The 144,179-nt window shown below is 39.8% G+C and overlaps 2 protein-coding genes across 7 annotated transcripts; one reads left to right on the plus strand and one right to left on the minus strand.

Annotated features, from left to right (window-relative positions):
* Nucleotides 1-28,204: 28,204 nt before the first annotated feature.
* On the plus strand, nt 28,205-80,521 carry LOC138716230 (esterase E4-like). The gene is made up of 10 exons (XM_069849078.1): nt 28,205-28,426; nt 35,435-35,572; nt 42,819-42,975; nt 44,418-44,603; nt 46,075-46,268; nt 47,534-47,684; nt 50,110-50,270; nt 56,934-57,081; nt 75,416-75,545; nt 79,513-80,521. The coding sequence occupies exons 1-10, from the start codon at nt 28,205-28,207 to the stop codon at nt 79,685-79,687; spliced, it is 1,662 nt and encodes a 553-aa protein (XP_069705179.1). The 3' UTR covers nt 79,688-80,521.
* Nucleotides 80,522-81,814: 1,293 nt separating this feature from the next.
* On the minus strand, nt 81,815-108,242 carry LOC138716229 (neuropeptide CCHamide-1 receptor-like). Of its 6 annotated transcripts, none has more exons than XM_069849075.1 (4): nt 101,108-108,241; nt 100,592-100,746; nt 89,144-89,235; nt 81,815-85,756 (listed from the first exon to the last, which is right to left on the minus strand). In XM_069849075.1, the coding sequence occupies exons 3-4, from the start codon at nt 89,165-89,167 to the stop codon at nt 84,086-84,088; spliced, it is 1,695 nt and encodes a 564-aa protein (XP_069705176.1). In that variant the 5' UTR covers nt 89,168-89,235; nt 100,592-100,746; nt 101,108-108,241; the 3' UTR covers nt 81,815-84,085. The 6 variants fall into 6 exon arrangements, with proteins under 6 accessions (XP_069705176.1, XP_069705175.1, XP_069705174.1 ...); XM_069849074.1 differs by having other exon boundaries at nt 100,592-100,805; XM_069849073.1 differs by having other exon boundaries at nt 100,592-100,905.
* Nucleotides 108,243-144,179: the final 35,937 nt, after the last annotated feature.

Here is a 144,179-nt window from a genome sequence, read left to right on the forward strand (position 1 = left end):
AATCACGATTAACTGATTCACATCTGCAAGACTGTTTTTTCTTGGACATCACTAAAATTCTGAGTGACATTCAAATTTAAGGATATCATTACCCTGGTGAGTATTTTAAAATTTTATTTATGTATTCATATAGTCCTATTCAAATTCATGGTTCTTGCACACCTGGTATCAAGTGTGAGTGGTGCTCCAATCTTCAAAAGGTTGAGAATCCCGTGTACTAAGATAACGGTAATAACTCCATATCACTGGCGTGTGACCCCTTTTCTGCTTTGATCCATCTACAGCTACCACAGTATCACTGGAAACATTCATTTTCACTGCTTCCTAAGCAGCTTTTGACACAAACTTCATTAACAGCTTTTAGTGAGTCACATTATAAAAAATTCTTATAATTTTGTAATCTTGCAGGTGGTGGTGGCAGCAAATCCAATATACACAATAGTTCCCCAGCATCCAGTTCTTTTCCAGTATACCTCATGATAAACACAAGTGAGGGGATGGCTACAACAGTGCATTAGAATGGACGGGATAGTATAAAACGATTTTTTGTTGAAAATATTTGTGGCAGCAAACTAACTACGTGTTTATCATGAGGCATATATATCTTAGAAATTAGTGGAAGAAAAAAAAAAGTGCCTTCTCTGGTGTAGATTTTCTGGATAATGACCTTTATTTTCTTAAAATTAAGGGTAAACTTCAGAATACGGTTACCTTCTTCCCATCATCCCCCAAAATTCCAACCTTGTGCACACAAAATAAATTGGCACTGATGATGTGCATTCCACAAACAGGCAAATCTGCTCTTTTCAGTATTTTAAGATAATTGTTGCCAGTGAGGTACTGAAGTTATGAAATAAATTAATATTGCTAATAGTACATATGTTATCATATTATTTATATAGGCCTATTTTATATTTCAGCGGTCTTTAGCCCAACTGAAGAAATGTTGGGATAATACAGAAACAAAAAGGAAGAGGGGGCTGGCACAAGAGATGAAGGAGAGGATGAAGACTGGTGGTGGCCGACCACCACCTTTAACTTCTCCTAATCCGGAGGTGGATTTAGCAGTACCCCACTTGGGTCATCATGTGGGGTACTTGTTTGACAATGATGCAGCTGTCACAGAAACACCTTCAGGTAATTTAAAATGATGTACCTACAGGATGTTATTTTGCAGCAAATAATCTTTACTTCACTAAATTAGCCTATTTCGTTATTATGAAACAAATATGAGACTAGGGCAATGCCTATTTCTCATGTACCAGTGTTAAGTTACTTTTTTGCTTTTATATTTTACAGATGCATTGATATCCAGGTCTGTGGAGTCTGTTGTCTTACTAGACACAGTAGCAGACATTAGCTTACCTTATACACAAGGTAATCAATTCAGCACTATGATAGTATGTTATAGTACTGTATAAAGGTTATTTTCAAATCAATTATCAAGTCAAAGTGCTCATAATTTTGTGAATGTATAACATATGGCGGCATGACAATTAATGGTCTTCGAATCTTGAATTAATATAAAAAATATTGCATAGATTGTGTTATTTTTGTGACATTACATGGCATGTATGTGTGCAGTTATTATTTTTGAAGAACAGTGAGTGTAATCTGTACAATATATGGTATAAACCAATGAACAAAAAGTAATAGATAGTGATTGGTCTACTACACATTATATTGACCAAATGGGTACTGTATCAGTTTTACTTAGTGAACAATATAGCTTTTGTAAATAATTCTATATTGTAATTTCAACTTTAGTTAAACAAATTATTATTATTATTATTATTATGCTGATTTTTATACTTTTTTTTTTTTAACTTCGCAGTTTCAACCGACAGACCGACCGGTACTCCAGTTTCTGTTTCAGAAATTCCGGCCATTTCTTTGAGACAAGGTAATTTAATAAATGCCTAAAAGATATTTTAGCTTTGCTTTAAGAAGATTATCAACAGTAATCTCACTAGACGTTTTATTTATCTAGAGAAAATCAAAATTCGAGTGGGATTTAATTGACTATTACACGATTAGAAGAAAGTATATAAAGATTAGAAGTAACGAAGTACTCCAATACAATAAAATATTAATTGACTTACAAAAATACAACTGTCCTCAAATGCATTTTTGTACCATCTCAACATTACAAATATTATGCTAGATGCATGCTAGATGGCAGTAGTGAGCAATGCCTTCTCGTCGAGAAGTTCTCGATCTATTATACACGATGGCAATGTTACTAGTCAAGAAGGCTTTGTTGATTCAGTTTCATTTTTATTAAAATGCAACATTCCACTTCAATTATCCGAATCCCAGTAATCAACGTCACTTGACAGATGATTTTCAATAAATCTTAATATTAAACAATCTCTGATACGTGACTATCCATAATATCATATAGCAGAAGCTATAACATAACCTAACTAATATACACAAGTGTTAGAAAAGTTTTAATTAACGACGATGACATAAAAAATAAACATGAATAATTTTAAAAGGAATAATTATTGAATGTACAATTTTCAAATTTGAATGTGGTTGGTGGTTCAATTGATGTTATATTGACGTGTGCGTAATAGAAGTGGAACTCGTTGATTTAGGCCTACATGGTGTATTCAACGTATTCAGGATTTCCGAATGGTGCTCTTCATTTATTTGTAAATCGGATTTCAGAAGATGCATAGGTATGATCAGTGATTTTTATTAATTCTTGTTCTTGAATGCCAATGCGAGTCATATTTGAAACTGCTGTGCATCGACTGCAGTGGTTTGTAATTTTACATATATATATATATATATTTTTTTTTTGACGTCCAGACCAGCGCAGTTTCAAATGTTGGCAAACAAAGAAACAAATGCTAGGGACGCGATAAAATTAAACAAATGCTAGGGACGCGATAAAATTAAACAAATGCTAGGCACGCGATAAAATTGTGCGATAAGCAGCCATGATGGTTGAAATACGTCCTTTTCTACCGTTTTATTGGTCAAAAGTAGTATGACGTAGTAAGAGTGTAATAGTCATCATAAAAACTATCATTAATCTCTGATACGTTGATGTGTTACAGATCATTCAGACGTGTTAATAGGCAGTGACACTCCTGTTACAATACAAGAAGGTAATTTCCTTTGTGATGTGTTAGTGAAAGCCTATTTCAATGCAAATTATAACATTTCCTAATTCCTATTTCCTTTACAGCTATACAGAATCGGCCGGTAGCATCATTGCCAATCCAAGGCAGAGTGTCATGGAGAAAGAGCTTGAGGCAAGGCTCAGAAGACACAACTTGCAATTGGAGTATGACGCAAAGCTGCAGTCCCTTCGTGAGAAGGAGCTTCAGCTTTTGGTCGATGATGCACAACAGAAACTGGAGAACTCCAGGAATGAAGAAGAGAGGAAGAAACGAGCTTTCGAGGCAGAAGAGAGAAGAAAAGAAGAACTGCACACTTTGGAATTGGCTTTGTTGAAAAAGAAATTAGCCGAGTAGGATAAACCATGTATTTGAATCCTATAGATTCAGAATCCCCTATATCCACTTTCACAAACTGAAGGATTTTGACAGTAACTGGTTCCAAAATATAGAGGGAATTTTCAACCTAACAGTGACTTTTAACAAACCTTTTGCTTTAAATGTAGTGACTTTTTTTAATTCAAACTATATAAATCATTTGAATTGATTCTTAGCTAGCAATATATGGGCATAACCCAATTATGAACAAAATGGTCTTTAGGGGGTTTTGAATCTAGAGGATTCATTTTACCCTAGGTATTCTCTGTTCTCTCAATCTTCCAACAAAGCTAAAATTTACCTTCGTCACTGCTTCGTTGGAGTTAAACTTCTGTACAATTTTCAGCCAAGCTGCCTTCTTTCTGATTACATCAGTCCTCTTGTTTTCTATTACCCTTTTACATTTAATTAAATGTATCAATAAAGTTTTTTCTTCCACAGAAAACAATGCAGCATATCATGCTGAAAGTAAAAAAATGAACTAACTGCCATTAGAACTGCAATAAAAGCATTTATTACTGTATTTTTTTCATTTCTTGCCATTTCATGAAGATAGTCTGCGACATAAGCACTTGTAGTCCTATTTCATTTCTCAAGAACAGTAAAATCCTGATTACAGCTTGGGAAACTATATTCTGATATCAAAAACTTATGTTCAATCTCCTCAGACATTTTCTATTTTCTGACTGAAAATATTAACAGGAACACCACCATACAGTTATTTTGTCTACAGCAGTTGTGAGACCACATTACACAGGACAAAAACATTTCAACATTTTTCTTGTAGAGAAATGAAATTACACACTTTTACTAGTTTTTAAGCCCTGAATATGAATATGGTATCCAAAATCATCCATAATTTTCTCTGGCAGCTACATTGAATATTTTTCCATAAAATTATGGTATTTTTTATTTTTATTTTTTTTGTAATTTTACTTTCATAAATGAAATGTCACTACATGCAGTGTTTCAAAGAGTAATTTAATTTGAAGGGTATGCAGAATAAAAAAAAAAAATTCTGATATGCATTGCATTTTTTATTTAAATTTAAAATATCAAAATAGCCATATTTAAAATATTCATTGCTGTGACAAAGTTTTTCATTAAACCTATCTTGTTATGGAGTGGTGGTAATAAATTTTGAGAGAATGTACAAGTTTATGAAACTTCACACTTCTCTCACCTGGTATTAAATTTCAGTTCATTCACTTCATTACAAAAAATAAGACCAAAAAAATATGTAGTTAGACTATTTTAATGCTTTCGATATACCGTTACTTCACTGCTGACTGTACTAAACACAGACCAAACCTAAAAGCATAATGGCATTTTTGAAATAATACTACTTACTTGGAAATCTCCAGTTGCATAAAATCTGAGTGCACATAGAATTTGCAGAATTGGAGGAATAGGAAGGCCTTGTTGTGTCCTCTGTTCTTGAAATTGCACCAACGGCAAAATAGTTTCAATAACAGTATTCTTTGAGAATCTGTACTGCTTAAAAAATTGCTCATCGTTATAATATTCAAGCGGATTTTGCATATCCCTTACATATCTTCATGGCAGCTGTCTTTCACGTTCAATATTTTCATTTTCTTCAATAAAGTCGAGAAACTCGATCAAATCATTGTCCACTAACGCGGCCATGATGAATGTAAATACGAAAAGGCGACGACAAGGATGCTATCGGCCGTCCTCCGTAGGTCCTCCTTCTCGCCTTGTCGCTGCCTCAAGGATTTCAACTCTGCATGCGAAATTCGCGCGAATCCTCGAGGATACTGCAAAGGTAACGACTGTGCATACGGGCCTACGTGTTATTTATAGCAGGAGGTAAGATTGAAATTTGTTGTGTATCTCTCTGTAAGCTTTTCCAAGTGTCAGTGAAAATACTTAGGGTTATACAGAAAAAAGATATTAGATAATAACTCCTTTGAAGAAAGAAGGGGCAGTCATGATAACCGTCCGCATAAAATGGAATCAAATGTCTGGGTTCTACTGAGGGAACATTTAAGCACGATTCCTAGCGAGAAAAGTCATTATTCTGACAGTAAAACAAATCTAAATTATCTTCAAAATTCAAACCTGTCAAGACATTATTCGAAATGTTCTCAGAATACTTTTTGGAATGAACTGGTAAAAAGTAAAAGCTTACAATGAAATATGTAACTTTTTTCAAGTTTTTTAAGGAACATTGTGACTATACTTTCAAACAACCCAAAACCGACATTTGTGACTTTTGCTCAGAATGTGAAAACAAATTGAGAAATAATCCAATAGATGTTTGTAAAGTAGAATATATACTGCACCGGAAGAAGGCAGAGAGATACATATCCATAAAGAGATTTCATCCTCAAGGCCAAAACTGATCCTTCTTATCTTGTAGTTGAATTCAATTATTCTCAAAATTTACCAGTTCCGAAATTGAACGTCACCAGTTAATTTCATAAACAGCTTCTATGGTTGTATGCATTTAATGTGCACATACATAATGACGATTCTTCAGTTATGTATTGTTTTATGGAAATGCAGGCCAAAAAAGATAATTTGGTTGCCTCATTTCTAAATCATGCCTTACAAAAGAAGCTGATTGAATTTTGTGACATGAAAACAATGATTTTGCTCTCTGATGGCTGCGGAGCGCAAAATAAAAATGTTACTATCACTTCATTTTGTTCATGGTTAGCTAGAGTCGGTCAAGTGATAGTTACACACCTTTTTCCTGTCCAGAGACATTCTTTCGGACAGTGTAATAGGAACTTTGGACTAATAAAAGCAAAATTAAAGAAAGTGGAGACAATCTCAACTGCACTACCATGTCTCTCAGCTATGGTAGAGTATAGAACCAATCCTTTGCCATCTCAGGTTTGCATGGTCGGGGCCTTGATAAAGGACTGGAGAAGTGCTCTCGAAGAACATTGTCTTCCCAAACCCATTAAAAAAGGGAGTGTATTCAAGATAGTCATACAGACAACTTAAATACACAACAAATGGTACTATACTGTGCTCACCAACGTACTTGGTTACATTTACACTGTTCTGTCTGTGGAAACAGAAATACAGCACCCAACAGCTGAAAATCGTGAATCAGGCACCAGAGAAAAATGTGAAAGAAAATGATGTTCGTGACTTGTTTAAATACATGGACAAAGAGAGCTGCATTTGGTTGGAGCATAACCTATCTCTTACTTAAGATTCTCTCTGGGAAAGGAAATTAACTACCTACACCTATGCAGCTGTGGTCCGAGAGACAGGAGAAGAGATGCCGAAGTCATGTATGGGCTTCAAGTCTGTGGACCTGTTCTGTATATATTTTTTTGTGCCCGTGCGTGCTACTTAGCAAACAGTACAAAAACCTACATGCGCAGACACCAGTCGCTATTTCTTCTCTCTCTCAGAAAACAAAAATCTCTTGTGAGGGAGAAAGCGAAAATTCGCGCACCACGCTGGCAGTGGCAAATTCCCCAAGCTTCAGTGTGACGTCAGAGAGGGCCCATATAAGAAGGACCACCTTTTGAGATGAGCAGACTGGTCTTCGACGAGGTGACAGCTGTCACTCATCCAGCTCACTTTCTCGCTCTGGTGCAGATCGATACATTTTTGTTCGGCCATGTCTACACATGGCCACTACCTCGAAAACAGGGAGCCCAATAGCGCCCCTTCTTTCGTGCTTTTTCCTACATCTCTCTTACTCTCCACATACGATACTTTTTTCTTTTCTCCTCTCTCCTCGCCTTGCTGCAGACCTCAGTTCACCTTCAACCACCCACATCCTTGTGTTTCTTTCTTCCCCTGCTACGTTACGGACTTTTGACTTCCTACACTTAACCCAGCTTGTTCACCCCAAACCTCCTTCTAAACCCCCTCTAGTGTCAGTAAGTCTCATAGTATGCTGTGTTGATCCGCCGAACACTAGAGGTCACCATTTCTCTCTCTCTTGGAGTCGGTAAGTCACATAGTGTGCTGTGTGCTCATTCCAACCACCTTTATCATCACATCCAGCACCTGAAGTACAAGCAGCATGTCCGTACCCTGTATATCCACCATCCTTTCAGTACCCCAACAACAAGGCCATTCATCACAACCATCTACATCCCATTCAGGAGCTGAAGGAGCAAGTACCAGCCAGGTCACAAGGGAAGAGTCTGCTGTCAGTGATGACAACACATCACCAAAACGGATAAAGAGGAATGAATAAATTAAGAGTTTGAACTTTTTCATTTAATTTAATATAAATATTGTCTAAGAGTGAATTCTGGGTAATCAATTCAACTGGAAAACACAGATAGAATGTATTACTCCTAAAGTGAGCTTTGCCTGTTATGCATTAAGATTCTTATCTTCTATAGTTGATATAAACATACTTAAAATGTCATACTTTGCATATTTTCATTCTGTAATATGGAAGTTGAAGATTTTTCATTCTGTAATGTGGAAGTTGAGGAAGATAGAGGGGTTGAGGAAGTAGAAGGGATTGGTGAAGAGAAGGAATCAAGTAACATGGCAGAGGAAACAGTTGTTGAACCACGTAGTAGAATAAGAAAACAATCAAACGAAAGAATTGGGGAGGCATTATTGAATGTTCAGAAATAAAAATTACAACTTTTAAAAGAAGATCGGGGGAAAAAAAGAATTCTGAAAATGAAGACATGCCATTTTTTTCAAAGTTTAATGCCACACATTCAAAAGATAACTCCTCATATGGAACTGCTATTTAGAAACGAAGTATCAGAGTTGGTGCAGGAATTTGTGTATTGGCATCCCACCTCCGGTTTGCAGACAATATAATACTGGTATTGGTAGCGAAATCAGCAGCAGATATAAAACAGATGCTTGAAGAATTGGACAGGATCAGCAAAGAGGCAGGCTTATCCATGAACCCAGAAAAGACGAAACTAATGACTAACATGTCTGTAGACCAGATCCACTTAAATGGCCAGCCACTAGAATATGTGGAAGATTATACCTACCTGGGCCAGAACCTGTCCTCCAGCAATTCAGAGAAAGAAATAAAGAGACGAATCAGCATGGCATGGAAGGAGTTCTGGTCTCTAAAGTTCATACTTACAGACAAATTCCAGAAGCTAAGCTTAAAGGTTGAGACCCTGAAAAAATGTGTATTACCTGTCCTACTGTATGGATGCCAAATCTGGTCCCTGACATCAAAACAGAAGCGTATGCTTCAAACCTGCCAAGGCAGTATGGAAAGAAAATCCTGCAACTTTCTCTGAGGAACAAAGTAAGGAACGAGGAGCTACGCAACCGTACCAGCATGAAAGACGTCCTAAACACCGCAGAAAGCCTGAAGTGGAAATGGGGAGGGCACATGGTAAGGATGGACCACAGACGATGGACGCACAGACTGACATTGTGGGATCCCAGGATTGGCAGAAGAAGAGTGGGACGCCAGACAACTAGATGGGCCGATTTCTTCAAGAAGAAGGCAGAACCACATTGGACGAGCAGTACAAGAGACAGACAGCTATGGAAAAATCTAGAAGCCACCATCCTCAGTGTGTAGTATGGTGCAAATCTTACAAGTGCATATAGTGTTTGTGTACATAGAACACTCCTTAGGATCGGCTCACCTAATGAGTGAAGTCTACTGAGCCAAGCCCTGTCAATCAGGAGGCTCTTGCCCTTACGGGATCTAGCAGGCTAAATTAAATTTAATTTAATTTTAATAAGCAGAGGACAGAACTGTTTCACATAAATGAGAAAGGACAAATTAAAAAACACACAGCATTATTACCCTGAACCAGGGCATAGTTTTTTGGTCTGGAACAGTTCTTTTGGACTGGTAGAAATGAGAAAAAGAAAACATGTGAGTGTGTATGTACCTAGCGACTGGCATGAGATTGTACAGACAACCTCCAAAAAAATTATGGTCGTTCAGGCTACTCAGAATATGATTTTCGATTTCACAGGGTATTCAAAACCTTGTTTAAAAGAAATGTCCTAAATAAGAACAAAGAGAAGCTTGCTATCTTCCAGCAGACTTCTTCTTTACGCACATGATAGAAAAGAAGTTGTTCAATGTAGCGAAATACTAGGAAGCCTAATAATATCAGAATTTGCCATAAAACATCCCAAAGCTTCCTTGTCATTCCCGTCTGAAAATCTTTATAAGTCTGCTCTTCCAATCAAAACGGCCAAATTTGATGACATAATGAAGTTAGCAACAAAGTATGTTTCTCCTTTTGACATGTGGTTTTACAATGATTTGTTATCCGACAACCTGTCCATGTCGGATGATGAGTGAGGCACTTTGGAGTCTGTGCAAAATATGTGTACCATGTACAAATATAAGGCTTCAGTATATCAAAAAGTAGAACTTAAAGTTATTTTATATTTAATGATTTGTGAGTGTGGAAATTTATTCAGTATACGTTTTTGTACTATTTTATATTGGATGATTAATTTGTAATTGTAGAAATTTTGTTTACCATACATTTTACAATATAAGCTCCACACATTTTAAAATGATTGTTATGTTGTATAATAATGCAGTACTTCTCAAACATCAGGGATCTTTTTCATTAAATTGACTATTTGAAATGGAAAAAAAAATCTTGGTTCTTTGGTGAAAGAACCAGGTAACTCCACAATTAAAATATTTAATTACAGGTGATGGTTTTGTGATATAATTTTACTTTCAGTACAGGAAAGAGTATTCACTTCTGTTCTATCAGTGTTTCAAATTTGAGATTCATGGAAACAATGCTGAATTTTTTATTCAGTTTTCTTTGATTATCTCAAAATGAACTAGAAAGGAGCTACCTGGTCCTTTTAACAAGCCCTTCAATTTTGCGACATTCAGTGAAACAAACTACTTGGAAAAGAAAGGACAACCAATGATTTCTGTTATTGACAAGGTAAAGAAAGTGGAGAGTGATTTAAGAAACTCTGCTGGACAAATTGGCAAAGCAGTAAGCAAAAAGACTTGATTTGGTTTTGAAAAAAAAAATGAAGGCTACAATACTATGTGCAAGATTTCAAAATGTCTACAAAGTGAAGAATTTGACATACTATGTTTGAAGATTTCTCACCTAATGATGTTGTTAAGTTCAAATTTGCACCTGTAACATCAGTCGACGTAGAAAGAAATTTTTCTATGTATAGTCCGACCATTGGATCTGTGCCCCAGTAAGATATGCGCACTGAACCTTAATTCCTTTTCAGCCTCGGCAATTCATTTCTCTCCCTGTATTCCTATTTCTCTCTTTTCTATCCCTCTCTCTCTTTCTCTCCCCCACTACTCACAATTTTGAGCCTTCTTGCGGGACAGTTTATTGGCACTTGCAGTCCAGTGTTGTCAACTTAACATGAATACTGTAGCATGGGGTGGTGAAAGAAATATTATTAAGCAAGTAATAGCATTTTGCGATGAAGAGAAACATACAGGTCAATATTTGTTTCCTATAAATCAGGCAACGAAAAGAGCAGCTGCGATCACATGTGAGGCTTATTTTATTTCAATTGATTACGTATTAAAATTACTTACTTAACTAATACTAATATAATACAACTTTTTTATGTAATTTATATAGATAGGTCAGAGCGCCTAATAAAGAAAATCAGGAGACAGGGAGTCTGTGCAGGAGATGAAAAGCTAGTCACCAGGGAAGAACAGACCAAGGGAACCTTTAATTCTTGTAGATGATGTGGACAGATGTATTTTAAGAAGAAAGATACAAGAATTTTATATGATGCAGAAAGAAGTTCCGACATTGGAGAAATTATTGAAGGTTGCGAGGAAGCAATAAATTTCCAAGGAGGGAGAGAAACACTACGGAAAGTGATTCGAGACATGGGATTTAGATTTAAAAAATGTAGAAATACAAAATGTATTTTGATTGAAAAAAATGATATTGTAGCATGGAGGGCCAGTTATTTAAGAAAATTGCGCATTTCACAGAGAAGGAAAGTATATTGTGTATTTAGACGAAACATGGATACATCCACATTATACTGTTAAAAAATGCTGGCAAAGCGATGATGTTTCTGATGTAGTTTCAATTTAACCAATAAATATCCACTGTAATAATATAATTATCTGCAAACAATCATAAGTCAATCAGCGTTATTAGACCTACTTAAATTAAATTATGACTAAGTAATAATTAACCTTACATTATTATAAGAAATATTCATGACACTGTTTGACGGAAGTTTGGCAACATCCCTATTCAGCAAGGTTCGTGGCCTGCTGTTTGACGTAGTGGGAGAGAAACGGGTGGAATGGGGTGAGTAGAGGCGTTAAGTTTTCCAAGAATGACGACAGCGCTGAAGGGGCACAGATTCGATGGTGCGACAATACAAATATATTCTGGCACATAATTGCAGAATAAGGTAAGCTTTTGAAGTGTTCCACAACATATTTTTTTAATTTAATTCTTATTCTACACCTTTAATCAAATTTAATGTAAGTCGTTCCCATGAGTGGCACCATGATAGCACTACTTCAAGATGGCTGCTGTACTTAACATTCGTCAGAAACAATGTGTTGTTATAGAGTTCCTGTGCTGTGAGAATGAGATAGTGGGAAACATTCACAAGAGGTTGAAAATGGTGTATGGAGATGCAGTATGGTTGGTTGGTGGGCAAGCAGAGGTGCAATTGAAAAGAAAGAAAAGAAAAAGGAAGGTCAAACACACTCGTATGGTGCTGGGTTGTGCTTGTTATGTAAGTACATTACATGCACTCTTATTTTTTAAAAATTGTCTCTATCTCAAAACTACATTTTTATACTTTCAAAATGCTCTGTGAGACACAATTTTCATCTGATTGTCTTCAAATTTGGAACACATATACTTCAAAAGATGATTAAGGGGAGATGTAGGCATGAAATTAGAAAAAAAAAAAAACTGATTTGTTTTGTTGTACCATTCTTAAGTTTTGTATTTTTCGAGTAATTTATCAAAAATACAAAATTCAATTTCGGTATGACAGAGCAGTGCCACAAGTTACAATTTTCAGAAGAAATTGACAGAAGGGGCTGGTAGTCACAGTATAGTAGGGGACGGTTATCCCAAGTCGTCTAGTGTGACAACCAACCCCAATGTTTGTTGGATCCCCTGCCTGTGATTATTGTAGCTCGACTCGCACCTCCAGACGAACAGATATAAAAATAAATATTTTGAAAATATTGGACATATACAGATTATTAATATTACGATTATTATATTTATCAGATTACTACTGTTTAGGTGAGGAGTGTTAGTTTTCAATTATTTTAAATTTGTTACTTATGTTTTCATGCATGTTATTAGTCTAGTATTATTTATACATTTTTTTCCCATAAGATATGGGTAGAAATTAAAAAAAAAAAAAAAAAGATGCGTTCACCTAAACAACGTATCAATTCGACAGACTGCAAAGGCATATGATATTAACTATAGAACTCTGGCTTGTTATTGTCAAAAGATAACACCAGAGCAACTTAATGATCCAGACATTCCTGTTGGCTATATCAAGAAGAGGAATTCGAAGAGACTGAATTAGTGGAATATATACTGCAGGCATTGAATATTTATTTTAGGCTCTCTTCTAAAGAAGTTCGAATGTTGGCCTACCAAGTTGATGTAGCAAATTCAAAGGAAATGCCTAAGTCTTGGGAGGAAGAAAAGGTAGTAGGTGCAGATTAGTTTTCTGCATTTCTAAAGAGACACCAAGTGTTATCTATTAGAAGTCCACAAGCTATAAGTTTATCAAGGGCTGGGAGATTTAACTGTACCAATGTTGATAAGTTTTTCAATTAATATGGTGATGCAACAACATAGATTACAAGTCCATGGAACATGGACGAAACCAGAATTATAATGGCTCAAAAGCCATATAGAGTTGTCGCTCGTAGGGTATACAAGCAAGTGGGTATCATCGTTTCAGCATAACAAGGAAGCTTTGTGACAATCACTGGTGTTATTTCTGCGATAGGGAACCACATTCCACCTTTTTTCTTCCTGCGCGTAAACTACAGGGATCATTTCGTCACAGTAGGCCCCCCTAGATCTTCTGGTTGTGCTGATCCTAGTGGTTGAATGCAAGATAAACATTTTTACACAGTAGCGAAGAGCACTCATGACAAACTAGTGTTGCTACTTCCAGATAATCATGGTTCTCTTCTAAGTTTAGATGGCTTGAACTTTGGAAAGGCCAATGAAATTATGCTCTCGTTTCTGCCACACTGTTCACATCATTTACAGTTATTAGGCTGAGCAGTGTTTGGGCCTTTTAAGCGCTATTACAACACCGCTACTGACACACCGATGCTCACAAACCAATGACCATCTATGATATACCTAGTATAGCTCTGCCTATCCTCTAGTAATGACTCCATCCAATATATCAGGGTTTACATGCACTGGCATTTTCCCTTTCAATAGGAACATATTTACTGATGAGGATTTTGCTCCAGGATATGTATTGGATAGACAACTGCCAGAAAATAATGGACAGGCTGGTCCTTCTAATAGTGAAAGCAGTGAACCGACAACAACTGGGACAAAGTCATCTACCAGCAACGAGAAGGCAAATGAAGAAAGAAGAGAGTTCATTTCACAAAAAAAATCAAACAATACACAAAAGACAGCTGTTCTTTTGTATCATCCTTCAGGCCAGGGAATAATAAAGTTTCCATCTGTCTCACTGCATAGCACATGAATGGGAAACCATTTTCTGACAGTGAGTTCTTGGAGGCTTTCTTACTGACATCCGACACATTATTTGAAGATTTGCCCAACAACAAATAATAAATAGAATTCAAGAAATGCCAGCCAGCAGAAACTGTCAAGAATAGAATAACAAAAATTAGTGAAGATGTTTCGGAGCAAATGAAAGCTGATTTGGATAACGCCCAGACGTATTCAATATGTATTGATGAAAGCACGGATGTGACCTTACAAGCAAGGTTAGCTATTTTTGTCCGATTTCCTTGTGGAAATATAATGAGAGAGGAATTAGTTAAATTGCTGAGCTTACCAACTACGACCACAGGAAAACATATGTAATGAAGTGAAGCAAGAACTTTTATTTCAAATGGGGTTTGACTTAGAGAAAATTGTGTCTGTGACAACTGATGCAGCCAAGTACTGTATGGTGGGTTTGTGAAATTTCTTAAAGAAGAGATTCAACACCCTATTGTATAGTTCTATTGTATTTTACATCAGGAACTGCTATGTCCGAAAGCAAGTATGAAGTCATTTGAAAGTGTACTCTCAGTGGTACCGTAAAACAGGGAGGATGAAGTGAGATGCGGGAGCATTTATGGAATGAAATGTGTCATAGTTTAAAAAGTAAATTAATGTTAGAAAACTTTCTACTGCCCTCTGTTGCCAACACACTGTACTTCATGTTGGTGCAAAGCTATAAGACCTCAGAAGGGCAACTGGAGTCATGGTATCTGATCAGACTGTAAGGAATAGGTTACAAGAAAGGAATTTAGGACTTAGACGACCTATTCGAGTGCCTCACTTAACAACACAACATCTTGCAGCTGGGCTTCTGTTCACCCGTAATCACGTCAATTGATAACTTCGATATTGGCGAGCTGTGTTGTTCACAGATGAGTCACAATATATTATATTATACATTATAGATATACTAAATTGCTATATTTCGTCAACAGCTGTGGTCTGGGGTAAAGTGAGACAGCACGTGTGCGACAAGAAAATGCTGTGAAATTATAAACGAGCGCTGGGAAAATGACCACATGTTCCAGTTGATAGAGTGAAGTTAGAAGCTGCACAAAAATGCTGCAGAAATGAGCTTCCGTGAAGCCTACGAAACGTATGGAATTGACAAAATGAAGTTGTTTCGATATGTAAAAAATATAAAACAGAAAATATATGGGGGACAAAATTGTTGTCGGAAGTAAAAGAATGCATAGTGAAAGATAAACTAATTAAGGCAAGTGAGTGGAGTTTTCCTTTTAGAATGTATCACCTTCGTGACTGTACAACAGTATCTTGACTCAAATGGGTGTACAATAAATAAATTTGTTAATAATATGCCTGGGATAGATTGGGGAAAATCTTTCCTTCAACGACATCCAGTTCTAACTAACAGAATAGGCGAAAATATTGAACGAGCAGAGCACAAATCACTCTCCAGATTGTCAATGAATATTTTGACAATTTAAAGACGACTTTAGAGGGAGTTCAGCCCAGCACCTGAACAAACCTACCAGATGCTCCTAGTTTGTAGGCGAGGAACAAAGCACCCAGAAAAAGTGACGCAGTTCTCTAAATCTGCGACATGTGTCATGTTTGCCTGTTCAGGAAATTGAGAGATGATTCCATCACATGTCGGAGTATCTCTACGAATCATGGACAGTTCGAGGACCAAAGGGTTGTCGTTATAGAAATACGAAGAGTGGATGGTTCAACCAAAGCATTTTGAAGACTGGTTTTCTTCTATTGCTCTCCCCTATCTTCAAAAGCAATCATGTTCACAAGTGCTAACTGATGACAACCTATCAAGTCACATATCTATCCATGTCTCCAGCATTTGTGAAGAAAATGGCAATAGATTTGGCATGCTGGCAAAAATACTCCACTCACTTAACTCAACCCCTGGATGTGGCTGTCTTCGTTCTTTGAAGTGGAGGAAATTGCTGATGGCTTGGAAAGATTAAAGAAACAGGGGAGCAATAACGAAAGTGAAATTTCCTTCACTGCTGAAAAAGAAGATTATGAACATGAGCTGTGAGTCACATTTACAAGTTTCGATTCGGAATAGCTTTAGGAAAACTTGATTACTCCCACTTGACAGAAGTCAAGTTCTAACTCAGCAACAGAATCATGGACTTGATGTGACTGATGTAGAGAGCAATATCGATGTATCTTTTCTGGAAATGTCTGCGATATGGAGATCTGAACAGCAATCCATCAGCAGCTGGACAGAAAAGAGGCCAAAGAATCAATATTTCACCAGGCCAAAGTCTTAGTGCCAGAAGTATTGAATCTGAGGAAATGGATGATGATGATGGTCCAGTTGTTGCAGGACCACAGCAAGATGATTCACAAAACAGTGGCACTGAGTGTGAAGCAGTATCAGCAGCTACAAAAAGACAGCCAGCACCAGTGGACTACACAGATTTACAACAAGGGGATTACATTCTTGTGCAAAATTGAAAGCTGCTAGAGGAGGCAGGCGTTCTGAGTCATCATATTATAAGTATCCTGCCCAAGTAACTTCAGTGGAATCGAACAGATGATCTACTTCGTGTAGTGTTGAAGTGAAGTTCATGAAACTTTACAGGAATCATGAAGACATTTTCGTTTGGCCAGATATTGATGTCAGTTTCATATATCCGCATAAAGTTGCTGGAAAATTGGAAATTCCAGAAAAGATGCACTTTGGCCAGATGAAGTTTCCTTCTTTAAAGAACATGTGAAGCGTCTAGTGACTAAGAGTGTGTAAAACACAGCATGGCAAGTGCCTGCTGTTTCCGACAGGTGGCAGCATGCACTAGGCGCTAAGGAGTAGGTCAACTGGTGAACGGCAGGTGGCAGCAGGAGAATGCATGCGGAGAAGCTGCGGCCATCTTCTCATCCACTTGCTTCCAAGGTGTGCTCCTAGTAAGACGTGTTACGTGAGAGCTGTGATGTTAAGTAGCCAGATGTATTTTAAAAGGTTTTTCTCTCTTGAACATAATCAACTGTTTAACATTATCATTCCTTCCAAGTTCAAATGTAGTAAGGCATCCCAAAATTAGGTCACAGTTCATTACCAAACAGTTGCATACTGTAGCAGTAGGGATGCCAGTATCTAGACTTCATAATATTATTGTCTACAGCATTTCCTCTGTAAAGTGATGACAGTTATACTGCTGTAACTCAGTCCCCAGAGCCTCGTTTGCACCATCAGGATGTACCACGTGAAGGTGAGGCTGGGAATAGGACAGGAGAGGCTGTAAGAGACGCTTCACTGTCCTTTACATCCCACAATTCATTAATGAGTTAACACATTTCCTACGATTTTGAGACCTTTTTGGAAACACAAGTTTACAGCATCTCTGAAAACAGAAAATCTGACTATTAATAAACACTAAATTGCCACTAGATAACTTTAACGAACATTTCACTTCCCCTCCTCCAGATCCCTGTTTAAAAGATGAAACCCAGCTCGGAATTATATTCTTATCCTGTACAAGACACAAAAATGTGTTGTCAATTAATATATAACCCCAGCTGAAGTAAGAAAATCATTCAATGAAAAGTATGTTAGGACAAGATTTCAAAACATAGACAAAATTAATATAACTCTCCTACATAAAATAATAGATGTAATTCTATCCACTGTAACTCATATATTTAATAACTCCAATGTATCAGGTACCTATCCTGACATATGAAAAATGGCAATAGTAAAGCCTTTACCAAAAACCACTTCTCCTCCTACACTAAATGAGCTCATAAATATCCTTTCCACTCTTTCCAAAGCTCTCGAAAAAATCATAAATCAACAGCTGATGGACTAACTGAATAAATATAAACTTTTAGGTACACTTCAATCTGGATTCAGATTAGGTCATAGCACAGCTACAGCCCTAATTAGGTAACTGAAAACATTCGAAATGCAATGGACAGAGGAAAGGACCACAGTCTAGTATATATATATATATATATATATATATATATATATATATATATAGTCACGAAGCTCAATATGTAGGAAATATGCGTCCATAGATAGTTGCTAACCACTAGGATCGCTACTATCATCTCATCACAGACAATGCGAAATAATACCTGCATAGTTCCTAGCATTCTCATCAACTCAAGCTTCGTGACTGTATATACTAGACTGTGAGAGGACACTATGCCTCCTCGATCTGAGTAATACTTTTAATTCTGCGGATATCGAATTGTTCATTTCAGCTTACTCAAATTACAGACTCTACACCTTTCTGACAGTACTATGAGCTGGATGGAATCATACCTGCATGGCCGCTGATGAAGCATCTCTGACGGAAATCGTCTTCTTCTTGGTGATCCACGAAAGGGGGAGTTTAACAAGGCTCTGTTCTCGATCTGCTACTTTTTTTTTTTTTTTCAATTTATGTCAATGACGTCTCAATGAACATAGTACATTGTCGCTACCCATTTATATGCTGATGATCACCAACTCTAATTATGTACATTTCCGACCTGATACATTAAATTATTCCATCTGAAAATTAAACAGCGATCTCATTTCAGTCTCAACATGGGCCAACAGATTCAGACTTAGAATTAATGCAGCCAACACTCAAGCAATAATAATAATAATAATAATAATAATAATAATAATAATTTATTTTACCTGGAAGAGTTAAGGCCTCGAGGCCTTATCTTCCACTCGACCAGGTCTACAATCATCAGAGCTAAAAGACTGCTAAACACTTTCAACGAATGCCATTAGGCTTAATAATATTGAAATTCTGTACTCACCTATCGCAAAAAATCTAGAAATATATTTTGATAACGAATTAAGATGGAATTATTAAGTAAAGCACACTTCTAAAAAAACATGTTTATTATTCACTTGCGGTGAAACGAGCGTTGCGCGACTTCCGCCGATTTTGGATTAGACACCGACACACTTGAACTGCCAACATAGAAAACAAAAAATCACACTCAATCGCTTTCACCTTCATCTTGACGGGATAATAAAACCCTAAATTAACCTAACCTAACCTAACCTAACCTAACCTAAGTGCGTTGGTGTCTATTCCAAAATCGGCGGAAGTCGCTCAACGCTCCTTTAACCCCAAACTCTTCGAACAAATTGCATGTTCATAATACATGTATAAGATGTGTGTGCAATGTGTAACAATGCGATCATATTTCACCATTTTTCGTATCTCTATCTTGGCTCCAACTCAACAAACATAGAGCTTTACACTGTCTCTTCTATTTCAAATTCTGCACAACTCAATCCCAAGTTACCTGCCGTCTCCTGTATTTATGTTCCAACCATAACCTAAATACTCGACCTCAGATCACCAGCACATTGAGTATATCCCTTCATAACACTTCCTGCTACTCTTCATCATTCACTGTTTCAATTGCTCGTCATTGGAATTCCCTACCTCATATCATACCTTAAGGGGCTGTCCGACAATGACTACTGTCAAAAGTCAGTTGTCAAATAGTTAAATTCTTTTAACCTAAAAGTGATAACTATACAAATGCAAGTTTTTCTATTTGTTTGGAGGGAAGGGAGGGTGACAGAAGAAACTTCGCAGTAATATCCATATATTAACTCCTTTGATTAATTAGTTTATTCTGCCACTATGAAATCTAACTGCCATAATAACTAAAGTCACACGATAACTTTTACACACTTACTACAAATTTTATATTTAACATTCAATGGTAATTAAGTAGGTATGCAGTAAGCATTGTCCAAGCCATATTCCCACAATAAGGGTCAAGAGCCTATAGGCGTATTTATACTTCAATTAAATTTTCAGTGTTTTCTTATGACTGACATATTGCCAGCCTCTTTACACTCCAATACGAAAGAATGTGCCCTGAACCTCTATTGTGGGAAAACAGCACTCTGAGAATGCTCACTATATAGGCTATTATACTTGGCTCGGAAACATGACGGCCTCTCTTCTTGGAATAGGTAATCTCTCATAAACCCCCATCCTCTACTCAACCCCTAGTCGCGTGGCAGAAATACAATAGATCCCAGCATTGCCAAATCTAGTAGTCATTGCCTCTACCTGTTGGGTTTCATCCATTCTAAGTGTCTTTGTCGACGTGTTGTTTTATACCGTTGTGCGCTTCAATATATCTAATTTATTCCGGCCATGATTAATGAGTGTTGGAGCAGATGATCCGCAGCCAGGCCTCCTGATACACCTGAAGATCCAGGACCATCACGACAAGAACAATAAATAACACCGTCGAAGAAAACAGAATATCTTATTTGCAGAGGAGCGTAGCTAAGAAAACAAAGTGTTAAAATTGTGTCTAACGTTAGAAATTCTATCCATAAAGTAATCGAAAGTTCAGGCAGTTTAATAAGTATAAATCTTAATCACTTAACATCGGACGCAACCGGCGGAGTTGGATATATGGGCATAGAAATTAAGAATTACGGTTCACCAACTGAAGAGAAAATAAACAAATTATAACAGAATTCGGTAAGATAGACGATTTTATACGTGATTTACTTCGCCGAACAGTTTGTGAACAGCACGCGAAAGAGATATCGCCAACAGCAACACCGTCCTTAGCAACCTAAATAATGACATTATTCACAGCAGTGCTTAAAAGTTTTCTAACTTACAGCAGTGAATTAAATGCTTTTAAATCACTCTACATGACAACCAACATATTAGCAATAGTAAAATGAATATATATGAACTTCTTCGCCAACAACACAGTACAAAGAAAAGCCCTACAATTTAAAATTAAATTTACATACCAGTAATGAATAAAATATTGTATAGCATACTAGAGTAAACAGATTTTATGCATTCGTGGAAATTATCACCCAAGGGGAAGCTGATAAAATCTAACTTTACTCTTTTGTACTATAAATTCTATAACTATTCAATGATCACAGTTTCAGAAAATTTTACCGGCGCAACATTCTTAATTAAGTATAAAATTCTGGAACTTCAATAACATGAGAATTTAACACTTATTATAGAAGTCTGCATTTTTTTTTTTGTTTATTTAGGCAAAACATGTTAGTGAAAATATAAATATAAAGTGTTTTTAAAATAAGTTTGTTCATTTTTATACCAATTTTGTTTTAGTAATTATAAATTAAGATATATTTACAAAGATAATATAGTCTTTCTGAAAATCGCGGTTTCACGGAACACAGTTTGAAAAACGTTCGCAAATCACAATGACTTCAAGAATTGGCAACTCGGCTAAGGGTTTATCCCTTGCGCGTGCCTGCAGTTAACTGGTAAAGGGGATGAGGGAAGGTCGTCATGTTTTCGTGCGAAGTATACCCATCCAATCTATAACATCCAAAGTGTATGATTTAACTGTTACCTTAGTCTAGACACTCAGCCTGAACAGGCTGTCCAAGTCTGAGTCCCCTACCAGGCCTGGGATTTTCCATTGAAAAATCAGCAATGACACTTGTGGCAGACAAGAGTGCAGTTGCAGCTTTCTTTGGGATGTTTCAGTCTCAATGTTAGGCGCCAAAATCATTCTGTCCATCATTCCATAGCATTCCTCGATTGCTGGTCGGTGATGCGTGGAGGTTGATCTAGGGAGGAACAGGGTTGTTTGCTCGAAAGTTGCTTTTGGTCCAGGGAAATTACTTCTCTTTTACGAAAAAAAAAACTCTTCTTTTGTTTACACCGTGGCCCACTGTAGTTTATCCTGCAATTACAATAATTGATTTTCATACCACAGAAGCGGAGCAAGTGTACCGGTGCTTCCATCTTTCTCTTTCGCATGCACAAACATGTACCCTACATTTTAAATTATAGCCTATTATTACACAGTAACTTAAAGAAATTATCGATAAAATGATCTGACGATAGGTAAAAACCAGAATAAAGATTTATTTACAGCCCACTTGCAGAAGTAATTGGGATTACGCGTCCCTCCCGGCACCATGCCAGGCACACACTGAACAAACTTTTCCTATTACACATTTTAGGCTACGCTATCTCAGCCGATTTCACATCACCCACAATTAGTAACAGAATGACTAATATTACAAATTCGGTGCACCTACAGATCTCATAATTCAGCATGAGCAAGGCACATCATCAGCACATAAAAACGATTAACTTCGTAACAGAAATTAACCATCAATAAACCCTACACAAACCAACCTCCATTCTCCATTTCACCAATGAGCAGTGCAGTGTCGCCAACACATAAATTATATCCCTGTCAATCTATCACCTGTAAATCCGTCAGAATGGCCCAAATTAGTATAATTAAGCACTTCTTTTGACATTATGAACATGGTGAAAGAAAAAAATAAATTTTTTATCTGCCCCCATCAGAATGTTTGCTTGTTAGTTCTACCATGACATCTCTATCTTAATATATTAACGGAAAGTTGAATGCGTAACGTTAATCTGGGAATCATTGCAGTTGAGTGGGACATTTGAAAAACCCTTTTTCTCTAAAATATCCGACCCGATCCCAAAAATGTCGCTAATCCCAAACACAAATTTCACGATTTTTCACTTATATCTAGGCTTATATTGACAACACTGAAGTCAGTGTCAGTGTCGCCAACTTGTTTCTTATGAACCCTCTATGAAAGTGAAGAAGCCGCTAAATTGCTATATTTCATTTCCATTTCATTTATTATATTCCATAGATCTTAGATGAGCAATGAAGCTTTAAGATGTGGAACAAATCAAAATTTTACAATATTACAATTACAATTTTTACAATATTTTACAATTTTGTAATTTTCTACAATTTGTTTACAATATTTTGGGGAGCTGTAGTGAGAAGATGTGAGGCCCGAGGATTCGCCAAAAGATTACCCGGCATTTGCCTTATGGTTGGGGAAAACTTCGGTAAAAACCCAACCAGGTAATCAGACCAAAGGGGGTGAAATGAAGTGAGGCTGAGGACTCGCCATAGACCATCCGGCTTCAGTCCCACGGCTGGGGAAAACCTCGGAAGAAATCATTCAATGAGACCAAATGGGGGATCCAACTCAAGCCCGAGCGCAGCTCCGGATCAGCAGGCCAGCCAATATCAAATGCAGGGCCGGATTTAGGTATAGTGCCGCCCCTAGGCAGTGCTAAAATTTGAATCAAAATACATGCTTCTTGTGAATTATAAAGATTTCCTTCTCACTTTCTTCATAGAGAAAACACTGATGATGTCATCAAGTCGATCTGACGAAGCATATCAGACTCGATGCCAAAGACGTTGTAGTTAGAGATGGGTAAAAAATAACACAACAGTTATTTTGGAACTGTTCCGGTCTCGGAACTGTTGCAAAAATGAACAGTAGGTCGGAACCTCCTGTTCCGAAATAACAGTGTTCCGACTCCGAGCTGCTCACTTGCCCAGCTGTTGCGGGCTTGCAGTACCGCGTTGCTATGTTCCGACTCCCTCGGAACTGTTGCAAAAATGAACAGTAGGTCGAAACCTCCTGTTCCGAAATAACAGTGTTCCGACTCCGAGCTGCTCACTTGCCCAGCTGTTGCGGGCTCGCAGTACCGCGTTGCACAAGGTATAATGTTCCGACTCCGAGATAACAGTCGGAACGTCGGAGCTTGTTCCGATGAACCAACGACAGCTGCAGTTACACTGTTCTCGTTGTTCTTTATGTTGTACTTGGAACTTCGTTGGATAAAGTTGGTACTTGAAACTCTCACGTGGTTGGAGGGGGGCGCATGGAAATTGAAATCCTTGCGGTGGCGCGAACTTTAATATCAACATTTGTAAGACTGGCCAATCATCTGTAATGTTATAGTAAGTATTTAATAATCTGTAATATTCATTCCCGCTTTATGGTTTATTTCACCATTAGTTGACTAATTCTGTTTTATAAACATTCTACAGTCATAAAGTACGCATACTATTATTAATTCATTGATCAGCTGATTCTATACAAAGGTTAAAGTCGTAAATGGTAATGAGTGGTTTAGTTACAATGTCTGTAAGTCGTTTGTTGAGGTTAAGTCTGACAAGCACAAGTTTTTGTGCTATCTTCTCTGTTATCAAAGAACGACAAAAATGTTGTAGCATTATTTGTTGGAAACTGCCCATATAAGTACTGATTTGGAGAGGAGGTTTAATGCGAAGTTTAAATTACACTTTGGTAAAGATGCGATTCCAATATTTTACTAACCCACTGCGGGGTTTCCAGGTTTCATTACTGCCAATATATATCTTTTTTATTTATGAAATTGTAATATTTATTATTATTATTATTATTATTATTATTATTATTGTTGTTATTATTATTATAACTGTGCATTAAGAAAAGTAAAAATAAAAATTAATGATTTGTTTTTTTTTTTATTATGTAATAGAGAGAACAGAAATTACATACCATATATTTTAAATGTTATGTTATTTTTTTTTTAGTTGGCTACCATGTCTTTATAACTTTATGTACGAAAACAAAGTGTTGTATTCTGTCCTTGTAGTCAACAGCTGTGTAATTACTAACATTAAGCTTTTGAGTTCTGTCCGCATGCACAGCAATTTTCCAAAATCGATTCGAATGTGCATTGCAGTGCCATCTATAGATAAGAATGTGTACTATGTCATGCCTATGAGTGCTCCAGTGTGAGCTGCATGGTGAAGAGGGAGGGTACTGTACCGTTCGTTTGAACGACTCAACGACTCCGACTCATCACCACTGGTGACTGTTATTTCGGAACTGTTATTTGGAACATAGTATTTTTTCGGAACCGGAACCGTCGGAACTGTTCCGGGAAAAGAACAACTTCGCCCATCACTAGTTGTAGTTATCTCGATGCAAAGAAACATAGGTATTCAAACTTATTCATTGTTGAAACGAAACTGATTTGTGAAAGGCAGGCTGAGGTTTATTTTAAGCATTGGGTTTGTTGGTGGTGTAATTATTACGAGTATTTCTTACTCCGATAGGAAGTATAGAGTAAATTGAAAAATAAACTCCAACTCTTTACGGAATAAATCTTTCATATCGAATTATATAGAGCACATGCTGAAATTGATTAAATAGTATTGTTGGCGATATATTGTATTGAAAATGTAACAGAGTTATTGTTACTATTCATTCATACTTACTTACTGGCTTTCAAGGAACCTGGAGGTTCATTGTCGCCCTCACATAAGCCCGCCATGGGTCCCTATCCTCAGCTAGACCAATCCAGTCTACTGTGGTCGTGCCAGAGAATCAGTCCCATTCCGAGGCTTATTTGAAGGTTTCGTAACAAGCTGTTTTTTTACGGTGATGGGTTGTTAGCCCTTCGCCCAATCCCCAAGCTGGAGGACCATATTCATACCGATAAATAATAAATACACATCCAATTTGATTTTCAACAATGCATTCTTGTTTATACGAGCAGTTAAATTTAAGATTTTGCAATTCATTTTGAGGGAATTTTCAGGCAAGTCTTTGAAATTCAATTAAATGGATTTATTATTTTTCCGTCAATGATTTAACATGCCATATACAAGGTACAGATCCTTTATATTACGTAATTAAATGTTCGTATTAACGTTTTCTTCGCTCTTGAATTGCGGCATCATCAGATACGTTTGTTGTTTTACAAATTAGTACAATATGTATAGTTTTTACTTCCCTAAGCCTACAATATTATCTTATTTTCAGTTGATATGCTTGTATGTCAATAAATATTCTTAAAATAACAAGTTTAAGTAACTTAATAAAAAAAATACGATTGTACCTAAATAAAATTTGTTAATGACGATAATCTTTAGTTTACTTTATTTATAGCTTTAAGCTAGTTGATAGTATGGCAAAATTAATCCACCCTTACAATTATGTCAAGGCATGTCATGAAAACTGCACACGACAAAATTCTTATCTCTCCCAAAAATACGATGTTTTGCCACTGATGTAGAAATACACAGAACAAGACGTGTTGAACGCATTACATGTTTCTGTATTAAAACTAGCAAAAAAAAACATCATTAAAGCAGAGAAGATGACAGGAAAAGTTATATACAGTCGGAACGGACACGAATCATGTGCATGACGACGATATTAACTTATACATTATTTTGCACAAAATTAAACGAATAAAAACACTCGTTACATCCGATTGGATCAAATATCATTAATGATGATTTGCTAACATTAGACACAGATGGGCACCCTTACGATTTACATCCGTGAAATTAAGTCAATTTGTTTATCACCTACACGTACGCTTGGAGGAAATCATAATTAGAGTGAGCATGCAAAAACATGTTCATATTTATGTATACAAATAATAATAATTACATCCGTTACAGCAGAAATAATAATGCTATACTGTGTATAACCTACCACTGAACAAATATGTTTTCATATACACTTGCGACACAATTGTGCAAGTTCTCTCTTTTTCTACCCTTCCATATCAGCATAATATTTATGTTTATCCATCTGTCAAGCTTATATGGTGAACTTGGATGTAAAATTTTACCATTTTACAAAATTATTTATTAAACGAAAGTATCTGGGGCGAGATAGTCATAGAGGGCCAAAGACGACTAGTTCATCTCTGCTCTTACATCCACATAAACTAACAGATGTGAACTACCTTCCAATCAGTTCGGGATTAACGTATGGTTAGCATGATGATTCCTTCCAGCCGTTTTAACTGGCTTAGGAAACCAGATTTCGCTACTCATTGTAGTTCCCGAAATTAATCACGATGCCGGATGCGTATCGATCGTATATACTGGCAGCAATTCCAAGTAACAATTTCTTGCTTCATGGCGACTCGAATGATGCGCTTCTCAGGCACATCTTAGACTATAATCTTTTCGCTGTAAGAAAAATCCTAATGTAAACAATATCACGTGACTGAAGTGAGTCTTCATTGGCCGCTGTTTGGCGCCATAGATTCTCAGTACGTGTTCGCTCCTACTGTTGTACATTCTGTTTCATGTTAACATTTCCCGTTATTCGTCAAGTAGGACTAACCTCACTACTATGCATTCATTTGCTTAGGAAACATTTACTATATAATTACTGTAATTAAAACTCACTTAACTTATTATATACATTTAAGACTATTTGTTTTTCTCCGCCTTTGAGAGGGTTTCCACTCTTATTATTAATAACCACACACACACCGAGGATACAGAAGCCATAGTTCAGTACCACGTGCTTACGTGAACCACGAGCTCGAGTGACGCCAGCTTGTTACAAGAACAGAATACCTCGGTATTACTGTTGGTATTCATCCGCGTTCATAGTACATAACAAAATATAAAAGTAGCTTTTCTTTTACATAGCGTTATACATATCAGTGAAGTTATATGTTTCATCGTATTTAACAACTAGAATTCAATTTTTTATTTTCAAATAATACAAGATTATGGTTTCCAAATACGAACTATATTTTCCTGAGTCATGCGAGTGTTTCGGCTAGGAGCCAAGCACGAGTATGACAGCAACGTGCTTATATTAACATTAGGATTTTTCTTACAGCGAAAACAGTATATGTAGGTAAAATTCAGGACGTAGGTGTTCAACCATAAGTTAGATTAAGAAATTAATTGCTACTTTGCGCTGTATTTTTACAGAAATTTTTATTTTAAACCTCATTACCCAATTTTGACTTACACCACTTCTGCTCTGAACTGCTCATATGGTAGTCGCTTTAAAGTTGGAAAACATATTGGAAAAGAAAGCCCAACAAAGAGGGATACGAACCCTTGCAAGAGCGTAGTCCCGGAATACAGGTAAAGCACGCTAACCAATGACATCTGCCGGTGAGAATTTTAATCCTAAATTGTTTGTTACACAAGCAACAGCGTGAAATGAACATGCACGCGCGACAGAAGGTGACTCAAGCCTAATTTCGTCCCGGAGATCAAACTAGAAGAAAAAACTTGTACTGTACTAATATAATTGCGCAAAATGAAGTAGATGTATTTAAAATGATCGCACATGTAAGAAATATTCTATATAATGAAAAGCTAAAGTCATCATAAGTAGGACTCAGGAAGTTAAAAACGGCGGAAATAAGTATTGCGAAACGTCAGATGTTGCTATATTAATGAAATGAATTCCGAATGAAACTATCAGATGAAAGAATGGCAGTGCGTGCAATCCAGATACTGCTGCTGTTAACAGCATGGCACCGAGCATTATTGGCGGATGAAGAAAACCCTATGGTGCAGGTACAACAAGGGAAGCTGAGAGGTGTTCGACAGGAGACAGTGTGGGGCAAAGAATATCTGGCCTTCTATGGAATTCCATTTGCAAAACCACCTGTTGGATCACTTCGATTCAAGGTATGATGCCATTAATAAAAGTAAACACTCAGCTGTCATAAATGTTCACGACAGAAAACAAAGGCTTATGAGCACCCTCTTAGAAACTCATTCCATGCCTGTGGAGTAACGGTCAGCGCGTCTGGCCGCGAAACTAGGTGGCCTGGGTTCGATTCCCGGTCGGGGCAAGTTACCTGGTTGAGGCTTTTTCCGGGGTTTTCCCCCTCAACCCAATATGAGCAAATGCTGGGTAACTTTCGGTGCTGGACCCCGAATTCATTTCACCGGCATTATCACCGTCATCTCATTCAGACGCTAAATAACCGAAGATGTTGATATAGCGCCGTAAAATAATCTACTGAAAAAAATTAGGGGGGGGGGATGGTTAAATTTGATTTTTTTTCTAGTTGATGCACAATTTTCATTTTTTGATATGCAGAAATATCGTTGCTGCAACAACTTAAATTTGAGATTAGTTTTGGTATTACATTTGGGGCCCAAATTAAAAAAAAAACGCAAGACAGGAATTCACTAAGATGCATATATTTCAGCCACTTTTAAGGAAATCCAAAATTTTTATAACATTTTACTCCTCAAAGCACATTATTTAAAATGTTCGTAGCACAATTTTGATATTTGCTTTCAAAATTTTAAGATAAACAATCTGTTTTTAAGAATGAATTTCAGAAGTACTTTTACAGAAATATTATGGAGGCACATTTTTCAAAATCAACAACTTTTCTTCATCATACAATGAAACCTCATTCAGAATTCCTTGGCGTCGACCAATATGTTATTACGTGATGCAACGTGACCATGCATATTAAACTAAGTTTAATCGTAGCAGAGAAACTACCTGTGATCAATTTTCCATACAAAACTGAAGTATAATGCGTGGTAAACTAACATATGACATGTTAGACTGCGAACTTTCAGCAGGGTAACGCCACAGCTTATACTGCTAATATAGTGTTATACTGGATCATCCAATTATCGTCTGACCAGAGCTGCGACAGGGATTGTGCCGGCCGGGCAATACATGAGTCCTTGGTTCAGCGGTTACTTGTTATGCTAGAGCGATTACGTAATAAATTGTAATGCACTTTAAATGTTATGTACTCACCCATGTCACACAAAGAGAAGCTGTCACTGCCTGCCTCCATTTTTCACACATTTCCGGCATCTGCTTAGGAGATTCCTTAGGAGAATTTCCCAGGTGATTTCCAATGTGATCAAGAGTTTCTTCTGTGGGCACTGTATGTCGCCTTCTTCGATTCTTATCTTGAACACTTCTCGTTTCCCGAAATTGATTAACTAATTTATGAATCGCATGACGACTTGGAACTCGATTACCTGGTAATTTCTCCTGAAATAATCTGCTGACAGCATGAGCGGATGCAGTACGAACATACGAACTGTAAATAAAAACTCGATGTGGAACAGAATAATTACGCCTATTATTTTACATTTATTCTTAGCAGACTGTACACGTGTAGCCTAGTTGCTTGCACTGTTCAAAAACAGTGTCGCGTGAGAGTCCGAACAAAAACAGTTAACCCCGCCCGCCCATTTCCCCATCCGGTCGTAGGCGTTGCCTTATCTGGGGCTATTTCATAAAAGTAATAATTTAATAATAGTCCTAAAAAGGTAATAACATTAAGTAATATTATTACTGTTCTGTTTCATAAAAGTAATAGTTAATAATATTATTTATTACTGTAAAGGCTGATAATATTACTAAAATAAATAATAATATTACTAAAGTGTTTCATAAAGCAGCAAAGATAATTAAATGTATTAATATTATTAACGTCAGTTCCATGACAGTATTTTAAGTAATAGTTTAATTGTTTGTAAAAAGTAAATGCCAATGTAGGGTTAGGTTTTGAAGATAAAACCGTGAAAACATTTGAAATGGATAATTCTGACTCAAATAGTGATGAAGAGGGAGTGTTTGTCCGACGTCCAAGAAATTTTAGACAACGAATATCCTACAACCATATGCAAGAAAGTTACGAATATAATGAAAAGTTTCGATTAAATTTTGAAACATCTGAATATGTCCTTCAAAGAATTGATAACTTGTTAGAACATCCCACAGGAAGGAATAAAGCGTTAACTTCTCAGCAACAGTTACAAATTGCCCTCCATTGGTTGGGTAGTGGTGCACAATACCATTGTGTATCTGACATGCATGGAGTTTCTAAAAACACAGTTTGTAGAATTGTGCACAGAGTTGTTGACGCTATAAATTACACACTTCTTGAAGAAACCGTACGTTGGCCAGTTGACTGTGGTGAAACAGTAGGCAGGTTCAGTGAACTGGGACGTATGTCTCTAGTTTGTGGGTTAGTCGACGGGACATTGGTAAACATTGATGCACCAGATAATGTTTGAACCAGCATTTGTAGATCGCCACGGAAAACATTCATTGAATGTAATGCTTGTATGTGGACCACACTTAGAATTCTACTATGTCTGCGCAAATTGGCCTGGAAGTGTCAATGATCCTCGAGTTCTGAGACTAAGGCCCAATTGTATAAACCATTTAATCTCAGATCAGAGGTTAAATTGATCCTTGTTTCAGCTGAACTTGGAATTTTGTGTTGTATAAAGTCTAATCTGAGATTAATTTGTCTCAAACTAAAGTCAACTTTGACTGAAGAAATTTCTCCGATTAAGTTAGATGATCCAAGTTCAGTTATTTCTTTTCTGTTTGAAATATACGAGTGACAGATTGTGCAAATAAAATATCCATTATTATTAATATTAATAGATATGATAGGTACATATATATATATATATATATATATATATATATATATATATATATATACATATACATATACATATTTCTTTCAATTTCTTGCCTTAATACACAAACAATCTTATATTTTATAAGGCTCTATCGTGTTCAGCAGTATCAAATAACATAACCTATAATTATATTATGTTTATAACAACCATTAATTATTAACGTATATGATAGGTACATTCATAAATTTTCAATTAACTGTATTACTAAACGAAAATTGTCGTTTTATAAAGCTTTATTATGTTTAGCAGAATCAAACACTATAACATGATAACAACTCGGAGAACAGTCAGCCTTCTTCTTATTGTCCGCCATTATTTACATTGCACAAAAAACCAGTGTCTCCAACACAGTGTACGGAAAGTCGCCAAAAAGTAGTTGTAAAGTCGCTAGATTTCTCATTATCAACAAAGAAAGATTAAATTTTGTCACTATAGGCTGCTAAAAAGGTCACTAAATCCCTATTTAAGCAATATAAAAGTTAAAAGAAATTGTTGTTGAAAAAGAGGTAAAGTCGCTAGATTGGCAAAACTGAACAAACCTGTCCGCGCATCACGTATTTCACCTGTTTATGCGATGTTGCCAAATCCTTTTCACGTGAACTTAGATTGCATTTGAACCAAGGTAATTTGATCGCAGAAAAGTTTTATACAATAGAAGAAGTGTCTGAACTCGGTTCACTTTTCGATCTTCGATCAAAGTTGATCTTTAGTCAGGGAGTTTTATACAATTGGGCCTAAGCGGCTTAAATAATAGAATGGAGAATGGTTGGAGACCTTTTCCTGAGGGCATTCTATTGGGGGATCCTATCTACCCTCTAAAATCTTTGCTGATACTGCCAGTAATTCAAAATTTTGCTAACCAGTCTCAACAGAGATTCGTAAGGGCACATATAAAACAAGAAGGGTAATAGAATGTGCAATCGGACGTCTGAAAGAAACATTTCCTGTCCTCAACAGCAGTATGCGTGTGAACCTCACATTTGCTGGTAAGGTTGTCAATGCCTGTGTAGTGCTTTGCAATCTTTCAAAAGGTGACTTGAACAACTATGCAATTCCTGAAGAAGAGGGCAACTTGCAGGATGCAAATGTTCAGGAGCAACATGAGAATGGTGGTGTACCAGCACAATGTTTATAATCACTTTAATATACCATAAAAAGGTTACAAGAGTGAACAGTGAACTGAAGTAGAAAGTGGACAAATTATAGCACATAGGGTAATTCTCCAGAAAAATTACAACAAATGAGGCACAATTTCTTTTTTGTTTCATTGGCTTTGTGACATTTATATACTGTAGTGGTAAATACTTGGTGTTAGACTGTTAGTAGCCACAAACACTTTCAACATAAAAATCGTTTGATACTTACCTGTATATTCTAATGCACTGTTGTAGCTCCCACCCCCATTCTAAACTTGTTACCAATGTAGCACTCAAGAGATCCAGAACTTATACTATGGACTATTTCCCTAGTAATTTGTCCTAGATCTCTTGCATGTAATTTTGGTACGAGGCGCGTCCATAAAGTAACTTTCCCACTCCTCCCACAGCTAGCAAACCATATGCGTGTATGTGATAGAGTAATGTTCTGGCATGGCGCATGCGCTAGCGGAACTTCCCGAGTGCTCTCGGTATCTTCGTTGCATTGGTTGAAAATGGACGCTCCTATTCCAGCTCCCGCCGAGTGTGAAGTGCGGTCAGTGATAAAGTTTTTGAATGCACAGGGCATAGCGCCGATTGAAATTGATCGTCAGCTGTGCCAGGTCTATGGGGCTAACGTCATGAGCAAGCAGACTGTGCGTTGCTCCACAAGTTTGTCTGTGATGATGGTTGGCCTCCCACTGCACTCCTCATCATGCACATTTTGGCATCCTGCTGAAAATTGTCTACAGCAGCAACGCACCATCTGCTTGCCGTGGCGTCGTGGTCTAAGGCATCCTGTCTAGGACTCGCGTTACGGAATGCGCGCTGGTTCGAGTCCTCATGGGGGAAGAAATATTCTCATGAAATTTCGGCCAGTGTATGGGACCGGTGCCCACCCAGCATCGTGATGCACTTGATAGGTAGCGAAATCCGGTTACGCAAGCCAGCCATAACGGCTGGGGGGCTCATCGTGCTAACCACACGATACCTCCATTCTGGTTGGATGATCGTCCACCTCTGCTTCAGCATGTGGCCGTGAGGCCAGCAGCCGGCTGGTCGGTCTTGGCCCTTCGTGGGTTGTAGCGCCACGGATTATTATTATTGTTAATAATAATAATACAATTAATTTCATGACTAATAGCATTACTTAATATTATTACCGTGTTTATGAAACAGGCCCCTGGTCAGAAAATAACTGGATGATACACTATTATCCATGACGGAATTGCGCCAAGCAATCGAGGAGACAAACAGCTACCTACAGTGGTCGACCGATATAAATTCCGTCAACGTCGAGACTGTCTGTAGTTCGGAAAATTCTCAGGAATCCAGCTCTTTGAATAGTGGTTATCAGTTATCAATATTACTTCCCAGCAAAGATCTGCCTGCAACTTGAATTGTCTGCTGTCAGCCAGGAATGATTTATACCTTGAACTGTACGTTACCAGCCAACGAATATTTTATACGTTCAGTTATATGTTATCAGCCAAAAATGTTTAAACTTTGAATTGTCTGTTGTCAGCCAACAAAGATATATTATTTCTTGAATTGCCTGTTGTCAACCAACAAAGTTTATATATTGAATTTTTTGTTGTCAGTCAACAAAAGTTCATACTCTGAATTGTCCATTGTCAGCTAACAAAAGTTTATACTTGGTACTGTCTGTTGTCAGCCAACAAAATCTACAACTTCAACAGTTCCTTTCCACTTCCACTGATGGAACAGGCGCATTCTTAACAAAATGTCGCGTGGATCTAATTCATATGCTCATCGTCACTGTCACTACGAAAAAATTTCTGAACATAACAAACCTTGTTCTTTCAAAAACGGAATATTGTTGGAAGTAACATTAACCGCCAAAAATGAAATTTTAAACCAATATTAAAAAACAACGCTGAGTTTCCAGTGAAAGATCTGCCCTTGGGCAGAACACTGAATGAATGAATCAATGAAGGAATGAATGAAAAAACGCAAAACTATGTCCTAACGAATAAACCATAATTTGACATAACATGTAAATACGAAGCCAGCTTTGTTTCTAGCTTGCATTCAAACAGATGTAAATTTATTAAAATTTCAGTAATAATATCAATAAAATTTTCTTTTTGGAGTGACAATGAGTTAATTGAATAAGAGATTAAATTCTTTAAACATTCTAATGTACTAAGGTTAAAGAGAGGAAAGCTGCAACTGCAGATTTTAATTCAAAAGTTTATATTTATGTGTGTATGTGTGTGAGTGCGTATGTGTTGTAATCTAGGGGTAAAGCAAAAATTCTGTGTTTTAATATTCTACCTTACTTACTTACTTACAAATGGCTTTTAAGGAACCCGAAGGTTCATTGCCGCCCTCACATAAGCCCGCCATCGGTCCCTATCCTGTGCAAGATTAATCCGGTCTCTATCATCATATCCCACCTCCCTCAAATCCATTTTAATATTATCTTCCCATCTACGTCTCGGCCTCCCCAAAGGTCTTTTTCCCTCCGGTCTCCCAACTAACACTCTATATGCACTTCTGGATTCGCCCATACGTGCTATATGCCCTGCTCATCTCAAACGTCTGGATTTAATGTTATTTATTTAATTATGTCAGGTGAAGAATACAATGCGTGCAGTTCTGCGTTGTGTAACTTTCTCCATTCTCCTGTAACTTCATCCCGCTTAGCCCCAAATATTTTCCTAAGCACCTTATTTTCAAACACCCTTAACCTATGTTCCTCTCTCAGAGTGAGAGTCCAAGTTTCACAACCATAAAGAACAACCGGTAATATAACTGTTTTATAAATTCTAACTTTCAGATCTTTTGACAGCAGACTAGATGATAAAAGCTTCTCAACCGAATAATAACACGCATTTCCCATATTTATTCTGCGTTTAATTTCCTCCCGAGTGTCATTTGTATTTGTTACTGTTGCTCCAAGATATTTGAATTTTTCCACCCCTTCGAAGTTTAATATTCTATCACCCAATTAATATTAATTAATATTCTATCACCCAAATAAAACCGGAAATTACGTCCAAAAACTGTTTCTATCAGTTACGATTGAAGGTGATGAAATGTTTCTACACAGGCACCGCAACCCCCGGAGCCGTGGACCGAAGTATATGACGCCACCATGGAAAGGAACGAATGCTCACAGAACCATGTGGTGACGAAAATGCATACTGGAAGCGAAGACTGTCTCTTTTTAAACGTGTATACTCACAAGGTAAGCGTTAAAAATCAGGAAACAAACTCATGTATTACTATACTCTATAATAAAAAAAAACTCCGATATTATTTGTGACAATAATGCTCACATAAGAGCTTGACATCAAGTTATATCACAAAGCGGATCTTTTCTATGCTTGTAATGATCCCTAGGTAACGGGTAGACAAATGCAAGGCGAATCTCCGGCACTTCACACCTAAGAAAGTGATTAGAAAAGTGAGCTCAGAAGAAAATCAGGCTAGAAGGCGTTCTTAGGACCATACGGAAAGTATCTTCCGATAATCTGATAGAGAACTACACGAAACAAAGATAAAAATGACAGGGGATTCATGGAACGTGAAAGATTTACGTTCTCGGTTGGATGTTATTATATTTAGACATTTAAGAATTGGTTCTTAATTGTAAGGATTGTGAACATGATTAAGAGTAAAATAAATTTAATGCATTTTATATGTTCGATTATTAATAGGCACACCTCATTTTCGCAAAATAAAATTTTTCAGCCTCATAAAAGCAAACATTTCATGTTTCAAGGCTTTTCAGATCGAAATAACATATTTATTTATTTTAATTTACAGTCTATGAACACATAAAGATGCAAAAAACATTGTCTTAAAATTAAATAACAGAAAAAAGACATAATACTAAGAAAAAATACTTAACATTATGTTTAACCTCGCGACATTTCGTATACACGCGAATTCTTTTTAACACGAATTTATTCGAAATTAGTGTTTTTAAGAGGAATAATTTATTTTACGAAATTTAAAATTAATAAGTCTTTATTAAACACACTGTGTACAACTTCCATTAATTTTTTATTTGTTCTGGAAGCCAGGCTCGGGACCTCTCAGAGTGAGTATGACTGTGAAGTACTGGTGGAACAATGATGATAATGATGATGGGAAACGGAAGAACCCCACCCTAAGGTGTCCTAATATATTGTATGTATGTGTATATATATATATATATATGTACAACATTTTAGACATACTAATATTCAAATCTCATTTCAATACAGAATTTTGAATGTAATATTTAAATCGGATTTTGAGTGACTTTAAAGTGAAATGGGCCACGGACCACTTCCCTTCCCCCACTCTTTCTCTTCTACTATCACAAAAAACTTGCTAATTTCTTAGATAACAACACTGAATTATGATAATAGGGGAACATAAATATATTGTAAGTTCACAGGGCTAACGGCTTCGAAGCTGGGTACCTGGTTCTAATGAAGTGCACTGGTAGCAATTTAAAACATGGGGGCATGAGATAGTTATTCTGCCTGCCATTAAAAATTCATTCACTTCACTAAATCCCCAAGGTTAAAAAAAAAATTAAAGTACAGAATGGAGGATTGACACACATTTCTCTACGCATGTAAGTGGCGATAGAAAACTGTAAGTATTATTAAAATGTACAAAGAATCTTAAGATTCCTTTGATGTTCCAAACTTCTAGTCTTTATAGGAATATACGATAGGTATCTGACATATTTTACACGACGACAGTCAAACAGTCGTGAAATGTGAAATAACCCCGATTTTTATTTTGTTTCGAAATAACATAAAAATTAAGCAACTTTTTAAACCGAAATTTAAGAGTTTTATTCACAATAAAATAGGATCACCAATTTATTAATTATTATTTTTCCTTTATTTCTCTATTGGATATGATACCACATTTATTCTGTACAAGTATTTACAATGGAGTTACTGCATTTGATCTGAATGATCCGTTGCTAAGTAATTAGGTCAGAATATTGTGACATAACGTAACGTCATTGCTAAACAATTGACATAAGAATGTGACGTAACTTATTGCCATTACTAAGCAATTGATAGATGTTGAAATGTTCGTACAATGTTCACTACAATTTGCCTTCGGAGTTTCTTGAGAGACTCGCTGACCAATATGTCGACTTTTCAACAAGATCATCGACTAACTCCATCAAGCACGTAAGGGGATATTGCATTAAACAAAATTAGTAACTTTACTAGCGACAGATTAGAAATAAGTTAAAAAAGTAATTTCCATTGCATAAATTGTATTAATTGTCATAACTAGTGATAAACACTAGTGAATACTAACAGTTTAATTTGCTTTACCAATGAATTGTCGCATAAAATTTGTCATTAGTAAAACACAATCGCGAGCACGTTTTCTACCTATATTTTGTGCTTGGTAACTTTCCGTAAAAGTGCAGAAATAATAACATTTATAACGTAATATGACTTCATATTCAAATAGTGATATTGGAGAATTCATACGCAGACGGGGACCATTTAGGACTAGGATTAAAAATATTGATTTTCAAGAATTCCAGTTTAAAGAAAAATTTCGCAAGTCAATTAAATCTGAGACATTGCTTGCTAATGCAGAACCTTATTTATAATCTTTTCGCTGTAAGAAAAATCCTAATGTAAACAATAGCACGTGACTGAAGTGAGGCTTCATTTGCCACTGTTTGGCGCCATAGATTCTCAGTACGTGTTCCCACCTACTGTTGTACATTCTGTTTCATGTTAAACATTTCCCGTTAATCGTCAAGTAGGCCTAACCTCACTACTATGCATTCATTTGTTTAGGAAACATTTACTTTATAATTACTGCAATTAAATTATTTTTAAGTCTTATGTCTTCACAATGGACAGTTAAGGATACAGAAGCCATACTTCAATACTAGCTTATGTGAACAACTACAAGCTCAAGTGACGCCAGCTTGTTACAAGAACAGACTACCTCGGTATTACTGTTGGTATTCATCCGCGTTCATAGTACATAAAAAAATATAAAAGTAGCTTTTCTTTTACATAGCGTTTTACACATGAGTGAAGTTAAATGTTTCATCGTATTTAACAACTAGAATTCAATTTTTTATTTTCAAATAATACAAGATTGTGGTTTCCAAATACGAACTATATTTTCCTGCGTCATGTGAGTGTTTCGACTGGGAGCCAATCACGGGTATGACAGCAACGTGCTTATGTTTACATTAGGATTTTTCTTACAGCGAAAACAGTATAGGCCTACGTCCTGTAACTCAGGTGAATTATATGTTGTCATCTCCCTTCCCTTCATGTGATGTTTTACAGCAATTTTACGAAATATGAGGAATTCCATTTCCTGTGCGGCTTGTAGATGGTAGGCCTACTCTGATTTTAACAACGATGCATTCTAAGGTAAAGCACCCCTACATGTAACTACAACAATTTCAAATATTACACTAAACAATGTCTGTAATGAATGTGAACGGTTGCTGCCCAGAGTAGAAGTCACAGGTTCAAATCCCGACCGTAGAATGATTTAATCTCAACATTTCAATAGCTCACTTTTTGTCTGTTTTTTTAAATATCATCTTCGGGTAAGGATGAAAATTCAGATTGAAGCATGTCGATTTGGAAGCTCCACTTGCATTTAATAAGCCTTTATATAAAAAAATGTACATGCCCTAATATTGGGGCTCTCCGTCATGCCGCATAATAGAGAAGTGGTCATGTTGAATTACTAAGGCTTCCTGCTATCCTTAAAAATGGGATTATGCCAAAGCGCGGATTTCATATTACCTTAACATGAGCGTAAATATTTGTTAAAAACAAAAATTGTCTTTTATATCTGAAGACTCAGTATGAAAACGGCTGTAAGTGCCACACAGAAAAACTCTACAAAACAGAGTTTTCTTGTGCAACTAGTGATGTACGCCTAATACCATACATTTTGCACACCTATGGGAGAAGTTAGGTTCTAAATAAAATTGCAATGTTACGCATTCTTTTTTTCTTGGTGGATTGAGCCGGGACATACTCTTTTTTTTTTATATATATATAAACTGATTTTCAAAGATATTGACACTTAAGCTTTTTTATGTCTAGTCTTCCTTTATATTATATAGACGACACAACCAACAAACTTTTTCGAGTTATGAATTTCTTTCTTTGACTCCCCGAGGCGGTTTCTCACACAGGAATATGGCGACCTACTTACAAAAAATGTTGTTGCTTGTTCCCTTGTGGTTTGTCAGGTTTCCATACGACAACAGAGTCAAATAGCTGAGATTCTGAGGTACTCAGTATCAAGCAACACCCTTGAATTGACTTGAATTGAATTGAAAGAGGAGAATTGGAGGACAAATTTAAAAGATACGCAAAACGCGTCCTTGCAAGGGGTTCGGGGCTGTAAGAAACTAATTATGTGAGCTCCAAGCCTGTTGGCCACTAGTCTCACTCCAGATTACGCTGCTACACTGAAGGAGTTCTAGAAAATTTTGAAGGGGAAAAACCGAAAATGGACGTAACGCGAGGGGATGGAAATGTGATCAAAGTGATCACGGGACGGGACGAGGTAGGAATGGCTGGTGTAAATCTGCACATTGAAATGAACTGTGTCATTTCGCAGTGCAGGAGTCGAGAAGATTCCCCACCCCATATTAGGATGGTACTTTATATATGCGGATTCCCCTTGTGTGTAGGAATGAACTCGTTCACAAGTTGACTTTATCGCGTAAGCAATAAAGCGACCAAAATAGAATGACGTCAGTATAACAAATCGTTCAAGCAACTCCTTTCATTTTTTTTCTATTAGTGCAGGTTGAATATACAAATTATTCTTGTTGTTTAGTCAACTATCCGAAGACAGGTTTGAACCTAAGTGACACCAATAAGGCATCATTCATGAGGTAACTAAGCCAGGAGATAATGAGGATAGCCAGTTTCTTTCCCCCTGCATTGCATACGTCACTGACTAGACACATATTACACTAAACAGGCTTCAGATGCATACAAACAATTGTTTTTCCTCTGACACATATCATCAAGTGAGATGTACTGCCTGATAACAGACGCACATACATTCAACCAGAATGTGTATCAGAGGTAATATAGACATTAGAAGTCAAAATAGTTTTAGCAGCAGTTGTGCACAAATTAACCATTATGCACTCCATAACTTGAAATTAACCCAGAAGGTTGCAATATATGTTAAGGTACGGTCACACGTCGCTACTTTTGCAGCGATGCAGTACAAAAAACTGCGCAACTCTCGTACTGCGACGTGTGAACAACGGTGCAACAAGAAAAGTAGCGGCTGCCGAACCTGCTGCTCGCTACTTTTTCATGATGCGCGAAGCTTAAAAGTAGCGACGTGTGAACAGGGTTCTCAGGGTTGCAGCCGCAGCATTTTTGACATCGGTTTTATTGAAACTTTTACTGCGGTTGCGACCAGTGTTGCCACCCATATGGGCCAGTGATACTTTTATTGTTTGGATGTATTTTAATGTTTAGATGTGATAAAAATATATTATTTGTAACAGTCATTAAATGCACAACACAGTCTGAGCATATTTGCTGACGATATAATTATTTTTTTTTAATTTTCTGTAGCGTAGTTTCAAACAGGAGGGTTGCCAACATTGATTTCGTGAATATGCTGTTGGTTATCATTTAAGTATATAGGCGTTTTTAAAAGCTTGATAGTAAAAAATAATGCCAATTTCTGAATACTAGTTATGGCAGAAAAGCAAATAATAGATAAGTAAGCTTTCGAATGAGTTTCTTAATAATGCGAACATAACCACAAAATGTATATTGAGAAGTCAACACGGAGATGGAAACCTGCAGCATGACTGCGGCTGCAAAAGTAGCGCTTTGTGTGTGAACAGACTCGCAACCTCCAGTTGCAACTTTTGCTGCACTCGGGTTGCGCAGCACGAAAAGTAGCGTGCAGCGCGCTACTTTTGGCTTACGTGTGAACACGACACGCAACTTTTGCAGCTGCAGTACAAAAGTTGCGCAGCAAAAGTAGCGACGTCTGACCGTACCTTTAGTCGGCACGTTTATTTACCACCCACTCGGAAGACAAGCATCAAAACTTGCAATGTCAAGCGTTGTTGTCACGTTTTCGCTGTAAAGATCGTTCCTACACTCCGTGTCAGACCAGTAAGTTACTGTGTATTTGAAATAGGGAACTATGTTGCTCATGTAACAATAGCTCTTCGAAGAAATATTTAAAGGACCTTTGTATTTTGCAACTCAGCAGGTACAGAATTATAAGCTTTAAATCACCACCGCGTCTTGATTGACAGTTACCGCTTGTCGCTGGGCTAGTGCAAACATATTACTATCCTGTTTGAAAGTGTTGATTGCCAATCTATTCGCTGTTGTAGTTTGTGTAAATATTGCGTGTTTTTTATATGCAATTAGTTTTTAGTTTAGTTTAGTTCAGCTTCAAATCGCTGTGCAAGAATAAGTCAGTGTAGTGCCTTCAATTAGTTTGCTCTTTCTTGTCGTACTGAAACAATGGACAAGTCGCCAGAATGCTTCAAAAATTGCGAACCCGGAAAAGAATATTGGATTCCGATGAAATTACTATGGTGTTAAACGTGTATTTGTACTTTCGTGACGTGTCATCCCAGATGACTTCATTTTCTTCTGTAGTTTAGTATAATAATCTAATAATAGCTTGGGCTATTGAACGACAAACGTTTTAATTACTTGTAGTCGAGGGAAGGAGGAGAGAAAAGTCGTGGGGTGACAACATACCCCAGGTGAGCAGTAATGAGTCCAAAATAGGGTGAGCAGTCCAGAGTTAAATTGTGTGCGTGATGTAAAAGAAAACATTTTTAGAATGGATAGTATACACAAGGAGCCAGTATGCTCTGTCGTACTTGCCCTCCCCCACACTCCTGGACAATACTATTGTTACTGATTGTTTGGCTGTGGCTATGGTGTGAGGGTTTGTTGTCCAATAAAGCCTGCAGTAACTTGCTGGTCTGACACGGAGTATAGTTACAATTACCATTAACGGTATATTAATTTCAACTCACGGGAAACTCGAGATAATGGCAACGATGTTTTGTACGCCACATGGAGTTGATATTGGCACGTCGAATAAAAATGCTAATCGCTAATGCATCATTAGTAGTCGTGTGTTACTGCTTCTTGTAACTGGAGCGGCATCTGAGAAGGCCTAAGTAATAAACAAACTCTTATCCTACTTTTTCAAAGAAAAGCGTCATCTTTGATGCCGGCTGGATATTAATAAAACGCGAGCACTTTTTATACCATTCTTGCGATGCTAATGCGTTGAATTTCCTGAACTTAAAGTGATTCCCGAGATAGTGATGCCTGATTTGACTTAGACCTGGGCAATCCAGTAACCATTAAGCGTTAATTAACACAGACCTACGTTCTTGCAACACAGTATAAGCAGGTTGCAGTATAAAATTCTTTGCGCGTTCTCTCTTACAGTTGGCAGACAATACGAGCAGCCCACGGGCAGTGATGGTGTGGATACACGGGGGCGCTTTCAAACTGGGAAGCGGAGGAGCAATGATGCAGGGACCAGATTATCTGATGGAAGAGGACGTTGTCGTAGTAACACTCCAGTATCGTCTCGGAGTTTTCGGTAAAGACTTCTTCCTATGGGGTTATTTGAAGGTTCAAGTGTACGAAATCTCTGCAAGATACGAAGACTTGCATAATACGAGTTGTGGAAGCAATTCCATCTCATATATATATATATATATATATATATATATATATATATATATATATATATATACATACATACATAATGTTTCGCGCTTAACGTGATATCAAATTAGCATTGTGCGAGCCTGAAGGGAACCAAATACTGACGTTCATTAAGGGTCGTATTCATAGACGAAACTTTGCACTAAAGTTGACTTTGGAACGCACCAAAGTTGACTTTGGAACGTACAAAGTCGCCATTTTGCTATTCACAGTCGACACTTTGACAAAAGTAAACTTCAATCGTGATTTTACTTCGAAGTCGCCGAAAATCTAGACTTTGACTTTGACTTTCGTTCATGGACATAAGGAAAATTGCTGATATTTGAGAAATTGTTGAAATTACCGAGAATATTGAGGATATCTAGGAGATTATTAAAGATGTTCATGTTCCTTAGCGTATTATTAGGTGTAGATAATAAATTCAAATCAAGGTACAGATTTGATAAACAAACCATATTAGTTATCCTCGTCAAGTTTCGACATTCATTGATGAATAATAGTAAAAGAGGATTATCTGTTCCACCAATAATAGGCCTACAACTTCTTATATCATCGTGATTTTATGCTTCAGGTAAGAATTGGTGGCTTAATATTGATTTGACTATTTAATTCTATAGAGAATAGGTTATACGGTTGGATATACAGATACTTTATAATTCTACCATCATAATGTTTTCTGCATATTGATTTCAGACAATTTTCAAGTAGTTTCTGCAGTCATGCATGGAGTAACTCTGCCAACTGTCAGCAGGATAATATGTCTCTTTTATAGTCTGTCATTAGTGACGTCTTCTTATCTTCAATATCTTCAGAATAAAATTATTTTACAATTAAATAATTATTCTTGTAATAAAGCTGCAAGAACGGCTGACAATCGCCTAACATGTACCAATGTTCAATTGTTTCATTGATTTGTGGCTCAAAAGACGGCTTTGATTGTGGCAATGCCTACTTTATTTCAACTATCTATTAATTTAATTCGTTTAAAAGGCAGTGATTGTGATTGCCAACATTAGAAAAAGATCGTCAAATATCGATTTACCGAAGTCGAAGTCAAAGTCTCAGAAGTATTGTCTATGAATAGGACTTTTAACAAAGTTAAACTTTACTAAGTAAATCGACTTTGGTTAGTCTTCATCCAAAGTCTCGTTTATGAATACGGCCCTTAGTGAAACAAATTTTCTTAACGCGTCTTGTATTGAAATTATATTGATATATATGCATTAATGCTGAGAAAAGTGGTATTCGAAATCTGTCACATCATTTTCGGACACTATAAACCTATATTTGTATGTATTTCTTATATTTTGCCAGGTTTCATTAACCTCCCTGCCGCTGGGGTTTCTGGTAATATCGGAATGAAAGATCAAGTCATGGGTCTGAAGTGGGTACAGAACAACATTGCCAGTTTTGGTGGGGATTCTACGAGGGTGACTATTTTTGGCGAAAGCGCAGGGGGAGCAAGTGTACATTATCATCTGCTGTCTCCTATGTCTGAAGGTGAGAGACATTCTGTTTATTTCAGCATAGGTAACCCGTATTCGGTACACGGTGGTAGTGTTTAACTTTGTCTACATTTTCCCTTAACAGATTTTTCAATACTTAAGTATCGTTTCCTCACAAACCATTTGAAGTAACTGGATGAAACTTTGCACCTTAAATTTACTGAGTAAATTTACTGTATCTACCAGAAGAATTGTGAAATATCTCTTTCATTTTTTACATTACAAAGAATAATTTGTATCTAACTTTTTAACAAAACTAAAAATGTTATATAAAAACGTCCCTGTATAGTATGTTATATGCATTATCTTATTAAGCATAAAATATTTCAGATTATTTCATTAATCAGGTTTCATAAAAAAGATACATATGCAAAGTAATACATGATGTTTAATAAAAAATTAAAAACTGGATATATAAGAAGTCTGAAAAAAAATCAAGGACCACTACCACAGAATTACAAATTATTTTGCAAAATTTCGTAGCTCTAGGCGCCACACATTAGAAAACATTATGATTTTCTCAAGTCTTGCATTTTTACCTATGTCTCCCATTAATAAGTCTAAAGATGGTACACGGCATACTTGTGCAACTCACTCGAGTGAGGAGAAGAGCTTAAGTCCCCCATCCATCGCTGTGACGTAATGTAACATCTATTAATTTCCCCTCGCTCGGGTAAGTTGTGCAAGCGTGCTGTAGTCAATAAAGGAAATAACATCCCTCTCTCGGCCTGTCCCTCACTGTACTCATATTACTCACTTCAAGTCATACTAATGTCATGGAGTCCACACCTGTGGAGTAACGGTCAGCGCGTCTGGCCGCGAAACCAGGTGGCCCGGGTTCGAATCCCGGTCGGGACAAGTTACCTGGTTGAGGTTTTTTCCGGGGTTTTCCCTCAACCCAATACGAGCAAATGCTGGGTAACTTTCGGTGCTGGACCCCGGACTCATTTCACCGGCATTATCACCTTCATTTCATTCAGACGCTAAATAACCTAGATGTTGATACAGCGTCATAAAATAACCCAATAAAATAAAAAATAAAAAAACTAATGTCATGGATAGCAGTAGTGGGAGACATTACGTCACTGCTAAGTTGCACGAGTCACTTTTGCGCGTCCGTGGCATAAGGTATACCTTTGACTATGCACCAAGACTGCTCTACTTTAATAAAATTCAATGCACGTTTCCTATTTCATTCTTTAATAAAAACCGATGTAGTGTTAGGAATGTAATCTGACATCGTAGATTTTATTAATTCTTTGTCATTCCATCTCATCGTTATCTAAACAGAACTAAGATTAATGGTTTGCAATGAAAATGGGTAGAGAAAGGTAGTGATGGTAACTATGTTGAGTTTATCAGGTAAGATATTGGTTCTCACTTTTCCCTTTTGAATCATATAATTTTTATCAATTCATTTTTCGACTATAGTAACAAAGATTCTGAAATCACCTTATATATTTCAGGTCTATTTCATGGAGCTATTATGCAAAGTGGTTCAGCTCTGGATCCGTGGGCCTTCAAGGAACCTGAGGAAATACGAAAAGCCACCTTTGAATTAGGAAATTCTTTTGGTTGCAATCAAACTGGTGATACGGAACTATACGACTGCCTCATGAAACAATCTGAAGAAAAACTCGTCGGTGTTCTGAGCTTCGAGGTAATTCACTAACTCACCTACGTCCATGCATAATGACGACGAAAATTTAAATCAATAGGAAGATTTCATACTGCTTAAATTATTTGTTTCGGATTTTAAATTACCTACGTAAACTACCTACCTACGGATTTTAAATTACCTAGTTAGTTAGTAGGGTTTGAAAAGGGCGCGTCAGCTACTATGGCTATTTGCGCTCTTATCTAAAAATTCTTCACAAAACAGAAACACAGTACAATAATCTGAATACTTAAAAGAACTAAAAAGCGTTGTCACGGTTAAAACGAGGCAAACAAATGTAGTTTCAAAAGGGTGATGCATTAAAAACATAACAGTGAGGAGATCACAGACCTTAGCTGGTATTTAAAAAGAAATAATAAAAGATATGCCACCAGAAATAAATTATCTGGCGCATTTCTAAAATGCTCGGATGTAAAAGGTCCAAATGTCAAGTGCGTTAAAAACACATATAGAACAACGAATGTAACCTCCGGATGTAAAGGGTCCGGAGGATAAGTAAAACGGATCAATAAACTAAATCACCCTGTCAAGTCCTGTATTCGATAAAAATCTCAGAACTGCATTTGTACAATTAAAATCATTTCCAAGAGCGTCACTTAGAGTCGGCCGAATTCCATACTGCCGACGGACACGGTCATATTTTCTACACTGTAATAAAAAATGTAAGTGGAATATGGCATATAACACACTCCGGCTGAGGCTCACCACGTAGCAGATGGCTATGTGTCAGATGACAGTGGCCAATCCTCATACGGGTGAGTAAAACTTCTTTGTGTCGTGACGCTCTTGTGGACGAATCCCAAACGCGAACAGTATTCTTTATTCTTTGTAATTTATTTCCCTCTTATGCAGACCATTCTCCTTCCCATTGCCACCATAACATACCTATGTTTAAGGTAATTTTGAATATCTTGCCACCTCTCACGCCAATACACCTCAGACCCATTCATGGCACCGTCCCTTGCTGCAGCATCCGCTGCCTCGTTTCCAGGAATGCCAACATGACCCGGACTCCACACTACTCCAATCTCAGACATATGGTAATCTTACAGTTGACCCAACCTGTGGAGTGAATAAGGATGGCCTTTTCAATTGAGGTTTATTTTAAATTGAGTCGAAAAGTGGATATAGTCACATCTCTTGACGCACTCTATAATTTCATCCCTGACACTAGTAATCACCTTTTAAATGCAATTTCTTTTTGGACGTAATGAATATTTTATTATATTTGAAAACCTTATTTTCAGATGAACTTCGCGCCAACAATCGAGAGTGCCAGTAAGAATGACGAAGACACCTTTTTAGAAGAACGTCCATGGGAGATAATGAATGCAGGCAAGAGTCATAATGTGCGGACAATCATGGGAACGAATAAATATGAAGCAGCTCTTTTCATGAGTAAGATGCTTGTACTTTCTTTATTTTATAGAACAGTTGTAAGTAACTTCAAGCCAAGACTTTTTCCTCCTGAAGTTCTTTTAGACCCAATTAGATCTATATCAAGTTCACAAATTATTTATAGGTTATTTTTAACTCAACATTAGCAAACAACTCGAGATCAGTTTCTACGTCAGATGCATAAAATTAACTTAAGAACTTTTAAACTAACTTTACTAACTGATATTTGCAGTAAAATATGTGAAATAAGAATGAAATTCGTGTGTAAACCAGTTGATTTTCAACTGTTTCGCAAATAAAAAAGATGAGTCTCAATTTATATGAGGAGGATCATGAACTTTGAATTCAGAGCATGATTTCGTTTTGTTTCTGGTTGTAACTGAGGATCTAATCTTGCTCAAGTTCTATTATTATTATTATTATTATTATTATTATTATTATTATTATTATTATTAATTTTATTTAACGACGATCGCAACTGTGGAGGTTACATCAGCGTTGCCGTTGTGCCGGAATTTTATCCCTTAGGAGTTTTTACATGCCAGTAAATCTACAGACATGAGCCTGTCGCATTTAAGCACACTTAAATGCCATGCACCTGGGCCGGGATCGAACTCGCAACCTTGGGCACAGAAGGCCAGCACTCTGCCGACTGCACCATCCAGGCCAGGCCGGCTCTCAAGTTCTTCCACTACAAATTTTTGTGACCGAAATGTAATTGTAAATTGTCATAGAATTTAATGAATGCATTTCCTCGCTTGTGCAAAACACGAGCACAGCGAAATTCAAGATCATTATTAAAACATAGTGTAGTTAGTAAACACCATAGTAGGATGAAATTTACTGTACTAATTATTATTTATTTAATTCCAGTAGTTATACGAAACACAACCCAGAAAATTAGTCTAGTAATAACCAAGATTTACTAGTACAGTACATACTATAGTGAACTTTTATGAAACAGACCACAGGTAAAGTCCATCTCAGGTAACCTGATAGGGAAACAAAACAACTTCCTCTATCATCATATCCCACCTCCCTCAAATCCATTTTAATATCTTCCCATCTACGTCTCGGCATCCCCAAAGATCTTTTTCCCTCCGGCCTTCCAACTCACACACTATATGCATTTCTGGATTCGCCCATACGTGCTACATGCCCTGCCCATTTCAAACGTTTGCATTTAATGTTCCTAATTATGTCAGGTGAAGAATACAATGCGTGCAGTTTTGTGTTGTGTAACTTTCTCCATTCTCCTGTAACTTCATCCCTCTTAGCCCCAAATATTTTCCTAAGCACCTTATTCTCAAACACTCTTAACCTATGTTCCTCTCTCAAAATAGTCCAAGTTTCACAACCGTAAAGAACAACCGGTAATATACCCTAACTGTTTTATAAATTCTTTCAGATTTTTTGATAGCAGACTGGATGATAAAAGCTTCTGAACCGAATAATAACAGGCATTTCCCATATTTATTCCGTGTTTAATTTCTTCCCGAGTGTCATTTACATTTGTTACTGTTGCTCCCAGGTATTTGAATTTTTCCACGTCTTCAAAGGATAAATTTCCAATTTTTATATTTCCATTTCGTACAATATTCTCGTCACGAGACAATCATATACTTTGTCTTTCCGGGATTTACTTCCAAACCTATCTCTTTACTTGCTTAAAGTAAAATTTCCGTATTTTTCCTAATCGTTTGTGGATTTTCTCCTAACATATTCACGTCATCCGCATAGACAAACAGCTGATGTAATAATAATAATAATAATAATAATAATAATAATAATAATAATAATAATAATGGTAATAAACTTCACCGTAACTAATAAAGTGAATTAAAATATGTCACTTTTTATCTGAAATAACACCACAGCCTTCGAAATGTACGAGTGATAATTTTATGCAGGAAAAATATTCCATTTCTGTTCTTTTGGTCCATGGTTAAACACTAGACTTTAAATTAAAAAAAGACCAAAGAATCGCATTGGAGTGTACACTTTAAACTATACTTTGAAGGTCCTACAGTGAAAACATTTTACTATAATAATAATAATAATAATAATAATAATAATAATAATAATAATAATAATAATAATAATAATAATAATAATAAAGTTAAGCGATCGCCTTTCATTATCGCGCCACTGCGGGAGAGCGGAAGTCGTGACGTAATTACGGGTGTCTCGCGCATTATGCATCAAAGTTGGTAGGTCTGTAATGTAATACGAACTGATAACAAACCTGAGCAGCAAACTTGTTTCCGATACGGCTCGTTCCTTTGCCGCATTATTATATTTTTGCAAGCTTAGAGTATACTTTAGAGACATACCGTAGCTTAGAGACTTGACATTCATGTTTTCCATATCATTATATTCCTGTAAATTGATCTGTTCTTGACTGATTGATTTATTACCTCTACAGGTAAGGTTCCCGTACCCTCTGAGGATAAGCTCGACGAGTACATAGCTCATCAACTAGAAAAGTATCAAGGGTCAAAAAGCCAAGACTATAAAGATGAATTATGTCGCAAGATCAAAACCACATACTACGGCAACAATACAGTCACGAACGGCACAATTGACGTAAGTAGACTGAATTAAGAGATCCAGAGTTTAATGGTAAAGAATTTGTACCAAATGTGTTGCACCTATTCTTTTTGTTAGTCCTCATTTACTTCTGGACCGTATTTCACAAAGATACGGGTCCGATGTTATTACAAACTTAACTCGATTAAGTTATGGAACATAACGCTATACACATTTCAGTCCCCCCCCCCCCAAAAATAACAAAGTTCTAATAAATATTAGTGTATATTTTACAAGACTAAGTAAGACAATAAAACTGAAAGTAATATCATTAGAGTCCGAAGCTTCCTTATTAATCGATAAATACCAGAGAGCTGTGGATGTGAAAAGGCTATGACTGGTGGAAATGATGTTCAACTGTTTGACAAGAACTTCCATCGTGAGCAAAAACGTACAATAATCTAAAAAAGAAGCCAGAAAGAAAATGAATCAAGGAAGAATGTACTGTTCGGAGCTAAAAAATTGGAGATTATTATGCAAAAGTAAAAGGTTCGTGTGTAGGAAAAACATGGCATTTGGAATATAACTGTGACCGTATTAGCAGTTTTTACGAATGTGTGGAAAGACAGCATTTCCGACCAGAAAACTGGCACTAAAAGTAAGCTTTTCTGCATTGATTGCGGTAAACATTTTCCGCATTCAGTTTCCGTACGCTTCCTAATAAATGCGCTTACATTTTGTTTTTGGTAATTAACACTTTATTAATAAAACTATTCGAATAAAACGTTTCCACAGTGATTTACAAATTGTTATTGGCGATTAATATAAATATTAATAGTAAATTCGTTAGTTTCATTTTCACCGTATTCATCCATACGTATACAAATTGCGACTCGGTTTCCTGGGTAACTCGGCATCCAGCGCGATGGATGTTGCCATCAGCAACTGAATCACTTATGAGGCGTTCAGAGCTAAAGTGGATCAAGTCACAAATTTTCATGTGAGCTAAATTCATTTTCTGATTATCTGGTTAGATCTTTTCCGAGCAGTAAGTGATAAAGTCTTAATTCCAAGCATTCGTCGGTAGGTGACTCCCGTCACTTTTGGCTTAGATTATTTGTTCATGATGTTCTGAGTCATAGTGGATCAAGTCACCAAATCGTCGCAACAATTAACATCACAATTGTTTATATTTTATAAATATAGAATTTAAGAATGGAGCAATAAAATGATTGCTATTGAAATTAATCCACTGGAGCAAGTTAATTTTAAGTCCTATTATCTCAAAACTACGTCTCATGAACTTGATCCACTTTAGCTCTGAACGCCTTATATTCAGAATGACAGCAAACATATCCTACCACCAACCAATCTCTAAGCCAGGCACACAGATCCCTTATAACTCTAGGTAAAATAATGTGGTGTAAGGTAGAGTTGACCACACTTGAAACGTATAGGAATTGAGTAGGGTTCGCCCAAGACCTAAGTCTTGAGAATAAGAAGAAGCCGTCGAATGTGGTATATTGATGTAGTAGTAATGCAGTTATTGAAGGTGTGTAGACTGCACAACAACTAACGAGTGAAAGCCCTGAGGGTTGTGTTGACTTGTATTATATAGGAGAGGTTTGGGGCGTTGTCAGAATGCAAGTCCATGTCTAAACATGACCATACACGGTAATGTTTAGGGATTGTAGTTACGTGCACTACGATAGACGTTGTAGTTCCACATGATCATATATAGTAATATTTTAGGGAACGCAACCCTACAGAGTCCAAAAATAACACAAAGGGGTGAGAGGGTAACGCATGAGTGAAGGGAAGATAGTTTGTACGTAGTCACCAAAATCCTTAGGAATAACTTATACATTTACAATAATACAGTTACACAGAATATGAAACATATAAGTTACAAACATGATTCACAGTTATTAATTCACACAAATTTACAATATTATTCCACAATAATACACACCTTTCCCTACATTATGCCTTCAGGGCTAATCGGGCAATATTTTATTAGAGTAATCTAACATCCAATTGGCTGGTGTCCTAAATTGAAACAACTCTTATTGCCTGTGGTTTTACAGGGTTTTCATAAGCCGCTAAGACAAATGTAGGAATCAGCCCTAAAAGAAATGGGCCACGGATTTAATCCCCCCCCCCCACACACACACACAAATTTTCGGCGTTTTCCTTCAAAATTCATTAAAGTTCCTTTTTATAGGAAGGCTAATATCGAAGTGAGACAAGTGGCCAATAGGCTTGGAGCTCACACAGACATTTCCTCTCAACCCCAATTTTACCTGCAACGACGCGTTATCGCCCGGCTTTTAACTTTCTCCTACCATTTCCCCATTAATGCATGCACTCTCTGTGCAGATGCACACGAATGCCCACTTTTGTGTTAGGCTGTTAGGTGTGAAGCCGTTGTTTAGACCTATCCATCCTCACGGTTGCGTTTATGTGACACTCTCGGCCTGCGCGGAAGGCTGTTGCGAAACAAGATAGTATATATGCGGGGTTCACAACCAGAGTGGACCAAGTCCATCTGGAATAGTTCTGAGATATTGAGTCTTAAAGTTCATGGCTCACGCTTAGCAACATTCACCTTCGATAGGAAATGCTGCCCTCTGTGGAGTAACAAATGAGTTATGGACTTTGTTATGGCAATGAATAAATCTAAGTTTTCTTCATCCAAGATTGTATTTATCCACAAACTGATCACTGGTGGACTTGGTCCACTCTGGTTGTGAGCCCCTCGTATCACAGTCTAGTATATACTGGGTGTTCATTTCAAAGTGTGTCATGACTTCACTGTTGAGTCAGCGATTTGAAGCGAGTTTCAGCTTTTGTGTCAGAGAAGTTGCCTATTATTTAAGGCGTTCAATCTGAACTTGAGAACGCTTACGGTATAACTTGAACGTCGTACCAACAGATGGCGGTCTGTAAAGTCTGTGTGCTACCATAACCTCTTTCGAACTGTGTTTTGCGCGGGCAAGTCGTACGCAGGGTATTTGTTATCATCGGTTGCGTACCGCAACATTCCACAACACAAATCAAATGTTCCGTGTCCATGTTGACCGTCCAAGTTAATGTCAACAAATACATAAGTAATCGTCTTAACCCTCTCGCCATATCCCGATAGTAAGAAAAAAACTCACCTCAGTACGTGTTTCCAAACAGTTCACATTCCTGCCACTACCAGCGTTACCGTACGTATCGGTACGTACTCTTCAGAATGAACGCCGTACTTGCTAGGCAACTTCTATGGCACATAGGTAATACGCCTTTGCGGAAGTGTAGGAAGATTGAATTCCCTAGGCTCATCGGCTAGCCACATGACGGCATACGGCGAGCCATGACACACTTTGAACTGAACACGCAGTAGTCACGAAGCTCAATACGTAGTAAATATGCATCCATACATAGTTGCTAACCACTAGGATCGCTACTATCGCCACATTACAGACAATGCGACATAGTATCTGCACAGTCTATTGTTCCTAGTACACTCATAAACTCCAGCTTCGTGACTGTATATACTAGACTGTGGTATGTATCTTCTTTCAATTCTGACGTTCTCGTAATTCGTCTTCCTCCATGATTCACAACTTGTGGACGCAGAAACCTTGGGACAGTCGTATAAGCTGCTTATCGCCTACTACTATTTTACTATATAGTCAGTACCGCGGCCTCCATGCATCTACTTCCCGTCAGAGCTATTTCATTGTGCGGCGTCGTACACACACCACATCCGCAAGCTCTGCAGTTTGTACTCCGCCTAGTGTCTGACTCATTCGACTGCTGAAGGTTATCTCCAGACTACTAAGAATAGGGTTACCAGACATTCGGATTTCCTCGAACATGTTCTGCGTCCGGAAAGCACTGCAGAAAAGAAATTATCCAGTTTTCTCTCTTTTTACACGCGCAAAATGGAAACAATTACTTGCCGACGTTTTAAATGTTTGTAATTACGTTAAGGAATGTTCGCACAAACTCAAATTAGCAACACAACATCTGGCTAAACGAGCTGTAAAGCACATCAAGGTTGGCGGTGGCATTTTTAAGTATGTTACGTAAAGAGAAACTGACAATTAAACACAACATACAGGCAACGATCTCTTAATTTACTATCGTCTGCGTAGTTCCCGTTACTCTTGGTTTCGATTTTCTTCAAAACCGTTCAGAATAAGGTACCAGTAGGGTAAACTCATCTAATTCCGTGACTCATGTAATTCCGTTATACTGAATATAATGAATATCACTGAATTATGTGTACATGATAAATTGTTAGTAGTTTGTTCAATGGATAGTAGCACTAATCAGCTACCGTCTCAAGAAATTTGGGCTTCTGGGAACAAGTGCACTGCTAAAAGGAAGTCATTTAATAGTGCGCCCTTGCTAAGAAGCTTGGTTTGAGTTGTCCTGGTATCGCATCCTAAAATAAGTTTAAAAAAAACAGGTATGTGCATAATTATACGTGTGTATAAATATATATTTCTATAGAGATTGCTTTGAAGATTTAGAATGTGTACACAGTTGTCAGTTAACTTATATAATTTAGTCTACAAACCTTAAGTTGTCTGCACAATTTCTTAAGGATTTTTAACATTTGGCTGCCTTACTGTATCACGGAATTAAGTGAACAGAAAATGAAAACTCGTTAAATGAAAGTCATATGGCCTATACGACTAGTTGTCATCTATATTAATTAATTATATAATATTTATTTATAATTAGATAATTTATATTAAGTAATCGAATATTAACGCCAATTAAAATGAAGAAAATTTTGCATATGATATACATATTTAATAATGACCATCTTCGCATAGGGATCAGCACTCTGTTCTCTGATCCGCACGTGGGTTCGATTCTCGGAACTCTCAGACATTTTTTAGTCAGGAACTGGTCTCAAGCTTTATCTACCCAGATTCTTAAAGATAACTAAGTATCTGACTCTCAGCAAATGGGTGGATCAATTGTGATCTCTTTCTTGATTGGATGCGTCACTTTGTGAAGAACATCCCTCCAAGCAGACCTTTCCTTTTGTTGATGGACTTACATGGAAGTTACGTAGGTCCTGATGTGTTTGCTTTGGCCAGAGAAAACAAGATCGTCCTCTTCACCATGCCCCTCTCATAACAGCCATATTCTGCAACCATTAGATGTCAGTGTTTATCGTCCCTTGAAGCAAGCTTTAGAAATGAGTTGGAGAACTTTCATATGACGAACTCCAATGTTGCACCAACACGATTTGACTTGCAAAAGTCGTTCAGTTTGGCATATGAGAAGGCAATGACATCAACAAATATCCGTTCAGAGTTTTCTAAAACGGGATTTTAACCATTCAACCCATCTTCTTTGACAGATGAAGCCCTTACAGCTAGCAAGTTAAAAGACAAGCCAACACTTGGAAGTCAACAAACGCAGGGTGACTTTCCAGAAGAAAGAGTTTTCTCAGCTGTCTGTTTCATCACAACAAAATGATTCTGTTCAGTTGCCTGTTTGAACACAAGAGAAACGACGTCAGACTGTAACAGATTTGTTGAAAACACTCACATACGATCCATCAAAGAAAAGAGAACGGTTAACCGCAAAATAGATATCAGAGCCAAGTGCCTTACGCTACCAACCAAATCTCCAGCTGATGCTATACCACAGAAATCTACAAAATCTTCTCAAGGAAAGCCATCCACATCACGAGCCAGTTCTAACGATGAATATCGTGTTTGTGGAGTTTGTAACGGATCCTATAATGCTGAAGTCAAAAAACGAAATAATGAAAATTGGATTGCTTGCTCATTCTGTGGGAAAACATACCATGAGAAGTGTCAAATTGCAGAATCTGATGTTGATGTTTTATGTGTGGATAGATAGATAGTGAAATTTGAAGGGCGCGTCAGCATCAATGGCTATTTGCACCCATGCCTATTGTTTTTCTTTTTATGTGGTGAAATTACATTATTGTATAACTAAAATTCACACTGACTAAAAACTTTGACACATTAAAACACACTAATATTGGACGGACAAGGTGACTCCTGATATAAAATAACATTAAAACGAACACGTAGTAGTCCCAAGATAATGTGAGACAATCATAAAATATAAAACAAACACTGCTACAAGAAATATGTGGCAATGTTTTATAACAACAATCATTTTTATGTGTGATAGTTGTGCCACTTTTGATGTTGATCGTGATGATTCAAGTTGATTGTATGATTAATGAATAACGTTAATTAGGGTAATTACGTTCATGTTAATGTTCAAGGTCACAGTGTAAGATTGTTCTGTCTTTATTTTATGTACACTATTGTGTCACGGAATGAAGGTTACATTGTCAAGGAATTAAGTGAAATGTCACGGAATTAAATGAAATGTGAGTGATGCTTTTAATTTGTTTTCTCTCTACGTAAACAGAGCTATCAGTTATTACGTCACGGATTGTCATATTACGACGTTTGAACAAATGTTTATAGTAATAAACATTATTATTTTGTGTCTTCATATGGAAATAATAGTAATAAAATCTTATTATCACGGAATTAGATGAGTTTACCCTATATGTTTTTCCTTTAGAACCGCCCATATAATCATCCCTCAACCAATGGCTGTTTCCTTCTGAATCATCGCGTATAACAAGATACAATCAAACAACTGAAATTTACTCAGTTACCTGTTATGTACAGTACAGAAATATTTCTAATTTTCTAGATGCTGACTGATGTTATGTTCCTGTATGGAACGGATAAAACTGCAAAGCTGCATGCGGCGAAGAAGTCGGAACCTGTACATTACTATATGTTTACGTACGATGGGAAACTTGCCTTTCACAAATTGCTGCACTTACATATCTCAAGAAGTAAGGTTCCACATTACTTATTTTATGGATTCAAAGTACTGTGATTCTAAACGGTATTTCTCTGCTACAACGACACATTACTGATGGGCAGGCACAAACTCCAGCATGTTCAGTGATCTTCCGTAAGATTTGAAATTCTGTGTCTGCAACGCTAACATTTCTTACTCGGCAAGGCAAACTTCCGACTTGGCCTAGTACGTCAGTCGACCATGTGCCTGTTAGGAACTATATTTCTATAACGTCTTTGGTTACGATACGGTGCAGTCACAGCGTGTTTTTCTACATATTTTCCGCGTCGGAAGTTCGCTTTGCCGGGTAGTAGAGTGGCATATCGCCCTTGATTTTATGAAACCTCCTATGTGACAATAGAGAGCACAATTTTTCAGAAGGAATAAAAAAAATAATTAAATATCAATAGGCCTATAGCCTACACTGCTTCTCGATGATGGCACTGATGTCCATCATTGATAGATAGATAGTGAAATTTGAAGGGCGCGTCAGCATCAATGGCTATTTGCACCCATGCCTATTATTTTTCTTTTTGTGTGGTGAAATTACATTATTGTATAACTAAAATTCACACTGACTAAACACTTTGACACATTAAAACACACTAATATTGGACGGACAAGGTGACTCCTGATATAAAATAACATTAAAACGAACATGTAGTAGTCCCAAGATAATGTGAGACAATCATAAAATATAAAACAAACACTGCTACAAGAAATATGTGGCAATGTTTTATGACAACAATCATTAAAAATCGGATGTATCAGGTCCGAGTAATAAGGTGTATTAAAAGAAATGTAACTAAAATAATCTCCAGATGTAAAGGGTCTGGAGAAGAAATAACAATGGGCTAAAAGGACATTAAAACTTAGATCACCTTGTCGAGTTCCGTGTTACGTAAATATCTCAACACTGCGTTGACACAATTAAAATCATTGCCAAGAGCGTCACGTAACGTTGGACGTATTGCATACTGGCGTCGAGGCAAATCATATTTGCGACAGTGGAGTAAAAAATGTTCCACCGTAAGAAGGGCATGACAAGTGTCACATTCCGGTGGAGGTTCGCCAGACAATAGGTGACACATGTATCAAACGACAGTGACCAATCCTCAAGCGAGTAAGTATAACTTCATCTCGCCGTGACGCTCTTGATGACGAATCCCATTCTCGAACTGTATTTTTAATTGGTCGTAGTTTGTTACCCGCTTGTGCAGACCAATTTTCTTCCCAATCTCTCCGAATACAGTTCCTTATGTAAGTCACTACATCTTGCCACCTCTCTCGCCAGTATACCAGTGTGCCATTAAGAGCAGCGTCTCTGGCTCCAGCGTCTGCTGTCTCATTACCAGGAATTCCAACATGGCCTGGGACCCACACCACTCCAACATCGGAGCCCGACGATAGGAGTGAGTGGAAGAGAACCTGGGTTTGTACAATGAGAGAATCATCGCAATAACATGATTGCAGAGACTGCATTGCGCTCAAAGAGTCGGAGCAGATTAGAAATCTACCCCGAGGTTGTCGAATTAAAAATAACAAAGCTCTGTAAATAGCATAAAGTTCGGCAGTAAAAACACTGGTATACAAACTCAGTTTATATTTATAAACCTGCCCGTCGACAACGAAGGAGCAACCCACACGATCATTCACCCGGGATCCGTCAATATAAATTATACTATTATAAGGAAGCTGAGATAAAATTTCATAAAAGCGTTGTCTATAAATAAAATTGGGTGTAAAATTCTTAAGAGACTGGCTCAAACTTAAGTCGAATTTTGGACGATTCATAATCCATGGTGGTGTAGACGGGTATTCTATTACCTTTATATTCGACAGCCTAATGTCCAGCTCTGAGAGTCCCTCCCGGAAACGGACGCCAGCTGGACGAGGTCGCCGTGGATCCTATCTGTATCGGAAATCTAAAGCCATGGAATGAAAATGTTTGTATGTGTTGTGCTCAGGTTGGGCTCGGAGCTTTACCCCATAGGAACACAACAACATATTACGTCCTGATACAGTGATGGTTCCCCAGACTCGCAGTAGAGGCTCTCTATCCGAATCGTTCGGAAAGCCCCTGTTGCAAGCCTTAGACCCTGATGATGGACGGGGGGTGCAATGGTGGCTCTCGTGCTCTTCTTTTCGGCCATTTTTCGTCCTATCACCAACCACTCCTCTTCGTTCTCTCTTCTTTTTCATCACTATTTCTCTCTGCCGGCCGCCATTGCATGCGGAACGCATCACAGATATGTTCACCTCTCCATCCCCGCTGTTTTTGTTCTTGCCACGTCCGCCAACATGACGGGATTTGCTAACAATGCCTGATGAGGCTTTATTCTTCTTCCCCTTCTAATTCTTATATCTATTATTAGGTTAAGTTTCTTAGGTTTATAACTCCCGTCTCACCAGCGGGGATCTTTCCTATCTCCGTGGTCCTGTCCCACGGTTTCGAGCGCGACTTCCAACTTGTGTGGCCCGACAGGGCGCCCACCAACGAAGCAATAGTGGATCCTTCATACTACCGCTATATGCAAGTCTAGGTGCGGAGCCCGGACCAGTAGTCATGTACACTCATATAGAACCCCAATGGGGGTCCGGAGCGACTTAAACGTCCCGGTAACCGACTCTGCTCGCCGGGGCGGATATATCGCTCCGACGTGTTACCGCTGACGTATGGGTGTCACAGTGGAATCAACCACAAGTCCCCTGAAGCTGCGTGCGGTCTCGGATTGCTCCGGCTTTGGGAGGGTCGGTCGGAGTTTGCCGCAGTAGTCTGGCACTTGTATTCAGTGTAGAGTGGGGAGCCACGGGCGGTTATTCCCGTGGTAGGGGCATAAAACTGCGACACGCCTCTGGTGTAAGACTTGCCATTAGGTGTGTAATGACCAGTTTGAAGGGTAACTTGCGTGAAGTGGGTTGCTTGGGATCGGGCTGTGGGGGGTCCCCACGGCCGGCACAGACCGCGAAGAATTCTTAGGTGTCTTTTTCTTTCGCCCCCCCGGTGGCAGGCTGACGCCGACAGTTCCGTAGGGGGGGCCAGTTCAAAATGGCCTCTTCGCGCTCCTCTTCTCCTCCCTCAGAAAAAAATAATAAAAAACAGAAGACAGGAATTGATACGACTGGTGGTCAAATTTTGACGAAATTTGCTATGGACTTGGACCCTGAGAAAGTAACTGTCAAAGTGCCGCCTCCGAAGTTTATCAGTATCACCTTGGACGGAACAGAAAAGACAATGAAAAACATTAGTCCATTTTACGTGAGACGCGCACTCGACGGACTCGTTGGGAAGGTCAAAAATGCAACTCGCCTACGCAACGGTAGTCTCCTCGTCGAGACGGTATCTCCAAAAGAGAGTGAGACGCTGTTGAAAGCGAAGTTGCTAGGGTCTTACCCTATTAAAGTCGAACGGCACTCCTCGCTGAACACCACGCGGGGAGTAGTGCATACGGATTCTCTGGACGGTATGTCTGATGAAGAGATCCAACTAGAACTGGCGGAACAGTCTGTGTCCAAGGCTTACCGTTTATTACGTAAGCGGGACGGACAGACTATTCCGCTGAGCACTGTCTTTTTGACCTTCGAAAAGCCTGTCCTACCAGAATACATCCTTGTCGGGTACGAGCGTGTCCCAGTTCGTGCGTATGTGCCGAACCCAATGCGGTGCTTTAGGTGCCAACGGTTCGGACATACGCAAAAACGTTGCACAAACAACATCGTATGTGCAAGGTGCGGCGGTTCTGACCATGGGGAATCCCCGTGTGCCAGCGCCGAGCACTGTGTGAATTGTGCTGGGGACCACGCCTCCAACTCTAAAAATTGCCCGAAGTATATGGTACAGAAGGATATCCAAGAACTGAGAGTCCGAGAAAATATTACGTTTTTCGAGGCGCGTAAGCGTATTTTAGATCAACAGAAAAATGCGACGGAAAAGTCCTATGCAGCAGTTTTGCAAAAGGCAACACAAGCAATAGATGTATTTACGCAAACGCCACCTCTTGTTAGTATACCTGGGAAGCGTATTGAAAGCGCAACCCAGACGTATGTAGACGTTGCACTCAGACTGCTGAGTCAGACGACTCGTGTGGCCTTGACATAAGGCCTTATATTCCAAAAAAGATTATTACCGTGGCGACAGAGAAAGACTCTACGCCTGGTAGATCGCCGCGACGTCGAGCTCCCTGTTCTTGTGACGGGTCGAGATCGCGGTCTCGATCAAGATCACGATCGGGCGTGCGGCGATCTGCGAGCGAATGCCCACGGTCGAAGACCAAGCAGTCTCAGTCAACGGCACGAAATCCTAGAAAAGATAAGAAGAGAAATCACCCGTCAAGCCACCATGATAATTTAGATCCACATAATGACTGATATCATACAATGGAATGTGAACGGTGTACGCAGCAGATATGCAGAGCTACAGCAATTGATCTATCGTGAGAACCCTGCCATTTTATGTCTACAGGAGACACACCTCCGACCTGAACATTCCCTGAAAATCTCGGGATACAATGTTTACCGGTATGACCATCTTGCCGGTATTCGTGCTAACGGAGGTTGTGCCCTCCTTCTCCGCCAGAATGTCTTTTCCTTTGTTCTAAACATTAACAGTCCTCATCAATGCATAGCTACCAGAGTAACCTTACCTACCATACAGTTTTCAATAGTCTCCGTTTATATGCCCCCAGATACACCCTTTACAGTACTTGAAATTCAACATATTCTTTCACAGGTACCTGCACCATATCTCTTGGTGGGGGATTTCAATGCATCCCACCACTCTTGGGGCTCAAATTCCGATGACGACAGAGGAAATAAAATAGCAGAGGTATGTACCCGTCTAAATCTTGTTACCCTGTATTCAGGGGAAGCAACACACCTTTCCTTGGCTTATGGTACATACTCCATGATAGATATCTCCATTTGTAGCCCAGTTTTGTCCACGCATTTTGAATGGTCTGTGATTCATGACCTACATGGTAGTGACCACTACCCCATCCGAATGCGTATGTCCGCTTTACGTCCTGCGGAATCTCGATCTCCAAACTGGGTTATTAAAAAGGCGAACTGGGTCGGATTTTCGGAGTCCATATCATTCGATGATCACAGACATGAAAGTGTGGACTCCGTAGTAGACCATTTCTCAAATATGGTTATCAAGTCAGCGGAATTATCTATCCCCCGGTCGTCCTGCAGGCCAAAACGCTTCTCTGTCCCCTGGTGGTCGGATGCCTGCAGAGATGCAATCCGAGACCGCCGATGTGCCTTACGCCAATTTGAGCGCCATCCGACCCAAGAAAATTTTGTCCAGTTTAAACGTCTTCGAGCAAAAGCTCGTCGCTCTGTATGCGATGCTAAGAAGACGTCCTGGACAAACTACGTCTCTTCAATGTAAAGGAATGTCCCATCTAACATCGTATGGGACAAAGTCCGTCGAAAAATGGGGAAACGTAGTTCTGTAATTCTGGGAATAATAAGCAATGGATTAACGACCACCAGTCCAATAGAAATTGCAGAAATATTCGCTACCTCGTTCGCACAGATTAGCAGCTCAAATAATTATGACCCGGAATTTCTGAAAATCAAAGATGCTGCGGAAAAACGAAACCTCAATTTTATATCAGATAATACAGAGTATTACAATACACCGTTCACATCCGAGGAGCTGGAGGCGGCACTAGACACATCCCCTGACACCTCCCCTGGTCCTGATAACATCCAAAACCGAATGCTTCGCAATCTTCCGCCTGCTGGAAAATCCTTTCTTCTGGCAATGTATAACAGAATCTGGACTGAGGGAGTGTTCCCATCTGCTTGGCGTTCCGCCATTGTAATCCCCGTCCAGAAACCAGGAAAGGATCCTTCTTTGTCTGGAAGCTACAGACCAATTTCTCTCACCAGCTGCGTATGCAAAGTTATGGAAAGAATGATAAGCAAACGCCTGATGTGGGTACTCGAATCGGAAAACCGATTATCTAACATCCAATGTGGTTTTCGTAAGCACAGATCCGCCGTAGACCATCTTGTTCGGCTAGAGACCGCCATTAGAGATGCTTTCCTCATGAAGGAACATCTTGTGGCGGTCTTCTTTGATCTAGAAAAGGCTTACGATACCACATGGCGGTATGGCATTCTGCAAACTCTGCATGACTGGGGACTTCGTGGTAGTCTACCAACGTTTATTGCGAAGTTCATGGCAGAGCGGTATTTCCGAGTTCGAGTAGGCACCACACTTTCTAACGAACACCTCCAAGAAAACGGCGTTCCGCAGGGTTCTGTATTAAGCGTTCTTCTTTTCTGCATTGCGATCAATGGAATTGCCCACTGTGTGGGTAACCGAGTATCTTCTCTGTTGTACGTTGATGACTTCAGTTTATATTACAGCTCCCGATATCTTCCGTCCATCGGTCGACATTTGCAGCTGGTCATCAACGTACTATCAGAATGGGCTGTTCGCAGTGGCTTTAAATTCTCCACTCTGAAGACGCAGTGTGTCCACTTTTACAACCAACGTGGACTACATCCACATCCCGAACTGCGTCTTAATGGAGTGGAATTGCAATATACAGACACTGCGAGATTCTTGGGCCTTATCTTTGATTATAAGTTAACGTGGGAGGCGCATATACGTGATTTGAGAAGGCGTTGCGAGAAATCCATAAACATTTTACGCCTTTTGTCAGGGGTCCGATGGGGTGCAGACCGTACAGTGCTTTTACGCCTTTACCGAGCTCTTATTCGATCAAAGCTGGATTATGGGTGTTTTATTTATGGCTCAGCAAATAACTCTAAATTACGTCTTTTAGATACTGTACATCACCATGGAATACGACTCGCTACTGGGGCCTTCCGAACCAGTCGGATAGCGAGCCTGTATTGTGAAGCAGGAGAACCATCACTGTATCGGCGACGTCATATTTTGTTGTGCTCATATGCTGTTAAGCTCCGCTCGCAGCCTGAGCACAACTCTTACGACTCTTTCCAACATTCGTTTCTTTACGGCCGATACAGTGAAAATCCACGGAGACCTCGTCCAGCAGGTGTGCGGTTTCGTGAACTGCTCTCTGAGCTGAATACATCTACCATCAGTCCGCACACTGGAGTATACCACCACTCCACCGTGGATTATGCGACGTCCCATGTTTGATATAAGTCTGAGCCACTGTTTTAAGAATTGTACACCAGCTTTTGTTTATAGACTTCGTTTTAGTGAACTTTTATCCCCATATCCAAATTATTCATTAGTTTTTACTGACGGATCCCAGATCAATGATTGTGTTGGTTGTTCCTTCGTTACAAATGGAGAGATATTTAAATACAGACTAAGCCAATATACTAGTGTTTTTACTGCTGAACTCTATGCTTTTTACAGAGTTTTATTGTTTTTAATTAGGCAACCTCGGGGCAGACTCCTTATCTGTTCCGACTCTTTAAGTGCCATCCAGTCCTTGCAGTCTTTTAATTGTGATGATCCGCTTGTCTTAAGAACTCAGCAGCTGTTCCATACTCTCCTTTGCTCTGATTATGAGATGGAAGTAGTGTGGATTCCTGGCAATGTAGGGATTGCAGGAAATGAGGCCGCGGATGCTGCAGCCAGGGCTGGCGCACTGGATGGCTCTCTGGTATATTGGCGCGATAGGTTGCAGGACATTCGAAACTACTTGAAATATAAAATTTGGTGGCAATGGGAAGGAGAATGGTCTGCACAAGAGGGAAACAGATTACGAAATATAAAGAATACTGTTAGAGTTTGGGATTCGTCTACAAGAGCGTCGCGACACGAGGAGGTTTTACTCACCCGGTTGAGGATTGGCCATTGTCATCTGACGTGGCGAACATCAGCCGGAGTGCCATATGTGCCATGTTCCACTAACGGTGGAACACTTTTTATTGCGTTGCAGGAAATATGACCATGCACGGAGGTAATATGGAATTAGGCCGACATTACGTGACGCTCTTGGAAATGATTTTAATTGTGCAAATGCAGTTCTGAGATTTTTATCAAATACAGGTTTGGATAAGGTGATTTAGTTTTTTTTACTCATCCTCCGAACCCTTTACATCCGGAGGTTACATTTGTTGTTTTATATTTGATTTTACATTGTTGACATTTCGACCTTTATACATCGGAATATATTTTATAAAATTTTATGTTTTTAAAATATAATTGACAAGTTATCTCTGGTGGCCTTAGTTTTATTCTTTTATTTGTTCGTCTTGAATACCACCTAGTGTGGTAGAATTGCTCACTTTTATGATTCTGTAGAAATCACCTTATGTAAACTGCATTTGGGTGCCTCGTTTTATCGTGACAACGCTTTTAGTTCTTTTAGCACTCTGATTATTATATTATTTATGTATTTGTTACATTAAGAATTTTAGATAAGGGCGCAAATAGCCATAGTAGCTGACGCGCCCTTCTTAAACCCTACTACTGATGATGGATGGGATCTAACATTTTCAATTTCGACTTATTTGCCGAGCCATAAATAAAACTACCATAATCCAATTTTGAGCGTACAACAGCCCGATAGATACGTAAAAGAGTTTTGCGGTCTGCACCCCAATGTACCCCTGACAGAATGCATGAGATATTCAAAGATTTTTCACAGCGCCGCTTTAAATCCCGTATGTGTTGCTCCCAACTTAATTTAGAATCAAATATTAAGCCCAGAAATTTTGCAGTGTCTGTATAGTGTAACTTTACTCCGTTGAGACGTAACTCCGGGTGTGGGTGAAGTGCACGGCACTTAACAAAGTGGATACATTGCGTCTTTGCAGTAGAGAATTTGAACCCATTGCATATAGCCCATTCAGACAAAGTGTTGATGGCTAGCTGCAGTTGTCTCCCAATGGACTGGAGTTATCGTGAGCTGTAATACAAACTAAAGTCGTCAACATAAAGAAGAGGTGTTACGTGAGGACTTATGTTAGCAGCTATACCATTAATCGCAATGGAGAACAACAGAACACTCAGTACAGACCCCTGCGGAACGCCATTTTCCTGTAAATGTTCACTGGAAAGTGTGGTACCTATTCTTACACGGAAATACCTCTCTGCCAAAAAATTGGCCAGAAAAGTAGGAAGACTTCCCCTTAGACCCCAGTTGTGGATAGTGCGTAGGATCCCATAACGCCATGTTGTGTCGTAAGCTTTCTCAAGATCAAAGAAGATTGCTACTAAGTGCTCCTTCTTGAGGAAGGCGTCTCTAATGGCTCCTTCCAGCCGAACAAGGTGATCTGCGGTTGATCGGCGCTTTCGAAAACCACACTGGATCTTAGACAAGAGGTTTTCTGATTCCAGGAACCACATTAGGCGATTACTAACCATTCTCTCCATAACTTTACACACACACCTGGTGATACAGATAGGCCTGTAACTATTAGGTAAGGATGGGTCATTTCCTGCTTTCTGCTCAGGAACTACAATGGCTTTATGCCATTGAGATGGAAAGGATTTTTCTGTCCAGATTCTATTATATAAAGAGAGAAGATATATCTTCCCAGCTGGTGGTAAATTTCGGAGCATTTGATTATGAATATTATCTGGGCCAGGAGATGTGTCAGGGGATTTGTCTAGTGCTGACTGTAATTCCTGTAACGTGAAGAGAGTATTATAGTTTTCTGTGTTAACAGATATAAACGAGATGTCATTTCGTTCTGCAGCCTCTTTAATTCTTAAAAATCTAGGTTCATAATGGACTGAGCTACTGAATGCGTGAATGATGTAACAAGGAGCTCAGCCATATCCAAATGATTGGTTATCATATTGACATTATGTACTAGACCCGGAATAGCAGAATTACGTTTTCGCATTATCCTACGGACTTTTCCCCATACGGTTGTGGCTGGGACATTCTTTTTCAGTGAAGAGACATATTTCGTCCAGGACACCTTCTTAGCTTCGCACATGGTGCGGCGAGCTTTGGCACGGAAGCGTTTGAATTGGATGAAGTTCTCTTCCGTTGGATGCCTTTGAAAGAGTCGTAGAGCTCATTTACGGGCCAGGACAGCGTCTCTACATCCCTCTGTCCACCAAGGTACAGGGACACGTCTTGGTGTTGATGAGGAACGAGGTACATGTAGTTCTGCTGCCCGTATGATATTTGTACAGAAGTGCTCTATGATTAAGTCGACATCGTCATTTTCATTGTCATTAAACGAAAGGGACTCGGCAAATCCAGTCCAATCCGCCTTTTTTATAACCCAGTTAGGCCAGCGCGACTCCGTGGGACATGATACAAAGAGACGAAGTCGGATAGGAAAATGGTCACTTCCATGGAGATCATCCATGACTGACCACTCCATGTGCGCCGACAGAACTGGGCTACAAATGGACAGCTCTATCATGGAGTAGGTGCCGTGGGCGAGAGAAAGATGTGTGGCTGCTCCTGTATTAAGAGTAATGAGATTAAGACGAGTACAAATCTCCATTATTACATGCCCTCTGTCACTGTCATTCATCGAACCCCAGCGGTGATGGGAGGCATTAAAATCTCTCACCAAGAGAAATGGGGCGGGGAGCTGATCTACAAAAAACTGTAATTCACGTATCGTTAATTCGAAGTCGGGTGGTAGATATACGCAAGCTATTGTAAATTCTATGGTAGGCAGGTGTATTCGGATTACTATATTCTGAATGGTGCTTTGAATGTTAATTGCAGAGTACATGATACTATTTTTCACCAAGATAGCACATCCTCCATTGGCCCTGACTCCAGCCAGGTGATCGTGCCGGTGAACCCTGTAACCACGAATGGATAGGGAATGTTCAGGCCGAAGGTGTGTCTCTTGGAGACATAGAATAGCGGGTTCTTCATCATAGATTAGCTGCTGTAATTCTGCATATCGGCTGCGAACTCCGTTCACATTCCACTGAATTATGTCGTTACGCATCAAAAATTTTTAGATCATGGTGGTTTCACGGGAGTTCTTCTCTTTTTCTTATCACCAGAGCTGCATTGTCTCGACTGCTTATTTCGCTGCTGTGGGGATTCACTTTCTGACCTTCGTTCTCCCGACCTGGAGCGAGAGCGGGGCGTCTCGTCTGATCGGGGACTTCGACGACGTGGTTTTCTCTCCGCCGTGGAACCGGTAGATTTTGTCGTCGATACACTGGTCTTTGGACTGTATGGTCTGATAGTAAGCCCACAGCTATCATCATCAGGCTCTGCTGTTTGAGTGGCAGCATCGACATAAGTTTGAGTAGATATCTATACTCTCTGACGGGTGTCGTCCAGAGGTGGCGTTTGCGTGGAGGCATCACATCCCTTAAGACCTTTATGGAGTACTGACGCATATGTTGTGGTCGACTTTTTCTTCTGGTCGTCATAATACCGCTTACGTGCTTCGAAAAATGTTATGTTATCTCTGACACGAAGTTCTTGGATATCCTTCTCTTCTATGTATCTCGGACTTTCTTTAGAACTAGAAGCGTGGTCCCCATTGCAATTTACACAGTGCACACTGTGAGGACACGGGGAATCCCCATGATCGCCCTCACCGCACCTTGCACACACGATGTTATTTGTACATCTCTGTTGTGTATGACCGAATCGCTGGCACCGGAAGCACCGCATAGGATTCGGTACATATGCACGAACAGGGACACGCTCGTAGCCTATGAGAATGAACTCCGGGAGAGATGAGACTTCAAAGGTCAAGAATATGGTCCGAAGTGGAACAGTCTGTCCATCCCGCTTACCTAAAAGACGGTAGGCCTTGGAAACAGACTGCTTCGCCAGCTCCAGTTGGATTTCTTCATCGGACAGACCTTCTAAAGAGCTCGTAGTAATCACTCCTCTCGTGGTGTTGAGAGAAGAGTGACGCTCAACTTTAATGGGATAAGAACCAAGTAACTTCGCTTTCAGAAGGGTCTCACTTTGCTTAGGACTTAAAGTTTCAACCAGAAGACTTCCATTTCGAAGGCGAGTAGCATTTCTAACCTTACCAATCATTGCGTCGAGAGCGCGTTTGATATAGAAGGGACTGATATTTTTCATCGTCTTTTCATTCCCGTCAATAGTTAGACTCACAAATCTCGGAGGCGGCATTTTCACTGTAATTTTATCCGGGTCCAAATCCATGTTGTCATTCAATTGCACTTTTTGTTTCTTCGGTAATGAAGAGGGAGGAGGAGAGCGCGAGGACATTTTGAACTGGCCCCCCCCCTACGGAACCGTCGGCGTCAGCCTGCCACCGGGGGGGGGCGAAGGAAAAAGACACCAAGATATTCTTCGCGGTCTGTGCCGGCCGTGGGGACCCCCCCACAGTCCGATCCCAAGCAACCCACTTCACGCAAGTTACCCTTCAAACTGGTCATTACCCATACCTAACGGCAAGTTCTGCACCAGAGACGTGTCGCAGTTTTATGCCCCTACCACGGGAATAACCGCCCGTGGCTCCCCACTCTACACTGAACACAACCGCCAGACTACTGCGGCTAACTCCGACCTACCCTCCCAAAGCCGGAGCAATCCGAGAGCGCACGCTGCTTCAGGGGACTTGTGGTTGATTACACTGCGACACCCATCAGTCAGCGGTAACACGTCGGAGCGACATATCCGTCCCGGCGAGCGGAGTCAGTCACCGGGACATCTAAATCGCCCCGGGCCCCCTGGGGGGCTCTACGTTAGTGTACTTGACCTCTGGTCCGGGTTCGGCACCTAAACTTGCATATAGGGGCAGTATGAAGGGTCCACTATTGCTTCGTTGCTGGGCGCCCTCTCGGGCCACACAAGTTGGAAGTCGCGCTCGAAACCGTGGGACAGGACCACGGAGATAGTGAAGATCCCCGCTGGTGAGACGGGAGTTATAAACCTAAGAACCTTAATCTAATAATGAATATAATGAACTAGAAGAGGAAGAATAATGTAGCCTCACCAGGCATTAACAAATCCCGTCGTGGTGGCGGACGTGGCGAAAACTAACAGCGGGGATGGAGAGGTGAATATGGCTGTGATGATGTGGTGGGCGTTCCGCATGCAATAGTGGCCGGCGGAGAGAAATAGAGTGATCAAAAAGACGAGAGAGCGAAAAGGTTTGGTTGGTGATAACACGAAAAATGATCGAAAAGAAGAGCACGAGGGCCACCATTGCACCCCCCGGTCACCAACTTGGAGGAACCCACCTCGACCACCTGATGTCCATCATATTCACCAACGTTTTCTAACTATTTATCTAATATTTTTATATAAGCCTATTGATATTGAATTACTTTTTTCTTATTCTTGAAAAAATTAGTTAGTGGGGTTTAAAAAAGGGCGCGTCAGCTACTATGGCTATTTGCGCCCTTATCTGAAATCTTTTACTAAACACAAACACAATACAATAACCAGAATACTTAAAATAACTTTAAAAAAACGTTGTGACGGTTAAAACGAGGCAAACAAATGCAATTTCAACAAGGTGATGCATAAAAAAAAACCATAAAAGTGAGAAGTTCTCAGACCCCAAGTAGTATTTAAAAATAAATAACACTACAATAAAACAAATGTCACCAGAAATAAATTGTCTGGCGCATTTATAAAATGCACTGATGTAAAAAGTCCGAATGTCAACTTTGTTAAAAACTTATATACTAAAAAATGTAACCTCCGGATGTAAAGAATCCTTGAAAAATAATTATGCTCGGTATTGTCACACAATAATAATAATAATAATAATAATAATAATAATAATAATAATTATTATTATTATTATTATTTATTCTGGCGAAGTTAAGGCCATCTTCCATTTAGCCACAAACAAAAACTGATACAATTTGCAATAATACAAGTTAATAGTTATCGGCGAAGCGCCTCTCGGCCCGGCTGAAATATGTTTCGTTGCTCCAGGAACTCGTCTCGTCTCTGGTTTACCTAAATATATTTCCAATTCTGGCAATCACAGACTTTTGTAGTAACATAACTTGTCTTTGGAGCCTACCACAGTGGTCTACATTTTGAAAAGGCTATTCACAATGCTGTTAACAAAGTATGGCCTTACGCCAAAAATAAGTGGCTGTAGGTTTGACGAAGGTTTACTTTCTTACTGGTTTTTAAGGAGCCCGGAGGTTCATTGCCGTCCTCACATAAGCCCGCCATTGGTCCCTATCCTGAGCAAGATTAATCCATTCTCTATCATCATATCCCACCTCCCTCAAATCCATTTTAATATTATCTTCCTATCTACGTCTCAGCCTCCCTAAAGGTCTTTTTTCCTCCGGCCTCCCAACTAAAACTCTATATGCATTTCTGGATTCGCCCATACGTGCTACATGCCCTGCCTATCTCAAACGTCTGGATTTAATGTTCCTAATTATGTCAGGTGAAGAATACAATGCGTGCAGTTCTGTGTTGTGTAATTTTCTCCATTCTCCTGTAACTTCATCCCTCTTAGCCCCAAATATTTTCCTAAGCAGCTTATTCTCAAACACCCTTAACCTACGTTCCTCTCTCAAAGTGAGAGTCCAAGTTTCAAAACCATAAAGAACAACCGGTAATGTAACTGTTTTATAAATTCTAACTTTCAGATTTTTCGACAGCAGACTAGATGATAAAAGTTTCTCAACCGAATAATAACAGGCATTTCCCATATATATTCTGTGTTTAATTTCCTCCCGAGTATCATTTATATTTGTTACTGTTGCTCCCAGATATTTGAACTTCTCCACCTCTTCGAAGGATAAATCTCCAATTTTTATATTTCCATTTCGTACAATATTCTCGTCATGAGACATAATCATATACTTTGTCTTTTCGGGATTTACTTCCAAACCTATCTCTTTACTTGCTTCAAGTAAAATTCCCGCATTTTCCCTAATCGTTTGTGGATTTTCTCTTAACATATTCACGTCATCCGCATAGACAAGCAGCTGATGTAACCCGTTCAATTCAAAACACTCTGTTATCCTGGACTTTCCTAATGGCATAGTCTAGAGCAAAGTTAAAAAGTAAAGGTGATAGTGCATCTCCTTTCTTTAGCCCATAGTGAATTGGAAACGTATCTGACAGAAACTGACGAAGGTTTGGTGGGCGAAAATTCGTAATCTTGGTATGTCAAATGACTATAAAGAAAACAATGAAATTAGGGGAAGGCTGAGATGGTGTTTTGGCCTTGTGTACTTAGATCTGTCTGAAGTAGAATGTTTCATCTTCGATTTGCTGCCAATCACGCTGAATGATCAATGAGTGGCAAAATTTGAAGAGTATTTGACGAACACTTCTTTGTTTCCGTTTTCTTCATTCCCACAGACAATGTGGGCTGATTTTTCCGCTGCACTGACCAAAACTACAAATGCTTGTGAACCCTTTCATTCACACCTTGACAATGCTTTCTACTCTCCACATCCTTCCATTGCCACTTTTATAAAAGCTCTACTTGATTTTAAATCAGATATCTATGTTAAATGTAACAATATAAATGATCCTTTCAAACATCCGCTTCATATCTGCAAAAAGTTGGGTTTATCAGAAAAGTAGGCCTACCTGGGCAAGTATAAGAATGGTGAGTACTCACGCCTGCAATTTGTACGAATAATGTCGTATTATTGCAGTTAAAATGAGAACTTGTTTACTTTTAAGCATCTGACTTCTATTTATTTTTAAGTAATTTAATTATTTGATGGCAGTTACGGAAATTATAACTATACAACACTGAGGAAAATTACATAAACACATACACACAAAGGAGAATTAAATATGAAGGAGGTTTCATAAAAATCAACGACGGTATGTCACAACATGTAAGCATTTAGAATGAGAATTCTATACTCCGCGTCATTGGCCCGAGCGCTAATACACTTCGTTCTGGCGGCCCGAGTTCGATCCCGGCCAAGTTGTAATGGAATTTGTGGGTTTACAAAGCCGGCATAGTGCAATCGGCTGTCGGCAGTGGAACAATACTGAAACATTATAGTGTTATTTATTATTATAATTATTACTACGTCTTCCTTGAATTAACCCGAATTTTTGCAAGGTTAATGAAATAATTTGTCAGTATCAAGGAAAACTACGACATTTCATGAGTAAAAATTATACACATTCCAATTAACACTGTAGGCCATCACTGTGCATTATTAAATTGAGGCGTTTCCTGGAATAACGATTTAACGTATGTTACGTCGTTTTTCAGTTTCCAACGTATACTGAATCCTTAATAACAATCTTATTCCTGACAAAGTATTATTTCCCTCCAGATAACACGGAGCCCTCTAGAAACATCCGAATGTCGTCTTATGCAATGCTGTTAAACGAGATCTAAAATGTTAAGATGCTCTGTATCTCAAATTCAAGATTTAGCAGTTAACTTCCTGTTCCAGACGTCACAATTAATCATTAAAATCCGGTACTCTCTCTCCTCACACATTACAGTACAGTCAGGATTTTTAAAGAAACTAGTTCAAGTAATGGTATAATCACTTTTCTATTTCCAGAAATAATAAATAGACAAATATTACGTTAATAAACTTTCAACAATTGCTCGTTTCTACTATATTGTGACTTTTTATTAGTAACAACAATGTAATTTATTCGTCACAACAATAATTCCTTTCTACAATTCACCTTAAACGCTCTCGTCAACAATTGGATCTTCACTCAACACAGTATTCGTTATAGCACTCCACCGACGACAATGACAATTTACTTGGACTATCACGCACAACAATGAACTGTTAATCTTAACTAATATTTACAAAGCACTATTTACAAATCAGAACTACCAGTTCTCAGTTCACAGTTCTTCTATCTCAGTCACACGAGTTCACAGTATCTCGAACCACAGACTTTCAGAGACAGTTCACTGTACTCGAACTCGGGTCCCTCCAACTGCGGTCCACTGCACTCGAACTCAGGTCCCTCCAACTGCGGTCCACTGCACTCGAACTCAGGCCTTCGGATGCTGACGCAGATGCGGACGCACACTCGAGTCGAACTCCGGTACACAAGACTGGCTTCCTTGCTCTGGCTTTCTCACTGACTGAATAACTGAAAACTCAGAAACTGAAACTGCTGTCGTTCCTTCGCGACCGTAATTTATAACTACAGCGACGTAGCCTCGAAAGTTCGACCCGTCTCTAGAGATGGCATTCCAGAGAAATCCAGAGCCCTCTCCTCTCTACCAGCACCAGATGCGCGCGCAAACTCGTCGCGTGACGTAATACACCCTCTCTCTTCTCTCCACCGCGCGACGTCACTCAATGTTCCGTGGAGCCTGTGCGATCTGCTTTCATGCGGGACGCTGGTCGTGAGTTCGATTCTCACGTCGCTGTCACAATATGTAGGCCTAGTAAAGTCCAGTAGGCCTACATTTGTTTTGGCACAAAATTACTTCATAAAGAGGCGATATCTCCTCGCTTGCACGCATCATTGTAATCTGATGCACTCTATAAATAAAAAGATATACTCTCAAGATAATAATAGTGGGGTTTAAAAAGGGCGCGTCAGCTATTCTAAAGATGTGTATAGTGTTCTTACAGGAACAGTGAATTTGAATTCTTCATACATCTGATTTTACCTCCGCATTTGACCTAAATTTTACTTCTGTTTTACTTTAAAAAAAAGGAAAAAAAAAAAAAAAGGAATTTGTATCGTTGTTTGAATTGATTGCACCATGAGGATAACATTTATTTAATTCTTCACATCAATTGTTTGAATAAAGGTTACTTTACCAGTTCCGTCAGCTGTTGAAAACTACTTTTAAATAAATGAATATAACAAACAAAAGATAATTTAAAAAGGTAAAATTTTGTTTCGTAAGAACGCGTAACATGTCGAAAGTACTCAATACGAAGATATCACTGCCCTGACAGTGTTACGTGAAAAAGATGAGAGCAAACATTGCCTGCTGCACGCTCTGCTCTTATATCCACTTCCGGATTTTTAAGCTTATAATCTATTTCAGCTCAAAAACTAAATTTCTTTCACAACACGATTAGTACCACTGGCTGACGCGGCGCGGCAGCTGGGAAGAATGATAACAGCGCTTAGACCTTCTGAAAAATTCTAGGACTTAACGAGGATTTTGTATTGCGAATCAATAGTTGTCGAAGAAGATCGTTGTGAGAAAAAAATTCTGACTGTCTGTACTTCGAAAAATCAAATGGCCTTTATCCACTTTTTGTTGAACTAAGTACTTTATGGGATACCTCCCCGTCTTACCTAAAAAAAATTGAACATATATATTGAAAATGCGGTGTGATTAACATTGCCTTGCACAATAAAAACTCCGATGATTCCTCTGACAACAAGAAAGATGATTTGGATTTACGGAGTAAAATTGAAAAGAAAAAAAATCAATACCTCGAACTTCAACTGATGTTTCAGTAATTCTTGGTGCTTGTTTTGCAGGTCCAACTCATGCTGATGAGCTCGGTAATTTATTTCACACGTTCTTCACTCCAGATTTAGACAAGGAATCGAGTGATGTTATGATGTCAAGGAAATTGGTCAGAATGTGGGCCAACTTCGCTAAAGACAGGTAAAGTTTCATCACTATTCATTTAGCATTCTCATTATAAATGTGTATTATTTGACAATATTATGATTCAAAAGCTTACGGTAACAAAATAGTGTTGGATCTGAATGTTATGGATATAATTGAGAAACTTCAGTAACTATTTAGTTTACGTCGTTTTCAATATTGACGATTTCTCAACCAGTTAGAACGGCTGGGGTGATCATTGTGATGACACGATAGCCTTGCACCGATTGGAGGCCATCAGTCGGCCTCTTTGGACAGTCGCGCCCACGCACAGGGTTGTTATAATAAAATAATAATAATATATTATTATTATTATTATTATTATTATTATTATTATTATTATTATTATTATTTAGCATATCATTTAACGACATTCCTAAGTGCAGAAGTTATTCAGTTTTAAGTTATGCAAAAAGTGGAAGAAAATATCGGCCAAATCATTTAGAACAGGGGTCGTCAGCACAGAGCACCTTGGTGCACTGCGTAGCTGTTAGCGAGTATGCTCTCTATCTCTCCCTGCTGCAGGACGGTGCACATGGGACGGCACCGCGTACCTGTTGCACATTTCAGCGAGTGCTGACGACCACTGATTTAGAACATTTCTCGAACAGAGATCAGTGGAGTATTTTGGAACAATCTTCCGAGGTGTTAAAATGGGGGACCCTATAGCATGTAAATCGGAGAGGGTTATTTAGTTTGTGAGGTGTAGTAGGGAGCGTCACCAAACTATGGCTATTTACATCCTTATCTAAGGTTCTTAAAGAAAAAAACAAAAAACAAACAATATCATAAACAAAATGCGAACGCGAACTAAGATGAGTTATACAAATTTATTGACAAGGTGAATCCTAAAACATAAAAAATGAACAGCCAATGTTTAAAAAGAGACCTTCAAATAATAAAATAGAGACGGCCAGAAGCAATTTATCAGCCGATTTGAAGGGCAATAAAATTCTATAATATTTTCAGATGTAAAATATCCGAAAAGTGATGTAAAGGGTCCGGATGGTAAGCAACAACAGCCCAATAAAGTTGAAATAACCTTGTCAAGTCCTGTACTGGATAAAAATCTGAGAACTGCATTTATGCAATTAAAATAATTTCCAAGAAGGTCACGTAGTATCGGCCGAACTGCGTGTAGACACCGAACACGGTTATATTTTCTATAATGTAATAAAACATGTTCCAACGCTACACTATTATTTATAATTCGCAATTTATATCCCTCTTCTCAAGACTATTCGCCTTCCTACTGCCACGAAATGTTACATTTTAAATACTGTAGTTTTGTATTTCTTGCCACCTCTCACCCCAACACACCAGAGAGCCATTCATAGCACCGTCTTTCACTGCAGCTTTGTTATCAGGAAAATCGGAGAGGGCAGGAAAAATTTCATCACTTAGTTGTTACTGTATTTACAAATATTTTCTACTGTATGTATACAGTGTGTGTGTGTTTTTTTTTTTTTAACTTTCCAGCTGTTTATCTCGAAAACAACAATTTTACACACTATAAAAACAAATAACTTTTCCGTGAAACATTTTTTCTCAAACATTTAACAAAATTTAAAAAACAACAGTACATGGTACTTTCGAAGAGGGTATCTTAGTCAGATCTCTTTTGTTTACTTTTAACACGAACATAAACATTCGTTTTAACGACGAATGCCACCACGACCGTTACTAAGTTAGAAGTTAGTATTTAATGAAATTGACAAGCAGCTGTATGTGAAAGGTAAACAAAACGAATAAGATGCAATATTTAAAAGTATGCATTTCTATCTTTGTTTCTTTTTCTTCCTTTCTTTCGCGTAGAGTATGTTTTTCAATGCTGTTAAATATTAAAAAAATAATAATAATAAGGATTTGATGAAAAAAATTTAAACAAAACTTGTTTGTATAAACTCAGAATTTTATGAAAAAAAAAAAAACAGTTTAGATTCTCATTTAAAAGAATCGCGGTAGACTGTATCGGAGACACAACCGCAAGTTTTAATGCGTGGATACGTCGCTGATGGAATTGCTGTTACGGTAAAATTCACCAGTGACATATCTTCTTTCCAGATACCTGAAAATCCGGTATATCTTCGCTGTTCTGGGACTCCTGAAAGTAATCACCTTGTATGCACTGAGAGTAAACATGTTAGTCGCTATAGTAACCATCCCGCTCTATCGTTCGCTACGCATTCTTTTACGCCCTCTCCCATTTGCACCGCATATAAATTTTTTATGCGACTTACACTCGCGAATTTTTCCAATTGAACTTGTCCACTGCTGATTGTGATAAAAAAAAAATTAAGATTGTAGCCTGGTTCGTCACGAATCGTTTGGCACGACAGCGAACGTTCTATCGCTGCGCATTCTCGAGTTACACTGCCTCGACTGCCGTGCGACCCGCCAGTTTCTACCTCAATTTCCCCCTGATCACGATGGATACACTGTTCCTTTGTCTGTGGATCGCAGTTTACTTAAGTGGCACACAAATAATATGTTGATTAATTTAGAAATTAGGCCTACAGGTGCAACAAAACTCGCCTCAAAATGTGTCGGTAGACTTTCAGGCATGAAATACTAGTACTGTACCGAACTTGACGTATTCACGTCAAAAACTAAGTTCACTTCAAAATGACCTTAGTAACCTCTAACAAATCATTTCACCTGATACTTAGAAAAGTTTTTCCAAATATGTGCTCTCGCAAACGCATTGTTTTCGAGATAATAGCTGGAAAGTTTTAAAATACAAATCCCTTCCCCATGTACTCGATACTGCATGGATCTGTCTATAGCTTTACCTCTATAATTACTAGGCTTGGATTTCTATGACGTCATATTTTTAATCTGGTCTCACAAATTTAAGTTAAATTAAAATATTTTTGATCATATCATAATATTGCTAAGTTCTCCAAGTATTATTCACACGTTTTGTGCTAATAATAGAGATTTTGTTTGTTTCGTTATTCATTTTGGATTTCCTTTCTTAAAAATATTTCTGGTTAAATAAGTTTATGCTCGACCATGCCGAAATGTAGTAATTATACACCTGGTAGCAGTCCTTTAATGCATATCATTAAAGTACACCTATTCATTAAAGTTCAGGTTTTCGATTATTCTCGGATATGCAATCGAAAGACAATGAGGGAAATGTCACGGAGGCTGGAAATCCAATACTGTCGCAGAAGGTTATGTTCCGTTACTATAATAATTAGCGTTAATTGTAAATATTATTCAAATAAATTCAATTTGTCATCTCGTTTTTCAATTCTAAATCAATTTCCAGGTCATATCAAAATTAGTTCATGTTATTCCCTAAATTATATCAAGGTCAATGACATTATTGTTCCTCGGAAAAAAATAAATACTTTCGCGTCTGCGCACATCTCACAATTTACGAGTTTGCACAAGGTCACTTCTGCTCTTCAGTGAGATGCGAATAAAATGAATACTTCTCAATAATTTCAAGTTAGAAACATGGTAGAGCATAAAAAGTCGTATGAAACTTGTCTATAATGGTAATTAAGACGCTCGTATGAAAATTATGAAACGAGCGCAAGCGAGTTTCATAAACAAACATACTCGCGTCTTAATTACTATCATTATAGGCTCGTTGCATAATGTACTATTCGAGGTAACTGGATTCGCCAGCAGTGAGTTGTCAAAACACAAAAGATAAAATACTGTTAGGTATATGTTCAGATTGTTGCTGGTCGGTCTTACCTTCGCCCTCATCACATCTCCAAAACAGGTGACGCTTCATCCCTCTTTTTCCTCTTCCATTTTTATAGGGTGAAAAGTCCATTATGGTCAATACACGGAGTTAATATTTACAAAATGATAGAATGGCAAATATTTAATATTTTGTAAGTAATTTTTGACAATTTGTTTTGTATCGTATTTCCAAGTTTTTATGTCATTTAAATCCGAGCCCTAATAATAACTAAATGTAAAATTGTGGAACTGCTTTCAGCGACCCGACACCAACAGAAGACTCTCTTTTGAATATCAAATGGCCGCCCTACACTACGTCCGATGAAGTATACCTCGACATGGGGAAGGAACTTGAACTGAAACGAGGCCTTCGAAAAGAGCGCATGGCTTTGTGCGAAGAGGTCTTGGGACACACAAGAAAGAGCAAAGTGTGAGGAACTGCAGCTTTGGAACTGTTTTCAGCGTAACGATGTTACAACTGTAATTGGAAAGAAAATTACATGAAATAAAATAAAGAAAATTTCGAATATGATTTTATATCATAAACTAATGTATAGAATCACTGAAGCCTGCTCTCACTGATCACATAATTCTCCTGATTTTTCAAAGGCTACAATGACCTTCACAGATCTTTGCAGACTCTTGATTCATACGAAAATAATGCAGTAATTCTCGCGTATCCGCGCGGGATACATTCCGATACCTACCGCGGATGCGTAAAACTGCGAATAAAAGCGAACCCTATAAATATTTATTCGTTAACTAGGGTTGCCAACTTCTTCTCAAGAAGATACGGGAGACTAAGGATTCGACCTAGAAAATTGACAACTTATTCAGTTCCGTTAAAAAAAACTTTCATTCTACACTTTGGGAGCTAGGCTTAAATTAAAAGTAGGCTATTTTGAGATAGATTTTGTCTCACGTAATAGTTGAATTCGACGGCAGTTTGCAGTCCTGATTTGATTAGGCCTATATGTGTCGTGTTTCCGTTTCGAACATCTGTACAATTACTGTTCATGGGATTAAAACATCGTCTCTGTATGCATTACTAAGTACTTGGTAGGTCACATTCTAGGTTAGGGTCACATTTAGCACTCTTATCACTTTTATTCTTCCCTTTTGCAAATCTATTTCCATAAAGATGGATATTTTTGGGCTCCTTGGCACGTTAACACTTTTTCAGATCACCTGAGAAATATTTTATCACAAAGAATGATTTACAAACTCATAAGCGATTAAAAACAAACGAAATTGGAAAAAAAAAAAAAGCAACGAGTTAGATAATCTCTCTTCTAATTCGTTGGGAAAAACAAATGCTGAAGAGTGACCAACAGGTTAGCCAACATCTTTCCTATAAAAAAAAAACAAAAAAATAAAAACAAATTTACCACGAAAAGGCAAACAGAACGAAGGCTGTTAAATAAAAGAACTCAAGCCCCATCTATTGGTAAAAAGAAAGAAAATATTCCTTAATTTTTACTCTTTTAAAATTAGCAGCTGTGAAAGATCCAATGATATGCAGAAGGAAAAGATCCCACTAATGTTTTCCCTTTTGGACTACTATTTTCTCATTCAAGGAAATATATCTAAATCTTTTCGTATATCTTCATTTTCAATTTGGTCTAATCTAATAGATCCTTTTACCACAGTCTAGTATATACAGTCGCGAAGCTTAATACGTAGTAAATATGCAAACATTAGATAGTTGCTCACCACTAGGATCGCTAATATCGCCTCATTACAGGCAATGCAAAATAGTACCGTCACAGTCTATTGTTTCTAGCACCCTCAATATTCAAGCTTCGTGACTGTATATAGCAGACTGTGCTTTTAATGTTCGAAGTTATTTCATTTCTGGTGCTTTTATATGAATCCAATCTGTCCTCTTTACAGTCTATGTTTCAGAACTATATAATAAAACCGGAACAGTCATTGTTTTATACAATTTTTTATTTGTGTCCCTTCGAGTTTTTCTTTTTAATGTATGTATATGCTAGTACTCCACAAATGTGTTGAAATTTATTTGGTAGTTTATTCTTTCTCTCTTCGTTGTTATTTTCATATGTTACATTGCAATCTAGATAGGTACTTTATTGTATAAAATTATTATATTAGGTTTTTTCCTCTAAAAGTCATATCTTTGATTTTTCAGCTGAAATGTTAAAATTATAATCTTGGAATAATTTTTGTAATTCATGCATACTTATAATCGCAAAATAAAGAAGCTAACATAAAAAGTACATATTTTCTAAATGAAGAAACTTCAAAGATTTCTTTCTGATAAAAAAAAAATTGAATTTTTGAGTATCCTGTTGCCTTAACGTAAACAGAAAAGGGAAGAACTGAAGGTCAGTTATGTGGATTTGGCCATTCATAACAATCCAATCAACAAGACACACTTTTTTCCCATTCCACTGTGTTCAGCTTAAGATGAAGGTGGACCACACATGACATCTCTTCTGAATACTTTGCATATTGTTTAATCTCAAATACATTTTTCTTGCTAAGGCTGACGACACTGATTGAAGATTTGTTTGCAGTATAAAAATCATGCGGATTAATTTATACAAATAAACCAGTTCTTTATTAAGGTCTTCAAAATAAACCATACAACTTCGTGAGTTTTTTTTTTTACATAAAATAGAAACTAAAATAACACATATTTCTGACTGATGAAATATACTGATGAAAAGAATACTGTAGATAATTTAAGTGAGATATTCTGACAATAAACTAATGCCTATTACAAAAATAAATAGTAAAATATAAAAATAGAAGTAAAATATTTAATGAAATGTTATATTTGAAATCAATAGACTGTTTTATACAATAAAATTATTACCTATCTTCATTTCAACAGTTATTTTCTCAAAATAAAGTTATTCAACTGGGGTTGTTTCCAATGCAGTTCCTCTTTTGTGACATATAATAATGAAAAGTATAGGCTACAAATGCACATAGTTCTGATCGATGAAACGTACTGATGGAAAAACGACCTTTTTAGATAATTCAAGTGTGAGATAATGGTGACAATGTATTAATACCTGTAATAAAAGAAAACAATAAAATATAAAAATAAAAGTCAAGTATTTAATTAGCTGTGATATTCGAAATTAATAGAGTGATTTATAAAATAAAATTATAAGTCCTCATTTTAAAAGATGTTTTCTGAAAATAAAGTTATTCAACTGTGGTTGTTTTACCATGCAGCCTCTCAATAGTGATAATGAGAAATACTGAAGAGTAGAGGCTACAACAGCATAGATATAAATAATACTGTTATTTATTAATATCATCTGCATCATCTTTCAACTTTGGACATTCTAGTCCAGTAAATACTGCAGTAACAATAGATATGATCACAAACAAGAGGCATGGTTGTCTCTTCACACTACGCTGTGAAGATGACCAAAAACAGTTCCATTTTGCTTATGAGTACGAATGATTCCTTTGGTACTGCTGTAACCTTAATATGGTACAAAATATTTGTTTAACGAATATCATACATCACAGGGGTCCACTTAAATATACAAACTAAAATTAAACATTATTAGACAGTGCGAGAGAGAATTCTTATTTCGGTCCTCATTGTCTGTTTGATTGGAAATTCATGTCATTTCAACTACAAGTAGGATTCATATTCCTATATAGTTCTTTTGCACTGCACACATTTAGCTCCTGCCACTTTCATACATACAAATCTTATCACTTGAATCCACATGACTCGTATTAATCTGGATACACCTCACTGTTGATGCTTGAATACATCACTTGGGTACAGTCAACTTCTGTTGGTTGAATCATTCGATTTCCCCTTTCATGTATCTGACTCCTGACACTTGGATACACTTCTTCTGCTGCTTAGATACATTTGACTCCTGCTTAAAAAATCCCATTGGTGTTACTCAGATATATCTGACTTCTTGCTTCGATGCAACCAATCCTTCAATTTACATAATCCAACTTTTGCTGCTTGCATACATCTGACATCAGCTTATACACATCCAACCTCTGTTCCTTGTGTCTAACTACAGCTGCTTGGATGTAACTAAATCTTGCTGCTTATACAGTCATATCTGACTCTTCCTTGTATGCATCTTACTACTGCTGCTTGGATACATGTCTCCTGCTACTTAGTTACATCAGACTCTTGCTTGGATAAGTATACCTAGCTCCTGCTGTTTATACACATCAGACATCTGTTCTTTGCATGTACTCGTATCTAATCACTGCTGCTTGGATAAACCAGACTCTTGCTTGGATAAGTATACCTAGCGCCTGGTGTTTATACACATCCGATTTCTGTTCCTTGCATATACTCGTATCTAATCACTGCTGCTTGGATACATCAAACTCTTGCTTAGATAAGTATACCTAGCTCCTGCTGTTTATACACATCAGACATCTGTTCTTTGCATGTACTCGTATCTAATCACTGCTGCTTGGCTACATCAGACTCTTACTTGGATAAGTATACCTAGCGCCTGCTGTTTATACACATCCGATTTCTGTTCCTTGCATATACTCGTATTTAATCACTGCTGCTTGGATACGTCATGTCTCCTGCTGCTTAGATACATCAGACTCCTGTGTGGATATACCTAACTTTTGCTGCTTGTACACATCCGACTTTTTTGTTCTTTGCTTGCATCTAACCACTGCTACTTGGATACGTCCTGTCTCCTGCTGCTTAGATACATCAGTCTCCTGTTGATTAGATATAGGTACCTAATTCGTGCTGCTTTGTGAAGTAGGTTGCAGTGTGCAGAACATTTAAATTCTTGTGCTTTTCAGCTTTCAGCAACTTCAATTATTAAAAAAGGTACAAAAATTCATATATCTGACTCTTGCCGCCTGGATATGTCTGATTCCTGCTGTCTTGTAGACTGAGTTGTAGTGTCAGTGGAGAGCTCTGTATCTGTGCGTTTCAACTTCCGACGCCTCAGAAACCAGCCAAAAAGGTACGAATTGAAGAGTCTTCTGAATGTACGACTGCTTACATAGAGAGCCAATGGGTTGAAGCAGGGATTTGAAAACAGCAAGTAATAAGTAATGTTGTCGAGGATCCGGAATGGCAGCTTCCACCTATCCAGAGACAGCAAAGTGGCGATACGTCCCCACATGAAGAACGGAACATAGCTGATAGTGAAGACGATGCACAGGGCAGTAACCACAGTTGCTCCCCTGTTGCGGGCTTCTTCATGGACTGTGTGCCGTGTATCGCCCGGCATTTCCCGTGCACTTCTCCTGAGCCTCCTGGCTGTGAGAAAGGTGAAGAAGAACATTAAGCCGGGAAGTGCAAAGCAGTAGACGATGAATTCATGCAGAGAGACCACTTTGGCGGACTTCCTGCCACTGTTCCCTGAAGGTTTGTCATCACAGACTTTCTCGAGCAGAGTGTCTGGAAGAACGATACTTGATGCTGCGGCCCAGATGAAGAGAATGTAGACAATTGTGATGACGGTGGAAGAGATTTGAGAGCGAGCTTTGAAGTTGTGGAATGCTGACAATGTCGCGCAAAACCTCTGGGCACTGAGCGCAACAACAGACAACGCACTTGCGGAAGTAAACATGCATCGCAGACTGATGAAGAGGATGCACACTGGTTCGCTAAGGCGCACATGAGACGGATAATAGAAGCCGAAGTACTGAAGTGGTAAGTTGAATGTCAAGTTCATCACATCAGCGATCACTATATTGAATATCATGATGTTTGGAGCTGTGCGCACTTCCTTTCTTCGGACAAACATGATTAGCAGCACTATATTCCACACCATACCGATCAGCATTATAAAAATGTACAATGGAGGATCAATGTAATCGCGGAAGATTAAGTACGACTTTATCCTTGACAACAAAATCTTCTGCTCGGATATGCTTTCACGCGTGATAATATAGTATTTCTCACATTCTTTCAGATTAGGAAAGTTATCAATCCAAGTACTAATCGACGGGTTACCGGGATTATGTAATACTAGGGAATTATTTATGCCAGCAACACATTCATTCACAACTTCCAACTGGATTAAATATTCTTCTGTTACAATGATCGACTCCAGACCGATTTCATATTCATATGTGTCATTAAATTCATTACTCAAATTCAAAAACTGTTTTTTCATATCCTCGAAATCGGAATAGTTCATTGAAATGTCATACATAGTTGACAGGGCCTTAAGTGACGTCTCTGCATTTTCTAAATAACGATTGCGGTTTTCCAGTAGCGAACCATCTGTCAGGATGTCACCATTAACAGCCATACTCTGGATCCAACTTTTCCTCTCTGTGACGTATCGACGCATATTCTCCGTTGCTGTTAGGCCTTCGTCCATGTTTCCGGAAAAGAGAAACTTGGAGACGATGTCCCACGTTTTGTTCCAGGTCATGTTGAGGGCTAAGTCCTCAATGATCAATACTTTAAGGTCTGCTGCACCACTGTTCAGGATGGAAGTCTCAGATTTCAGGCTGCTACTCTGAACCACCATCATTGTTGTCAGTAAGATCTGTGGATAAAACCAACAATTATTAAGAATATAAAAGTGTTAGAAATTAATTTAACATTATGCTTTTATTGTTGTGTAGTTGCATTAGACATTCTATTCACACCTAATTGAAAGAAGTTTTTAAAGCTATTTCTTGCTTTTAAACGGATTCTTAAGACAGTAAAGCAGATGTTTCTGCAGAGTCTTTATCATATAAGTACGACAGTTACGGATTATTTTTACGCAGTAAACTGTCGACTCAGAAGGAAGTACTTATCAGTAGAATTATGCGCCTTTTAAGATCTATGACGGAGATAACAAGATACGACAGGATGAGGAAAATAAAGCGTGGGACATGATCTGTATATCCTAAGACAAATCATAAGTTATATATATATGACCAACTTAAGTGTGACAAGTATTTAAATATTGTCAGGATGAATTATGGTTTCAGGGCAATGAAACGGATGTTGTTCTAGAATTCATATAAACTGTGCTTCGTAACAATTAAAAAGCAGTGCTTATAGAAGTAACATTTTACCAAGGACCTCAAATAGCATCGGACATAATCACCATTGTTTCCCGGTACTGTTACACTCATCGCTAGAGTTAGAATGCTCTTCTGACGTCAGTGAGAGTGAAGTAAGACGTCAACCTGTGGGAAGTAATATGGCACTAATACTAGAAGATCTAAAAATATTGTGCGCAATTCTTTAATCCACTATTATATTTATTATTATATATAGATAATATTACAGACGAACGACCCGAGGGTCGAGATTCCACGCTGATAACCCAGGTTCGAATCCAGGTGGATCAAATTGAAAATTATAGTACACAAAGACGGTTCGGTGACAGCTTTTCGCGAGTCATTCCCATTTCTTTTATCAGCATTAATTGCTCCATTAATCACAAACATAGCAATCATACTGATGCACTGTACACCACCTTTCATAGTGCACAGTGGCAGGCATTGGCAAAAAAAGATAGGCCCTAATATCTATACTGAAAATGAAGAGAGAAACACAAAGTGGCTAACTGGAAATTTATATAATCTCAATATATAAACCGTCTTAAGATCATAATATACAGCATTCTTATCAAAAATTCACCTTTGACTTCCAAATTTCTTCCACCGAAATCTAATTTATTTTGTAACTGTCCTTAAAAGTCCAATCGCACTACGAGTGGTTTCTCTTAAAACAGGAAGGATTCTTTTACAAGTTAGCAACGTTCTCTGGTAGTAGTAGACTATATTCAGTAGGACGCTTCAGTATAACTATTTTGGTAGGCACACGTAAAATAAAAACACTAGACGTTAAAGGCGCTGTCAGACTAAAATCTCGAGACACATACAATAATACAAAGATGACTCATCATATAAAATGAAATCAAACGAAACAACGTCGAAACAAAAAACAAAAAATTTCCACAACCTAACACACTGTCAATGTCAGTGGGGTAAATGAGAGGGGAGACATTTAAAAGGTACTCGGAAACATATCTTTAAAGGAAACTAGGGCTAACAAGTAATAGAAAGTCGTCGTTGTTTCTGCAATAACTCCTATGTGAAAAATATAAAATTTTTCTGTAGGAAGAGAAAACAAATTTATTCATCCTACGGCAGCCGTACATAGGAGACTGTGAATTCTTACATTTTCGAAACAAAGAAATATAATTACATACAGAAGATTTTATTATTTGCTGTATCACTATTTAAGTTATTTAATAGAGAAAATATTTGCACCCATACCTATAGTTTTTCTTTTTGTGTGTTATTGTTATTATTATTATTATTATTATTATTATTATTATTATTATTATTATTATTATTAATTCTGTTAGTGGGGTTTAAAAAGGGCGCTATTTGAGCCCTTATCTAAAATCCTTCACAAAACAAACACAATACAATAATCAGAATGCTTAAAAGAATTAAAAAGCGTTGTCACTGTTAAAACGAGGCAAACAAATGCAGTTTCACAAGTTAATGCATAAAAATCATAAAAGTGATCAGTTCTTAGACGCTACCTAGTATTTAAAAAGAAACAATAAAATTATAAAACAAATGCCACCAGAAATAAATTATCCGGCGCATTTCTAAAATGCTTGGATGTAAACAGTCCAAATGTTAAGTTCGTTAAAAAAAACATACATAGCCTCCGGATGTAAAGGATCCGGAGGATAAGTAAAACGGGTCAATAAAAAAAAAACTAAATCACCCTGTCAAGTCCTGTTTTCGACAAAAATCTCAAAACTGCATTTGTACAATTAAAATCATTTCCAAGAGCATCACGTAGAGTTGGCCGAATTCCATGTTGCCGACGGGCACGTTCATATTTTCTACAATGCAGTAAAAAATGTTCTACCGTAAGTGGAACATGGCATATATCACACTCCGGCTGAGGTTCGCCAAATAGGAGATGGTCATTATTATTATTATTATTAACTTCTTTATATTGACACGTTTCTTTTCTGAATAATATAAATTGGTAAATGCAGTTAAAAAAGAAGGAATGCGTGCCGTTCTTATGTTGCTAATGTCGTGAACATTTTATTATTTACTTACAAATAGCTTTTAGAGAATCTCCAGGTTCATTGCCGCCCTCACATAAGTCCGTCATCGGTCCCTATCCTGAGCAAGAATTAATCCAGTCCCTACCATCATACCCCACCGCCCTCAAAACCATTTTTATATTATCTTCCCATCTACATCTCAGTCTCCCCAAAGGCCTTTTTCACTCCGGTCTTCCTACTAAAACTCTACAAGCATTTCTGGATTCGTTCACACATTTTATTATTATTATTATTATTATTATTATTATTATTATTATTATTATTGTTGTTGTTGTTGTGTTTTTATAACACAGAAGGAACTAGCATTGCACGTCACTGATAATTTATACCAGCTTATAATAATACTACGGCATGTAAATGATAATACAGTAAAACTCGCAAAATTGCTAAAAATCAAGTATTCTCACTTTTCGTTTGTGAAAAAAAAAAAATTAAATTAAAAAGCGGAGTTGCCATAATTCTGGAAGATAACAGTTTCTGTTGGGAGACTTGTGACCATTTTGAGGAGGAAAGGTTGGTAGACCTATTACTAAATACTGAAATTCTGTCTGAGATTACTCTTCCAAGACACGCTCGCGGAATTCCCGGAAAAATATTCACAATGCAATCTTGCCCTCACATTCTTCCGGCACTCGTCCCAGTGTACGATAAGCGAAGTAAAGATAAGAATTCGAGGAAACGTCCGTCTACTATTTCACTTTCCTTCTTCTAAAGGAGAATGCTCCATAATCGGTAACTTCCTCACTTTATGAACATCTGAGGGAAGTTCCAATGCTTCTGTTTGCGGAAAACAGAGCTTCGGAAGTGAAAAATCTGATATTGGGATAAACTCACCACATTACTCAATCCAGGAAACATATCCAACTCCGCCTATCAGAGCAGCCGACTTCTGTTACACACCCTTTCAGACAAGGAATCCTGCTGGCCTGTAATAAGAAGCAAACTTATTAGTAGGGCTAGGATTTTGATGAAATTGAGTGAAAGTTATTTACTGTTGGTGCTTTATTTTGAAATCCATTTGCAATAGAAAACATTGAGGTTCCTCTCGAGTTGCAAATGGAAGTAAATGATCTTAAACATGGCATTCACATCAGGAATGAGTATTCGTCTCTTAGAGGAACGGATTTATTCAGGAAGTCGCGGAAAGATAAATATCCACAGATGTATGATTTTGGAGCCAGGTTAGTGGCAATATTTGGATCTACGCAGGTGTGTGAAAAATTCTTCTCACATGTAAACATTACGAAATCTTCTGTAAGGTCAAACATAAGCAACCGAGGTCCACATCTGTGGAGTAACGGTCAACGCGTCTGGCTGCGAAACCAGGTGGCCCGGGTTCGAATCCCGGTCGGGACAAGTTACCTGGTTGAGGTTTTTCCGGGGTTTTCCCTCAACCCAATACGAGCAAATACTGGGTAACTTTCGGTGCTGGACCCCGGACTCATTTCACCAACATTATCACCTTCATTTCATTCAGACGCTAAATAACCTAGATGTTGATACAGCGTCGTAAAATAACCCAATAAAAATAAAATAAGCAACGGAAACTTGAATTTGGTTCTGCGACTTGGAATATCAAATTTTATCCAAGAATCGCTTTAATAATCCAGAGCAAATATTAAAATTCTTTTCTTAATACTAATACTGTGTACATTATTACAATTTATTAAAAAGTTAATTTCATAAAAGCAACTGATTAATAATTTAATGGATAAATTGTTGTCAAGAAGATTTATGTTCACATTATTGTATTGCAGCAGTTAAGAGATTTAATTCATTTACTATACTTTCCTTGATAGCCTAGTTTGAACGTTATACTGTGTTATATTGTATAATTAAAATAACTAAAATATAAGCCAGTAATCATTCTGTTATATTTATTAATATGCCATTTCAAAAAAATGCTTGAAACGTGTTAAACTAAAATTCCGTGATTCATCCACAAAGAAAATGACGAGCGGTATTATGACCCACCATTGCTTGTAGTGGTATTGATAGTGGCATTCTTTCACTCTTTCTATCAAACCTGTTTTCAAGCCACCAACTCTTTGTGTGTCCCCCCCCCTACTTCCCCCCTACCTAGTAGAAAGACTTCTTGAATTTTAGCTATTTTCTTATGATTCACTGTTTATATAATGTGTGAGATTATCAATAAGTTCTTATTAAATGAATTATAGACGTCAGTCCTACATTACTGCCGCATTTACCACCAAGGAAAATTTTCTGGAACTCTCTTCTGTTAGAGGCTAAATAGACTCCAGAATCATAATGCACCAGGAAGGATTAGATCTATTAAAAAAGTCTATGGTCCCATCAGTGTAGTAGATAGTCTTCCACTTAACTTACTATACTACGGGACGTACAAAACCATTGCCTCCTAAAGAGCACCTTTCGTACGCGCCAAAGTACAAGGAAGTTTGTAGGGTGTTGCATGCGTGCAGTTCACCACTGCAGTGTTCCGAGCTACTGACTGAACAACTCATTCGTGTGTAATGTAGTGCAAGTTATTATTTTCTATAATTTATTGGGTACGATAAATGGATTATTCATTCCTACATAGTGTAATGAAAGCTACTGTGTTTTTGTAACTGTTTGAGAAAATGATGTGATTACTCATTCGTTCGTAGTGTAATGCTAGACATTTTTTTTTCTAAAAATTTGAGAATTGTGTATAGCATAATGCAAAAAGTTTGTACTTTTAAATTGAATCAGTTATTCAATTATGCGAAAGGTGAAAATAAAATCCGACAAGTCATTTCTAACATTTCGCAAGAAGAAATTAGTAGAGAATTTCAGAATAGTCTTCGGATATATCAGAAATGTATTAAAAAAACTCTTTTAATACAGCTATGGTTTACTGCTTTCATTTTTAAGTTGTTTATAAACATTTTCTCCGCTAAATAGGTTTTGGAAAATAAACTTATTACCGTAGATAAAACGGCCGACTTTGCGGGAACTGTACCAGGCGTATAACAAGAAACTGAGCTTGCAGTGTGGGGGAAGCTTAATGTATAAAGTAATCTGTAGACATAAAATATTCTGAGTGATAAATGTATTCCTATACATAGGTAGATATATATATATATATATATATATATATATATATATATATCTATGTGTATAGGGTGTTTCAAAAAGTTTGTAAAACCTCTAATGTTGCAGGGCAAGTTATTTGGAGGCGTTTGATATCAGGAATGCATGTCCAATGAAGCCTTCATTCAAAGCTACGTTCGTCATTGTAAAAGTTCTAATCCCTGAAGATAAGCAACTTACTTCTATTTTTGGCGCCTACTAACTGTGTCAGTGTTACAAAAATATAAAAATACTTCATGGGGCACTAGGACAGGTCGTTTGGAGCCGTTTGAGATACGGAATGTATGTTCACCGAAACGCTCTTTCAGAGCTACGTAAGTGTAGAAGTGCTAACTCCTTCATGTAGGCAAGTTTCTTGAGATTAAAGACCCTAGAAGTTTTTGTTGTGCATAAAATACTGTGTAGTTTTTGTTTTGCATAAAATACTGTGTAGTTTTTGTTTTGTGTTATAAAATCAACAATTCCAATTAAAAACACATTTAAAATGTCTCAGTTCGTAATACATACATGAAATATAAACTCACCGTGTTGCGCTCTTCTCTTGTCATCGCTCCTCTACCTATTGGCGTGAAGGAGGAACGAGTAATGATGCATTCAATATGCACTGTCAACAGAGACTACCACTCAGAGTAAGAGACGACGCGAACGTATTATCTCTATTGTTGACACACGGGGAGAGCTATTGCCTACTACAGCAACGCAAATCAATCCAAGTATGCTTAATTCTCGTCTACAGTATTGCTAGCTTGTTGTTTCTTGCACGGTCACAGATACCAGGCACCAAAAGGGCCTCTAATTTCAAGCAACTTGCCCACCTACAAGAGTTAGCACATTTACAATGACGTATCTCCATGAAAAGGCTTCAACGCACATGCTCCAAATGTCCTGCCCTATAACGCCACGAAGCGAAGATAGATAGATAGTGGGGTTTAAAAAAAGGGCGCGTCAGCTACAATGGCTATTTGCACCCTTATCTAAAATTCTTAATAAAACTAAAACATAAACCAATAGAACAGAAGCCACCAGAGTTAAATTATATAGCGCATTTCAAAATAATAAAATTTTATAAAATATTCGGATGTAAAAATTCCGAAATGTTAACTTAAGCATTTAAAAGAAACAAATATAAAACAACAAATGTCACCTCCAGATGTAAAGGGTCCGGAGGATAAGTAAAAAGGGTCAATAAAAATTAAATCACCCTGTCAACTCCTGTATTTGATAAAAATATCAAAACTGCATTTGTACAATTAAAACCATTTCCAAGAGCGTCACGTAGAGTCGGCCGAATTGCATATTGTCGACGGTCAAGATCATATTTTCTACAGTGCAATAAAATATGCTCGACCGTAACTGGTACTCATACTTCGGTTGAGGCTCGCCATGTAGGAGATGCGAAGCGAAGATTTTTACAATCATTTTCAAACACAGTGTATACATTTGAGATAGTTTGATGAAGATATTTTAATTTTTGGATGTTGTAACATTTATGGGTATAAATTCTGCACAATTAAGTTTCATCCTCGTTTGGCAAATTTATATGTGTCACTGCCATTGTCCTCTGTGTTGTAAGCTCCAATATTCCGTTTTTCAGATAATTAAGAGCTCAGCTAAGTGGATTGCCTAGTGCAGTCGCACAATCTTCCTAAGACAGAAGACGGGTCGGGGTATTAGGCCTATGTCTGTTTGAGTTTATGAACTTGAAACGTAATTTGCAATCTCGGAGCGAGTAAATATATGCGCATAAGCGAGGACTGATAAACCGGCCTTTCCCAGTTCGTCTTATCAAGTTTCAGTTGCCTTTAAAACAACGAAGTACTGTATCCCATTACACACTATATGAAAAGTGGGGGCAGGTCTAAATGTACTGTATACTGCTAGTTAGTTAGTTAGTTAATTAGTTAGTGGGGTTTAAAAGGGCGCGTCAGTTGCTATGGCTATTTGCGCCCTTATCTAAAATTCTTAACAAAACCAAAAACATACAAAGTACAATAAGCTGAATACTAACACTAACTAAGAAGCGTATGTCACGGTAAAAACGAGGTACACAAATGCAGTTTCAACAAAGTGGTGCATAAAAATCAGACCCTAGGTAGTATTTAAAAAGAAACAATACAATAATAAAACAAATACCACCAGAAATAAATTATCTAGCGCATGTTAAAGGTCCGAAATTCCAAGTATGTTAAAAACATAACTAAAACAACAAATGTCACCTCCGGATGTAAAGGGTCCGGAGGATAAGTAAAACGGATCAATAAAAAAGTAAATCACCCTGTCAAGTCCTGTATTCGATAAAAAATTCAAAACTGCATATGCACAATTAAAATCATTTCCAAAAGCGTCACGTAGAGTCGGCCGAATTCCATATTGTCGACGGTAACGGTCGTATTTCCTACAATGCAATAAAATATGTTCGACTGTAACAGATACATGGCATATATCACACTCCAGCTGAGGATCGCCACGTAGGAGATGGCCATTCACTGGAAGTGAAATATAGATACGACAATATTGCACAAGAAATTTACACTTGAATTTTGTTTATCTGAAAATATGACGTTACGCGTAACAATTTGACACCGAAATTAAATTCCGTAACTCACTGCATGTCATTCCATTCCTGTATTGACTCATTTCAAGATCAGGTTTGACTTTAATCTGTGATAATATATCTCCGTTTGTTTTGTAGTCTTGCCATGTGCATTTTCGCTTTTCTTTTTACGAATTTCATCTCTGCAACAATACAGATTCAATTTCCTTTTTCTGATATTCCAAGTCTCACTTCAATACACAACCCATCATTTATACCAAACAGTTCCATGACAATTCTGTGGAAAACCTTGAATGAATGAAAGGGGAAAAATGGGTAAAGAAACATTACAAGGTACCAAACATGCGTCCTTGGAAGAGAATTCGGGGCTGAGAAAAACTGAATATGTGAACTCCAAGCCTGTTGGCCACTTGTCTCACTCCGCGTTTCGATATTCCACTGAAGGAACTCTTTTGAATGAATGAATGAATGAATGAATGAATGAATGAATGAATGAGGGGGGGGAAGCTTTAAAGGTACGTGAAAACACGTCCTTGCAAGGGGGGGAGTTGGGACTGTGAAAAACTGAATATGTGAGCTCCAAGCCTCTTGGCCACTTGTCTCACTTCGGGTTTCGCCGCCCCAGTGAAGGAGCGCTAGAAATTTCCAGTGGGTAAGCCGAAAATGGACGTAACTGATTAGCTACAACATACGGGGGGGGGGCAGAAGTACAGCGACCTGATCCGGAGGAGCGACGCGAATGGTACCAACCAGGAGGAGGAGTCTAGGCACGAAATGGTAATAGCCAGTTTGGCTGTTTGAAGATTCGAACGCGTAGGGATTAATCTTAACGGCAATAGCCAATTGGCTCTTTGATGATTTTTCTCAGATCAGGAGACCAGCCAATTGGCTCTTCACCTTAGTGCACATTAAAAAGAGAAAGGAGCGTGACGGATCGCATAGAAAACCACGAAACTATTTTCTATGAATTGACGTCCCTAACTAAATGCCATTAACAGCCAATTGATAAAGAGTAACTCCATTAATCACAATAACTGTCACTGTTATCACATCACCGTTGTGTGACGCAGGAACGGTTTAAACGTCGCCGCACGTGCACTGATAATCCCTCACGATTTTGTAGTTAAATACCTTGCAATATATACAAACAACAGTGTACTAAAACAAAAATAATGCAATTGAACTCATCTCATTTCTCAATTAGGTATCTTTGATTCGCGTTACCTGAAGTATCACATAGTCAACAGCCTGTCGCTGAAACTTGAAGTTCACATGTCTTTATCAATCGTATAAGCAAACACTCGCCGAGAACCAACAAACTTCGAGAATGCATCACCACTTGCTGCTATTTGAAGCACACGCCGCTTCTACTAGCAAAGTGAGTGAAGTGTAATCTACACATTGCTACCAACTGTTTTAGAACTCCAATACAAATAAAAATGACACGATTTCTTATTACATGTGTTACGTTATTTCCTTTCACAATATTTCCCATGCTACTCACTACATTTTAAAATGTTATACTTTCTTGAACCATAACCCACAAAAAGAGAATAATTTACTAAACATCCAAATTAAACTTTTGTTTTGTGATTTGCGTACAAGACATTCACATAAAAATATCTGCTTATATGTATATATATATATATATATATATATATATATATATATATATATATATATATATACAGAATTAACTGTAAGTAATGTCTTTAATTTCAAGGGGTTATTCTTTGAGATATTTCAAACAAAAAGTTTAATACAATTTTTGCTCGTTTTTGCTTCCTTTCCGAGATAAAAATTGTTTTATATGAAATACAGAGTGATTTATATAGAACTGACACATTTCTTTCTTTCTTTATTTCAAAACGAATGATGCTAGCCACAGTTTGTTATGCCTCAAATGTAGAGTATCTTTGGGAGATTACTAACCTCTGTAGCAAATGTTGAAAATGCTTTATTTATTCGGCTGCAAATTCACTTAATGACCAGTTTTAACGTCAAATTAAGCAGGAGTTTTGATTCCCTGTCAGGAGATGCGCAGATGTTTATTCTTTATTCCTTATTGTTGGCAGATGTTTTCGACATTTTGTTTTAGTCACTGAAAATGCAGTACACATTAAATTAAAAGCTCTACCTTGTGAAGCAATACTGGATTAGGAATTCAATTACAGCTACTCAAAGGGCATACCAGAGAGAATTTGGTGTTCGTAATCCCCCCCCCCAAAAAAAAACACAATACTGGGATTGGTAAACAAATTGGAAACAACTGGATCTCTAAAAGAATATGACAAATATACAGAATAAAAAATAAACATCTGCGCATCTCATGACAGGGAATCAAAACTTCTGTTTAATTTGACGTTAAAAACTGGTCATTAAGTGACTTTCCAGCCAAATAAATAAAGAATCTTCAACATTTGCAATAGAGGTTAGTAATCTCCAAAAGATACTCTACATTTGAGGTATAACAAATTGTGGCTAGCATCATTCGTTTTGAAATAAAGAAAGGAAGAAATGTGTCAGTTCTATATAAATCACTCTGTATTTCGTAGCGTGTTTTGGGAAAGCCATTGATTTAATTTCCAATATGCTCAGTCAATTTAAGAGAGCGGTGTATTATACTAAATAATTGAAAGAAATTTAGTTTCGCTGTAATGAATGTGCAGAAATTTGAGTAGTAGTAGTAATGGTAGTGGTAGTAATAGTAGTATTGTTTATAGGGCACATCCGCGACTACGTCTATTGTTTCGTCAACTGTCCGAAGACAGGTCTGAACTTCATAAGTGACACCAATAAGGCATCGCTCATGAGGCAACTAAGCAAGGAGATAACAGGGTAGGGTGGCCAGTTTCTTCCAACTGAATTAGTTTAAAAGTACAAAATGTAAAGATCGAGAAATATGAAATGCGATAACAAAATTAATCTCAAGTTAAAAGTGTAAACACAAAAATATCTATGACAAGATGATTTGTATTTAAATGAAGTAATTTAACATGTCCACCTCTGACTGAAGTTCTGGCTCATATGTACATCTATTTTATCAGGCAGTATAATATCTCACTTGACGATAAGTGTCCGAGGAAGAACAATTGCTTGTATACATCTGAAGTCTGATTAGTGAAATACGTTATAGTCTGTGATGCATGCAATGAACGGGGAAAGAAACTGGTCACCCTACCCCATTACCTCCTGGCTCAGTTACCTCATTAGTGATGAAATTTGTATCAATTATGAGGTTAGAACTTGTCTTCGGACAGTTGACTACACAACAAACAACATAAATGTTAATTATTCAGCCCGAAAACAGCAACTATTTATTTATAACCAACAACAATAAAACATCAACAGGATGTAAGATGTTTAGCGTCGGTACGAAATAAATCATCTATAATTCTCGGATTTCCAGAGACCAGAAAGGAAACATAAAATGATGCAACAAACATTCAGAATATCTGCCAGGTACACGAAAGCCTAAAGTGGAAATGGGGAGGGCACGTGATAAGGATGGACCATAGAAGATGGACGCATAGAGTCACATTGTGGGATCCCAGGATCGGCAGAAGCGTGGGACGCCAGACGACTAGATGGGCCGATTTCTTCAAGAAGAAGGCAGGATCACAATGGAGGAGCAGAGCAAGAGACAGACAGCTATGGAGAGTTCTAGAAGCAACCGTCCCCAGTGTGTAGTGTGGTGTGAATAGGGAACTTACAAGTGAATATAGTGTTTAGATTGTGTACATAGAAGCGAATAAGTGCAGCCAAATTCGATATCACTCCTTAGGACCAGCTCACCTAATGAGTGAAGTCTACTGAGCCAAGCCCTGTTAATCAGGAGGCCCTTGCCCTTACGGAATCTAGCAGGTTAAATTTCTTATTATTTATTACATTAAACCAGAACCTGTAATGAATCATATCGTTTTATTGAAATATAGTACGGAATGGAACAAGGAAATAAAGTAGTTAACACATACGTTACTTAAAATAAAATTTCCTTTCCAGAGGGAGAGTCTGGAAGACAGATAAGAAGGGCCAATAACATTATAAAATGATATGACTGTCAAGACCTGTAGATGATAAACATTTTACAACGCCACTCACACAAATAAAGGGCGCATGGTAGCGTTACGGTCAAGGCGTTAAGCTACGAAGTCACAAGGTCGCGCGGGTTTGATTTCCGATGGGATCATGGATATTCTCCTTCCAACCGCATTATGGGTCTGGGGTTTAACAGAAATGAGTTAGTTAGTGAAGTTTAAAAAGGGAGCGTCAGCTACTATGGCTATTTGCACCCTTACCTAAAATTCTTCACAAAACAAAAACCACAAATACAATAACCAGAATGCTAAAAAGAACTAAAAAGCGTTGTCACGGTAAAAACGAGGTATACAAATGTTGTATCCACAAGGTGATTTGTAAAGAATCATAAAAATTAACAGTTCTCAGACTTTAAGTACTATTCAAAACGAACCAATAAACAGAAATGAGTACCAGGGGTATTTCCTTGGAGGTAAACGCGGTTACAACTGCAATTAATGCCGATTGTATATAAAGGTGGGAGATTTAAACTCCCATCACCCTCTGGGCCGATTTGGCCTGTAATGGAATTGATTTTACCTTTAGTCACACAAATAACATAGGCTATTACTAAAAGCGTCATGTAACGTAGAATATAATGGATACCGTACACAATCAGTTGGAGGATCATCACTAACTAGATTCGATGCAATAAAGAACAGTGATCGACATGAATTCCATCGTCTGTGTCTTTTATTCCATGCAATTCATTTCTCATTTGTGCATACCATTGCATCTTTCAATGCAATAAAACTGATTTCTTTAAATCTAAATTAACAGACTTTGCCATCTCTCACCCAACAAGCAGCATTAACAGACAACGATTGGTTCTGTATTTATGCAAGGTTTCAACTATGGTGGTGATATTAAATTCTTATAGGCCTATTGTACCCTCATGAATCGAAAAAAAAAGTACAAAACGAACTGTTCACCAATGCTTGGCGAAAGGATGTGCATGGACAAGTTAACATACTCTGATCTATACATTTCTTCACTTTCTAGCCTCATTTCCTGTTCATCCCACATTCTCATCGAAATATCCGTAAAAGATTACAAAATTTCCTCTACCTGTTGCATTATCTGCGTCACATGCATGAAATGCCACGATAAGAAAATTCACAGAAGCAGTGATACTGACTTATATGCGCTCCATAATTTTTGATGAGAATGAACAAGGAAGATGATTTGTAGTCAATGTGACTTCGCTAATATCAAAGGATACAGTCAGATCATAACTTCATACATATCCGAGGAACATGGTCGCATGGAAAGTTCACACATATCCAAAAAAGATGTAGTCCAATTATAGTTTTCCAGATATTCAAATAAGGTACTAACTCAAAACTTTATAGATATCTAAGAAAGATATGTCACATGTGAATTTTGATAGTCAGATTATGACTTCACTGGTACCCCAAGAATCAGATCATAATTTTTCAGATACCCAGGAAAATTGTACCACAGAACTTTAGAGACACCGTACCCCAAACAATTTATCAGATCGTAAGTTTATATCAGAATTTCTACCGAGGTCCATGGAATGTAGTTAGTTAGTTAGTGGGGTTTAAAAAGGGCGCGTCAGCATCTATGGCTATTTGCGCCCTTATCTAAAATTCTTTACACAACAGAAACTATACAATAATCAGAATGCTTAAAGAACTAAAAAACGTTGTCACGATTAAAACGAGGTACACAAATGCAGTTTCAACAGGGTGATGCATAAAACATTATAAAAATCTGACCTTAACTAATATTTAAAAAGAGATAAAATAACAATACAAATGCTACCATAAATAAATTATCCGGCGTATTTCTAAAATACTCGGATGCAAAAAGTCCGAATGTCAAGTTCGTTAAAAAACATATACTAAATAACAAGTGTAACCTCCGGATGTAAAGGGTCCGGAGGATAATTAAAACGGGTCAAAAACTAAATCACCCTGTCAAGTCCCCATGGAATGTATATTATGTTTTTATTCATTCTCATTTAATGTAGCCTATATGTCATTTATTTGGGAACATAACAAAAACTACTTTGAGGCCTTTAAAATTTATTCAAAATAGAGCTTTAAGAAATGTATTATTTGACACCAGTTAAATATCTATATCAATTTTCTTTCGCTCTACCAGTTTAATTAATTATCAAATTAAGTGCTGCCATATTCATGTATGAAGTTATTAACAATTTAATACATAGCAATATTATATTCCAGCTTAAACTTTTACATATAAAAAAAAGGAAATCCTTTTTTTTTTTCTCAGCATGGTACAGTAACATATGGTACGAAAGGAATTAAGTTTCACCAAATTCCCCGGTATTTTAAGAAATGTTAAAAAAAAACTTTTTGGGAAGATTATTTTAATTCTCGGTTGGTTTATTTATTTCATGGTTTCAAACTTTTTCTTCTTTCTCCATAAAACTTTAATATTGCCTTACTGTTCTTATTTATTTTCTTCCTTTAATTCTTGTCACACAGACGAAGTATTTCATAAGCTAAACTTATCATGCTAGGTTTGTGATATCCATAATGAATTCTGGAAATGACATCGGTACTTACCTTCGAATGCAAATTTCACGTTCCGCAGATCGAACTTTCTGTTGCACTAGTTCAGCCGTACTGCAACTAACTCGCAATCCATGAGGAAGGGATTTCTTATGTGACTCATTATCAGCAGGAAGCTGCGGTCCTCTGTGCGACTGGGTTTCGATTAGCTGTGGAGAATCCCTGCCATGAAGTTCCGGGGAAGCACAAGAGCGCTCACTTCCACAGTCTTTGGTTCAAAAGTGACATTTTTTCAACTTCAAAGTCATGTCAAACTTTTATGTGACATAACAATTACTCTGGTTTTCAATAGCTTTTCTTGCTTAATTCTGGGAACAGATTAAGCAACAGTAGCAATTATTTTTAATCAGTAGCAAACAAAGGGCAGATTCGTAGATAGCCGGTGATATGACTCTTTAGTAGCAGAAATTTTTGACAACACGCAAAATTCGCAAAGTGGTAATAACCACCATAAACAGCAGAAGCCGTTCCTATTCTCAGCATCATCAGCCGACCATCCTCAACACTTACCTGTACGTGATGATCAGCCGGTACAACATCCAGAAATTGCACAACAGCAGCAACAGCAGCCTTCAACAGTGGTACATCAGCCGCAGAATGTACATGTTCCGATGAATGACATCTCATCACGTCCTTCAACAGTGGTACATCAGCCGCAGAACGTTCATCTTCCGATGAATGACATCTCATCACGTCCTTCAACAATGGTACATCAGCCGCAGAACGTTCATCTTCCGATGAATGACATCTCATCACGTCCTTCAACAATGGTACATCAGCCACAGAACGTTCATCTTCCGATGAATGACATCTCATCACGTCCTTCAGCAGTGGTACATCAGCCGCAGAACGTTCATCTTCCGATGAATGACATCTCATCACGTCCTTCAACAGTGGTACATCAGCCGCAGAACGTTCATCTTCCGATGAATGATATCTCATCACGTCCTTCAACAGTGGACATCAGCCGCAGAACGTTCATCTTCGGATGAATGACATCTCATCACGTCCTTGAACAGTGGTACATCAGCCGCAGAACGTTCATCTTCCGATGAATGACATCTCATCACGTTCTTCAACAGTGGTACATCAGCCGCAGAACGTTCATCTTCCGATGAATGACATCTCATCACGTTTCAACCAGCAGCAGCAACACCAGGAACAGCAGCATTCAATAGTAGTACAGCAGCCGCAGAATGTTCATCTTCCGATGAATGACATCTCATCACGTTTCAACCAGCAGCAGCAACACCAGGAACAGCAGCATTCAATAGTAGTACAGCAGCCGCAGAATGTTCATCTTCCGATGAACGACATCTCATCACGTTTCAACCAGATTTCCAGATGTGAGTACAATATCAGACCGATTGTTTCACTGCAAAGTCTGTTGTTTAGAGTTAAATAACCAGTCATTTCAAGTAGAATTGTGAAAACTCGTTTAGATAGAAGGATCGTGTGTGATCTAAGTGATGGTGGTAGTGTTTTCTTACCGGCAAGGTTCGCAGAGTTAACTGCCTATGAAGTGCAATAGTTGAATGAATCACCGCACAGTTTAATCTATCACGGACTGCAAACGAATAGGAATGGGGTGACATATCATAATGTGCAATGTATTGAGACATCAGTAGCCAGAAGTGGCTAATTATGAAGAGAGACTTTAATTTTTTTGTGCTCATTCTGAACTGGGTTAACATACCATAATGTGCAATGCATCGTAAAAATAGTACTTAGAATTAATTATCAAGAAAAGACTTTAACATTTCTATGTTCATTGTTGAGGTAGTAAATTTCCAAAAATAACAAATAAAGAAGTAACATATCATGTTATGTATGAAATGTGAAGTTTGTTTATAAATATTGTTGAAGTTGTAATAAAAGTTATTCATGAATGTGTGTTTTATTGAAATTAATTGTAATGAACTATTTTCCATTTCACATATCCAAGGGTTGGGTTCGTTTTCAGTTAGAAATGGGGAATGTGGTAATGGGTTATCCTACAACACGTTCCTTTGAAAATATTTATAATCCTCTTCCGCTCTTCCTCATATTGGAAATTGATAGGAAATGTTTAAATGCAGCAGAAGTTGGTAAAAACCGTCAGTTTGAGAAGTAAATTTTTGAAGTGCAGTAGCTAAGGATGGAGTTCCATATTGGTAATGACGTATTTGTTGAGATTGTACTACACGCTGAGAGAGATATCGGAAGGTATAATTTGAAGTATCCGTTACCATTGGGATTTGAAATTTCAAAAGTGAAGTTATACTGTATAAAAGATTTATGGAAGTGTATATAATGAAGAGCATAGAACAAGATTGTAACGACATAAAATTCCACTTAAGAATTCATAATGCGGATAAGAAACTGAAAGATCTGAGGATTGAGAAAGCAGACGGTGCTAGGAAAACGTTTAGGTTGGAGCAGTACGATCGATGGGATTTGAGGTCTTTTGGTTGTGACGGTGGAGACTTTGTAATAGTTTTGAGGAATGCAAGGGAAGCAGCGCTTATGGAAACAAATTTTGGAGAATGCAATATGGTATTAAGTACTTGGGAATTGGAGGATGAATATGTTCCGTTTGTCCGTCACAAGTGCCATACATAAACAGACGAGAAGAATGATAATATTTATGGAGAGCATGTGAGGCAATGCGTAATGGATAGCTTCAGCCCTAAGCAATGTTTGGAACAGGAAGGAATGTCTAATTATTCATGCAATGGTAATGAAGGAACTGTTTACAGACTTTTTTTGCATCCAAGGGTAATTCATCTCAAAGTTTTCATACTGCTTCAGAAAGAAACAAAAGGAAGGAAACCGAATGCGTGACAGTAATAAAATTTACGGTGAAAGAAATTTGAAGTGATACTGTACGATAGAATTAATTATTGCAATCCGTAATATAATTCAAAGAAACCGCAATACCCTGAAATAGTAGAGACATGTCAAACATTTAAATGAACTTGACGTATGTAATGGCGTCTCTACGTTACCACTTCCGGTCTCCTGTGTTTGAACCAATAAGAAAATGTTGCTAATATTTTTCAGTGATGTTAAGAATTTAAAATAACCAATAGGAAAGTAGAATAATAAATGTCTGTTACTATAGTCCCGTCGCTCTAATTTCCGGCAGCCAATCGCGTTGCAGGTCGGCTACATTTAAACGTATGCGTCTTGTGATTCGCTGAGGAAGACGTTATTCATTTCTTAAGGCTCGATAAATACTTAATATAATCGCCCGCCATTTTGGCTCTTTCGTTGGCGTTCGCAGAAAGCACACGAAGACGTTATTTGGCGCTCAATTATTTTCTGAATTACAGTGCGTTTCATTTATTATCATAGGAGCTACAATATGATAATGTTTAACGGTGTGTGCAAATAGATTCCTCGTATTGTAGCTCGGCAACGAAAGGACAAGAACGGTGAACGATACTACCTACCTAGACTTTATAGAGCCTTCACTTCCTAAGACGTAAGCAAAGAGGAGGAGTCACGCCGGGAATAACAGCGTTGCGACTATAGAATAATAAATGAATGTTAGTTTTGAAAAATTAAATATAACCGATTGCAAAGCAATGACTTATTAGAATAATGTAACGTGATTTTTTTACATTTATATTGTATTATAAATGTGAGTGCATACTGAAAGAAGCAACAGTTGTTTTGTGTAGTAAGGTCTGTATTGTTAATTATTAACGTGTAAATAGGAAGATGGAAAATGCAAATCTAAGTAGTGGAAAAAAATGTTGGGCGCCGAAAATAAGCGACAAGAGAGGAAGAGTGTTAGATTGTAGTGCAAGAAGAAATTTATTAGTGGAATTCAATCGTGCTGAAAGTGTAGTAGGAATACATTGCATATATGGACCAAATCAATTGCACAAGACTTGGTGCGATGTTTTTTTTTATGCGGCCAACCTCAGTATCACTTTATTGGCGACGACGACCATGAGGACATGTACCATCATGAATACTGTGATGGCATCGAGCACTCGACACATTGTAAAAACCCAGCCATTTCAGAAATGGGGATGTGGTCCCGGCAATGCACTGAGAACTGCAAGCTGTATCAAAAAATGGCGAAGGAGATGGTGAGTAAAATTGTTTATAATTCTTGCATAAGAAGTGACAATTTTTTAAGGTAACCACATTGGCCGAGCGGTCTAAGGCGCCTGTCTTAAGATCAGATCTCTGTAATGAATAGGCACGGTTCGAATCCTGCATGTGGTATATATTTTTTTTATTTTTTAATTGTTACGATAATTTATATATAGAAATTGTACAGGAAACATTGACTGAAATTGTTTATAATGTTTCGCATAAGAAGTGGAATTTTTAAAGTGAACCACATTGGCCGAGCGGTTTAAGGGGCCTGTTTCAAGATCAGGTCTCTGTAATGAAGAGGCGCAGGTTCGAATCCTGCATGTGGTAAATATAAAAAAAAAATAGTTTGAATTATTTGAAAAAGGCAGGAAGATAACATTGCAATTAGTTAAGGAAAAAAAATTATGTATAGGTTCGAGTCCTATATATATAAATATTTCCTTATCATTTCTTGCTTATTAAATACTAATGATATTATAATTATTTGTATGTTCTCAGGTAAAGCAGGAAGAGCCTAAGAAAGAAAATTGAGTAATGTCCAAACCTCTAAGAAAAAAGTAATGTAATAACATGCAAATCAATAAATATTTATTTTTATGTGGTACATTGTCATTGCATTATTTGTAATATAAACACAATTATTTTTCCTTCAACTTAACCTTAAACGGGATCACAAGAGATATTTCCTAGGGAATCCTAACCCATCCTAATTGATTATGGGAATAATTAAATGAATGGAATATTTTTTAAGAAAAAAATATATTGTAACGTATACAGTAATTACAGAAATATGTCATGTGATATTTGAAATGTTGTAACACAATTTTTTTTTTTTCCATTTCATAAGAGAAATGTCTTTACTTGCACATATGATTTTGAATTCACCAGTCTCTAAAAATTATCACATTTTGTAAAGCACACTTAACTTCATACATTGTATTATGATAAATACACATAGGTCTACCGCTAAAATTTTGTCTTAATATAAGAATGTTTGGACAGTCCATATCATCCATGTTGTATATACAGAGCGTTCGCCTACGGGTGGGGCCAGGAAAGCGGCCTGCCTGCTGTGTCACTTGCGGGAATCGTCTATCCGTAAGCTTCCGCTTTCTATACTATACTCTGTAGGGTATTAATTTTAAAAGTTTAGCAACAGTAAAGACTGATGTTTTTGAAACACTAACTTCCTGTGAAACACTTCTTAGAGATTTATTAGGAGAGCGTGTAAATGATGCACTGGTTTCATCAATTTTTTCTCCCGTCAATACTCTTCGTTTTCGCTTAGGAATTGTAGCATTTATCGACCCTGTTGTCCTTAATTTGTTAACAGGACGTCTAACAGTTTCTCTACCCTGAATTGGAGCACCCGAATATTTCACTTCAAATTGCCTACGCACCTCTCTACATGACTGTTTTCACAAAGGCCTATGCATCATAGGCCTACTTAAAAAAAACTCTCTGTTCAAGCGTGAATTTTGCGTTTTGCATTGTTAAATTTTACACACACGCTGAATATTTAAGCAACTGTGTCAAGAAACTGCACTGTACGTGTTAAATACTGCAACATCTGGCTCACAACTGATAACTTGTCGACCTTGCTGTCCTTGATTGTCGAGCGTGTCTCAACAACTGCGCGCACAAAGCGGCGTATCAGTAGGCCTACATGCCGCTTTCCTGGCCTCACCCGTAGGCGAACGCTATGAATCGTATCCTAACAATTTTTGAAGAAACCTTTTTTTCTCCAATCCCTTAACATAAATAGCACTATGTTGTCTGACTGCATGGTGAAGAACTTCTTCAATGGTGGAGTAGGGGATGTATCCAGTATCGCATGACAGTCCATGCACATAATTTTCAACGTACCATCTGGACGTGTTGTCCGGCTGAATGTTGGTTGGTGGTTGGAAAAGGTAATGGGCAAGCAATCCATCTGTAACTGTTGTAACAGCAATCTCCTTAACGATGAATTCTTTTGTGTTTATTGCGTGAAATCCTTGCAAATCTAAGATGTATACCTCCGCCATGTTATGAAATCTTGTTACAAATGAACTAATTATATGATGTTGGTGACAATGTTAGATAATGGATTATATTCCACTTCCCTATCGTGAATCATAAGGCACAAATCATTTGTTTTTGGTGGTATATTAGTTCTGGCCGCTATTTACCTGATATTTACTGCTCCAGATTTTATCTCCTCGCCCTGTTTCGATCAGTCGATAACGAAGAGTGGCGTATTAGCTATGAAATCATTTCTTGTTAATAAAGGAGTCGATTCTTGTTCATAATATGACTAAAATTGAGAATACATCTCATAAAACAACCCGAGGGTGTTGTTGTCGCTATCGACTGAGAAAGAGTGATAAGGATATTTATCGGCATTGAGGTACAGTTTTACATCCGTCACGTTACACAGATCAAATTTTGAAGAATAGTAGTAGTAGTAGTAGTAGTAGTAGTAGTAGTAGTAGTAGTAGTAGTAGTAGTAGTGGTAGTAGTAGTAGTAGTAGTAGGGTTTAAAAAGGGCGCGTCAGCTACTATGGCTATTTGCGCCCTTATCTAAAATTCTTAATATAACAAAGACATAAATAATATAATAATCAGAGTGCTAAAAGAAATAAAAAGCGTTGTCACGGTAAAACGAGGCATACAAATGCAGTATACATAAGGTGATTTCTACAGAATCATAAAAGTGAGCAATTCTACCACCCTTGGTGGTATTCAAAACGAACAAATAAAACAATAAAACTAAGGCCACCAGACATAAATTGTGTATCATATTTGAGACGTCTAGAATCAAAACCCTCCAAGTCCATAAAACAAAATTTGTGGGAAAATGGAAAAAAACTGTTTCCATATAAATAAACATTCTTGGGATATAAACAATGCTCTTATCAAGTATTTTATTATTATTAGATACGTTGAAACAAATTACAGGATTGCCCCTTCATTGAAACTAACAAATTCGTGAGGTTCAATTAGCACCTAACCGATTTTCAAATTGAAAAGTGTATTTGGAGGCTTTTTAAAGTAAGAGAATTAGTTCTAAACATAAAAATGAGTCAAAAAGGAAAACATTCTAACTTAAACCTTACAAATTATGTAGGCAATGAAACCCAGACATGAAGTATGATTATGCACATACTTTAAACATAACATCAGTCTAAATTTGAATATATGTTACACTTTTTAAGTTCATACAAATTTTACACAATATTGTCACATTCCTCTTCCTCCAATTACACTTTTACTTGCACTTTTTTAATAGTTAGATGTGCTTTAGTGAGTAGCCATTTAGATCACATTCCAATCATTGTTGTATTTTTATTTTGTGCAGTAATAAAATTGTCTTATTGCTGATTATCTGATGAAGAGTATAAAACGGAATGGAACTCCTTCATGTCCAACAAACTTAAACTGTTGGATTTTCATTTACTCCCAACAGCATGATTACAAGCTGGTATAGGAGGGCACAAGAGGAGTACCGACAAAATTATGTAATTAATTATTAATTGGTAAGAATAGGCCTACAGTATGTTATAATAATTTAATACTGTACATAATATTGTGAGTTTTATTAGTAACAACAATGTAATTTATTCGTCACAACAATAATTCCTTTCTACAATTCACCTTAAACGCTCTCGTCAACAATTGGATCTTCACTCAACACAGTATTCGTTATAGCACTCTACCGACGACAATGACAATTTACTTGGACTATTACGCACAACAATGAACTGTTAATCTTAACTAATATTTACAAAGCACTATTTACAAATCAGAACTACCAGTTCTCAGTTCACAGTTCTTCTATCTCAGTCACTCGAGGTCACGGTATCTCGAACCACAGACCTTCAGAGACAGTTCACTGTACTCGAACTCGGGTCCCTCCAACTGCGGTCCACTGCACTCGAACTCAGGTCCCTCCAACTGCGGTCCACTGCACTCGAACACAGGTCTTCGGATGCTGACGCAGATGCGGACGCACACTCGAGTCGAACTCCGGCTGGCTTGCTTGCTCTGGCTTTCTCACTGACTGAATAACTGAAAACTCTAAAACTGCCGTCGTTCCTTCGCGACCGTAATTTATAACCACAGCGACGTAACCTCGAAAGTTCCACCCGTCTCTAGAGATGGCATTCCAGAGAAATCCAGGGCCCTCTCCTCTCTACCAGCACCAGATGCGCGCGCAAACTCATCGCGTGACGTAATACACCCTCTCTCTTCTCTCCACCGCGCGACGTCACTCAATGTTCCGTGGAGCCTGTGCGATCTGCTTTCATGCGGGACGCTGGTCGTGAGTTCGATTCTCACGTCGCTGTCACAATATTTATTTTCATCATATTATGTTTTCTGTGTGATTAAAATATAATTTCAACCACACATACCTTTATTTCCTTTTCATTTCTGTTTTCCATTTCTCCCTATTTAGTGTTTTTACAGTAGCTTTTCTCTGTGAACATTTTTGTAACTCACTGCTCATTCTATCCACCATTTCACTGAATATTATTAGAGTAGAAATTAAACGTAATAAGATTTAACAAGAGCTTAACGACACAAATAATAAATCAACATCGCACAGCTGAGGAATGCTGGGTAAAGCAGTCCCACAACCTGATTGGCAGAAAGGGACATGGAGGTTTTTGAAACTAACAATGGCCGAAATTTAGTTAGATCTAGCGGATATTGAAACTAACCCCAACTTTTGTCCAGCATTTTCAGAGGAATCCAGCGGATATTGCAGAAAAATAATGCCAGCATCGGATTGGCGATGCGAAGATACACAGAAAAATAACTTTATCTCATTTTTTTTCTTCGATGGACTTGGCGGGTTTTGATTCTAGACGCCTCAGTTTAAAAACAATAAAATTTAATAAAATATTCTGATGTATAAAGTCCGAAGTGTCAACAATGTAAAATCAAATATATCCTCCACATGTAAAGGGTCCGGAGAATAAGTAAAACAGATCAAGAAAAAACTAAATCACCTTATCCAAACCTGTATTCGATAAAAATCTCAGAACTGCATTTGTACAATTAAAATCATTTCCAAGAGCGTCACGTAGTGTCGGCCGAATTCCATATTGCCGGCGGACACAGTCATATTTTCTACAACGCAATAAAAAATGTTCCACCGTAAGTGGAACACGGCATATATCACACTCCGGCTGAGGTTCGCCACGTAAGAGATGGCCATGTGTCAGACGACAGTGACCAATCCTCAACCGGGTGAGTAAAACCTCCTCGTGTCGTGATGCTCTTGTGGACGAATCACAAACTCGAACAGTATTCTTTATATTTCGTAATTTGTTTCCCTCGAATTTCGAATTTTGAAGATTCTGCATCAGATTTATTTCTATCTTTTTGAAATCCCACGATGACATATCTCGGTTTTCTTAACTGGGGGGTTAGTGGTGACATTCCATGAGATGGAGGTAGTCTGCGGCAGATCGTGATATTCATATAACTGCCAACTCCTGAATGCAATTTGTAGACTTTTATCATGTTCCACATATTTCAATAGTTTCAACCTTTCCACATCAGATACGTTTAGGATAGGGACATCCCATTCAACATTCGTCAGGCTAACCTTGCTCGCAGATCCGTTTGTGACATGCATGGAATTTTTTGATCGCTGTAAAATCAATTCAATTTTTGTGTTAAGTAAAATTTTTGGAAAATCCTCTGCAAATCCTAGGAAATGTTTCAATGGAATTCAGACATTAAATTTGTTATTGTCATCTAGGACCTTCGCAGTTTCAGAAGGATTCGCTCATCCAGTAGTTCAGAGCCTTCTACTTTGCAATTAACTGTAAGAAAATATACCTTTTATTGTACTTGTAATCCCTCGATTACTCACGTGATCAATGGTAATGTCATTCTCATCGAACCCAATGTAATCAAACAGATGAGAAATACCATTATTCACTAAAAACCCATCATATTTGGTTGTGGGATCATCACACTTAACGATGCTACCCGTGACCATGATGAAGCTCTCAGAAGGTAGAATATATGCATTCTCGGTCTGTATTGGAATTCGGATCTCGGCCTTCTCATTGATGGCCGTAATGTTAAGTTAGTGGGAGTAGAGAAGGTTTGCGCGTGACGTCAAAGCATGGCGGATGAACCGGATATGGCGTGACCTTGAGAAAGGTCACGTACGCGTAGATCAGTGACCTTGAGGTAGGTCACGTCCACGTAGGTGTAGGTCAGCGACCTTGAGGTAGGTCATGTACGCGTTGGTGTAGGTCAGTGACCTTGGGGTAGGTCACGTACGTCTGTGACCTTGAGAGAGCACGTACCCCGCCGGAAACGGACCCCCGCCCGCATGCATGTCAATTAACAAGAAGACATGTTGCGACATGGTAGGTAGCGTACGTTAGCGACCTTGAGGTAGCACGTACCCCGCCGGAAGCGGACCCCCGCCTGCATGCATACCAATGCACAGGAAGTACGTGGTGGGAGGCACGTACCCCGTAGGATGTACGCGAGTGTTGACAGGACGCAAACCCCTAGCCAACGACAGGAAGCAGACACCTACCCATGCATGCTAATTCGTGCAGAACGACAGGTATGAACTTGTACCGTACGTCATGTAGAGAAACTGCGAATTTTGGGTATAAAATTATGAATTTAACACAAACGAGCATCATTCTGAGGAATACCATGGATCACCTACCTACGTGCAAATGTGATTGCTTTGCTAGGAGGCAGCCATCGCCTCAGGAAATGCAGTGCGAGGACGGCTACACGGAGGGGCCACCACCGGACAAGATGTGTAACATTAAAGTGAGCGATTTAGTTAAAGGGATGGAGTACCCGATTAGGCGACTCCGATTAACTTACACAAAGTACGGGCGGAAGGTAATAGCCGACCTGAAGAATGGCGAGTCGCTGCTCCTACCATCGAAATTTGATGGATTGACGTATACCGATGTGCAGCTAATGTCCAGGACACCGCACAGCCTATATTACTATGGGCGTCGGAAGACCATGGATAACGAAAGAGAGTACAATATGGTGGAAATTAACCCCTCCCCGATGGGCTGGATGCCAGCGGACTGGGCGCCGCACTACTAAAAGGGAGAAGGAGAGCAACAAGAGCGGTTAGTACGTCAGTAGGAGGCAACATGGAGGCATCATACTTTTATATTGGGAACGCATTGTTTGCGAAGATAAAACTGGTAAACGAAGCGCAGATTCACTCTATCACGGTGGGTGGCACCTCAACAACAGTGAAGATATTGCGCGATGTGGACTACCCTAGTGACCATATCAAGTTCGCGATTGTAATATACAATCCTACATTATCGAGATCGGTAGCCGTACACGTCAAGACAAGACGTACAGACGATGCGGATGCGGCCGACGGGGCTAGAAAAGGAAGAGACCGTGTCGTCACTAGGCGAGCACGGCGATTTCGTTGTGCTACTACCAAGTTTTACCGGGGTTGATGCAATTAAAGAAATATACCCGGAGTGTAATCTAACGATCACAACGTATCGTCTAGACCTGGATGTACTACACGTGCAGGCGCCGAGCAGAACACAATGCGATGGTGTGAGAACCGTGGTAGCGGACACTGAGGCACTACTGGTGGCAACAATGGGGGTCTCAACGCAAAATTACAAACACGTCCCATATATTCCTCGGAAGATGAGTACAGAATACAAGACAATCGTTAATTTTGCACTTGTAGAGAAGTGACGGTTACAGCGGATGTGGGTCCACGTGCCCCATCCTCACAATGGAGCAGGGGGGAGATGAAGTCATCTGTAAAATGTATATAAACGGTCACCTATCAGACAGACCATCACCAGTTTTCACAAAGGTAGAATGGCGGAGTCAAAGAACCAGCAGGAGGTACGTATAGACAATGAGGGTGACTTAGTCGCTGTGCACGGTGAACATAAAGATTAATATGTATCTTCTTTTGTCTTCTAGTTGTGGAGTGAGCAAGACGATAGCATCTTGCGGGGTGTGCTCCACGCGTGGGAGCAACATAGTGCAGAGTTCCACACCCATCTCTGTGATGGGACGAACCACACGATTGTGTGCACTCACCCCTGGGAGGGGAGGCCGAGGCGACGACGTCGACGTGCTACCCGGGCTGCCCTGAATTTTACCGTTACTGGGCGAGGTACGTAATGATACATGGAGTGATGAAATATATATGGTACCGGCGATCAGTGAGCTAATGCATGCGGTGTCTGCCGTTACAGTACGTGGCGAGGTTTGGACAGCACCGCTGGGTGCTGTTCTGTAGGTCGGAGGCAACAGCAGCCCATCGCGCGGCCTTCCACGCGGAGAAGTGCTACGGGTTGGTACACGTTGAGACGGGTTCCGACCCGAGGGAGGGCGGGTGTATGGAACAGCGAAGACCTTGTTCGTACACCTGCTTCACGTTTACCAGGACGGCTCAAACGGTAAGCAGAAAGAACATTGTCTTAAAGGGACCGGATATGTATCACAGAGCGACGATGTATTGATGTACTGTATACATGTTTCAGTTCTTGGAGAACGTACTCGGTGCAAGGGTGAGGGACAGCCAGGCGCTGGACCTCACGTGCTAGCCGGCCCCTGCAGCAGGCATCCCACTGACCAATGACCTCGCCGCCCCCTCCACCTCCGGGATGCGGCCCCTGGACGAGACACCGCCACGGCAGCCGACGTGGTGCAGGCTGCCGTCAGAGTCGGAGTACAGAGTTCTCACCCCAACGCCGGACTACAGCCATCCGTGGTCGCGGACGCCGTCGCCTATGCACATCGATTGGGACACGGCGTCCACGATCAGCGCACCGGCCTCGCCATCGCTGTGGGCTGCAGCGGACCTGCCATCGTCCGGTGACAACATTTTCACCTCTGGTGGAGAGGTGGAAGACGCATCGTCATCGGACGGCTTCGAATACTTCGTGCCGGATGACACCCCGTCCTCTGACGAGGGCGTGGTGTTGTCCGACGCTGACGACGACAGGTATTCGCTGCGTGAGGAGTAAACTGTGGTGTGTGTGTGTGTCGTATACTTTGTAGTAAACTGTGGTGTGTGTGTGTGTTCGTAATGTAAATACACATATGTAATTAATTAATAAATGTAGATGACTCCATGTATCAGTGTTTGCTATTGGAACCCTACAATCACCTGACCGGGGGTTGGGATCGTTTGCGTAGGGGGGAGCTATCCTGTACCTATATCCCGCACATGGGAGTGAGGAAATAAGACTATGGTATCACAAAAAAGAGCATATTTATTTTCCTGACATCCAATTGTACAGTACATATATATTCTGTAACGCACATTGAATATTCGCACGTCGACAATGGAAAAGGCAGCTGGCCTTTATCCCCACATGCTGTTTTAATGTCCTCAGCGGTGGGCAGCCAAATGAATACAAATCAATGACATCACGTCCCAATATTGATTCCAAGTACGCATTCTACTCCTCTCCTTTGGTATACACTTTATCCACTCCTTGGACGACCATATGCAGTATGCGCTGGAGTTCGGGGTATGGGATGCATCCACTGTCCCACTGGAGCCCGTAGGAGCTGGACTCGAGCCAGGATGCACTTCTCGACGGCGTGCAGTGTGAAGGTGGGCGGAATATGCAATGCACCATCTGGTAGTCATCCGTCACGGCAGCTAATTCTTTGCAGACAAAGTTCCCTGCAGTGGTGTGGAATCCCTGAACATCAAATATAATGTAGGTTTCCCTGTGAATGAGAGCAATTGTTACGTACCCCGCCGGAAGCGGACCCCCGCCTGCATGCATACCAATGCACAGGATGTACGTGGTGGGAGGCACGTACCCCGTTGGATGTACGCGAGTGTTGACAGGACGCAAACCCCTAGCCAACGACAGGAAGCAGACACCTACCCATGCATGCTAATTCGTGCAGAACGACAGGTATGAACTTGTACCGTACGTCATGTAGAGAAACTGCGAATTTTGGGTATAAAATTATGAATTTAACACAAACGAGCATCATTCTGAGGAATACCATGGATCACCTACCTACGTGCAAATGTGATTGCTTTGTTAGGAGGCAGCCATCGCCTCAGGAAATGCAGTGCGAGGAAGGCTACACGGAGGGGCCACCACCGGACAAGATGTATAACATTAAAGTGAGCGATCTAGTTAAAGGGATGGAGTACCCGATTAAGCGACTCCGATTTGCTTACACAAAGTACGGGCGGAAGGTGATAGCCGACCTGAAGAATGGCGAGTCGCTGCTCCTACCATCGAAATTTGATGGATTGACGTATACCGATGTGCAGCTAATGTCCAGGACACCGCACAGCCTATATTACTATGGGCGTCGGAAGACCATGGATAACGAAAGAGAGTACAATATGGTGGAAATTAACCCCTCCCCGATGGGCTGGATGCCAGCGGACTGGGCGCCGCACTACTAAAAGGGAGAAGGAGAGCAACAAGAGCGGTTAGTACGTCAGTAGGAGGCAACATGGAGGCATCATACTTTTATATTGGGAACGCATTGTTTGCGAAGATAAAACTGGTAAACGAAGCGCAGATTCACTCTATCACGGTGGGTGGCACCTCAACAACAGTGAAGATATTGCGCGATGTGGACTACCCTAGTGACCATATCAAGTTCGCGATTGTAATATACAATCCTACATTATCGAGATCGGTAGCCGTACACGTCAAGACAAGACGGACAGACGATGCGGATGCGGCCGACGGGGCTAGAAAAGGAAGAGACCGTGTCGTCACTAGGCGAGCACGGCGATTTCGTTGTGCTACTACCAAGTTTTACCGGGGTTGATTCAATTAAAGAAATATACCCGGAGTGTAATCTAACGATCACAACGTATCGTCTAGACCTGGATGTACTACACGTGCAGGCGCCGAGCAGAACACAATGCGATGGTGTGAGAACCGTGGTAGCGGACACTGAGGCACTACTGGTGGCAACAATGGGGGTCTCAACGCAAAATTACAAACACGTCCCATATATTCCTCGGAAGATGAGTACAGAATACAAGACAATCGTTAATTTTGCACTTGTAGAGAAGTGACGGTTACAGCGGATGTGGGTCCACGTGCCCCATCCTCACAATGGAGCAGGGGGGAGATGAAGTCATCTGTAAAATGTATATAAACGGTCACCTATCAGACAGACCATCACCAGTTTTCACAAAGGTAGAATGGCGGAGTCAAGGAACCAGCAGGAGGTACGTATAGACAATGAGGGTGACTTAGTCGCTGTGCACGGTGAACATAAAGATTAATATGTATCTTCTTTTGTCTTCTAGTTGTGGAGTCAGCAAGACGATAGCATCTTGCGGGGTGTGCTCCACGCGTGGGAGCAACATAGTGCAGAGTTCCACACCCATCTCTGTGATGGGACGAACCACACGATTGTGTGCACTCACCCCTGGGAGGGGAGGCCGAGGCGACGACGTCGACGTGCTACCCGGGCTGCCCTGAATTTTACCGTTACTGGGCGAGGTACGTAATGATACATGGAGTGATGAAATATATATGGTACCGGCGATCAGTGAGCTAATGCATGCGGTGTCTGCCGTTACAGTACGTGGCGAGGTTTGGACAGCACCGCTGGGTGCTGTTCTGTAGGTCGGAGGCAACAGCAGCCCATCGCGCGGCCTTCCACGCGGAGAAGTGCTACGGGTTGGTACACGTTGAGACGGGTTCCGACCCGAGGGAGGGCGGGTGTATGGAACAGCGAAGACCTTGTTCGTACACCTGCTTCACGTTTACCAGGACGGCTCAAACGGTAAGCAGAAAGAACATTGTCTTAAAGGGACCGGATATGTATCACAGAGCGACGATGTATTGATGTACTGTATACATGTTTCAGTTCTTGGAGAACGTACTCGGTGCAAGGGTGAGGGACAGCCAGGCGCTGGACCTCACGTGCTAGCCGGCCCCTGCAGCAGGAATCCCACTGACCAATGACCTCGCCGCCCCCTCCACCTCCGGGATGCGGCCCCTGGACGAGACACCGCCACGGCAGCCGACGTGGTGCAGGCTGCCGTCAGAGTCGGAGTACAGGGTTCTCACACCAACGCCGGACTACAGCCATCCGTGGTTGCGGACGCCGTCGCCTATGCACATCGATTGGGACACGGCGTCCACGATCAGCGCACCGGCCTCGCCATCGCTGTGGGCTGCAGCGGACCTGCCATCGTCCGGTGACAACATTTTCACCTCTGGTGGAGAGGTGGAAGACGCATCGTCATCGGACGGCTTCGAATACTTCATGCCGGATGACACCCCGTCCTATGACGAGGGCGTGGTGTTGTCCGACGCTGACGACGACAGGTATTCGCTGCGTGAGGAGTAAACTGTGGTGTGTGTGTGTGTGTGTCGTATACTTTGTAGTAAACTGTGGTGTGTGTGTGTGTGTGTGTTCGTAATGTAAATACACATATGTAATTACTTAATTAATAAATGTAGATGACTCCATGTATCAGTGTTTGCTATTGGAACCCTACAATCACCTGACCGGGGGTTGGGATCGTTTGCGTAGGGGGGAGCTATCCTGTACCTATATCCCGCACATGGGAGTGAGGAAATAAGACTATGGTATCACAAAAAAGAGCATATTTATTTTCCTGACATCCAATTGTACAGTACATATATATTCTGTAACGCACATTGAATATTCGCACGTCGTCAATGGAAAAGGCAGCTGGCCTTTATCCCCACATGCTGTTTTAATGTCCTCAGCGGTGGGCAGCCAAATGAATACAAATCAATGACATCACGTCCCAATATTGATTCCAAGTACGCATTCTACTCCTCTCCTTTGGTATACACTTTATCCACTCCTTGGACGACCATATGCAGTATGCGCTGGAGTTCGGGGTATGGGTTGCATCCACTGTCCCACTGGAGCCCGTGGAAGCTGGACTCGAGCCAGAATGCACTTCTCGACGGCGTGCAGTGTGAAGGTGGGCGGAATATGCAATGCACCATCTGGTAGTCATCCGTCACGGCAGCTAATTCTTTGCAGACAAAGTTCCCTGCAGTGGTGTGGAATCCCTGAACATCGAATATAATGTAGGTTTCCCTGTGAATGAGAGCAATTGTTACGTACCCCGCCGGAAGCGGACCCCCGCCTGCATGCATACCAATGCACAGGATGTACGTGGTGGGAGGCACGTACCCCGTTGGATGTACGCGAGTGTTGACAGGACGCAAACCCCTAGCCAACGACAGGAAGCAGACACCTACCCATGCATGCTAATTCGTGCAGAACGACAGGTATGAACTTGTACCGTACGTCATGTAGAGAAACTGCGAATTTTGGGTATAAAATCATGAATTTAACACAAACGAGCATCATTCTGAGGAATACAATGGATCACCTACCTACGTGCAAATGTGATTGCTTTGTTAGGAGGCAGCCATCGCCTCAGGAAATGCAGTGCGAGGAAGGCTACACGGAGGGGCCACCACCGGACAAGATGTGTAACATTAAAGTGAGCGATCTAGTTAAAGGGATGGAGTACCCGATTAAGCGACTCCGATTTGCTTACACAAAGTACGGGCGGAAGGTGATAGCCGACCTGAAGAATGGCGAGTCGCTGCTCCTACCATCGAAATTTGATGGATTGACGTATACCGATGTGCAGCTAATGTCCAGGACACCGCACAGCCTATATTACTATGGGCGTCGGAAGACCATGGATAACGAAAGAGAGTACAATATGGTGGAAATTAACCCCTCCCCGATGGGCTGGATGCCAGCGGACTGGGCGCCGCACTACTAAAAGGGAGAAGGAGAGCAACAAGAGCGGTTAGTACGTCAGTAGGAGGCAACATGGAGGCATCATACTTTTATATTGGGAACGCATTGTTTGCGAAGATAAAACTGGTAAACGAAGCGCAGATTCACTCTATCACGGTGTGTGGCACCTCAACAACAGTGAAGATATTGCGCGATGTGGACTACCCTAGTGACCATATCAAGTTCGCGATTGTAATATACAATCCTACATTATCGAGATCGGTAGCCGTACACGTCAAGACAAGACGGACAGACGATGCGGATGCGGCCGACGGGGCTAGAAAAGGAAGAGACCGTGTCGTCACTAGGCGAGCACGGCGATTTCGTTGTGCTACTACCAAGTTTTACCGGGGTTGATGCAATTAAAGAAATATACCCGGAGTGTAATCTAACGATCACAACGTATCGTCTAGACCTGGATGTACTACACGTGCAGGCGCCGAGCAGAACACAATGCGATGGTGTGAGAACCGTGGTAGCGGACACTGAGGCACTACTGGTGGCAACAATGGGGGTCTCAACGCAAAATTACAAACACGTCCCATATATTCCTCGGAAGATGAGTACAGAATACAAGACAATCGTTAATTTTGCACTTGTAGAGAAGTGACGGTTACAGCGGATGTGGGTCCACGTGCCCCATCCTCACAATGGAGCAGGGGGGAGATGAAGTCATCTGTAAAATGTATATAAACGGTCACCTATCAGACAGACCATCACCAGTTTTCACAAAGGTAGAATGGCGGAGTCAAGGAACCAGCAGGAGGTACGTATAGACAATGAGGGTGACTTAGTCGCTGTGCACGGTGAACATAAAGATTAATATGTATCTTCTTTTGTCTTCTAGTTGTGGAGTCAGCAAGACGATAGCATCTTGCGGGGGGTGCTCCAGGCGTGGGAGCAACATAGTGCAGAGTTCCACACCCATCTCTGTGATGGGACGAACCACACGATTGTGTGCACTCACCCCTGGGAGGGGGAGGCCGAGGCGACGACGTCGACGTGCTACCCGGGCTGCCCTGAATTTTACCGTTACTGGGCGAGGTACGTAATGATACATGGAGTGATGAAATATATATGGTACCGGCGATCAGTGAGCTAATGCATGCGGTGTCTGCCGTTACAGTACGTGGCGAGGTTTGGACAGCACCGCTGGGTGCTGTTCTGTAGGTCGGAGGCAACAGCAGCCCATCGCGCGGCCTTCCACGCGGAGAAGTGCTACGGGTTGGTACACGTTGAGACGGGTTCCGACCCGAGGGAGGGCGGGTGTATGGAACAGCGAAGACCTTGTTCGTACACCTGCTTCACGTTTACCAGGACGGCTCAAACGGTAAGCAGAAAGAACATTGTCTTAAAGGGACCGGATATGTATCACAGAGCGACGATGTATTGATGTACTGTATACATGTTTCAGTTCTTGGAGAACGTACTCGGTGCAAGGGTGAGGGACAGCCAGGCGCTGGACCTCACGTGCTAGCCGGCCCCTGCAGCAGGCATCACACTGACCAATGACCTCGCCGCCCCCTCCACCTCCGGGATGCGGCCCCTGGACGAGACACCGCCACGGCAGCCGACGAGGTGCAGGCTGCCGTCAGAGTCGGAGTCCAGGGTTCTCACCCCAACGCCGGACTACAGCCATCCGTGGTCGCGGACGCCGTCGCCTATGCACATCGATTGGGACACGGCGTCCACGATCAGCGCACCGGCCTCGCCATCGCTGTGGGCTGCAGCGGACCTGCCATCGTCCGGTGACAACATTTTCACCTCTGGTGGAGAGGTGGAAGACGCATCGTCATCGGACGGCTTCGAATACTTCGTGCCGGATGACACCCCGTCCTCTGACGAGGGCGTGGTGTTGTCCGACGCTGACGACGACAGGTATTCGCTGCGTGAGGAGTAAACTGTGGTGTGTGTGTGTGTGTGTCGTATACTTTGTAGTAAACTGTGGTGTGTGTGTGTGTGTGTGTGTTCGTAATGTAAATACACATATGTAATTACTTAATTAATAAATGTAGATGACTCCATGTATCAGTGTTTGCTATTGGAACCCTACAATCACCTGACCGGGGGTTGGGATCGTTTGCGTAGGGGGGAGCTATCCTGTACCTATATCCCGCACATGGGAGTGAGGAAATAAGACTATGGTATCACAAAAAAGAGCATATTTATTTTCCTGACATCCAATTGTACAGTACATATATATTCTGTAACGCACATTGAATATTCGCACGTCGACAATGGAAAAGGCAGCTGGCCTTTATCCCCACATGCTGTTTTAATGTCCTCAGCGGTGGGCAGCCAAATGAATACAAATCAATGACATCACGTCCCAATATTGATTCCAAGTACGCATTCTACTCCTCTCCTTTGGTATACACTTTATCCACTCCTTGGACGACCATATGCAGTATGCGCTGGAGTTCGGGGTATGGGATGCATCCACTGTCCCACTGGAGCCCGTGGAAGCTGGACTCGAGCAAGGATGCACTTTTCGACGGCGTGCAGTGTGAAGGTGGGCGGAATATGCAATGCACCATCTGGTAGTCATCCGTCACGGCAGCTAATTCTTTGCAGACAAAGTTCCCTGCAGTGGTGTGCAATCACTGAACATCGAATATAATGTAGGTTTCCCTGTGAATGAGAGCAATTGTTACGATATGGACAAATCTAGTATTTCGTCCACCTCTGAGTACGACCAATGCACATGAATGTGGGAACTAGTAACGTATATCGATAGCCGACTTACATGTTCACGCGACGTCTCGTACAATGCGGGAGAGCGGTGTATAGTCCACAACCTTCTCGTGCAGAATGAGGCAGTATGCATTAGTTTGAGCCGGTATATTTTCCGAAGTTGTGAAATCAATGCGCACGTGGACGGAACCGACGTTCAGTTGGTCCTTTTGTTTGGAGCAGTCAATTACAAAGAGGGGGCTGTGTCCTTGAACTGTGATCTCTGAAGGAGAGGATAGCTTTCGCCCCCATAGTAGGCGCCTTGGAATCTGGCGCTATGCTCATATAGCATTGCAAACTTATCATTTTAAAAATCTAGATTGTAGTTGCTATAAAGAAACCGTTCTCCATTTAGGTACACCTTTAGGTCCGTGATGTTGCAATGGTCGAATTTACTCGCGTCCTTAGTCACACCGTTCCTGTCGGTCTGGAATCCCACAATTATAAATCTCGGCTTTGTCGCCTTAAGAGACGTGCCAACGTCCCAGGAATGCGTAGTGGCCTGGGGGAGCGATGGGCGTTCGTAGAGAGTCCAGGACCGAAACGGTACACGTATTGGTGTATCACCCTCCAAGAGCTTATAGAACATGAGTTTTTCCGTATCCTCCACGGTCACGACGGGCATCCTCCACTCTACGCCCGTTATTTGTATTAGCCCGGGGTCCAGATCCGTACCGATGGTTGCGTTTTTTGTATTTTTGCTTCGGATTAGAATCAGCTCCTGTCTACAATTTAGTAGAACCTGCGTGAAATCCTCAGCGCAGCCTAGTAGCATCCGCAGGGGAACAACAGCACTGAACGTGTCATTGGTAATGATCGCGTTAGCGCCTTCAAGGTCCCACCCTGCATTCTGCAACCGTTTAGCTTCCATGATGTTGAGGGATGCATAATTCTTCATGAGGGTAGCGGTACCGACATTGCGCACATCATCGATAGTAGAGAAGGTTTGCGCGTGACGTCAAAGCATGGCGGAGTCCCGGAAATGGCGCGGCCTTGAGTGACCTTGAGGAAGGTCACGTACGCGTAAGTCAGTGACCTTGAGGAAGGTCACGTGCGCGTAGGGTAGGTCAGTGACCTTGAGGTTGGTCACGTACGCGTTTGTGTAAGTCAGTGACCTTGAGGTAGGTCATGGTCATTGGCCTTGAGGGAGCAGCGTACCCCGCCGGAAGCACGTACCCCGCGTTAATGAAGACATGTCGCAACATGAGGTAGCACGTACCATACCGGACGCACGTTCCCCGCCGGAAGCGGACCACCCCGCCAGCATGCATGTCAATGATCAAGAAGACGTGTCAGAAAGCACGTACCCGGCCGGAAGCCGACCCCCGCCTGCATGCATACCAATGCACAGGACGTACGTGGTAGGAGGCACGTACCCCAGCAGGATGTCGCCCCTAGCCAACGACAGGAAGCAGAGACCTACCCATGCATGCTAATGCATGCAGAACGACAGGTATGAACTTGTACCGAACGTGATGTAGAGAAAATGTGAATTATGGGTATAAAAACGATGAATTTACCACAAACGAGCATCATTCTGAGGAATACCATGGATCACCTACCGACGTGCAAATGTGATTGCTTTGCTAGGAGGCAGCCATCGCCTCAAGAAATGCAGTGCGAGGACGGTTACACGGAGGGGCCACCACCGGACAAGATGTGTAACAATAAAGTGGGCGATCTAGTGAAAGGGATGGAGTACCCGATTAAGCGACTTCGATTTGCTTACACGAAGTACGGGCGGAAGGTAATAGCCGACCTGAAGAATGGCGAGTCGCTCTTCCTACCATCGAAATTTGATTGACTGACGTATACCGATGTGCAGCTAATGTCCAGGACACCGCACAGCCTATATTACTATGGGCGTCGGAAGACCATGGATAACGAAAGAGAGTACAATATGGTGGAAATTAACCCCTCCCCGATGGGCTGGATGCCAGCGGACTGGGCGCCGCACTACTAAAAGGGCGATGGGGAGCAACAAGAGCGGTTAGTACGTCAGTAGGAGGCATCATGGAGTCATCATACTTTTATATTGGCAACGCATTGTTTGCGAAGATAAAACTGGTAAACGAAGCGCAGATTGACTCTATCACGGTGGGTGGCACCTCAACAACAGTGAAGATAGTGCGCGATGTGGACTACCGTAGTGACCATATCAAGTTCGCGATTGTAATATACAATCCTACATTATCGAGATCGGTAGCCGTACACCTGACACGACAAGACGGGCAGACGATGCGGATGCGACCGACAGGGCTAGAAAAGGAAGAGACTGTGTCGTCACTAGGCGAGCACGGCGATTTTGTTGTGCTACTACCAAGTTTTACCGGGGTTGATACAATTAAAGAAATATACGCGGAGTGCAATTTATCGATCACAACGTATCGTCTAGACCTGGATGTACTACACGTGCCGTCGCCGAGCAGAACACAATGCGATGGTGTGAGAACCATGGTAGCGGACGCTGGGTCACTACTGGTGGCAACAATGGGGGTCTCAACGCAAAATTACAAACACGTCCCATATATTCCTCGGAAGATGAGTACAGAATACAAGACAATCGTTAATTTTGCACTTGTAGAGAAGTGACGGTTACAGCGGATGTGGGGTCCACGTGCCCCATCCTCACAACGGAGCAGGGGGGAGATGAAGTCATCTGCAAAATGTATATAAACGGTCACCTATCAGACAGACCATCACCAGTTTTCACAAAGGTACAATGGCAGAGTCGAGGAACCAGCCGGAGGTACGTATAGACAATGAGGGTGACTTAGTCGTTGTGCACGGTGAACATAAAGGGTATTATGTATCTTGTTTTGTCTTCTAGTTGTGGAGTGAGCAAGATGACAGCATCTTGCGGGGGGTGCTCCAGGCGTGGGAGCACCATAGTGAAGAGTTCCACACCCATCTCTGTGATGGGATGAACCATACTATTGTGTGCACTCACGCCTGGGTGGGGGAGGCCGAGGCGACGACGACGACGTGCTACCCGGGCTGCCCTGAATTTTACCGTTGCCTGGGCGAGGTACGTAATGATGATAAATGGAGTGATGAAATATATATATGGTACCGGCGATCAGTGAGCTAATGCATGTGGTGTCTGCTGTTACAGTACGTGGCGAGGTTTGGGCAGCACCGGTGGGTGCTGTTCTGTGGATCGGAGGCCACAGCAGCCCATCGCACGGCCTTCCACGCGGAGGAGTGCTACGGGTTGGTACACGTTGAGACGTGTTCCGACCCGAGGGAGGGCGGGTGTATGGAACAGCGAAGCCCCTGTTCGTACACCTGCTTCACGTTCGCCAGGACGGCTCAAACGGTAAGCAGAAAAACAACATTGTCTTAAAGGGACCGGATATGTATCACAGAGCGACGATGTATTGATGTACTGTTTACATGTTTCAGTTCTTGGAGAACGTACTGTGTGCAAGAGTGAGGGACAGCCAGGCGCTGGACCTCACGTGCGAGCCGGCTCCTGCAGCAGGCCTCCCACCGAGCAATGACCTCGCCGCCCCTTCCAACTCCGGGATGCGGCCCCTGGACGAGACACCGCCACGGCAGCCGACGTGGTGCAGGCTGCCGTCAGAGTCAGAGTCCAGGGTTCTCACCCCAACGCCGGACTACGACCATCCGTGGTCGCGGACGCCGTCCCCAATGCACATCGATTGGGACACGGCATCCACGATCAGCGCACCGGCGTCGCCATCGCTGAGGGCTGCAGCGGACCTGCCGTCGTCCGGTGACGACGACGTTTTCACCTCTGGTGGAGAGGTGGAAGACGCATCGTCATCGGACGGCTTCGAATACTTCGTGACGGATGACACCCCGTCCTCTGACGAGGGCGTGGTGTTATCCGACGCTGACGACAGGTATTCGCTGCGTGAGGAGTAGGTGTGTGTGTGTGTGAGTGTGTGTGTGAGTGTGTGTGCGTAATGAAAATACACAATTGTAAAAACTTAATTAATAAATGTAGATGACTCCATGCATCGGTGTTTGGTATTGGAACCCTACAATCACCTGACCGGGGGGTGGGATCGTTTGCGTAGGGGGGAGCTATCCTGTACCTACATCCCGCACATGGGAGTAAGGAAATAAGACTATGGTGTCACAAAAAAAGCATATTTATTTTCCTGACATCCAATTGTACAGTACATATATGTTCTGTAACGCACATTGAATATTCGCACGTCGACAATGGAAAAGGCAGCTGGCCTTTATCCCCACATGCTGTTTTAATGTCCTTAGCGGTGGGCAGCCACATGAATACAAATCAATGACATCACGCCCCAATATTGATTCCAAGTACGCCTTCTTCTCCTCTCCTTTGGTATACACTTTATCCACTCCTTGGACGACCATATGCAGTATGCGCTGGAGTTCGGGGTATGGAATGCATCCACTGTCCCACTGGAGCCCGTGGAAGCTGGACTCGAGCCAGGATGCACTTCTCGACGGTGTGCAGTGTGAAGGTGGGCGGAATATGCAATGCACCATCTGGTAGTCATCCGTCACGGCAGCTAATTCTTTGCAGACAAAGTTCCCTGCAGTGGTGTGGAATCCCTGAACATCGAGTATAATGTAGGTTTCCCTGTGAATGAGAGCAATAGTTACGATATGGACAAACCTAGTATTTCGTCCACCTCTAAGTACGACCAATGCACATGAATGTGTGAACAAGTAACGTATATCGATAGCCGACTTACATGTTCACGCGACGTCTCGTACAATGCGGGAGAGCGGTGTATAGTCCACAACCTTCTCGTGCAGAATGAGGCAATACGCATTAGTTTGAGCCGGTATATTTTCCGACGTTGTGAAATCAATGCGCACGTGGACGGAACCGACGTTCAGTTGGTCCTTTTGTTTGGAGCAGTCAATTACAAAGAGGGGGGCGGTGTCCTTGAACTGTGATCTCTGAAGGAGAGGATAGCTTTCGCCCCCATAGTAGGCGCCTTGGAATCTGGCGTAATGCTCATATAGCATTGCGAACTTATCATTTTTAAAATCTAGATTGTAGTTGCTATAGGGAAACCGTTCTCCATTTAGGTACACCTTTAGGTCCGTGATGTTGCAATGGTCGAATTTACTCGCGTCCTTAGTCACACCGTTCCTGTCGGTCTGGAATCCCACAATTATAAATCTCGGCTTTGTCGCCTTAAGAGACGTGCCAACGTCCCAGGAATGCGTAGTGGCCTGGGGGAGCGATGGGCGTTCGTAGAGAGTCCAGGACCGAAACGGTACACGTATTGGTGTATCACCCTCCAAGAGCTTATAGAACATGAGTTTTTCCGTATCCTCCACGGTCACGATGGGCATCCTCCACTCTACGCCCGTTATTTGTATTAGCCCGGGGTCCAGATCGGTACCGATGGTTGCGTTTTTTGTATTTTTGCTTCGGATTAGAATCAGCTCCTGTCTACAATTTAGTAGAACCTGCGTGAAATCCTCAGCGAAGCCTAGTAGCATCCGCAGGGGCACAACAGCACTGAACGTGTTATTGGTAACGATCGCGTTAGTGCCTTCAAGGTCCCACCCTGCATTCTGCAACCGTTTAGCTTCCATGATGTTAAGGGATGCATAATTCTTCATGAGGCTGGCGATACCGACATTGCGCACTTCATCGATCGTTACGCCGTTTAGGTCTAGTCGGATTTCATCGAAGAGAAATGCCAAGGCATTATTAACTAGCTTCGCGGTCGTCTTGTCATTCGAAGCAGCAGTCTTCTTAAATGTACCCTCAATGTACAGACAGCTGTTAGACGGAAGCGTGAGAAGATCCTCAGTCTGAACCGATATCCTGATCTCATCGCTCTCGTTCAGTGCGGTGTTGTTATACGGTTTAAACACAAATTCCTCCACCTTCGTTATTCTATTGTCGGAGGGCTCCGGTGCCGTTATCGCGAGAGGATCCATGTATGTTTACCGCGAACCCAAGTGCTTCGAGAAATTGGCGGTTAGACGGTGTTATTGACTTGCGTGTCGTCGACAAGGTAACCCCGCGGTGATAGGGTGCAGGTCTAATATACCTATGCCTATGAAACAGGAGTCCCATGACGACGAATATGTAAACGAATAGTGATTATCTCCCCCTGGAACGGAACGAGATCACCGTTTTGGTCCACAATGCGGACGGTGAGATCAGCTATATGCTTTGTCGGTATCAACGGTAGGTATATAGGCGCGGAGGGTGCTTGCGTGATTTGGTACCCTGGCGGAACGGATGGGAAAAAATCGTAGATAGCATGCGTCGGTCTCCCGTTCATAATTGAACCAGTAGCCAAATTACATTCTACTCTTATAATGCTCACACCGAAGATGTTGACCACGTCCTCCGACACGTGGACAGCGATCGCCCCCAGCCGCTTGTTCGAGAAACCGAGAAGCGGGGCTATGGTGCCCTGCTCGGAGAAATCGACGTCAAACGGTGAGCAGAGCTCGGTTTTCATTGTATTGAGATTTGCACGCATAAAAAAGCGGTCCGCACTGCCCATGCGGGTGCGATTGAGGTCGAGGGGCAGCTGGCGTTCGATGTAGGTATGTAAGTCATCCAGCTCATATGTCACCGTAGGAATGGTAATCACATGGCGCGTCCCACCATCGTAAAATGGAAATTTATTATTCGCCTCGGTGATATTGGGTATGGAATTGAATGTCTCGAAGTTAAGTAACGCAATCTCGTATGTCCCATCGAGCTGGAGAGGTGGGTAGATGCTGCTGGACAGCTCGGACGACCGTCCAGATAATGTGAACGCGTACTCCATTATGATGTGCTATCCCTGTATAACGCAGGTATTATACTGTTAGGAAAGCGAGACAAAGATGACCGCAAAGCACGCTGTTAAACGGTTGGTGACGTGCGGTATTATATTTCACAGCAACGTCCTTTCCAAGATACGATATGTCAGACGGGGGACCAAGGTCTCCCATTGGATCGAAATACGCGGCGGTATTGCCCATCTTCATAACGCACACCCAATGGGTGCCATTATTATATACACTGTCCAGGTTAACGATGATACGTTCATGTTTCCACGGTCGTTTAGGAAGCGCGTCCCTCATGAAGACTCCTCGGAAGTATGGAACACGCATTTGTTTACACAACCGCATCAGGTCGATATCAGTTAGGGCTTTTTTTTTTTAGATAGAGACACTTGCCTTTGCGGTAGGGATGCAGATACAGACCCTTTCCGCCCTTGTCTACCAGTCGGTTTTCTACTGCCTTGTTATGACGCATGGCTTCTACCAATTGATGTGTTTCCGCTTTCTTCGCATTAACCGCCTGTGCAATTTTAGCCGCCCCTCCGGCAAGACCCCCGATTGCAGATAGCCCCGCAAGCAACGGGAGCAACGGCAGGATACCGCCCTTTTTAGGGACCTTAACTCGGCGTGCCCGTTTCTTGGTCGGCTTGCGGCGCACACGTGTAGTCGATCGTTTCAGTGCCGCTCGCAGCATGGACAGCTGTTTTAAATTCATGCCGGCGCCTATATGCAGTTTCCCTTTCATATGTGATGCTCGAACCCAGGTATACCTGCAATTACCCAGGTACCCCTGTAATTAAGCTTACCTGTATTAGTATTGATCACCTGGCCTTAAGCGTGGGCCTCTGGCCTTGCAGTTCGTTTAAGGATTATCCTTGATGTTAACCCACCTTGAACCTGACACTTAAAATTTGTAACATTAGAAAGTAAGAGAAGATTGCAGTATTGTATAGTTAACTTGTATTCTTTTTATTTGCAATTTATTTAGTTTATTGGCATTACGTGACTTTTGTACTTTGATATTACAAAGGAAGAAGCGCACCCATATCCTGTTTGTCATAAGAAATTACTGTATTTTTGCTCTTTTATGTAAAGTCACTATACCACAACTCATCCTGTTTACAGGATATCTTGTCATGACCTTATAAGGGATCGATGATATTTCAATGGTGAACAACCAATTGTAAAGCTATCTTCTTTCTGAAGTTCCAACCCCAAGCTAGAATCTTAACCAATCAGACGTTGTTATTTCGGGCGTATCCCTTTTTATAATTACTATAGAACCCCATGAATCTGGCTCATCACTCTCAATCGGCGGTACTTGGAAGAGACTACATTACGCTACTCCAGAGCCAGGAGGAGGGTGCAGACTATAGCTCAGAAGGTTCTCCAACGCCACGAATATTCTAAGTCCGAATATTCCCTTCACCACTTAGACGAATTCAGAGCTTGGCTACAAGAACGGGAGATGGCAATTCTACAACTTATATGTAAGTGGAAATTGTCCGTACTTGCTTAGCCAGATTCAGACTTTCTTTAAGGAAGGAACTTACGAAAGAAGTTAGCAACTTTTTCACTATACTAATGTAGAATTCTTTCAAATTATGTTTTATTATATTATATTCAGCATTATGTTTATTTTATTGTGTTTACTTATTATTGCAAGCGTGAAGCTGCAATTTGTGTGTTGAATAACCAACTCCTTTAAAATCTGTTCTTTTTCCGCTCCTTGGGATCCTCAGCAGTGATTATAGGATTGATAATTCGTTCACCTGGACTACCTTATCATCCCCTACTTATCCGATTCCCGGGGGCACGACATTTGGTGGCAGCGGTGTCAGATTTTAACAGGGGGTGGTTTATGTGTTTATTTTATTTATGTTTTATTTGTGTTTTTGAATTTTTATTAGTTGTTGTTTTGAATTTATTATCTAATGTGGTTGCATTGATTTAATTTTGTATGGCTTGTTTTCAATGTTGTTCGGGTGTATCCGAAGGTGATACAGAATTTACCGTCCTTTTTGTACATGTAATTGGGGTATCGCATCCTTTAGCTTTGGAAGGATCAAGCAATTACGCCCAAAGTTTAGTTGAGACATTTTTTAGAAAACATACTAATATTAATACGAATTTAATTCAAGAGCATCGTATGAAATTTGTTGCTTTGAAGGCAGGATCTCGCCTTGATATTGCCTTTGCAGGTAGACCGTTTAAAACTTTTAAGACACCAGCGTTAAAAACATACCGTTACGAACATTCGCAAGGGTTAGAGGTAATTTTCGAAGTAGACATACGACTAGTTATACGCTACGTACCACCAGAATTCGACTACCCTATTTTGGAAATCGAACGTACGGACTATCTTCCCCAGTATTGCCAGAGTGGTGAGTTTAGCGACGAATTGATAGCAGGATCGAGGGTGTCAATGCGCACATAAGCTGGTTGGGAGGAATTGAGTCAGCATAATAGCTCAAACCCCACCAACAAGCGTAGGTACACAGACCACGTAACTGTTGAACAGATGACCAGTAGACAGCAGCGTTGAATCCATACTTGACGAGTGGGAAGGTATCCATTAAATAACTAGTGTAATCAAATACCAACAAGATGCCGCAAGGAAACGATCCACCTGCATTAATTTCCAAAGACTTAAGCGTAACCAAATTAGTAGAGCCATGGAAAGGGGACTCGTATAGTATACCAGTTACCAGTTTCTTTGACCAAATTGAAAGAATTACCACCATGGGACGACTTACAGATAAAGATGCAGTTCAGATTGCCATATTGAAATTGCGAGGCACAGCGAGAACATATTATGACACCACACCTGAATTACAAGCAGTAGATATTTTTTTTAAAGACTTCAAGGAAAATTTTATTGCTAGATTTAAAGATAAGAGATCGATGCAATATCACTACTTAAAATTACAAAATGCCATGCAAGAAAAGCACGAATCACCAGAAGAATTTTGCGACAGAGTGCGAAGACTAAGCTTAAAGACAATAGTGCATGATCAGGATGCCAATACTAGAGAGATTTTGAAGCAGGAAGCAGATAGGCGATTAGTTGCCGCATTCATACATGGTTTACGTGGAACTGTTGGCCGAGAAGTTAGATTTCAGGCACCCACTACAATTGATAATGCGCTACGAATAGCGAATCAAGTGTATCAAACGGAAAAGGATGAAGGTGCATCCGTTTTGAAGGAGCAAAAAGATAAGAAATTGTTTATGGTTCAAGCCCAAGCAGGGAACAGACAACAAAATTCGGGTAATTATCAAGCATGGAGCAACAACCGCAGATATGAGCCGAATTTCAACAGGGGATTCGCTCGCGGTCGAGATGTACGACCCGGGGGAAATTATACTAGGGGACAGTATAACGGGTCAAGGGGGCGAGGGTTAGCTCCGGGACGTGGAAATTCAAATAGTAACCGATCGAGCATCCAATGTTACAACTGTGGGATTATGGGTCACTATCAACGGGACTGTAGGAAGGGATCAGAGGGGCATCCGCGACAGTACCCAAACGGGATAGGTCCTACGAAGAAAACCCCGTCGTAGGAGCCGAATTACAGTCACACTCAGTTCTGGTAGCGCCGTCTGCTTTAAACGAGGTAGTTAGCGAGCCTCGGGTAGACTTAGAAATAGAGGGGAAAATTTGGGAATTCGTTGTGGATACCGGCGCCACAGTATCATTAATTAAACCCACAGTAAGCTCAGCGCTAATTACAGAATCTGATGTAGTGATCAGGGGTGCAAACGGGCAAAAGGTAAAAACATTTGGAACCCAGACGGTCAAATTCCTTATGGGAAGTGAGCAATTTGAATTTAAATTTGTGATAAGCGACATACGAATCAGCGCCGCAGGCATCATAGGGATGGATTTTTTGCGCTATGTTGGTGCGCGTATAGACGTCCAGTCGAACTCCTTGGTAATAGGCAGGCAAACTGTGACATTGATCAACACTGATCTACAATCGTGCAATGTCGCATCAGTGTCTGGAAAATCGGGTTCTGTGTCTGCAATGGCCTCGCAGTCATCGACTCACGATCAGCTTGACTGGAGCGGACCTATCTTGCTAGCCGAGTCCGTTGTCTTACCACCACATACAGTAAAAATAGTCCGAGGTAAGGTTATGGGACGCCATAATCTTAGTTGTAACCCAAAGGCCTCTCAAGTGCTATTGGTAGAACCAACCAGTGATCAGGATGGGCTACCTGGAATTCATGTAGCACGCAGCATTAGTCAACTTGGTAATTTTAGGACAATTGTCAATGATGCTCGGGGACATAGTTCCCTTGTGGATGATCACGGATCGGGATACGTTCGAAAAGTCTCCATGAATGGCCAGAAAAATTGTGATCGTAATAAAAGTAATAATTGTGTTCCTCATTGTAATGCAAGTGGCCAAGAAAATTTCCCTACCAACATAAAAGGTCTTTCCCAAAGCAAAAACCCCTCACCGGATAAATTAGTCGGTTCGGACGAACAATCCCTTATGATACTGTCTGTGAATGGTGCGGCAGAGTCGGCGTTTGCAACTGGAAAGTTGGACGACCGACCGGTGCTGAATAAGGAGACTATAATTCCCGTGAATAGTCAAGGTCAAGTTAGGCAGATAAATAATTGTGAACACCAGTTGTGTGAAAGTTCAACATTTGATGATAATGGTGAGGTTTTATTTTGCTCACGATCGTCAGAACAGGGGGTGAATGTAGGGTTGAATAGAGAACTCAAATTAGAGGAAAAATTAGTTATGGAAAACGCACCACATGAAGCTGTTAATGTATTAAAGTGTGAGAAAATTTTAGGTTACGTACCTATTCAAATTGTTAATTTTTCGCCCGAACCTGTGAGTTTAGTCAAACACCGTGTTATAGGAGAAGCTAGTGTAGCAAACCTAGGTGTTGATCAAGAATCAGAAATCGCTAATGAGATGAATAACAGTAATAGGACCGTGAATATGATTGACCGGGAAACAAAGCGAACATGGAACACAAATCGACGTAGGGCTAAAGACAATTATGTACCAGAATTATGGGAATTTGAGAAATTTTTAGATGAAAAATTAGGGCACTTACAGGGCAAAGATAGGAGACTTATGATAGCCGTCTTACGAAAGTATAAGCATTTGTTTTACGTCGAAGGAAGTCCAGAAATAGGCTGTGCTAGTGAAGTGAAGCATTCCATAAATACCGGAGATGCTTTACCAGTGAAGAAGAATCCTTATAGAATTCCCCACGCGTTAAAATCGGTGGTGGAAGAACAAATTAATGACATGTTAGATAAGAAAATTATTGAACCCAGTACTTCACCATGGGCAAGTCCTATTGTACTTGTACCCAAGAAATCTCAAGATGGAACTGTAAAGCACAGATTGTGTATTGATTATCGGGGATTAAATGCCGTTACAAAGTCAGATGCTTATCCCCTCCCTAACATTGTAGAGACGTTAGATTCTCTAGGGAAATGTAAAGTATTTTCTGTATTGGATCTGGCTTCTGGTTACTTGCAAATACCAATTGATGAAAAAGACAAAGAGAAAACTGCTTTTACGTGTCACATGGGACACTATCAGTATAATAGAATGCCTTTCGGCTTGCAGAATGCTCCCAGCACGTTTATGAGATGTATTGATTTCCTATTAATGGGCCTGAAAGGGACCATTTGTTTGGCTTATCTTGATGATATCTTGATAATGAGTGAAGATATCGCCACTCATGTGAAGAATTTAGAAAAGGTGTTTGTAAAATTGCAAGAAATTAATTTCAAAATTCAGCCATCTAAGTGTACTTTTGCAACGGATCAGGTTGAGTACCTAGGTCATATTGTATCGCGAGAAGGTGTGAAGCCCGATCCACAGAAAATCAAAGCCATTCGGGACTATCCGCAACCAAGATCAGTTAGAGATATTCGTTCTTTTGTAGGCTTAGCATCCTATTATCGACGACACATCCCTAATTTTGCCGCTATTGCTAAACCTTTAACAATGTTAACTAGGAAAGATGTTGAATTTAAATGGGGGACTAGTCAGGAAGAAGCCTTCCGAGAACTAAAGGCAAAATTAAGTACAGAACCATTGTTGAGTTATCCTGATTTTTCATTACCGTTCATTGTAACTACAGACGCATCACAGGAAGCCGTAGGCGCTGTCCTATCACAGAAAATAAATGGAGAAGAGAAACCAGTTGCTTATTGCAGCAGACAGTTGAATGCCGCTGAAAGAAATTATAGCTGCACTGAAAGGGAACTTCTTGCAGTCATTTTTGCTACGAAGCAATTCAGATGTTATCTGTACGGGAGAAAATTTACTCTCCACACAGATCACGCAGCCCTCAGATGGTTACTTAACTTAAAAGATCCGAGTTCGAGGCTCACTAGATGGAGTCTACGACTAGCGGAGTTTGATTATGAAGTGATTCACAAACCAGGCAAAAAGTTACCTCATGCAGACGCCTTAAGCCGACATGTGGGTATTGTGACCTCAGACTCAGAATTTAATTTAACCGAAGAATTGATTTTGTCAGAACAGTTAGCCGATGATCAGCTGATTAGGTTAATTGAATTTGATGACTTCCATAAAGATAATAATGGGTTATTGTGTAGGCATTCCCCTGCACACGGGATACAAGTTGTCATTCCGCGTTCGCTAATAGCAACAGTGATAAAGCATTATCACGATAATACTTTTATGGCTCATCAAGGTACCAAGAGGACTATTGCAGCCATAAAACTTAAGTATTGGTGGCCGACCATGAGTAGTGACATTCAAGAGTATATAGGCTCATGTGATAAGTGTGCTAAACGGAAAATTGGAAAATCTCAAAGAGCACCATTAGGAGATGCGGTAGCAGCCGACGATTTCATGGATACTGTATCGCTGGACATTGTCGGACCTTTACCTACTACAGAATCTGGGAATAAATACTTATTAACTTTTGTTGATCATTTCACCAGATTTTGTGAAGCTATCCCTATTCCGGACCAAAGTGCAGAGACAGTCGCAAAAGAATTTGTGACCAAAATTATAGCACAATGGGGGACACCCAATCGCTTGTTGACTGATCAGGGAACCCAATTCACTTCAAAATTATTTTCTGAAACGTGTAGATTATTGATGATTAAGAAAATTCAGACTACCTCGTACCATCCACAAAGTAATGGAGTATGCGAGAGGATGCATAAATTATTAGTTGATATGTTATCACATTATGTTCATAAAGATGGGAAGAATTGGGATAAATTTGTACCCTATGCTATTATGGCGTATAGAGCCACACCACATACAGTAACTACGTTTAGCCCATATTATTTAGTTTTTGGCCGACATATGAAGTTACCCATTGAAGATCGCTTCATTCAAGTAAAACGAAATTTGGGAAGAAAACAAAATTCTTATGATTCCTATGAGGCACATGTGAAACTATTAGCAGATAGAATTCGAGTTGCATCTCAAGTAGTGCGACAACAATCCAAAAGGGGTCATGAACAGTCCAAAGCTCACTATGACAAGCGAGCAAGGGAGCGCGAATTTAATGCAGGAGACATAGTATATCTCTATGACCCCGTAGCTTCCAGAAGTAAAGCTAAGAAATTCGCATATCATTGGACTGGACCATTTGAGATAATTGAGAAATTATCTAACCTGGTTTACACCGTCAAAATTAGTGAAGAGAAATGTATAAACGTTCACATAAATAGACTTAAGGAATGCAATAGCAGACATATGTCAAGTAATGATGCTACGGTAATAATAAGCCCGCCTAGCATAACGAGTGAAGAAAGAAATGAGGAAACCCCAGAACAAAATATGGAGCCCGCTAATGATGAATTATCAGAGACAGCCAAGAAGAAGCAAAAGGCAGTAAATAAACGTTGTGACGATAGTGATAAAGATTGGGAGCCGGGGACCTCTGTTAGACGTCAAAATAAGGATAAAGAAACTATTACTAGCCCATATAAATTACGCGATCGAGGAAATCAGCCTAGAAAGTATACTTTTGATTCAGATGAGGAAATTGATGATGTACAAGATGATAATGGTGAAACCAATGTAGCAAATAGTGAATTAAATAATGAACCGAGTCACGATCAGGTAGATATTACCGAGGAAGTTAATATAGTGCCGTTTAATAATGCAGCATTGCAATATCCCTTACGTAATAGGTTACGACGCATATGTGAGGATGTAACGGAGTAGAGCACATTTTGGAGTTGTGTATGACGTAACATTCCATGCATGATGTAGTTGGGACTATCGTGCTGGCCGGTAGAGTTCGCCTGAATAATACTCAGCCGCAGCATCGAGCCAAATTATTTTTGAAATTTAATTTTAAATTTTATATGCCCATTTCTACGATTGATATTAACCTGTCGAAATTTGTTACTTTTGCTCTAACTCCATGTAATAAGAATGTTATAGGAAACGCGCTTAGGCCCCTATAACCGTAAAGAGTTCTGAATACTCGGTTAGGATTTAAATAAATATAGTATATCTATATTTTAGGTATAAGTAAGTACAGTAGCTTGTATTTTGTTTTTACAGTGCTTGCCGTTTGTTTTACAAGGACACTTACGAAGGACTCAAGACAACCAGACGCAGACTTGGCCTTAGACAAGGGGGCAGTGTTTTTGAAAGATCGAGACGTCCTTCTGACAGGCGACAAGTGGACCATAGTCGTAAACATTAACTTAGAGGTATACCGTAATCTAATTGTACGAATCCGGGAAATATTAGAAGAAGCTAGACAAGAGATTCCTAGAATAATGTTCGGACGATTGACTGTGCTATGGACCGAACTAGACAGAGTTGGGGACATAGTAGATAACCTAGCAGATGAACTACTAGATATAACAAAACTTTTACCAGAACCAGATACAAGTTTTCAATTACAGGTATCCTCAGTACAAGATCAAAATCGGACACGACGAGGACTTATAGATGTGGTAGGCTATACATTAAAGTATCTATTCGGAACTATGGATTCTCGGGACTTACATAATATTAACCATGTAATAGATCAGTTGCAGGGATTTCAACAAAAGATATTACACGTAGAAGAACACCAATTAACTTGGATTAAAACGTTAGACCAAGAAACCCATTTGAATGCTCAAAACACTATCAAATTAGCAGAAGTATTAAGAGACTCTATTTCAAACTTTTCAATAGGATTAAGTAGAGTACAGACAGATGTACGCGACGTCCAACAATTAATTAAGAAACAGACTACTTATAGTGCTATGATTCGAGAAGTAGAAATGGCAGTATTTGAAATAAAAACTTGCCTTGCACAGACATTAACCGCGTTGGATATGACATCTTTAGGCAAATTATCCACGTCATTAATCCGACCCCATAACTTATCAGATATTTTACAACAAGTTTCATTAAAATTGACCTCAGGGACATCTATGATAACTACGACTACCGTTGAGGATATGTATATTTACTACGATTTAGCCACAGTACATGCAGCAGCCACATCAGATAGTATTAGACTATTCATTGATATTCCATTAAAAGCAGCAGATCGTCATTTTGAATTATATCGATTACATCCCTTGCCTTTCTTCCATAAAACTCTCCAAAAACATATGGTTATTGACATACAAGAAACATATCTGGCTGTATCAGAGGACCGACAATTTTTCACAACCTTTTCTGATGTTATGCTAAGTAAGTGTGTAAAGAGTTATTTCACCATCTGCCCTTCCGATTATACATTGTATAGGCAAAACCAGCCCAGCTGTGCTATAGCCTTGTTTCTTGGTAAGGCAGAAGCCATAAGAGAACATTGTAGCAGGTTGATTTTGAATCACCCATTTCCAGCTGTGTGGATACGTTCACCAGATCACCGGTTCTGGGTCTATAGTCTGTATCAACCCACAGAGGTAACACTACGTTGTTATACCCCTGGCTTTGAGTATACAGCTTCCGAAAACAAAGTCATGAACTTAAAGTTGGAGAACACCGGTATAATTAGTAACAGCTCTACCTGCTACATCCATTCTGAATCATTTAAATTATTTCCACATTCTTCAGGAAGAAGCGAATTTAACCTACGCACTAATTTGCATATAGTATTGCCGGACATCAAAGACTTGCTAAATAGTGACGAAGAAAATGTACTAATTAATAAATTACCACAAGCTATGTCAGATGAGGCAATAATGACATTGAATACAGTGATAGCAAAAAGTGAAGCTGTTCAATCGAGACAAAATTTCGACGTATTAGGTCTTACTTCAGAATTAAAAAGTAAGCCTAATAGCTCCGAAAAAGCAACAGTAAATGTGTTTTTAATTACTATAGTGGCTTTAATGACATTGACGTTATTGGTTGTAGTATTTAAACGGAAGTTATTGAGTTGCTTCCAGCACGCACGCCAGCGTTACTCAGTTCTCACAGATCCAAGGCCGACACCACGTGCTCGACGTCAGGCGCAACGGAACGAGGTAGCAATGAACCTCGACGAGCTAAACGAAGAGGAAGTAACAACATCGGATCCGGACCCGAAGGAGCAACAGGCCGCTTCGAACCGGGGATCCGCCCAATTGTTTGTACGCCACTAACGTCCGTCAACAAGTACAAGATAAAGAAGTCAGATATGTAAAGCAAGTTGCCTGAAGACATTTTGTATAAGTATAATTAGTTTATTTCACAGAGGAAGTGGTGATATGACGACTACTAAAGACATTTTAATAATTAACAGTCTGACCACATCCTGTTGAAACTTGGGAACCTAATGATAATTCCCAGGCTTTTGATGTTTACTAAGATTATCATTTGAGTTTTGTATGTTTTATTGTAACCATTTTCTTAAAATGTTTGTTTGAGTATACCCAAACATTTTGAAAGGTGAGAGTAATGTGATGCTCGAACCCAGGTATACCTGCAATTACCCAGGTACCCCTGTAATTAAGCTTACCTGTATTAGTATTGATCACCTGGCCTTAAGCGTGGGCCTCTGGCCTTGCAGTTCGTTTAAGGATTATCCTTGATGTTAACCCACCTTGAACCTGACACTTAAAATTTGTAACATTAGAAAGTAAGAGAAGATTGCAGTATTGTATAGTTAACTTGTATTCTTTTTATTTGCAATTTATTTAGTTTATTGGCATTACGTGACTTTTGTACTTTGATATTACAAAGGAAGAAGCGCACCCATATCCTGTTTGTCATAAGAAATTACTGTATTTTTGCTCTTTTATGTAAAGTCACTATACCACAACTCATCCTGTTTACAGGATATCTTGTCATGACCTTATAAGGGATCGATGATATTTCAATGGTGAACAACCAATTGTAAAGCTATCTTCTTTCTGAAGTTCCAACCCCAAGCTAGAATCTTAACCAATCAGACGTTGTTATTTCGGGCGTATCCCTTTTTATAATTACTATAGAACCCCATGAATCTGGCTCATCACTCTCAATCGGCGGTACTTGGAAGAGACTACATTACGCTACTCCAGAGCCAGGAGGAGGGTGCAGACTATAGCTCAGAAGGTTCTCCAACGCCACGAATATTCTAAGTCCGAATATTCCCTTCACCACTTAGACGAATTCAGAGCTTGGCTACAAGAACGGGAGATGGCAATTCTACAACTTATATGTAAGTGGAAATTGTCCGTACTTGCTTAGCCAGATTCAGACTTTCTTTAAGGAAGGAACTTACGAAAGAAGTTAGCAACTTTTTCACTATACTAATGTAGAATTCTTTCAAATTATGTTTTATTATATTATATTCAGCATTATGTTTATTTTATTGTGTTTACTTATTATTGCAAGCGTGAAGCTGCAATTTGTGTGTTGAATAACCAACTCCTTTAAAATCTGTTCTTTTTCCGCTCCTTGGGATCCTCAGCAGTGATTATAGGATTGATAATTCGTTCACCTGGACTACCTTATCATCCCCTACTTATCCGATTCCCGGGGGCACGACACATAATATTAGTCACTAGCAGTGAGGCTGCGCGTTCTCCCAACGATCCGTCAGGTGCGATGACACGCGACCACGCGGCTTCGGCTAACGCTCTGTCCGCTCTGTGCCTGTCTTGTATATCGGAACTCTGAGAATATGATATATCATGTGCCTTACAGGCTTCGTCGAGGGGATTTATGCCTTTCTCGTTGCGTAAAAGTCGTCGTTGAAGCCGGGTCCCCGGCCCACAGTAGGAATACCCAGGTAAATGCGCTTCAAAAGGTAACTTATCGATTAGAGTATTCACTATGCCCTCTCCGCGCACGATCCGTCTTCGTGACTTCGCGACCATATTATGACTGAACGCGCTGGTATGTTATATATTATATACGTAATGCGAACATGGGTCAGTTGACACAATGGAAGTGGTTAAACAACACACATCCCTCCCCATACACGACATAGAGCGAGGACTGTGAGACTGATGCAGTCAAACACTGTGGTTTATTGCCGAATAACATACGCTGTATAATATGCGGTCCCTCCAATTGCGGAAAGACAAACCTATTACTGAACCTCTTAACACATCACAATGGCGTTAAATTCGAAAACATTTACATTTATTCCAAATCGCTTTTCCAACCCAAATACAAACTGCTTGAAGCCATTTTACAGAAAGTGCCCGATATTGGGTTTTTTAAGTACACGAGTAGTGAAAGCATTATCGAGCCCGAGGATGCAAAGCCCAATTCAGTGTTTATCTTTGATGATATCATGTGTGATAAGCAGGACGTGATGCGGGCGTACTTTAGCATGGGCAGACACAACTCGCTGGACATATTCTATTTGGCGCAGACGTATGCTAGAATCCCAAAGCACCTCATCCGCGACAACTGTAACCTAATCGTGCTTTTCCAGCTCGACAATATGAATCTTAAACATGCATATGCGGACTACGTAACGAGTGACATGTCGTTTGCTCAGTTCCAGCAGTTATGCAATCAGTGTTGGACGAGCGGGAAATATGGGTTCCTCGTCATTAATCGAGAGTGCGAAAAGAACAATGGTCGTTACCGCCTAGGATTTGACACACACATCACCATAAAAGAGTAAATATACCCGTCGCGTACAGCAGTCGTAGACAGAACCTACACCATGAATATTGATAAGTTTGGACGGTCTCTTCATGGAGGACAGAGAGGGGTCCGGGTGGTTAAGGAATCCTTCCCACAGGACGGGGAAGGCAATTACACGTTCGGCAATAAGAGATTAAAAACTGTTCATGATCCATCTGAACCCCAAGATGCGTCCACAAAGAAGTATGTGGATACCGTATCGGAGAACCGCGAGAAGAACATGCGAGCCTATATTACCGAGGTAAAAGAGTCGAGCAACCAACTTATTTCCACGGCTGTGGATAATGTAAAAACGGAGCTACTGGTAGCACTAGAGAAGACGCAGGACGAAAGTAACCAATATATATCGTCGCCCATAGCGGCTGTAAAGGCAGAGCTACTGGGTGAATTAAAAAAGACAAAGGCAGTGTTAAATGAGCGTCAGAAGGAGAGGTTCAAGGAATTTATATCAAATAATGCTGTCGATGTTATGTCCGTAGCGCTGGCTACTATACCGGACCAGCCGGAACCGGTCACAAGCCCGTACTTATTATCCAACGGTGATGCCTTTTATGAGATTCCTGTCACGGGGTGGATAGCGAAACTGGTAATTATAACATTAGAGACCGACGGTGTATTCTCTGGTATTCAGCTGCGCCTGAACGAGTTTGCTCTGACAATGACAGGCGTCTCCAATGGTCGACACATAGGGACCAAGAGCACCGCGGCCGGTGTTCCTATCCCCGTAAAGGAGGGCGATAGATTAAGCTTTTTTCAGGAGGAGGACGACATTCCGAAGCATCGGTTGCACATAACAATAGACCTACGGTATAAATTGGTGTAACATTCGGTAACCGCCTCCAGTCTCCGTCACGATGTCCCCCGCGCGGACTATTATGACTGATAAGGAACGGGCACTGAAACGGAAACTCAACCGGCTTGGTAAAGCCATACGACGGAAATACATGGCCTTGCGCAGAGGAAAAGATGACGTGACCCATTTCCTAACCGAGACATTTGAGCCCATTACGACTCCTCTGCAGAAACTCGTGGGGCGTCAGATAAAACCTATATCGGAACAAGGAACGCAGACCTCAACATATGAGCGGACATGCGAGACGCCCCCGCAGTCCCCCACCGTGTTGCAACGTGATGATGCTGTCAATGAGTATATAAATTTGCTTATATCACAGCACAAAGACATCGATCGCGTGTACGGTGTGAGGTATGTGAATGGAAGTTTCGTGCTGGGGGATACGCCCATAGACTTCGGTAACGGGATGGTGGTGGTGGGCACACCTCCCCACGCGGACTCATTTCCCGCATCCGTTGGACTATATGAATTACTCTTCAAGAAAACGCCCACGCACTATACCGAGGCCACCCGGAATGATTATAAACGCATTCTCATGAAAACGCACGTTCACAGAGAAGGTAATGATCCATCGCAGCCCGTGCGGAGTAATAGGACATTTAAGAAGAAGCACGTTATCGATCGCATTTTCGCACACGCCGGGAGCGGGCTAACCGGATGGAAAAATGTTTTGTCGCCTCACTGCAAAGCCGACTATAAGTACTGGAACGACCCTAACGAGTTAGTAGACAGGTTGCGGCTGCTATTGGCGTCGACACATGCTGGGAACGACGCGCATGACAACGAGATTTCTGAACTTTTAGCAGAGTTGAGAGAGGACGGATACATACAATGAATGTAAAGGACGGCATTGTGCGCGAGTTACATAGGCCCGCTCGCCGCAACTTTACAAGGCGCCATGTGACGATCAAAGGACAATACGATCTCTTTCAAAGCGATCTCGTGGACCTCCAGGCATATTCGAGGGAGAACGGAGGGCACCGATATATCCTAGTGGTCGTCGATGCCTACTCGAAATTCGCATGGGCTCGAGCCCTAACGTCTAAGTCGGGGAAGGAAGTTGCGACCGCAATGCTAGACATTTTATCCACGTGCGCCGCCATGCCTACAAATGTTCAAACGGACCATGGAACGGAATATTACAACCTGCACTTCCGACGGGTTATGTCCGACCTCGGCATTAACCACTACTCTGTATATTCAACGAAGAAGGCGTGCATGGCGGAGCGCTTTATTCGCACCCTCAAGGCCCGGCTCTATAAGAACTTTTCCTCCCGGGGATCATACAAGTGGGTTGACGTCCTGCCCGATATAATACATTCCTACAACACCACTGTGCATTCCACAATCAAGATGCGACCGTGCGATGTAAAGAATAACAGACTCCTTTCTACGGTGTATCACTACGGGGTCAGTGCACCACCGAAACCGAAGTTCCGGGTCGGTGATCATGTGAGGCTTTCGAAATACAAGACTGTATTCCGCAAGGTGTACTTACCGCAATGGAGCACAGAAGTGTTCCGAGGCATTCGAGTTCAATCGACGCATCCTATGACCTACATAATAGAAGATCTCGAAGGTGCGCCCATCCACGGAGCATTCTACGCGGAGGAGCTGCAGAAGACGCGATATCCCCACCATTACCTGGTTGAGAAAATTCTGAGGAGGAAAGGGAACAGAGTGCTGGTGAAATGGTTGGGATTCCCATCAAGTAAAAATTCATGGATTGCTACATCTGATGTACTATGAAATAATAACGCGACAGACATTGTTATACAAGTTTACTTACACTATGTACAGTGTGACGTGGACAATGTATTGTTACAAAGGAAAACAATAAAAAGTATTTGTAGCTCCGACCGGTCTCGGATTCGAACCTGCACTCTCACCGTCCTGCGATCCCGAGAGCATACGTTCGATGCCTTAACCACCTCGGACACCCCGGTCCCCTCCGCTCATTCCTCCTCTCGCGCCCTTTTCTTTGTCTTGTAGTGACCGTGTGGCAGAGTGGAGACGCCATCCTCCATTATGTGTCGTTTGTCGTCCTTCGTATCTAATGTCACTTTGTTCATACATATCGAATGTATGACATGATTATAAGACCGGAATGACCTATTCCTGGAGTAGGTTGTCACGTTGCTTTGTAAACAGGTAATATAATCCTCAACGGTCAGTTCGTCCTGTATCACGGCCTTTTTTATGCCCTTTAGCTTTTTGATTTCACATTCATTGTCATAGCGCATGGCATACATTTTCGCACGAAGACCGACAAAGAGGGCTATGTTGTCCC

This window comes from Periplaneta americana, chromosome 16 (assembly GCF_040183065.1).
Source record: "Periplaneta americana isolate PAMFEO1 chromosome 16, P.americana_PAMFEO1_priV1, whole genome shotgun sequence".
Lineage (NCBI taxonomy): Eukaryota > Metazoa > Arthropoda > Insecta > Blattodea > Blattidae > Periplaneta > Periplaneta americana.

Excerpts from the sequence above, each read along its gene's own strand:
- LOC138716230 (XM_069849078.1), top strand. The coding sequence starts at position 28,205 with ATGAAACTATCAGATGAAAGAATGGCAGTGCGTGCAATCCAGATACTG. Across the intron at positions 47,685-50,109 it reads TGAAGCAGCTCTTTTCATGA|GTAAGGTTCCCGTACCCTCT; the intron begins GTAAGATGCTTG and ends TTACCTCTACAG. Across the intron at positions 50,271-56,933 it reads TCACGAACGGCACAATTGAC|ATGCTGACTGATGTTATGTT; the intron begins GTAAGTAGACTG and ends CTAATTTTCTAG.
- LOC138716229 (XM_069849076.1), bottom strand. The coding sequence starts at position 89,167 with ATGTTTCCTGGATTGAGTAATGTG. Across the intron at positions 85,757-89,143 it reads TTCCTGGATTGAGTAATGTG|ATCTTACTGACAACAATGAT; the intron begins GTGAGTTTATCC and ends TTTTATCCACAG.